This window comes from Tauraco erythrolophus, chromosome 1, assembly GCF_009769465.1.
Source record: "Tauraco erythrolophus isolate bTauEry1 chromosome 1, bTauEry1.pri, whole genome shotgun sequence".
Classification (NCBI taxonomy): Eukaryota; Metazoa; Chordata; class Aves; order Musophagiformes; family Musophagidae; genus Tauraco; species Tauraco erythrolophus.
In genome coordinates this window covers 136,545,512-136,687,729 of record NC_141465.1, presented here as the reverse complement: position 1 = coordinate 136,687,729, position 142,218 = coordinate 136,545,512, and the positions used below count along the sequence as shown (strand labels likewise).

The 142,218-nt window shown below is 51.0% G+C and overlaps 4 protein-coding genes across 5 annotated transcripts; 1 reads left to right on the top strand and 3 right to left on the bottom strand.

Moving 5' to 3' along the window:
• The first annotated feature begins 51,109 nt into the window (after window positions 1-51,109).
• Window positions 51,110-52,183, top strand: TPBGL (trophoblast glycoprotein like). Its single transcript, XM_086615347.1, has one exon. The coding sequence runs from the start codon at window positions 51,110-51,112 to the stop codon at window positions 52,181-52,183; it is 1,074 nt and encodes a 357-aa protein (XP_086471473.1).
• A 12,102-nt stretch (window positions 52,184-64,285) lies between these two features.
• On the bottom strand, window positions 64,286-114,298 carry PGM2L1 (phosphoglucomutase 2 like 1). 2 transcript variants are annotated; one of them, XM_086622450.1, is made up of 14 exons: window positions 114,188-114,298; window positions 94,207-94,374; window positions 85,470-85,576; window positions 82,058-82,142; window positions 81,020-81,103; window positions 79,164-79,357; window positions 78,031-78,220; window positions 77,697-77,794; window positions 76,689-76,899; window positions 74,595-74,688; window positions 72,783-72,912; window positions 70,306-70,495; window positions 69,203-69,336; window positions 64,286-65,381 (listed from the first exon to the last, which is right to left on the bottom strand). In XM_086622450.1, the coding sequence occupies exons 1-14, from the start codon at window positions 114,296-114,298 to the stop codon at window positions 65,279-65,281; spliced, it is 1,899 nt and encodes a 632-aa protein (XP_086478576.1). In that variant the 3' UTR covers window positions 64,286-65,278. The 2 variants fall into 2 exon arrangements, with proteins under 2 accessions (XP_086478576.1, XP_086478582.1); XM_086622456.1 differs by having other exon boundaries at window positions 76,689-76,869.
• Window positions 114,299-130,842: 16,544 nt separating this feature from the next.
• KCNE3 (potassium voltage-gated channel subfamily E regulatory subunit 3) lies at window positions 130,843-132,425 on the bottom strand. The gene is made up of 2 exons (XM_086615335.1): window positions 132,372-132,425; window positions 130,843-131,163 (listed from the first exon to the last, which is right to left on the bottom strand). The coding sequence occupies exons 1-2, from the start codon at window positions 132,423-132,425 to the stop codon at window positions 130,843-130,845; spliced, it is 375 nt and encodes a 124-aa protein (XP_086471461.1).
• Window positions 132,426-134,099: 1,674 nt separating this feature from the next.
• LIPT2 (lipoyl(octanoyl) transferase 2) lies at window positions 134,100-135,493 on the bottom strand. The gene is given in 3 exon segments (XM_086615321.1): window positions 134,100-134,221; window positions 134,223-134,377; window positions 134,989-135,493. Coding segments are annotated over 3 exon segments (738 nt in total). The 3' UTR covers window positions 134,100-134,143.
• Between the last annotated feature and the right edge of the window lie 6,725 nt (window positions 135,494-142,218).

Here is a 142,218-nt window from a genome sequence, read left to right as displayed (position 1 = left end):
CACGCTTCCGATTTTTGATTTCGGGGGGTGAGATTCGGTAGCGTGACGCGAGGACGGACCCGCAGCCCGGGGCTGTTGTCTCAGGGTGGTGAGCAAAGAGCAAGAATGTCCAAAGATGGCTACAAAACCCTGTGATGCCCTGGTTATTTGTAAACGGGAGCGCTTTTCGTTACACTTTTAAAGACCGGTTGGATTAAGGGAGCATTAGAGGAATTCAGCACGGGTCGGCTCTGCGTCCTCCCTCCTCCCGAGAGCCTGCTGGTGGTGGAACCCATTAGCCCTAATGCAAGCGCATTAGCACGTTGAAAGGATTCCTGTGTTGCAGCATCCCTGATGACTTCACTTCTTCTTCCTTCTTTAAACACCAGCAAAAGTAGGGGGGTGAAAGCCTGCGGAGTGAAAGCAAATAGCTGATGGTTTGCAGCGGGTGCTGCAGGGTGAGCGTCGGCCACCGGTCCTGGTCTCCTGCCAGGAGCACTGTGGGTGACGCTGTAACACCCTCCTGCTTTGGAGTTTAGGGATTGATGGTTCAAATAAACTCTGTGTCATCTGTGCCCGAGGAAGGTGGCCTCAGATCCTGCCATAGAATTATAGAATCATGGAATGGTTTGGGTTGGAAGGGACCTTCAAGATCATCCAGTTCCAACCCCCCTGCCATGGGCAGGGACATCTTCCACTACACCAGGTTGCCCAAAGCCTCATCCAACCTGGCCTGGAACACTTCCAGGGATGGGGCAGCCACAGCTTCTCTGGGCAACCTGTGCCAGTGCCTCAGCACCCTCGGAGGGAAGAATTTCTTCCTTAGATCTCATCTAATCTCTCCTCTTTCAGTTTAAATCCCATCTCTAAGGCTCCTCGTGGCACTGTGGATGAGCAACCAGGACTGGAAATAAACCGCTGGAGGTACTGGCTCCAAAGATAGTTCTTGCAGACAAGAAGTGTTACATTCTATTAGGTTTTGAAGTTCCTACTTAGATCACGGATTTGCTCATCTTGGGTACAGCTGCACTGAAGCCGGAGATCCACTTTCTCCATATATGTCTTGCTTTTAAGCAGAAGTTTTGCCAGGTGCTGCTCTCAGCTTCTCTGCGGCAGGAGCAAAGGCGTCTGTCATCGACATTGCTATGGAGGTGCACATGCAGGGACAAAGTAGCTTCGAGTATTTCTGGTGAGCCAGACTCCCAGCTCATTTTGTTTCCAGAGCCTTGAGCTGCACCCTAGAAACAGCTACCAAAATATCAGAGTGCTGCTGAAAAATGTTCAAGCAGTACCATAAATTCATCCCAATTTCATCCCTGTCCTCAAAAAGGGAAAGCTGTCAGCCCTATTTACTGGAGAGCACCCAGTATGGTCCCTGGGGCAGGTCATTGTCCTGCCAGGGGATGGCAGTGGGCTTTGCTCCCTCCTATCCCAGAAGATCCATCCTGGAAGAGCTCTGGAAATCTCCCATGCCAACAAAAATAAGCCTTCTTCCTGTAGAAGAGGTAAAAGTAGATTTAGGTCAAAAATTGCTATGTATAGAGCAGAGAAACATCTCCTGAACCATCTGCCGTGCACCAAAGCCAAACTCTGCTTAGAGCCTGCTGAGGCTTTAAAAAAAATGAAATTGATTGGCTTTCATTCAGAGCTTTCAAACCACTTCTGCTCTTCATAAGGCTGTTTAAACACGGCTCCACCAAGCTGCTGTCCCTCATAAATAAGCTCTTGGTTCTCGCTGTCAAGGAGAAAATTAACCCTCCTTCTGCCTCTCTACTCCAGGAGGGCTGTGTCCAGCGTGAGGAGAGCTCCTTGGTTCAGGTCCCCATGTCCAACCTTGGCTTTGCCAGGCTGAGTGAGCACATCTTCCATTTTCTGCTGTGCTCCTCAAACGTCCTGGGGGGACCTTCGCAAATGGTGCAAAACCATGTCGTTAAGTGTGCAAGTGTTGGTAATCTCCAAACAGATCCTGCTTCTCCACGCTTTGTCCATTGTGTTCGATTATTACATATTGGTACAAAACCCCTCGTTTCCCATGCTCTCCACTTTATGTCTCCATGCCTCATCCATATCCCATGATTCTAGATCTCAGCTGAGATCTTTCTTCTTGCTCATCTCGAGCACAGGAGGCTGCTATGGAGACAGGCTGAGAGAGTTGAGGCTGTTCAGCCTGGAGAAGAGAAGGCTCCGGGGAGACCTTCCAGCACCTCCCAGTACCTAAAGGGGCTACAGGAAAGCTGGAGAGGGGCTTTGGACAAGGGTGTGGAGTGACAGGACACGGGGCAATGGCTTTAAACTGAAAGAGGGGAGATTTCAATGGGATCTAAGGAAGAAATTCTTCCCTCCGAGGGTGCTGAGGCGCTGGCACAGGTTGCCCAGAGAAGCTGTGGCTGCCCCATCCCTGGCAGTGTTCAAGGCCAGGTTGGATGGGGCTTTGGGCAACCTGGTGTAGTGGAGGGTGTCCCTGCCCATGGCAGTGGGATTGGGACTAGATGATCTTTCAGGTCACTTCCAACCCAAACCATTCTGTGATTCTACAACTCTATGATCCTTTTTCTCCTTCCCATGGCCAGCATTGGGCAAAATCATCTGGATGTCTTTACGGGGACATGGATGCACCACGCAGCTGCACCCTGATGCACGGCTGCGTTATTGCTGTATAAATCCCTCCCCACCCGGTGGAAGGTCTGCAAATCACCAACACGGCAAGCTTCAGAATAAAATCTCTTTCATTATGGAGAGGTGGATAATCATTTCCCTTCCTGAATGAGATGCAGCAGATTTATTGTCCTGACTCAGCCAGCAAGTTTATGTGAAGGAGGTAAGGTCAGGACAGAGTTTATAAACTCTGTCGATATTCCAGCTCCAGGAGGTTTTCTTCTCTCTGACAAAGTAGTTCAGCAATGCTGGTTCCTTGTTTGATGCCTTTAATAAAGCCAGAAGGACACAGATGTCTTGAGATAATTCACTCTTCTGCACTGAATCAAGTAGTGATCCACACCGTGGAAATGTCTGCACAGTCTCGCAGCTGATGCTGGAAAATCACTCGGTTGTCCCCAGCCCATGGGTCATACCTGACTTCAGATCTGCACAAGAAATATTTTCCTTTCTCTTCTGAAATTCTATATATCTGTCATTTTTCCTGTTCAGAATTTCTAAAAGTTTCTCAGGAAGCTTGTTCTGCTTTTGATTTAGAGAGGACAATACTCCGTCTGGTTTAGGACTTTTTTTTTTTTTAATTATTGATACAACATGCATATCTCAAAACCCCCAAAAACACTTCCAAAAGGAACAACGAGGCTGTTCCATTTCAACTTTACAAGAACACTCCGCTCTGGGGATTTTTCAATGATTTGTTGAAATCAAACTTATCTGTAAAACTCACTGAATGAGCCCAAATTCCCCTACAGGCACAAAATCCTTGTGAACATTTCTGAGTAGTTCTTTCATGTAGCTGTATTTAGATGTAGCCGGCATTATCATGGAAATAGGTCCTGGAACATCTCCTACCAGTGATGGCAAAGCTCCAGTGGGTCACCTTGTCTCCATCTCCATCTTTCCGTACCTTGTACTCCCCCACAGAGGAAATCCATGGTCGTTTTGATTCTGTGGTCACCACGTGGGAAGAGTTCTGGTACATCTTTTTCCCAGCTACAGGGTGGCTTGTACAGGATATCTTCACTCTGGCCTGGAAATTTGCAGGCCTAAGACCACTAAAGCCAACTGGGCTTGGTTAAGGCCAGGGGCTTTGACCTAGGTGGAAAGTCAAGCAGAAGGTTCCTCTGTGTCCATGATACTCCAAGGTAGACTCTGTGGATGGGCTCTGCAGGTTGCTATTTCCAAGACAACCTGATGCCCCAAAAGAGGAGTCCCATTTGTCCTCTCCTCTCCATGTGTCTGCCCAGGGACATGCACCACAGAACTGTGGATGAAAAATACAGCCTCTGGGAAAAATACAGGTTCTGGCCAAATTGGGTCATGCAACCAAAAACCCTGCACCAAGCCAGGGACTGAGTGGGAGGCATGGCCGGGGCATGCCAGGATAGGAGATTTTTCCAAAGGTAGAGTCCATTGCTCGCCATGCACCGCTACCATTAGCTCAATCCAACTGGGAAAACTCACCTGCAGAAATTAATGGCTTGTTGCAAAGCTCACCACAACCAGCGAAAGGACTTCCCTCTAACAAATGGCTTCAGATGAGGCTCCCAGCTTAGCCCTAGTCTGGGAGCCACCACCATGGACATCTAGCATGCTTTTTGCTCTCAGATCACCAAATTGTAGATATTTAGCACTCTTTTGCTCTCAGGTCACCAAGTATGGACATCTAACATACTTCTGCCCTCGGGTCACCTAGCCATGGACATCCAGCATGCTTTTGCTCTCAGGTCACCCAACCATGGATATCTAGCATGCTTTTGCTCTCAGGTCACTTGGAAGCAAACTTTCTATTTATAGACCTCCCGGAACAGCTTGTGAAGAAATAAACACCTGACATCTCCCAGTTTCTGATGTTTGCTAATGATACTCCAGCAGCTCCATGCCGAACAGCTCAGCCAAGGAGAAGCACACCTCTCTCCAGATGGCGAGAGCTGCTGTCAGCTCAAATGGGGGAATCACAGCTGAAATGAAGATACAACCTGGCATGCGGCAAGGTAGACATCGAAATTATTTGTGATCGGTGTGGTCTGTCACTACCTATGAGCAACAGCCCAGTGATTACCTGTCATAAACCAGCCCCTGCTGAACGTAATTGCCAACCTGATCCAACACGTTTTGAACAAGGCTGTTGGCAGGAACAGGAAATGGATGGTTGCACAGAAGGGCCAGCAAGCTCTCTAGGATCAGGGCACACCGAGTTTCCAAGGACTGCAGGAGGTCCCATGGAGGATATCAGGTCCTGGGTAAACACAAGGCTGAGCCAGTGCTGGTGGCTTTGAGTTGGTAACACAAGGGGGGTGGTGCAAGCTCAGCAGAACTCAAGGTCTGGGGAGATGTCCTCTTCTTGTCTGTTTAGGGCGACTGAGAAGAAGTAACGAAGCCAAGTTCAGTTCTACTTTTGTCCTGGAAATATCTAACGCTTGTGCTCAGCATCTGCCTGGAATGTCGAGTGAAGCACAGGGCTATGATTTCCCACCATGATCCCAGGGATGGCCTATGATGTTCAAGAAAACACTACACCCTTCTGACCACCTGCTATGTTCTGCAACCATTTCTGCTTTCTTCTGCGGATGTTTGACTCCACATCAAGTCTGAGCCTTTGGCACTACTTCCAAAGCAAAGATGCAGGTTCATCATACCATAATCATGATACCATCATTAGGGCAAGTCTCATCCAAAAGAACTAGCCACAGATGCACAAGTCACCTTGTGACTAGACAAGCACTTGCAGAGAAGAGCACACGCATGGGGGAGAGCAGAGCTACAGTGAAAGAGGTCAGCACACATCTGAGATGTCCTACCATGTCAGCCTGTCTGCACAGCTCCATATTTAAATAACTATGATGAAAATGGTCAAGTCTTTTTCTTGCTACCGTCTTCACCTTCCTGTGGAAGGTAAAATTCCCTGAATTTCTTGCCCAGGCTTGCCTATGTCCCTGAAGGTAGGTCATAGAATGACAGAATGGTTTGGGTTGGAAGGGACCTTCAAGATCACCCAGTTCCAACCCCCCTGCCGTGGGCAGGGACACCCTCCACTACACCAGGTTGCCCAAAGCCCCATCCAACCTGGCCTGGAACACTGCCAGGGATGGGGCAGCCACAGCTTCTCTGGGCAACCTGTGCCAGTGCCTCACCATCCTCAGAGGGAGAATTTCTTCCTTAGATCCCATCAAAATCTCCCCTCTTTCAGTTTAAAGCCATTGCCCCGTGTCCTGTCACTACACGCCCTTGTCCAAAGCCCCTCTCCAGCTTTCCTGTAGCCCCTTTAGGCACTGGAAGGTGCTGGAAGGTCTCCCTGGAGCCTTCTCTTCTCCAGGCTGAACAGCCCCAACTCTCCCAGCCTGTCTCCAGAGCAGAGGTGCTCCAGCCCTCGCATCATCTCCGTGGCCTCCTCTGGACCCTCTCCAGCAGCTCCATGTCCTCTTGTGTTGGGCACCCCAGAGCTGAATGCAGTACTGCAGGGGGGTCTCACGAGGTCCTACCAGAACTAGCTGCTGCCCATGGCACAGCCAAGATGCATAGAGCTTTCCTTGGCCCCGTACTCGAAAACATGCTCATTTCACGTATGGCCCATCCATCTCTATCTGGTATGGCGGCTCATATCAGCAAACAGCCATCCAGAAGAAGACGAGGGATCCTGGGAAGGCTCTGTTTGTGGAGATGCACTCATCTCCTCTTGACAGATAGTCTCGGCAGTGTTTGGAGAACATTGCCACTGGCAAGCCTGCAGGTTTGGAGGACCAAACCACTCACCAGCCGTGCTCACAAGCCTGTTCCCCCATCTGGTGCAGGTACATGAAAGAGTCACTCGTTGAAGACACCTGCAGAGCTTGCAGAAGGAAAGGAGCTGGTACAAAAGGGCTCACAGTAAGTGTCATCCAGCTCCAACTCTTCTCTCTTAAGAGAGAATAGGTACTTTATTGGATGGAGATCATCTCCCCGATATGGTGACTCACCAACCCTTATTCTTTACACTCCCCAGTGCTAATGTTATGATACTCAATGGCTTACAAGGTACTATTTCATCTTCTCAACATACACCCCCATCGTACTGCCCGAGCTCCCTTCATTATATCATGAGCTGACTGCAGGCATCAATCATGGCTGTGATGAACAGAAACTGCCCTAATATCCTTTCACAGGCTGTGAAGAGGCTGATCTCAGCTGTGCTGGGGCCAGATGGAAGAGGGAGCGTGGAATAGACTTGCACTCTGTTAAATATATGTGACATTTAATCATGATCGCAATAGCTTCTCTCTTGTCCAGGGTAACAGGAGACTGAATTCTGCAAATAAAAGGAAAAACCTGGATAATACAAGCTCTGCTGCTTCCAGACCCAGCCTGGGCATTCAGTGGTGCATTCTGCAGCACAACGCTGTTCCCGGGGGATTTATTATCTCAAATGCTGCATCACGCAAACACAAGAAGCTGCTCAGGTTCGGAAATAACTTGTCTGAGTCCTTGATGAGTGCATCCAGCTTTGTAGTCCTCCCAGGACCTCCAGATGGTCTGGCCTCCAGAGCCATGCAGAATCACCCGGAGCTTCTGCATCATCTCTCCAGGCTGGGGCTGCACCGTAGCCAGACCTGAGCAGGTCCCAGACAAAATAGCTGCCTGTGGGCAGATAAATCAGTCCTCCTGGGCTCAAAATGGCATGAACCTGTCTTCACCCGTGACAGGGTTTAGCTTCGAACAAGATGAGCTGCCCGTGGACAATGGAGGGTCAACTGTGTTGCAGTGATTTCTGCTGTTGTGGTGCTGAGGAGCTGCCTCGGGGACTCAATCCCATCGTCGAGTGCTGTGCAAATGCTGGATGGAAAACTGGTGTTGTTTTCATGTTGATTTAATGTCCCAGATGGATGGAGGCGGCATCTGTAGGTGGAGCTATAAGGACACAGTTTTGGTCATTGGTAAGAGCGTTGGTCGTATATCCCTGAGAATTCGGATGCTGTGAGGACTTCAGGAGGCATCACAGCTCAGGAATTACCCAAGAAGGGACTTAGAAGACACCAAGGATGTGGCTGCACTGAAATTTTTGCAGAACAGTGAGGGAAAACATGGAAGAAAGCATGGAGGAAACTCTAGAAATGCAACCATGCCCACCATCTCCCAGGCCAAACTGAGCCAGGCTTTCCACACTGGAGAAGCAATGGTATGGAGAATAGGAATAGGCAACAAAGGGGCTTAAACCAAAGAGGAGCACCTCATGGAGCTTTGGGAAATGGTGCAGCAGCGTTATGGGTTGGCTCAGGCATGGTGCACTCTAATTGTGGTTATGAAGCAGTGCAAGATGATCAGACCTTCATACATCTCTGAATGGTGGGGAAAGATGTTGCAGAGAACGAGCAGGTGAGAGCAAGACACTCCTGGAGGGGAGAAGTCGACTTTTCTGTGGTCTGGGGCCACAAAAGTAAAGGTTGATACTTCCGCTGAATAATATGTTCAATTATTAATATAGTTCTTGACTTCTTTGTTTTAGGGCAGAAGAGGGACCAGTGACCTCGTGTGTCCCAGCTTCTCTCAGCCTACCCCACCTGGGCCACCTGCTTGCAGTAATGTATGTTTAATGAGTGGTTGGGTACCCAAAGGAGCATGCAGCTAAAAATCTTCTTGACAAGTTTCTACTTTGTCCTGGTAGCCTTTGTTAAATCCAGGTCTTTTTTTTTGGCCAGGTGAAAAGCATGAATATCAGTAAACAGAAGCCCATTTAACACCAGACTTTTAGCAACGGATAAGTCTCTATCCAGCTCTTAAATTCTGATAACGACCTCCTCCCTAAAGCTCTGCTTTCCAAAATAATAAAGCCCTTTTCTCCAACAGCACGGAGCTTATAGGCAGCAAATGATCGCTTTAGAGGTGGAGGGTACATAAGTAGGACCAATTTGTTTCATGCCTGGAGGTCTATTTCTTTTCTGGCAAACAAATGTCAGAATGGCAGCGTGTGAAAATACGATTTTCCCGCATGTGGGCTATTTTCCCTTCCCAGCCAAGCCCCCCACTGCCCTTGCTGTGCATAAAAGCACAGAATGACAGAACAGTTTGGGTTGGAAGGGACCTTCAAGATCACCCAGTTCCAACCCCACTGCCATGGGCAGGGACACCCTCCACTACACCAGGTTGCCCAAAGCCTCATCCAACCTGGCCTGGAACACTGCCAGGGATGGGGCAGCCACAGCTTCTCTGGGCAACCTGTGCCAGTGTTTTGCCACCCTCAGAGGGAAGAATTTCATCCTTAGATCCCATCGAAATCTCCCCTCTTCCAGTTTAAAGCCATTGCCCCGTGTTCTGTCACTACACACCCTTGTCCAAAGCCCCTCTCCAGCTTTCGTGGAGCCCCTTTAGGTACTGGAAGGTGCTGGAAGGTCTCCCCGGAGCCTTCTCTTCTCCAGGCTGAACAGCCCCAACTCTCCCAGCCTGTCTCCAGAGCAGAGGTGCTCCAGCCCTCGCATCATCTCCATGGCCTCCTCTGGCCCCGCTCCAGCAGCTCCATGTCCTTCTTGTGCTGGGGACCCCAGAGCTGAAGGCAGCACTGCAGGGGGGTCTCAGGAGAGCAGAGCAGAGGGGCAGAATCCCCTCCCTCGCCCTGCTGCCCACGCTGCTCTGGATGCAGCCCAGGACACGGTTGGCTTTCTGGGCTGCCAGCGCACGGTGCCGGCTCATGGTGAGCTTCTCATCACCCAACAACCCCAAATCTAAATACTAAAAGCCCGGTCCTTTTTTGGAAAAGGTACAATATCATAGTCATGGGAAAGTGGAGATAGAGAGGATTTCTCCATAGCACCAGGCCAAGATGTCCTGGAGGACCTTTTCCCATACAGAACATCATTTAAACCAGCCTGCTCCCACAAGTATCCATGCCTTGGGTAAATCCCTGAATACAGGATAAGCTTTCTCTGACCACAGGGTAGTGGGCTCACAGACAGCGAGGGTCCAGGATCAGTGCTTGCCACCCAAGGGCGCAGCATCTTGCATGGGAAGGACTTGAGCAGAGTAGAGACTTTGCAGTGGAGATTCAAAAAATCAGCGTGATGGGGAGAAACGGCCCCGTGCCCTCACATCGGGCACTGACTGTGCTGATTCCCACTTGATGAAGAAAAGCTTCCCCATTACCATCTGACCAGCGCATACTGGTAGATGAGAACAATACTCAACGTCAGAAATAAATGGGTTGAATAATTTAGTGGGCTCTGGAACATGGGAATGGTGGAGCGCATCGCCAGGAATAAGAAATCACGGCTAATAAAGGCAAGCGGCAGCGGAAAATTCATTAAACATTTTTCAGACAAGAACATTTTGACACTCGCAGGAAAGAAAAATTAAACTAGAAATGAAGGAAATTTTGTTCTACAGATGTTTTTTTTTGATAAGAACTATATAAAAAGCTGAAGAAACGTTTGATTAAAGATTGGGAGGGAAAAGCTGTAAAGAAATGAAAAGAACAGTCTACAACCGTAATTTCAATTTTCTAAGACCCAAATCCATTCCTTTGGGTCTTGCGTGTGTAAAAAAGCCTGGGACTGGTGGTTTTTGGGGTGCAATGAATTCCTGCCCCTGAAGGGAGCTCACACTTGGGGGGTCACCCAGCTTGCAGACGAGCTCTGCACAAGCCTCGCAGCCATCGTGTCATAGAATGATAGAATCATAGAATGGGTTAGGTTGGAAGAAACCTTCAAGATCATCCAGTTCCAACCCCCTGCCATGGGCAGGGACACCTTCCACTACACCAGGTTGCCCAAAGCCCCATCCAACCTGGCCTGGAACACTGCCAGGGATGGGGCAGCCACAGCTTCTCTGGGCAACCTGTGCCAGTGCCTCACCACCCTCAGAGGGAAAAATTTCTTCCTCAGATCCCATCGAAATCTCCCCTCTTTCAGTTTAAAGCCATCACCCCGTGTCCTGTCACTCCACACCCTTGTCCAAAGCCCCTCTCCAGCTTTCCTGTAGCCCCTTTAGGCACTGGGAGGTGCTGGAAGGTCTCCCCGGAGCCTTCTCTTCTCCAGGCTGAACAGCCCCAACTCTCCCAGCCTGTCTCCATAGCAGAGGTGCTCCAGCCCTCGGATCATCTTCGTGGCCTCCTCTGGACCCACTCCAGTGTCCTTCTAGTGTCTTCCAGTGTTGCTCTAGTGTCCTTCTGGGAGTCCTGATCTGCTCGCTGTGATTTATCAGTTGTCATCTCCCTCCATCCCTCTACCCTTCCCCAGGCTGTCTCTTTGCTGTCTCTGCAAGGTTTGTTTCACAGGAAAGTCCCTTTTTGCACGTTCATAGCACCTATTACCTGCACATCCCCAAAAGCTCTGCTGCATCAGTTGTTAACAACAAGACACTCGTGGTGATGCAGCATTTTGGGCTGATAAATCAAATGTCAGGAAGCTCTAGGAGACCCCGCAGTGCTCCCTCCGCCACGCAGCACTGCTGGGACTTGGGGCAGCCAGATTTCACAGCATGGTTTAACGGAGGCTGAATAAGAAGATTTATATTTTTAGAGGTAATGAGGCTTCTTGGTGGTAACTTAACCCAAAGGCTGCTGGTGCTTGTGGTTGTTGACTAAGGTCAACACTGGAGGTATATGCAAGGGACACACGTTCCTGCTTCTCCATGCTGACAAAATCCTTCATACAATCACGTAAGATCTCCCTCAACCAGCAGCCCACTGTAGCCAAATGTCATCACATAAGATGAACTGTGCTGGTAACATCCCCTTGTCCATAGCTGTCTGTCCTCCCAGACAGGTTCCCTCTCCTAGCAGGACCAGCTTCCCCATTTTCCACTCTTCAGCTGCCTTGGAGGTCTCCCGGTCTCGTTTTCCCACTCTGGGCTTGGCAAGTCCATGAAGTCTCAGTGAATTCGAGCCACTGCAACAATTCCCCTTGAGACCTTAGACAGTAGGAAAGCAGTTTCGAAGGGAAAAATTGGATTTAAAGGCAAGCAGGGCTCCCGCCTATCCCTCAAATCTCATGCTGCAGACTTTGATCCCCCTCCCACTGCAGATGGGTGGGCAGCGTCTCTGCCTGCTTCCCCAGCCCACCCAACTCCCCTCCAGCACCTCTCCTTCTGCACAGGAAAAGCTCCTTCCCTCATTTCTAAAACAATCCAAGTTCTTCTTCTTTCCCCTATTCCTGGGCTGATTCCTGTCCCTGTGGTTGTTTCCTAACAACTCCTTTGCCATGTTTCTTTCTTTTCTACATTGTAGCTGGAGATCCTTTCCTATCCTCACCCTAGAATCATAGAATGGTTTGGATTGGAAGTGACCTTCAAGGTCATCCAGTTCCAACCCCCCTGCCATGGGCAGGGACACCTTCCACTACACCAGGTTGCCCAAAGCCCCATCCAACCTGGCCTTGAACACTTCCAGGGATGGGGCAGCCACAGCTTCTCTGGGCAACCTGTGCCAGTGCCTCAGCACCCTCAGAGGGAAGAATTTCTTCCTCAGATCCCATCGAAATCTCCCCTCTTTCAGTTTAAAGCCATCACCTCATGTCCTGTCACTACACACCCTTGTCCAAAGCCCCTCTCCAGCTTTCTTGTAGCCCCTTTAGGCACTGGGAGGTGCTGGAAGGTCTCCCCGGAGCCTTCTCTTCTCCAGGCTGAACAGCCCCAACTCTCCCAGCCTGTCTCCAGAGCAGAGGTGCTCCAGCCCACTGCAAGCTGGATATCAGAAAGGTCTGAAGTCACCTGCAGTCATCTCACAAGGGGACATCTTGTACAGCTCATCTATGAATGCCCAGGAGGTTCTGGAGAGGTGGACGATTAGGCAGAGCGAGGGTACCCATATGGTGTTCATGTTTACTCGGAAATAAAGGACGGTTTCGAAATCCTTCAAACACGAGACTACATGACACCGTGACAGAGCTGACAGCCATCCGTTGCCTCAAACCTGCTCAGCTGTGTCTCTGGTGTTAATACAGCATATGGTCCCCATCCATCTTTCTAACAGCCCAGGCCCAAGCTGACTGTCTTGCCGAATCCTTTTAGTTCCCAAGCAGCCTCCGTGAGCTCCCACCTTCGATCAGGAGCAGCAGTGCATGAGTCAGGTTCATCTCCTTCCTCCCACGCTTCTGCAGGGCTGTCGCTGCCCTGGGACAGCCGCACGCTTGGGATGACACAGCCCCAGAAACGATGACGGTTCCCTACTGGGACACATCTCGGTTCCTGATTCTCTGCAAAAAGGAGGTGTGACTTTTCTCCTCCAGATAATGACTCCAAGACAAGAGATCAACCCAGGATGAGCCTCAGCTGCTGTTACAGTCCTGAGAGGGGTCCTTTAGGCTTAACTGCAGAGGCTATGCATATGCAGAGGTAGTTGCTAGCAGTACTCCAGGATTGCTACCTGGAGTAATGCATTCAGCTCTGGGGCTCCAACACAAGAAGGACATGGACCTGTTGGTGCAGGTCCAGAGGAGGCCATGAAGATGATCCAAGGGCTGGAGCACCTCTGCTCTGGAGACAGGCTGGGAGAGTTGGGACTGTTCAGCCTGGAGAAGAGAAGGCTCCGGGGAGACCTTCCAGCACCTTCCAGTGCCTAAAGGGGCTACAGGAAAGCTGGAGAGGGGCTTTGGACAAGGACATTTAGTGACAGGACACGGGGCAATGGCTTTAAACTGGAAGAGGGGAGATTTCGATGGGATCTAAGGAAGAAATTCTTCCCTCTGAGGGTGGTGAGGCACTGGCACAGGTTGCCCAGAGAAGCTGCGGCTGCCCCATCCCTGGCAGTGTTCCAGGCCAGGTTGGATGGGGCTTTGGGCAAGCTGGTGTAGTGGAAGGTGTCCCTGCCTGTGGCAGGGGGGTTGGAACAGGATGATCTTGAAGGTCCCTTCTCACCTAAACCCTTCTGTGATTCTGTGATTCTATGATTTGGATAAAGAGGTGATGTCATCAAGCAGTCAGTTTCCAATCCAGGACGTTGAGTGTCTCAGAGGCTCATCGGTAGCTCTTTACAGCCCCTTTTTCATGTGTTATTTCTCCATTTGTTTGTGCCTCTTTTTTTATTAGCAGTTCTCCCATAACCCCCATCCCAATCGCTGACACCTCAAGCACTGGAGAGCCAAGAGTGGCAGCAGGACCCTCCCCACCTATGCTCTGTGCACCTACATTTGCCATCAGCGTGCATGCATCTACGTTCCAGCTCTATCACTTGATGATTTGGGGGCATTTTGACACAAGTCTTACCTCGCCGTTGTCCAGGGGCAGAGCACTGGTGTCCCTTGAGGGCAAACTTGCTGAGAACTTGTTACCAGGAAAACCCCTCGTTAAGTGCAAAGATCATAAGGATCCTTCTCGAAGTGCCAGGGGATTTACTGACCTAGCAATTGTCTGCACTGTATTCTGTTGCAGGAAAGTTTCTCCAGGTCTCTATCAGCTACTACCATCATTTCTCCTCTCTCTTGCCCTCTTCTCACCCACAACCCTTTCTCTGAACCTGTAAATCTCTAAATTTACACCCAGTTCCTGGCTTTAACATCAGGATGGGTCATTTGCACCACCCTCTCCTTCTCTGTGTTTGCAAACTCCACTGATTCTGACATTTAGAAAATAAACAAACCCGGCTGAAAGCTTCTGGTCCTTGCAAGAATAATGACTACAAGGGCCCGCCTGTGACCAAAGTAACGGATGTCTGCAAGCCAAAATATGTGTGGATAATCCGGAGAGCTTGCTGGCAGCCTCATAAAGACAAATCAGAGCAGTCGTGGGCTAGAAACGAGAGGTGGTACAATTAGATCAGTTAAATGCCTGGAATAAAATCACCAAAAGACAGGAAAATGGGTCCCGTAGGAGCAACAGCTTCTGCCTTTGCAGCGAGGGGAATGGAGGAGCTTCATCTCAGCTGAGACCGTGGACTTCCAAGAGGTCATGGTTTGTGGAGTAGGTTTAATTGGGAGGTTTAATTGGTTGCAGATTTATTATTTGGGCTGGCCTGAGGGAAAATGAGAGTTTCTATCCCTCGGGAAATTCCAACACCCACTTTCAACCCTAATGGAAATGTCAAAATAGAGAGACTCCTCATGGAGCAGAAGGACAAGGACAAAATAGTAAGCAATATCAGAAAGTCTGGTTTTTGCTTATTTGGTCTGGAATGAAATTGGTCTGACTGCTCCAGCAAGTCATAGGAGTGGAAATTCAGGTGCTTCATAACTTTTTGGGGTTTTTCTCTGTTTTTCAGAGCACATCACATCGTCACATGGAGATCACCGCAGATCAGCCAGGTCCCCCTCCTTGTCTGCAAGAGAAGATAAAGAGGAGCACCAAGCTCCTCATCTCCTCTGACGTCCTCACGGCAAATGTTGCTGACAAACGTCAAACCAACCCAAAACCAAAGGACTGTGATTCAGCAGACAGAAGTGACTCAGTCTGGGTCACCTCAGCCTGCAGTGAAAAACCTCACTTCTCTTTCTGTGCTAAAAGTGAAAGCGTTTCAGCACAGCACAAAACTCCGCAGGGATGGATGGGATATTTCCCATCGGAAACATCTTTGGTGGCACCGTGGCTGAGGTGCCGAGTGTCTCCAAGGCTGTTGGTGGGCACAGGTCATGATGTCTACATGCACCTCTTTGGCTTCCTCCTGAATGGTGGCCCTGAGACCTTTCCAGCTGGAGGACAGTTGACCCAGGGTATCCTGGGTCAGTTGACCCTAGTTGATCCTGGGTGTTGGCAGATGGAGCAGCAGTGGCTTTCTCCCCACGGGGCAGTAAAGAGAAATGAGATTTGGTGCATCCATTCACCTCTCCAACGCGCTCCCAGTGTTTGTACAACCAAGCACAGTGAGTCCTTGCATTGTAATAAAATCAAAATAATCGTGGTAGTGGAATCAAAATACTTAAAAAATCTTCATAACCAGTGCTGCTAAATTGGCCTCTGCAAAGCCCCATCCTTTAGAACAAGTTAATGATTTACCTAGAACAGAAAAGTGAATATCAGACCACCTGGCAACGTGATTTGTACTAAACAATGTGATTTATTCGACACACAAAGTTTCCCTGAGTGATAAATACCAAGTGTGGTCAGCAAACCAGAAAGAACAACCTGGAACTGCCCAGGTGAAGGAAAGGTAATTCCAGCAGGGGGATATCCCGACCACCAACTCATTGGCCACCTGCCCAAATGATATCACCTACTCAAAGGAGAACAATAGAAGTAGGAAACTGAGCGTGCGTTCTGATTTGCATCCTAGGTAAAGAAATATTAACCAATCACTTAATAGATTAAGTACATAGAATCATGGAATGGTTTGGGTTGGAAAGGACCTCAAAGATCATCCAGTTCCAACCCCCCTGCCATGGGCAGGGACACCTTCCACTACACCAGGTTGCTCAAAGCCTCATCCAACCTGGTTTTGAACTCTTCCAGGGATGATTGTATTTCCACCGAAGAGAGAATAATTAGGTGACGTCCCCTGCCGAGTTCATTAAGATGCACGAGGAGCACAGCTCAAAAATCGTCTTCTCCCGACCCCCCGAAGAGGACCTGCCCCTCTCGGGCAGCGGTGGCTGGTGAGCGACAGAAGAGCTGTGGGGAGCATCGTTAGTTAATGAGGCTGAAAGTCAAACCCTCCTCCTTTGCCAAGCTTTTAAGTGAATATTAACTGCAGCAGTTTCAGGATGAAAACCATCTTTTTTTTTTTTTTTTTTTAATGTAAAGCTGAAGTTGAGGAGGATCTACAAGGTAGATCATACTCTTTGCTCAGCCTTCTGAAAGAGAGGGAATGAGAAGAGCCATCTCCTCAGAAAACTGACCCAAAATGGTAGAGATGGGCTAAAGCCAAAGCAGGTCCTCAACCCATCCCTCTGCTGTGTCCCCAAATTTGGAGACGCCCCTGACCCTCCCTGAGTGGCTGCAGGAGGGGGAGCAGGGCATCCCAGGGACCCACCTACTGATGGAGCGAATCGTGCATCTGATGTTTTTGAACTTTTTTCCAAGGAAAAGTGATCTCATGGTTAAAAAGACACGAGGAACGAGGAGATTAGGGTTTTGCTCTGAAAACAATGGTACTGGTAGAGCACTGAGCTCTCCTGCGTCCCTCAGCAGTAGGGCTGTCTGCTGATAGCTCCACTTCCAGCCAGCAGGTCTACAGGTCATAATAATTCAAATTTAACCAAAACTAACAAGGACTTTTTTTTTTTTTTTTTTTTTTTTAAACAAAACATGAGCTGTGCTCCCAGGAAAACACATTCTGGGGACAGGACAGGACAATACAGAGGATGCTGCTCTTGGGGAGCTGTAGAAACTGGAGTCCAAAGCAGTCCAAGCCTGTGGACTCTGCATCCCTGGAGATACTCAGACCTGGGCAGCACAAGGTCCTGAGCAACATGAAGCAGCTGGTCCTTCCTTGCCCTCAGTTATTCAGTGATGCTGTGATATTTCCACCAAGGTCCCAGGAGACGGTGGTGCCCTGCGACCTGGGCTGGAGATGGCACCTGAGTGTTTGCAGCACGTTGCAGCTCCAGCCACCAAATGGGATCACCATATGTTTCCCTTGGAGAAGGCATTCAGAGGGAAGAGCAAACCAAGTTCTTACGAGCTGGGTGGAAAGTGCTTTCTGGTTTCCATCATCTCCTGACGAGTTTGTGAGATCTTTTCTCTCCTCAGTGCTGGATGGGGCTGTAGATCACCTAAGGCTGTTCTGAGGAGTGATTTTTGCCCGCAACTGAGCAACTTTCTTTTAAGGAATACTGAGCTTTTCATTATGTGCAGCCACCAGGAATGGGGTGAACCAACACGTGCCCTATAGCATCCCCAGATGCTCCAGTCGACCTTCATCTCACGTGGCCCTGCAAACTGCTTCTGATAAAAAATGCATCACTGTCTTCCAGGGAACAGCAGTGGCGTTTTCTCTTCCACCTTCAAAAGACTTCACTTGAATCTGAGAGCAGAGACCTCCCTCCCTTCGGGTGAGCTCTGGTCAAGCATTCAGTGCTCCTTTCCTGCCCTGACATACCAAGTGACTTAAAGGTCCTGGCTCAAGGAGAAAAAGCTGGTCTCGTCTCGTCTTCCCTCCTCCCCATAGGACCTGAGCAAAGACAAAACCTGATACGGCAGCAAGTCTTGACCTGAAACCAGCAAGAAAATGCATTTTGCATGCAGGAGGATCGGTGACAGGCGTCGGAAGGAAAAGGAGGGGGAGGAAGAGAATGGTTAATGTCCCTCTCTGAGCCAGTTCCCTTTGCAAATAGCTATTTGCACACTGATGGAGGTGGAAATGAGAGCTCTTCATCAGCAGTCAGCCGAGCAGCTTCTTCCCTTGGTCGAAAAATGCTCCTAATTTCTAAGCAAGGCTCTGGTGCTGCGGGTGCAATTTCCCCGGTGATGCTGCGGTCACAGGGCTGGTCTGACCCATCTCAGACCCCTTTCCCCAGTAGAAGAGGATGGAGGGGATGGGGGAGAGCTGGGCACTGCTTGCACTGGAGGCTTTGGTGGTGGTTCGCATCGCTGGCACTAAACGGGACCAAGCGAGTGACGTTTGCCCCATCCCATCACCCAAGCTCAGGGTGGACTTGGGCAGTGCGAAGGCGTGTGCCAGCTTGAGCATCTGCAGGCCATGGGGATGGCACAGAATAGGGATTTATTGCTGCTACACCCTCTAAAGCACGCATCACTCTTTTCTCTGCCTCCTGAACCCTCTGGAGATGATGCACCTCCATGGCTGCCCTCCTCGGTGCTTCTCCCTCGCTCCTCCCTGCCTCACTCTGCATGCTGATCACATGTGTCAGCTCTCCACCTTGTTTGTCATTGCAGACACACCATCGACCCCCCGGACCTCCCCATCACCACTGCATGGGCTAGGTGGAGACCAGAAGAGTTTGAACTGCCCTGGGGAAGTGAGGGATCTCACAAGCGCTTGTGCAGCCTGTGCACGTAGAGCTCCTCCGCTCTGCGGAGGCTGCTGGCACTCCATCAGATAAGGAGGATTTCCTGCCTGGGTTATCAATAACTCCAAAGAGCTTCTGAAGCTGCCTCAGAAACACGCTGGGCTCGTTCAGCACCAGGAATGACACAGGGGTGCTTCCAAGGACCACGTGTGAGCTGGATGCTGCGCAGACCTCTTTCTTTGATGACAGCGTTCCCAGGTCTGGGAAAGGGTGGGAGACCCAGGACAAGATCAGGGAAAGAAAATCAGCCTCTTTCAGCACCTGCTGTCACTACCAGATGCAAAGCAAACTGGTGGGAGTGGTAAGCAGAAAAATTCAGCCTGGAGAAGGCAGACCAGGCTGTTGCATGATGCTTTGCTGAGGCCAACGTTGGAAATGACATTGCGTTCACCAGGGTGTGCAAAGCATCAGGTAGACAGAGAGGGGTGACACCATCCTCCTCTATCCTGTGTACCACCACGGCTGTCTCACATTTTTTTCTGGGAACGGGTATGAGCCTTGGCAGACTTAGCCAGCAGAGAGGTGGTGGGATGGAACAGAGTTTACGTGTTCCAGCCGAGCAGAGTTGTCCAGGCTTTCAGCCACTTTCAGCAAGGCTCATAAAAAAAAATCTAAAGTCTATGTTTGTAATTACCTGGGCTCAAAATGCCACTATTCACAGCGAGTTGTAGATTGTAAAATCATAGAACCACAGAATGGTTTAGGTTGGAAGGGACCTTCAAGACCATCCAGTTCCAATCCCCCTGCCATGGGCAGGAACACCCTCCACTACACCAGGTTGCCCAAAGCCCCATCCAACCTGGCCTGGAACACTTCCAAGGATGGGGCAGCCACAGCTTCTCTGGGCAACCTGTTCCAGTACCTCACCACCCTCACAGTGAAAAATTTCTTCCTCAGATCTCTTCTAAATTTCCCCTCTTTCAGTTTAAATCCATTATTGCACACAGGCAGAGGTACACGTTTATTTGCTCTGTTCCATGGGTTAATGTCATGGTCCACTCGTGTCACTGGGGAAAGGGAGAGAAAAGAAATGCTGCTCTCCAGCCAGATGAACACCTTCCTCCCATCAGCTCAATTCAAAACCTTCACCTGCTGTAGGCCATTCAGCTGCAGACTTCAGATTTCCTCCAGGACAAAAGGGACCTATTTTGGCAGAGGAGCCAGATTTTATCCCAGGTGAAACTCGCTCTGAAATACTCACCCTGGGTCCGGAGCTGTCTGCACCGTGATGGATCCAGGCACGTTTGCCACCAGGTCTGAAATACAGGTCTGAGGCAGAGGAGGATGGAAGGAGACCCTCATGCGACACTTGGATGCTGCACTCCGAGCTGCTCCGTGCAGTTTATCTGTGCTTTTGCCAACCCCAGTGAATGCAGTTTTCCCAAAGGGATGAGTACTGGATTTGTGCTGCTCCTCAGCCCCACAGGTGATGCCCCCCGCGACCGACGTTTACTCGTCGGTGTGTCTCTGGCTCTGAGTGGGCAAGGTCTTCCACCAGCATTTCAGAAGGAGAGTGAGATAGACCCTGCCCCTCACGATATCCAGTCTACCTCATCCTTCCTTGCCTTTCCCTCGTCTGATCAATGATGTGCAATTTTCTCCTCTCCCTTCTGCCTGATAATTGTAAACAAGTTTTTTTATGCAGACTAGTGGTCTGCAGCAGAGCAAGAGAAAGGCACCTGCTCTGGGTTTGCTGAAGCTGGGAATGGAAAGCTCAGGCAAGCATCAGCTGGGCAGCCAGGTCCAGGCAAATCCATTTCATGGACCGCTCCGTGTCACACAACATATCTAGGCTCAGGGACAAGATAGGGACAGAGCTGAAGAGAGGAGACGTGTGATCTGAGGGTGTCTGTGGCTCATGGTTTGGAAGATGTGGGGGACCAGACCGAAGGGACATCAGTCCACTGCTCTCCATGTGCCTCCTGGACCAACCTGAACCATCGCCATGCAGGAACATGAGACCACACACTTGGACTGTCACAAGCTGCATTACAAAAACTTGGCTTAAAGCACCAGCTCCGGGAGTCAGGGGATTATGTGAGAACACCAGTCCCCATGCCAAAACTGTAACTCTTTCTAGTCTTCCGGCTTTCAGAGGGAAGCCTGAGACCATGAGACACAAAAATCACAAATTGGAAGTCAGGAAGAATTATTCCTTCACTGTTTTCAGGACAGGCTGGTGGCGGCAGGATACGGTGCCAACTCCTGTCTGTGCCTTTGGGGAAACATTTACCTCCAAAATTTATTTTCCAATGTCCCCAGGAGCGCCCAAGGTCACATCAAGACTCCAGGCTGGCCCGAGAGCCCAGCAGCTTCATTGCCACCCCTCTCTGAAGGCAGGTAAGGGTCATAAATTAAACCTTGAAGTGAAATAAGAAACAAACCCAGGAGGAGATCTATGGTGAGTGTCGGGTCTGCATGTGCTTTATTTTCAGTGATTATAAGCAGCCACCCCAAATCCTGACCTTTCCCCACAGGACAGAAACCCCCAGCCTGGCCCAGGGCATCAAGAGCCACGTGCAACCACATCAGAAATGATCATCAGTAAAATCTCTTCACTTCTCACCCAAATCTTCCCTGGTTACCCTCCAGCTGGGGACCACAATGAACGTTTTGGGAACTGGCACCTTGCACCAGGAAAGGGGGACGATTCCCAGCTCCAGCTCATCTCTGCAGCTGGTCTCAAGGGAGCAAGGTCAGCACTCGATCCTGGCCCCAACACTCCAGAGCAGATGGATCAACACCACGGTCACCCTGTCTAGCTTTGTCCTTCTGGATTTATCATCTGAGTAGTATTTCTTCCTCCTCTTTTCTGTCTGGAAAGCACTTTCTGGTCATTTCTGCAACTGGCACTTGGACTTCATACCCCAGGTCCCATATTGAACCTTGCTGTTCCTCTCCCCCACCTCTTGAGCCAAAAGTCAGACAAAGCCCGAGGGTACGGAGCCTGCCAAAGTGCCTGAGTGAGGTGCAAAGAGAAATTATTCCCTTAAGCACTGCCATCTCCCTTCTTGAGAAGAAGGAGCTCTTCCAGCAGCCTCTTTTCATGATTCTTGGTTCCCAGCTAAATAAAGCAGCAAGAGGCACCACGTGCACCCACAACACATCGAGGTCAGGCTGGATGCTGAAGAGCATCCTTGGAGCACTGCAGCGACGAAGTGCAAAGTCCCAGGCTGTCCCCAGTGCTGCTGGTGGCACCAGCGCAGGGTCTGACTGAGACCAATAGACCTGGTCCACACTGAGAAAGGAAAACTGCAGGCAGCTCCATCACAGATGGGTCAACAGGCAGGTGAGAAAAGGCCTCGGATGCTTCCAGCGTCGACGATATTTCCCTCAACCGTGCGAATCCTCGTTCATCAGATCCCAAGAGTCAAGGGCACCAGACACACCGGCTTGGGAGCAGAGGACAAAAGTGGCCAGTCGCCACTTTAACCTCTTCTGGTCTGAGCATGTGTTGCTTCCAAAGAGATCTTTGCAGGGTCACACGGACATAACGGAGAGCAGAATTTAGCCCCTGCGTGTCCAGCTGAAACGCGTCTGACTCTTCGACTTTTCTATGAAATTTTTATTTCCTTGACTAACTACCTAGCTGGTAGGGAAGAAGCACAGCTAAAAGTGGAGGCAAGAATTTTCCACAGCAGGTACATTTAAATATAACCTTCCAGGCCATAAATCAAAGTTTAATCCGACACGGGAGTACAACTCAAGTCCTCATCAATTCGCCTTCCTCGGTTACACGTGAACGTGAATATAAAGGGCTTCTTGATTTATCCAGCCCGGAGAAGCTGTACGGTGTTTCTTTTAATAGCTGATGCTTTATCTATCAATTCCCCACTCCCCCATGTCTATTCCTGAGCAGTTGATTAGAATTTATCAAGATCTATACTCCACCGCGGAGCAGACCCACTTCCCGTTACGGTTCTAATGCACTGGCTTTTATCAAGGGAAATGTGAATATTTATCAGCCCCCGGATATATAGACATCAGAAAAATAAGACATTACCATTTTAAAGCTTCTTTTCATTGCTTTTTTTTTTTTTTTTTTTAATGCTGCCTTTCTGATAAATCCAGAGCAGCAGCCCCCTCGCACGACCGTGCTGCTTCTGCAGAGCTGAAGGAAGGACTGGTGGTACCCAGACCTGAGCATGATTCCCTGGGGTCCCATCGAGAGGGAGGGGGCTTGTGGGAAAGTCCTCACTGGAAGGGATTTTAACTTCAAGAGACCCCTTTACGACATGCAAAGCTAATTAACTAATTAGCAGGGCCAATCTGCCAGCACAGGGTTGCCGTTTGAGGCTGTCCTCATGACCAAGGTTTTGGGGGATGTAGCTCCGGTTCCCCCTTTAGCCACCTGAGCCACCAACAGCTCCTCCAAAGCCCAGCATCTTCCTTGCTACGCTTTGTTGACTTTAGATTAAATACAGGAGTGAAGCATCATCAAAGTATAGCGAGTATTAATTGCCCTCTGAGGGGACAGTGCCGTTTCTGCAGCCATCCATCACTTCCTTACATAATCTCCACGTGTCCTTTGGTTTCTCCAGCTTGCATTTCCAGTCCCTGGCCACCTGCCTTGTCTTTCCCTTTGCCCATCTTCCTCCCTCCCCATCTTTTTCATTAGCAGCACGTTGCAAACACGCTTAATTCCTCCACCCAGCCGCCTGTCGTACCCTGCTGTGCAGTAAATTGCCTTTGGAGGTGGGATCCCAGGGGCGTTTCTCTCCCAGAAGAGCCACCACGACGCAGATCTTTAGGGGCAGAGCACAGCACATCATCCCCATTTCTGGGACGGTTTCCATCAGGGCACCTGCCAGCCAGAGGTAAGACCGCCGGGCGCTCCATGACGAGTCCCCTGCGTCCCATCCCTGCATCGAGATCCGTGGTCTTCAGCTGTTATTTCTATTATCCAGCATTTAAGTTCCTCATTAAGACACGGTAACTCCCATTTAATTCCCTCTCCGGATGGCAAGCGCTCGCGTTTAATGAACTCTCTGCAGAGCCGTCTGGGGAGATTTAAAACAAACCCTCCAGCAGCTGGTCAGGGTGTGATTAATGACGGCTGTGGACTCGAGAAGAGCAGAACCAAGGGGACAAGAGCTGCAAGACTCCTGGGAAGAGGTGCAAGCTCTGCCTTGGTGAACTTAGCCTGTTCCTTCCCCAAAAACAGGAGAGCTCATGATGAGGGATGCAATCAGCAGCATAGCCACCATCTTTGGCTGCTTGCACCAAAGGGTGAGGAGCTCCAAGCAGAAGTGATGACCTCGGAAGAGAGGATGAAGACCTGCAACAACTTTGGGGAGGGGACTGGACACACAAGCATTTTCAAGCAGTGGAAATGGGCAGACTAGCTTCTGTGGTCCTCCTAAACCATGAAAGTCTTTTTCTGTGACAAGGGGCAATGGTTTTAAACTGAAAGAGGGGAGATTTTGATGAGATCCAAGGAAGAAATTCTTCCCTCTGAGGGTGGTGAGGCACTGGAAGAGGTTGCCTAGAGACGTTGTAGATGCTCGATCCCTGGCAGTGTTCCAGGCCAGGTTGGATGGGGCTTTGGGCAACCTGGTGTAGTGGAAGGTGTCCCTGCCCATGGCAGGGGGGTTGGAACTAGATGATCTTTCAGGTCCCTTCCAACCCAAACCATTCCATGATTCTATATTCAGCCTCAGAGAGGAGGATATTCCGGGGTATATACCTGAACTGCAGTGCCATGGGATGTCCCCAGGAGGGAATCCCCACCAAGATACTTTCATTCCCACCGCCTAATCTCTTGGTACAGATCAAAAACAAAGACGCCTTCCAATTTTTCTCTCGCTTTTTTCTGTTGTTAAGTAGCTAAATCTTTGCATCCTGCACAGTATTCCTAGACACTCCCTAATGCATCCGTCTAGGGAAAGAACCTGTACTGAAAAAACTGCTGTATTCTTCACTCAGGTCCATAATCAGTAATCCTCCTTCTGCTATGTGACTGTCCCTGCTGCGTCCACCTCCTGTCAGTCAGCCAGGGAGGAACCAGGGGTTCGCTGGAAACATCTTCCAGCTTCGCGCTTGCGAGCGTTCGCGAGGCAAGTTCTGACAGCTCAGGAGCCGTCAGCGGAGCAAGAAATATTTTGGCAGCACTCCTGTGTCATGAGCAAAGATGACGAAGCTGCAGTCAGCTCCTGATAGATAATGTAGGGAAATTCATTTAGCAACTCACGGCTGCTTACAAATAACTTTCCTAGCACTTAGGGCACGCTCCATCTCTCTCGATATGCACACCAGGCATTTATCAATTTTATTCCTTTTTTTTTTTTTTTTCTCATGTTAAAATGTTCTTCCCAGCTGTTTCCTGCTGCACTACGTTGTCTGGAGAGCAGCAGACCACGGCCACGCACCTCTCCTGCCGTTCCCCAGCCGCGGTTTCAGGGGATCGCAGCATTCAGCTGGCAGCACGGAGGTGTCCGGTGGGACAGGGGACACGGGACGTTTGCTTTTCAACATGTAGTGGTCTGAATTCAGCCCTTTGCTGCATGGATGAGGCTCTTAAAATCCTCCTCCGGGCACAGGCTGTGTAACTGCCCCTCAATTTCCAGAGAGGTCGTTAGCCTTTACCAGCAATGGCTTCACCCAGCACTTCACCAGGGGAATGCCAAAGGTCCAGAACATCAAGCCATTATGTTAAGGCTGTAAAAATATGGCTTTCCCCCAAATATATCATATTTCTATGTCAGAAGCCAGCAAGCGAGGGAAGCTGTTTAACTCTGCAGCGCCTGGTAGCTGGGTCACCTTCCCGCAACACCAGCTGCAAAGCCAAGTGCCAGCATCCCTGCCTTTTCCCTCGTGACCCCGAAGAGTTTTCCCCCAGTTCTTGTGCAGGAGCTGTAAATCCTTTCGATTCACTTATCTGCTTCTTCTTCCCCTTCGTTATCTCTCCCTCGCATAAGCCAGGCTCCGGGGGAGGAGGCATTTCCAGTCGTGCCCCTCGTATCGCAGCCATCCATCACCCGCTGGCACTTCTGGCTCTTCTCCCCTGACCCCCACCAGCATCACCTCTCCCTCAGCACACAAACCCTCTCTTTACCATCACCATCTGTTTTCAGAGTCCGATAGACTCCTCTTATAAAAAGAGCAGCAATCACTGGGAAAACGGCCAGCACAAAGCAGGGGTGGGATGGACAGGAATAATTCAGAAAAAGATGGGAAGAAGTGGACCACAACAGAGTTGAACTGGATGCCACGAAATTCCCAGTGCTGTACAGGAATCTTAGTATGAAGGTGATGCTTAGGTACCACTTGAACGCAGATGTGTCCTCCTTGTGCTCCTCCTCCACTGTTCGTGTTACAAGTGAAGATGATGAACGAGTCTTCATTACGATACCGACAGCAAAGAGTTTCCAGTCTACATGAGATGATCAAGAAATAATAGAGCAGAATTATCCCCATTTTACAGTTTGGGAACTGAGTCCGGAAGGATCACACCGTACCCCACTGACAGAGCTGGAAATTGAATCGTATCTCTGGAGTCTCCAGGCCGTGCTTTACCTGCAGTTACCCTCCCTTAAAGTGTCTGAATATTTGTCTCAAGTCCTACCTCTAGAGCTCAGGGACTGAACCCTTGGGTCACTGCGATTTGCCGATGGTTTTGCTCCGAGGCAATGGAGGAGTCAGGAATAAAGCTATGGTCTCTTTATGTCCACCAATGCGTGAATCCAAAGGCAATTCCGCATTAAAGGGGTGTTTCTGCCAAGGCAGGGCTCTAACCTGCAGGTTGGCATCCTCATTCATGGCATAAACCTCTTTGCTTTGAGGCTGTTCGCTGGTGCGAGGGGTCTCATGGACCCCTTGGATGAAACCAAGAAGGATTGGTGGTCTAGTCCTAGCTACAAGATGGTCTCATTGCTCCTGCTTTTGCCTTCCCAGCTGCTTTCCACTCCCCAAACTGGAGCCAAAAGGTGCTTATTTGGCTGCTCCGCTCCCATGAAACACATCTAATAGAGCTGGGTAGTACTTCATTCATGATGTGTGCTGGACAGGAGTGAAAACAGAGCCAGGGAAGCTGGAGAACATTGGGAACAAACCAAAGGAGCCTTATATTTCCCACAGACCCACAGGAGTGCCAGGCAGGGTGATGGAAACCAGCCCGTCTGGATCATTTTTATTATTTTGCAACTGTCTGCTGTTAAAATCTCCTTATCCGTAGATCTCAGAGGCCAGCCAGGATTGGAAAAACAGTGCACCATGTAAACAAAACCACGTAATCTCTGCCTTGGACGTTTTCTGCATCTCAGGCTGCATGTGACAGCATCCGATGAAATATGACGGGGAAACAGAAAGACATGGTCGTCAGCCACAGGGACATGGGGACAATCAGGTCAGCTGCATCTACGGGAGGAGACCAGATGGGCTGTCTTTTTTGTCTCTTAGAAAGCAGGATGTGATGTGATTGAATGTGTCCTGTTAGAAAAATACTGGACAGAGCTCAGTGTCTGAGAAGAAAATCCTGCACAGCCAAGCATCTCCTGGGAGCCCTCCACCCGCGATGTTCCAGCTAGGTTTGGCTGGGCTTTTAGCAGAAGTCCATGGGAACGAAGAAACGGAGCTCTAAGTCATCTAGGAAACCCAGGCAGTCATAAATGGGCCAACACACCACTCCTCCCCCGGTGCTGGGACATCCTTTCTGCAGAGGGATCCATTCACACCAGCATGCCCGGGGAGGTGTTTTGCACCTGGTACCTTTGCCATCCAAACACCCCCCCACAACTCAGGAGAGGGGGTGGTGACGGGGAGGAGGCTGGGAAGACATCCTTTGGGATGGTGGCATGTTTCCCAGTGTACATGCAGATCAGTGCCTCTGGCTGTTGATGGAGCCATCAGACTGATGCAGCACTTTCATTCCCTACAGTGAATTGCTCCCTTCTTCCTCATCCCTCTTTTTAATACGGAGGCTTTTTATTTTTTTTCCCCCTCGGTTGCTTATTCATACCTTAATGGCACTTGATTTTCAATGGGCTCTTAGAGCCCTTTTCCGTGCGCTCTGCAGTGCTATTAGGCTTTTTTTTCAGCGCTCCTTTGTTCTTTAAACAACCTTTGCCTGCTTCTCCTGCAGAGACGTCTAACCGCCGGGGTTACGCAACTTCTCCTCGCGGTATTCCCATCCCGCTGAACGCGGCTGTTCTCCAAATGAAACGAGAATAGCAGCAAAGTCTTCGGAATATACAAACACTCTTGGTGGCTGCTCAAAAGCATTTGCGTCCATGGTGCACGCGCTCAGCAGGGAACTCTTCAGTGTTTACAAAGCACAGCTGGATGAGCAGTAGAGCAGCCATCGCTTTGGCCAGCCTGAAATTCCTTTCCCTTTTCCAGGGACCTCGCAGCGAAGCTCGACGCTGTTGAATTTTACAACACAGCGTTTGATAGGAAGGTGTGAGTGCAAGTGGAGGCAATGAGGGTCAGTTAATAATAGACCTCGATGGGAAAGATCTCAACAGCCTCCTGAGTTGAGGGTTTGTGAGCTGGGTCTTATGAGACTGGGCTGGCAAAGTCCTCTGTGCCCAAACCCTTCCCATGCAGCCCATTGGGATGCAAATGAGGCATCCCTAGTCCTGCCCAGCCTTTTGCATGCCTGCCCTGCACCAAGTCCTGTTCATCTTCCCTCTCTCAGAGGTGTTTTCTGAAGGGATCTTGTTTGTTAAGCCTCTACACTTCCCTTCTTCTTCATATCAGATGTTCTGCCTGACTTCCTTCCCTGGATGACAACGAAGAAGTGATGGCGAGCTCTCTAGTGAATATCGATACTGGTATTTGTTATTCCGTCTAACAGGCAATCTTTCCTTGAGACACTTGCTTTCCAAGGCACTTAGCTGTTGCTATAAGGTCTGATGCACCACCAGCTTTCTCGTTCATCTGCTAAAAAAAGTGATAGCATTTGAGTCCCTTCCATCACTCTTTGTTGAGTTTTTCACTCATTGGATCTTTCCTACAACGGCAAACGCACCTGCAGCCCTGAATGTGAGCGTCAGTCTCTCCTTCCCCATGTCCCTGTTAGTTTGCACTGTGGCTCCTGTGGTCTTCTTCCACTTGTTGTCTGTGAGCCTGGTGACAACCAGCCCTGAAACATCTGCGCTGGGATCAGGAAGAGCCACGTCTGGGGTATCTGCAGGGCTACAGCCTGCTCTGCCCGCTCCATCCAGAGGGCAGGAGCAAAACCTGGCTGAGCCAGTGTTGCTGACCAACCTCATCTGCTCCTGGAGCTCCTCAACTCCAGCGTAGACAACCACTAAGCATGCATCTGTGAGATACAGGGGTATTAGTGGGTGAGTTCAGACCTCAGGTTGAGCTTGGACTTTTGCCTGCCTGCCAGTGTAGGATATTTTAACTTGCTCCTTAATTTGCTCCTTAAAGCAGTTAGCAAAATTCCTACTATCAATCAGCCCGTGGCAGCCTATCCAAAAGGCACAGCCAGGATCTGTGAGTTAATTGTGAATGCTTTGCTGAATTTACTGCATGGCAGGACCGAATTTTTCACTCTGAAATGAAGCATGAGTAGGCTGTTTGGCACAATCAATACTCTTCTAGATTGCTAAGAAATTGTCGGGGCTACAGAACGCACGCGTCGTGTTTTACCACCTCTCTTGGGCAACATGTAGAAATTATATAAACTCTTTCCCTGCTGCAGAGCATCCAAGCATGGGAAATCATAGAATCGTGGAATCACAGAATGTTTTGGGTTGGAAGGGACTTCAAAGATCATCCAGTTCCAACCCCTCTGCCATGGGCAGGGACACCTTCCACTACACCAGGTTGCCCAAAGCCCCATCCAACCTGACCCTGAACACTTCCAGGGATGGGGCAGCCACAGCTTCTCTGGGAAACCTGTGCCAGTGCCTCACTGCCCTCAGAGGATAGGATATGAAGGATAAAATGGGACACCTCTGTGCCTGCAGCAGCATCTCTGTACTTGCCACACGGCCCCGATGAGACCCTTGTCCTTCCCAGAGATGCTCCTACAAGATGTGCTGCAAGCAAATTAGTTTTCATTAGTTTAATGGGAAATGAAGAAACAGGGCAACGTTGCAAGTGACAGGTAGAAAGTCAGAGAACCAGCCTGATCACGTAGTAGGGATAATTTTTACTTGCTTACATGCAGATGGGATGTACAGTGATATCTAGTTGCCATAAAAGGATTAAGATGATTATAACAGAGATTAGGAGGAAGGAGGATTTAGCCTTCCTGCAGCTCTGAAACCCAGTTCAAACAGAGGCTCCCGCCTGCAGATGCCCAGATTTTACCTCCTAGTAGGATAACTCCTTGTCAGGCCTCTTTGAAATAATCGTTCCTATTAATTCAAAGCATCTGGAACAGGTTGCCCAGAGAAGCTGTGGCTGCCCCATCCCTGGCAGTGTTCAAGGCCAGGTTGGATGAGGCTTTGAGCAACCTGGTGTAGTGGAAGGTGTCCCTGCCCATGGCAGGGGGGTTGGAACTGGATGATCTTTGAGGTTCCTTCCAACCCAAACCATTCCATGATTGTATGATTCTTCTTACATTTACTCATCATATTTGTGGTATAAAACCTCTCTGTTTTAGGCAGAGTTCCTTCTAAGTGACCATCTTGGACTCCCTTGGTTTGGAGATAAGGCCTAGGGGTCAACACAAGGGAGAGAAGAAATAATAAACAGGAGAGACAGGAAAAAGGGAAACTTTGGGATATGGAAAGGGAATGGTTCAAGTGGAAAGATTCTGTTATAAAATAGTGTGGCTAATTAGGACGCGGATACAATAGGCCAAACTGACAACCAGCATCCTCCTCAACACCTGCAGCTACTGATGTCTCAGCTCTGTTGTTGCCATCACTGGAGCTTTCCTGGCTCCCCACTTCCTCAGCACAGCGATAAATCAAAACCTGCTTTTAACACACTTTCCTCTCCACATCCCCCAGCAAAAAGAAAACACCAAGGATTGTCAGTGCAGCAATGCATCGTTGTCTTAGTGAGGCTTCGGTGCCTGCAGTCATGCAATCACAGGATGACAGAGTCACAGAATGGTTAGGGCGGGAAGGGACCTTCAAGATAACCCAGTTCCAACCCCCCTGCCATGGGCAGGGACACCCTCCTCTACACCAGGTTGCCCAAAGCCCCATCCAACCTGGCCTCGAACACTGCCAGGGATGGGGCATCCACAGCTTCTCTGGGCAACCTGTGCCAGTGCCTCACCACCCTCAGAGGGAAGAATTTCTTCCTCAGATCCCATGGAAATCTCCCCTCTTTCAGTTTAAAGCCATTGCCCCGTGTCCTGTCACTACACACCCTTGTCCAAAGCCTCTCTCCAGCTTTCTTGTAGGTCCCCTTTAGGTACTGGGAGGTGCTGGAAGGTCTCCCCGGAGCCTTCTCTTCTCCAGGCTGAACAGCCCCAACTCTCCCAGCCTGTCTCCAGAGCAGAGGTGCTCCAGCCCTCGCATCATCTCCGTGGCCTCCTCTGGCCCCGCTCCAGCAGCTCCATGTCCTTCTTGTGTTGGGGACCCCCGAGCTGAAGGCAGCACTGCAGGGGGGTCTCAGGAGACCAGAGCAGAGGGGCAGAATCCCCTCCCTCGCCCTGCTGCCCACGCTGCTCTGGGTGGCTTTCTGGGCTGCCGGCACACATTGCTGGCTCCTGGTGAGCTTCTCATCACCCAACACCCCAAACCAATGTTGCACCTCAGTGCAGGGAGAGGTGAGGAGGAGGGCAGCTGCCTCCTAAGGACACTTCTTCTGTCACTTGAGCTTGGGGCAATGGCTCCGTCAGGATCCCAAGCCTAGTGATGCATGGGAGCATCACCTCCTCCACATCGAGCGCAGCAGGGCAAGCCCTGATCAGCCTGCCCCACTCCTCTTTAAGTCTGGGAGACCTTAGAAGTGAAGCAGGGTTGGGTTGGGGTAAGATACCCTCAGGAAATCCCAACTGTATGGGACGAATCACCCCCTCCTTGAAGCAAGGGCAGCAGCAGAGCACACGATGTCAGCTAGCAGAGCCTGGCCCACCAGGTGTAACACCATGGCCACCATCACATCACTCCCAGAACAGCCCAGCTCGGAGCAAGGCCACCCTTCTTTGTAACCTGCCTTCTGCAAGGGCAACTGTGTCTGTCACAGCCAGGGGACTCTGTCACCATATGTACCTGCTCCTGCTATAATATGTGCAAAGTCCTGGCTCTGGGTGAAGAACTCGCTCAGCTCAGAGGGACACCGGGTGCTTAAAATTCAGAGCAATTCAGTTCTTGGGACAGTGATTGTCCAGAGCTGAAGCATCCTTTGATGATTCCAGCATCACAGAGTCACGAACTCTGGTGTCACCCACTCTTCACCAGTCTGAGGGTGGTGAGGCACTGGAACAGGTTGCCCAGAGAAGTTGTGGCTGCCCCATCCCTGGAAGTGTTCCAGGTCAGGTTGGATGAGGCTTTGAGCAACCTGGTGTAGTGGAGGGTGTCCCTGCCCATGGCAGGGGAGTTGGAACTGGATGATCTTTGACGTCCCTTTCAACTCAAATCAGTCTATGATTCCATGACTCTGTGAAACTAGTTGAGGTTGACAGGGACTTTTGTTTGTCCAACCTCCCTGCTCAAGCAAGGCCATCTAGAAGTTGCCCAGGACTATGTCCAGTGTCCCCTTGCTGTCTCCTGTTGCTTTTGTCACCCTCTCGCTACACCCTGCCTGGTTTGATCCCGGGTTCCTTGGTGCATGGAAGCGCACATCCTTCCTTCTGCTCACCATGCCCAGCGTACCCCGGGGAGGCACACGGCTGGAGGAGATGTGGGATGGAGGTCTCAGGCACAACTTTTCCTTCACTGTTAAACTGATTTTTGGGAAGTCAGCACGGGCTGGTATTAGCAGGGAGGACCACAGCATTATAGCACTCAGTCAGTCGCTCTCCTCGGGGGTGCCACAATCGATGATGACAGGTCGCTGCATGGGGCTGGCAACATCTCTGCCTCCCACCTCCATCAAAGGATGCTCGGCTGGCTTGCTATGTCTCTGAGAGGCTCGGACACCATCTCAGAGGAGAGAGGACGTGTGGTGTGGCACTTGCCCTGTTGGGAGCCATTAGCTCTAAGAAAAGGTTTAATTAGCAATAGTCATTGTTCATGCTGAGAGGTTAATACGGTGTGGGTTATTCATGAGATCTGAGAGGCGCTTCCATTAATATGTTCTTTTTTTTTATTATTTTCAGCTCAGCCTGAGCTAAGACTAGTGATGGCTGGAGAGGCTGGAAATGGGGGCTCGAGGGGTGGCATGGGGCTGCGGAGTAATTCGTTACGGCCAAAGCAAGGCTGTGTTCTGTGCCAGGGTGTCAGCCCCTGAAGGAGACATGGCCTTTAGGACACGAGCCCATCTCCCATCCCTCTCCACAGGCAATGCCCATGTCCCAGATCCTCTCTCTCAGGTGAGCGATATTATTATTTCCATTTTCTCCACATCCAGCATCACTAATTTCTTTTTAATCCCAAGTGCCATCATAGGTGCTTTCTTTTCTCCTCCCAGCCTCTTCTTCCAGGGGGATGGCCATCGAGGGAATCATACTATTTCTCTCCTTTCAATCCACACGATATATGGAAAACTTGAAAGATTAAACTCGCATCAAGCTCAGAGTTGGGGTTGTACAGCCTGAGAAGAGAAGGCTTCAGAGAGACCTTATTGCAGCCTTCCAGTACCTAAAGGGGCTACAAGAAAGCTGGAGAGGGACGTTTTGCATCAGCATGTAGTGATAGGACAAGGGGCAATGGCTTTAAATTTAAAAAGGGGAGATTTCGATGGGATCTAAGGAAGAAATTCTTCCCTCTGAGGGTGGTGAGGCACTGGCACAGGTTGCCCAGAGAAGCTGTGGCTGCCCCATCCCTGGCAGTGTTCAAGGCCAGGTTGGATGAGGCTTTGGGCAACCTGGTGTAGTGGAGGGTGTCTCTGCCCATGGCAGTGGGAGTGGAACTAGATGATCTTGAAGGTCCCTTCCAACCCAAACCCATCTGTGATTCTATGATTCTATGATGCTATGATTCTATCAGTCCCTGGCAGATTAGAACAAGCCCAACCTCATTCCTACATCTCTCCATCCTCCCTGCAGCCTTGCATCACCCCTGCAGCAGTCACTGATGCTGCAAAGCCTCGTTGCAGAACTAGAACCACCGTGAGTCACTCGGCCAGACCCAGAGCACAACGCTGAGCACCGATGAGTCCCTACATCCCTGACTGGGGAATGCCAAACCCATGCTGAGAGCAAGACACCACGCTCTGACCTCAGCAAGGGGTGGCTGCGCAGAGGCAGGACTGCAGTCAGCAGCACCTGGTCCCCTGAGCCAGGGAAACGCAGCACCATGTCCTTTCACTGCTGGAGATGGAGCTGGGACATCTCTGGACATGGAGACCAAGTTTTCCCCTCCTTGCTAGAAGGGACCCCATGAGGTCCACGCCCTCAGGTGGTGGCGCAGAGGCTCCCACTGCTGCCATCCTGGATGGGCACCAGGGTGACATCATCACCTTTAGCATCACCTATTATATTATTCCTGTTTTCACTGCATGACCCAGTAAATAATAAAACAGCTCTTGGGGTCCGGGCCAGCACTCCTGGGATTCCCATTGGAGCTCTCCACCTCCTCCTGGGCCGATGGATGCTGCAGAGGAGGGAAGCCCAGGATGATCCTTTGCAAGAAAACCCAGGAAGCCTTACTTTTCCTGGGAAAGCATCTTTAAATTTTGTTGCGATCGCACATTTTTTCCCCTCCCTGCGTGGCACACGGCGCTGCTGATGAAGATGGAACAGAGCGGAGCTGCAGAGGGTGGTAAATCCGGCTGCTCGCGCTGTGCAACACGGACAACAAATCCAATTGCCATTTCGGAGCGGTGATTAGCGCTGCAGCAAGCTGTCAGACAGGGATGCCCAATAAACAGAGCTCGGCAAAGCTGCCCTGGGAGGAAGGTTCACGAGGGAGGAGGAGGAGAGGGGTGATGCAAGATGCCGCAGGGTCGGGTGGCCTTTGCCCACAGTGCCACCTCGCATGGAAAAACCTCTCCTGGGGACTGGGCAGCATCACAGCTGACTCCAACCTCTTCCCATCCCGTGCCATGCAGCGTTATGGATTCAGACGAGATTTAAGCTGTTCCCTAAACCCAATTAGGGGGAAAGGAAGAGCAGCCCTGGGGGTGCGTCACCCCGTGAGTCACGGCGCCGACCGAAGCCGCGCACGAGGCTCCTCCGGCTCCGCTTCTCTGCCCCTTGTGCCTCCCCTCCGCCTGGGAAGCATCTGGGATTAAAGGAAACTTTATTAACGGGCATTGCAGAGAGGAAAGCACGCGGCGGGAGAGGCGGCTAATCCTGCACGGCCAGAGGGAGGAGGGGGCTGTGGTGCCCCAGTCACAGCATCTGTAGCTTTTTTAACGCTCTTGGGTAACAGACGTAGCCCAGCATGCAACGACAGGACGAGAGGGAACGGCCTCAAGTTACGCCAGGGGAAATTTAGGTTGGATATCAGGAAGAATTTCTTTCCAGAGAGGGTTGTGAAGTATTGGAACAGGCTGCCCAGGGAGGTGGTGGAGTCCCCAGCCCTGGAGGTGTTTAAAAACCATGTGAATTTGGTGTTGAGGAACATGGTTTAGGGACCCTGACAGTGCAGGGTGAATGGTTGGACTCGATGATCTTGAGGGTCTCTTCCAACCAGATGATTCTATGATTCTATGACCGAGGTTAAAACTGCATGCCGTGCCCAAGCAAGCCACTTTTCCCCCCCAAAATAACGCTTTCCCGTTTGCAAAACCCTCCAATTAATCTTGGAGTTTGACCACAAGCTGCAAAACTGAAAGTAGGGAAGAGGTAGCGTTGATTTCCCATCACTCGCTGCGCTCCATGTCTCCTGCACCTTATCAGCGTGTAAGACCTTGATGTTGGATACGAGGTTGGGCCACGGACTCCCAGTGTGACCCTGGACAAGATTTTTGGGCTCAGTTCTTAAAAAAGCATCGCCTTGATTTGGGGTGACTTGTTTGCCTTAATACCTCGAGGGTGGGTCCTTACCCTTCGTGAGTCTCAACGTTCTCCAGGTATTCCCCCTCTTTCCAGGTTTATGTAGGGTCTTGGTAACAAGCCAAGAAAGTTCCTGCAGAAGTTAAATTTTTGATGCCCAAACACAATTTTAGGAAAAGATAGCAGCTCCCCAGTGGTTTTGGGGTGGAGGTGAGGGCTTTTTCCCTGCTTGGATGGGCCGAGAAAGGGAGACTTTTCAGACATCACTTGGTCAGAGTGGCAGGCATGCTGTTTTTACTAGGAAAAACAACAAAATCTCACCTCCTGGAGACTTTTTTGAGAACATTGGTGTTTTTCAGTGAAATGTTGCTACTTGTTGCCCGGAAGGGAAAAAGGAGCCACACTCCTGACTGGCACTGAGTAGCTCCAAATGCTGTGTACATCTACAAACGTGCACAGGTCAGGAACCAAAGGTCTGATCCAGCAAAGTCTGAAGTTTCAGGCAATCTCACGGTGCCTGAGAAAATTCTTTAGGCATCTGCTTATGTCCCCTGGGTTTTCTGATGTGTAAATGCACCTGAAGGTGCCAGGAAGGGTCCTTCATGCACCCTGGAAATGTGGAAACAGCCCAGTAGAAATGTCCCTTCCTTGGCACAGGGACACAGATGACATGGGTGACGTGGGTCTTTCCTGTGGTTTTATGGGTTTATGCACTTGCAAACCCTCGGATCAGCCACAAACACGTGCTGCCCCAATGCTCACGTGTGCTCCAGAGGCATCGCTCCCTTTCAAGCAGCCTCAGCTGATGGCCAGCTCATTTATTTTCGTTTATCTTAATCAGGTTTACCTTAAACAGGTCGCCCAGAGAAGTAACAGTTTTCCCAGGGAAGTTGTGGCTGCCCCATCCCTGGAAGTGTTCAGGGCCAGATTGGATGAGGCTTTGGGCAACCTGGTGTAGTGGAGGGTGTCCCTGCCCATGGCAGGGGGGTTGGAACTGGATGATCTTTGAGGTCCCTTCCAACCCAAACCATTCCATGATTCTGTGATAATTGAGCTGCATATGATCAAAGCCAACTTGGGTTAAAAATATCCCACGTCTCTGATCAGCCTTGAACCTCTCCCCGGCCACCACAGAGCTCTCGCTCCCCACAGGTCTCCAGCATCTCCTGCTTGTGTTGGCATGTCCCATTGTGAGCTGCGTGGTCCTTGGTAGCCCCATCACAAGTGGCCCCACGGGTCCACTACTACATAAAAGCGTGGCCAGAGTTCATGACTTCTTACTCTTCCCCCAAAACCTTGGTCATCAGAGGCTGAGGAGTTTTCTAGTCCCATCTCCAGCACTTCAACACCTCACTGCTCAACCTCGCTGGAAAGAGCACGTGATTTTCACCTTTTACAGTAAACAGAGCCTTAATCCAGGCCTTTAAGTCTGTCTAGATTTTGAAATAATTACAAGCAGCCTCCTAACTTGTAGGGAGTTTGATTTAAGCCTTAATTTAATGGTTTATCTGGAAAGCAGGAAGTAAGCTGGCACTGCCAATTAGGAGCCATCTGTTTTCTCCTAATCTTTTGCAGGCTTCAGACCAGCAAACAAGAATCACCACGGCTGGACCATCACTTCTGCCAGTCGTAAACAACCCATCGGCTCTCTGCGGTGGAGCTTCCTCTAGGGACCATGTCGTGGGGTCTGCAGGGATGAGTGGCTCCTTCCAGCCGTGGGGATAGTGGGGATCCTGGCAATGTATGGGTGGGTTGCTCTGGAGAGAGGTCAAAGACCATCATGGATTGGTGCTGGAGAGGACGGAAATGCTTTCTCAACAGAGACCATGAAGATGGTTGTGTTGAGCAGGACCCTACACCCTGATGGTATCTGGAGAAAGACCCTTAGAGGGTAGATGGAGGGGACAATCCTGGGCAAAGAGGGATGGACAGCTTGCTCTTGCAGAAATAGCTGTTTCACACAACCATCATTACAGCAGCCCAAGGAGAAGATTCCAAGGAGCATCTTTCAGCCTGGAGAGGTGACAGCAGCTGGGAAAGGAGAAGGACTGTCAAAGACTAAATAATTCCCCCTGCCCAGAACAAGGCACCAAGGACATTCATGTGTCCCAAAGGCCAGCACAGAGAAGTGGCCTTGCCTGCTCCCATTCCCCATGTGCAGCAGCCTCCAGGTGAGGTCGGATACTGGCAACCAGACTTGGCTCTGCTCCCAGGCCAGCTGGTCCCACGCCCTTGGTGCATCACCAGACTCGAGCAATTCTAGCAGATCTGAAGTTAATAATAACTCTGGATGTGATCACATCGGGCTTGCTCATCCCTAAAACCTCAGTGTAGCAGTGGGTTTTTTTTTGAAAACTCTCTATTCTAAGCTCAGCACAGAAGCTATTTAGGGGTTTCTGAGAGGTATCTGCCCTCCCTGGTGTAGGGACCCTGCAGAGATGACAACTCCCTCAGCTTCCACGTCATCAGCAGAGAGTTCCTCCAGGGAGGGGACTCAGAAAATGTCTTTGAGAAGTCAAAAGTTGGGGGTTCTCGTTCTCAATGCTTCCCCTCCCACGCAGCAGTTTCAGAGCAGCCCTTGCTTTGATTCTCAGAAGGTTTCATCGCAACCTTGATGAAGCTTGTTGGGGTTTTATATGCCAACCATTAAGCAACAATAAAACAGCAATAACAGAAGGATCATTTACCAGATGCTATCACCTCCCTCATCTGCATTTTCTCCTGAAAAACCTCCTGGCTGCAGCATTTTGCTCAAGCATCACCTCTGCTGCCCTGCTCACCACGGCACAGGTCACTCCGGTGGCAGAAGAAAGACCATCCTGCTTGGGCGCAAGGCATGAGGAGCAGCAGAGGGAGAAGAGCCAGGGCTCTGCCCCAGCCCTGCCTTGGGGAGCTTTGGAGGGCAGTTGCCTTGTGGGTTGCTCATGACTTTGATTCATGATGCTAGAGATGCTCCTGCGGGAAATATCTGGTTGCCAGCTCTGCTGAGTCATGTCGCGGCTCCAAACACCTTCCCCACCTGGGTGGGAGCCCTCTGTACACCACCACCTCCTACCCCACTGGTTTTGCTATACATGGACAAGAGTGACAGCTATCAAGGGCCCAGGAGAGTAGTCAGGGCTCTCCAGCCTGCTGGCTGCCACCACGTTCTTCTCAAGACCTCATAAACGGGATCTCTTGGTGCAATTTGGGCTGAAGGACAAAGATGTTGGCCAGGGATGACAAGAGAAGGTCAAGGAAAGACTGGGAGGAGACATCACCATGGATGAGGAGAGGCAGGAAAGTTCTCCAAGAGCAGAGGGTGCGCGGCCCCAGCCCTGCCACTCACATCTTGCAGACTGAAGGCTAAAAGGTCCAAGCTCACCACACCTTTGGCTGGTGCTGGCTACTCTAAGCACAACTCCATGGCACCTTCCTGTGCTGGATGTCAGGGCAGCTTGTCCATCCCACACCCACCCAGAGCTGTGCTACGACCACCTGGTGACTGACCCAGGCCTCCAGCCACGCTTTTGAGGCAGCATTTATCCCTCTGAAAGAGCTGGAATTGCTGGGCTGACTCCTGCCCACAACCATGCAAGTCCAACACCTCTCTCCGCTTGCGCATCACCCTTTTCTCCCAAGTTACCCCTTGGGAAGGAGCTTTCCAATAGCACCCACAAAACCACCCTGTTGACCTTACGAACCCTCCTCTTCCTCGCAACGCAGACAAGGACAGAGTGTCCAAGGCCACAGCATCACTGGCAGGTCCTTCCTTGTGCCACCTTGCAAGGTGAGACAACACCTGGGTTGGCTTCATGGGCTGCTCCGCTGGGACACGTTTTGCATCACCTTCATTCAAACCACTTATCCCTCAGGTGAAACTCAGGGGCAGGTCTGTCCTTGCTGGGCTTTGGTTTGTGCATCTTCTAAAATGCATTTCAAGCCGGCAGATGACTGTGGCTCTTAAAAGAAGATGGGATTAATTTTTCTCCACGGGTTTTTGCTGGGGTTTCGGTCAGCAGCGCCAAGCCAAAGCCCTTGATGTTTTACAGCTCTCACTAATGCACCGGTGCTTCCCAAAGCAAACTATTTATGACCGTGCCACAGGAGGGGAGGTGGAAGGTCCCCACGGCGAGTTATTTATAATCCTGCTGATCGCTGGCCACGGCTCTTCCCCCCGAGCATCCCTTCTCCAGGCAGGAGCTTTTAAACGTTGCAATTAGCTCCATTGTCACTCCTCGCTCAGAAAACATCTCCAAACCTCCCTTAGGAAGAATTCTCCACAAACCTCATCTGCTGAGCCCCAGGTTCACGGCAGGTGAGCTCCTGGATGATATTCCTCCTGAATCCAAGGCAGCCCCAAACACCATGAAAATCCCGTTGCCCATGAGAGGTGAGGAACAAAGTCTGAGCTATCATTTAGGGTCTCTGGGGACTACAGGACACTTGGATCTTCTGCTCTCCTTTGCAGAGGTCTTACATTAGGTTCTCCTTGTCTCTGAGGAGACCACATTTGCCCGGTCCCCATCCAGAGCCGGTCACCAATGAGGGTCACCCCGAGTCACCTTCTGCAAGAGCAAGGCCATGGCAGCTGAGCACATTTTACGCTGTCTTTTTTTCCCTTTAGACTCAGGAGACCAATTATGCTGCCTGAATAATGCAAAACCAGGTCCTACCACAGCGTTTCAGCAGCTGGAGCACAGAAATATGCTGAGGAGGCAGGGTGCAGAGACCTCCCCAGCTCATCGCATCCCAGTTTGGGACCAGACGCCAGCTTTCTGGTTTGGAGGAGCTCCTGGAGCCTTTTCCAACAGACCCCCCCCAGTAATCACTGGACCTGCTCTCCTCCTGGAGACGATCCAGGTGGGACCCAGAAACCGTGTCCATTCTGTGGGATGCAGCATGGGGAGAATGGGACAATGTTTTTGCAGTTCTGTAACACTCCAGGGACGCCAAATTTGAATGGTGACCAACAAGCACCCCAAGGGAAGTCCAGCTGGGGCTACACAACACCTACATCCTCAGCTTATGCTAAAACCCAGCTCCATGACCAGGCAGATGCAGCACAGGCAGAGACAGGGGAAATGAAGCCATGGAATCCCCCCATGTCCCCTCCAACATTTTATCCTCCATGATTATATTTTAATTTCCCATAGCAGGAAGGAAAAGGATTTGCAGCAGCCTCCAGCCCATCGGCGCTTACGGATCCGAGTGCTAATTTCCATGACCCCAGGTGGGCAGGTCCATCACCATCATCACCATCACAGCCTCATGGAGGTGCACACCAGCCTCCTCCGTGCCATCCCCCATCCTGCAAGGATGGAGAGGGAAACCCCCAGCGGCAGGTTGTTCCAAGCAGATGTCCCCGTAGCAACATCCCCCAGTGACAACCCTGTCCCCGAGGATGTCCATCCCTCTGTCCTGCCCTCACCGTGGCCACGGCAGGAGCTTTGAGTTCAGCTCTGCCATCAGACACCAAAACCAGGACTTCACAGCTCCAAGCTGAGGGTGCCCAGGAGCTGCGGAGCCGAGCTTTAATTAAATATTCTCAAGGTGCCACACGCTTTCGCGGGTGAGTGTGTAATTTGTCGTGTCCCCGTTATTAATTGTCAGCTCTGATATGAGTAATCGTGGCTCCCCCCCACCCCCCCAGACCCAAGCTCGGGAAAATTTACAGCTTTTTATTTGCTTGGTGTAGTAGCAAGAGCTCAGCTGGCTGGAGATGAAAAATATCCAGGGGAAGCATGTGCCAGAGACGCGGAGGGAGCACTCGGCGGCTCTCTAACTGCATCGCTCCCTCAGCTTCCACTCAACTCGATGATTTGGGATGCTACAAGCATCTTCACGTTGACCATCGCCTGGGTGTAAAGCTCAGCCCGGAGCGGTGTGGGGCGGCGGGAAGTCAGCTTTCCCCCAGCCGAGAACTCCACCACCGTCCTGCTCGCCCTCTCCAGGAGCTTAGTGTGGTTTCCAATCCACTCGGTAAAACTCTGGAAATAGATTTGACACCCTGAAAAAGCATGGGCTTCCTCCATTTTCATAGGTCAAGTACACAAATGGGGTCCATTTGTCAGGGTTAAGAAATCCTTCTCGACACAGAGGTGGATTAAGACTAGCTGGACCCCGACCACACCTCCAACAACCTTTCCCTTCACTCCTGCTCTCCTCCAGGCTTGCACACAACATCCCAAATGGAGCCTCCTCAACCTGTGTCCAGGTCCTGCTACAGACCCATCTCACCAGGGATGGAGGTGGGAGCCTGATCATAGAATCATGGAATAGTTTAGGTTGGAAGAGACCTTCAAGATCATCCAGTTCCAACCCCCTTGCTATGGGCAGGGACACCCTCCACTACATCAGGTTGCTCAAAGCCTCATCCAACCTGGCCTTGAACCAACCAGAGTCGAACGGGATCATTCCCAAAGATGGTCGCAAGGGGTGGCACGGACACCCACCCAAGGTGCGGAGAGAAAAGGAGATTAAATGGATTTATGGATGTGACATGGGATCATTTGGGGAGGGGACTCTTGTGCTACTGAGGTTACAGGATAATCACGGGCTGGGGCTGACCAGAGGTGTTCAGACTGTGTTTGCACATCAGGAGGTCCTGTGCTGTTTCAAAAGGGTCCTCACAACCCCAAACGAAACAAACCCTCCTGCTACCAGCTGCAAATGATTCATTTCAGGATCCACCATCTTCCTAGTGAAGACATCTTGGTTGGGGCTTGGAAAACAGGGCAGCTGGCTCTGAGACCTTCCCCTCCCACAGTCTTGCTCTGCCAAAACTGGACAATAATACATGAACCAGCTGCAAACAGCTCGGAAATGGCTCTGCTTCAGGAGAGAGGAAAGGGACGAGGTCTTCTTCATCTACCTGGTTTTGATGGGAATCTTGTGGTGAGCCACGGAGATGCGATCTGGGAGCTGTGCCAGCCCGGCTCTGTGCTTCCAGAGTCAGGTACCAGCAAACCCAGTGAGTTGTGGTCTGGTTGGGCTCTTTTCTCTGGTTTTGCTCTTGTCCATGGCTCTGGCAGTGGGCAGGCTGGCCAGCTAGTGGGTCCCACAGCCCCATGGCAGCCCTGCAGCAAGTCTGGGCTTTGGAGGTAATTTGTGGGGTGGCACGGCAGCATCAGCTGGGAATGGGGCAACCGTAAGGTTTTCCCCCTTGCAAAGGGGTGATGCTCAGGGTGCTGGGGACTGCTGATCTGAACATGCAGATGTGATGCACCTCAAGGATCTGGGAGATTCTCCACCTGCTAAAAAGAGCTGCAGAGAGCCAGAGGGTTTGGGGACCAAGGAGTTACGTGTCCTGGAGTAAATTGTTTCTGCTGCCACATGTTTGGGGTAGGCTTTACATCTCCCCAGCAACCTGGTCAGGACCCATGGCAGGGGGGTTGGAACTAGATGATCTTGAAGGTCTCTTCCAACCCAAACCATTCTGTGATTCTATGACCCCATCACGATGGGGACAAGTTGTCCCCACAACGACGGGGATAGGGCCACCCTGAGTCACAGGGCAGTGACTTTTGTGAACCACATCCAGCTGGCGCAGCTCCCCACTTCTCCTACATCTGAGGGGGATAAAACCTCCCAAATCAGGGGGCTCCCAAGCTTTTTGGGGATGGGGAGTGCCATGGAGAGGACTCTCACACCTTGGGAGGGCCAGCCCACACAGGCAGAGGAGCACCGCAGGCAAAAACGCTGACACGAGCAAATCCAGCACCACCATCGAGAGGAAGACTGTGCCCTCCGGACTATTTTTGGCTTATTTTTCTTAACGATGGAGCCACTGATCTATGATATTGTCGCTGCTGTGACTCTGCAGTTGGCATCACATCAAGCCAGAGTTGGAGAGAGGGTTGCGCGTGGGTCTCTGGAGACCGGTAATGGGAGAGAGCCCTTCACCTCCTGTTTACACTTTAATGCCCGTCCAAGTTATTCATTATTTATTGCTGATGTATTTATAGAGCATTACTAGCACGCACGGTGCTTTGCAGATGTTTGGGGGAAAAGGTCCTCTCTCCTTCAGGTATGGTGGTACAAATAGAGGGGTTGAACACAACCAGGGCTCTGCTGACCCCGTTGCCTTTGTACCCGAGACCAGACGAGCCAGAGGAGCCATCTCTCCCTCCTTGGGTCTTGCAGCTTTTCCATGGGTGATTTTTTTTCCTGCTGGGCTGGTTCCTAGCAGTCTCTCCGTGCATCTGTTAGGTGCTGGATACACAGCGAAGCCAAGCCCAGCTGCGGGCACCCAAAGCTCCCGCTCCCTGACACCCATCAATCTGCACCCTTGTTCTCAACCTGGAGGCTGCAACACAGTGAAGTGAGTTGGCCATCACAATCCAGGGTTTCATTTATTTGGGGTGAAAAAACATCCCAGTGACTCCAGGTCCCATGCCCAGGGGGTCTCGATTCACCACCTTCGCTTGCCCCCTGCCTCTCCCCTCCGTGGCATCTCTGCAACCCGACTCGCACCACGATTTCATAGATTTCATAGATTTCTAGGTTGGAAAAGACCTTAGAGATCATCGAGTCCAACCGTCCCTAATCCCCATTAAACCATATCCCTAAGTAGATCATCCACCCTATTCTTAAACACATCCAGGGATGGGGACTCAACCACCTCCCTGGGCAGCCTATTCCAGTGGCTGACAACCCTTTCAGAGAAGAAATACTTCCTAACATCCAACCTGAATCTCCCCTGACTAAGCTTATGCCCATTTCCTCTTGTTCTATCACCCATCACTAATGTAAAGAGCCCTTCCCCCACCTCCCCACCATCCCTTCTCAAGTATTTGTAGGCTGTAATCAGGTCTCCCCTCAGCCTCCTCTTCTCCAGGCTAAACAGCCCCAACTCCCTCAGCCGCTCCCCATAAGTTTTATTTTCCAGCCCCTTGACCAGTTTAGTCGCCCTTCTCTGGACCCGCTCCAGGAGCTCAATATCTCTCTCAAAGCGAGGGGCCCAAAACTGGGCACAATATTCCAGGTGCGGCCTCACCAGTGCCGAGTACAGGGGCAGGATCACTTCCCTGCTCCTGCTGGTCACACTATTCTTGACACACGCCAGTATCCCATTGGCCTTTTTGGCCACCTGGGCACACTGCTGGCTCATATCAAGCCGGTAGTCAACCAAGACCCCCAGGTCCTTCTCCGCCAGGCAGCTCTCCAGCCACTCCTCCCCGAGCCTATAGCGATGCTTGGGGTTTTTATACCCCAAGTGAAGGACTCTGCCCTTGGCCTTATTAAAGCTCATGCCATTGGCCTCAGCCCAACGATCCAGTCTGTTCAAATCCCTCTGAAGGGCCTCCCTACCCTCGAGCAGATCGACACAGCCTCCCAGCTTGGTGTCGTCCGCAAACTTACTGAGGGTACATTCAATCCCCTCATCCAGGTCATTGTTAAAGATGTTAAACAGAACTGGACCCAGCACTGAGCCCTGGGGAACCCCACTGGTGACCGGCCTCCAGCCGGATTTAGCCCCATTTACCACCACTCTTTGGGCCCGGCCATCCAGCCAGTTTTTAACCCAAAGGAGGGTGTGCCTATCCAGGCCAGCAGTTACCAGTTTCTCCACCAGAACACTATGAGAAACTGTATCAAAGGCTTTACTGATGACCACAACCAGCCCCAGCAGATGTGCTTGCCCGCAGCTGCATTTGCAAGCCCATCATGTTTAAACTCAAACCCTTTGATACCATCTTAAAATATGCACCGATTCGCTCAGCGGGTCCAATTCCACCCAGCTCCCTGGCTGTCAATGAATCCATTAGCGGAAGCGCGGTGGGCTCGGACCCTGCGGCACGGATGGGGGCTGCGCTCCTAAAATGACCCTCACCATCCTTTAACCGAGTGGTACAGGGGACCTGGGTGCTACTGACTAGGATCTATGGACACGGGAGCTGTGGAGTAAGAAAAAGGGGATGGTGTGAATCACCCGGCCAGTGATGGGTCTCCGCTGGTGACTGCGGATCCCCGGAACGAGCTCGTGGCTGCAGCAATAACCACACCAGCCGTAGCCCGCAGGGACGTGCTGTCCTCACCTTGTTTTGTCTGCCCGTCCCAGCCTGCCTTGTTTTTCCCATTTCTTATCTGCTCGTGCTGAGCAAATGGGACAGGGGAAAGTGGTTCCTGCCAAGTCATGGACAAACAGCTCGGCCACAGGACCAGGGAGTCCCAGCCTGACCTCCATCCCCAGTGCCCATCACGCTTTTGCACCATCCCTGGAGCAAAACACAAAAATCTTCCTCCCACTGAATCGTTTTCCTGTTCTCCTGTGTGCTGGGGTCTGCCCCACGTTGGGCTAAAAGCAGATTTTTACAAAAAACTATTTGTAATCTCAAGAGGGTGCAAGAAAGGGAGGGAGAGAAATCGCCTGGGACGAAGCAAAACCTGAACCAGGACCTCTCACTTCGGTGCCAAACCCCTTGCAAATACAGGTGGGAGGATTTTTCTAAGCAGAAGAAGTGTTGATTCCAATGGCTTCACGTGGAAAACGTCAAAAGAAAATATTCCTCCTTTTCCAGCATTTTTCCAAGGATCCTCTCACAGCGGAATGAGTAATTTCGGTGTCACAGGCATGAATTTCAAAGAGATGCTGCGCTCGGCTGCCGCCAGTGTTTGCTGAGCAAAGGTTAACAGCCGCGTTCAAACGCTGCAATTTAGGGATTATCGGATTTCTTAGCAGTGGAAGGGCTGCTCTTACACTGGCTGGAGAGCATCAATCTGCCCCAAAACACATGGCCAGGGCAGAAAACCACCAGTTGAAAGGGACCACAAGGAACATCCAGGAAAAAAAAAAATACAATCCAAAAGAGAGGCAGAAGAGGTGGAAATGCCCCATCCAAGAGGGCAGAGGAGGCAGAAAGTCCCCACGTAAAGTGAATTCCACTCTGCTCCTTCCCTCTCCGTCCCGACACACCTCACGATCATATCATAGAATCATAGAATCATAGAATGGTTAGGGCTGGAAGGGACCTTCAAAGGTCATCTAGTCCAACCCCCCTGCAAGGAACAGGGATGTCTCCAACTAGATCAGGTTGCTCAGGGCCTCGTCCAACCTGGCCTTGAACGTCTCCAGGGATGGAGCATCCACCACCTCTCTGGGCAACCTGTTCCAGTGTTCTACAACTCTCATGGTAAAAAATTTTTTCCTAATATCCAACCTGAATCTACCTCCCTCTATTTTAAAATCATTACCCCTTGTCCTATCACAACTGGCCCTCCTGAACAGCCTCTTCCCATCTTTCTTGTAGGCCCCCTTGAGGTACTGGAAGACCGCTATAAGGTCACCCTGGAGCCTTCTCTTCTCCAGGCTGAACAGCCCCAACTCTTTCAGCCTGTCCTCATAGGAAAGGTGCTCCATCGCAACCGGCACATCAGCTCTTCCCCACCACCGATGCCCGGGGCTGTGCAGGAGCATCATCCCCCTCCAAAAGCAATTCAGCCTTTGCGCTGGCAGAGCAAGACTTGAAAATGTGCCCGGGAGAAGCGCAGAGGCCAGAAAATGATTTACAAAAAAAAAAAAAATAATAATTATCCATGATGTCTTCAGATCTTCCCTTCTATCCACACCTGTGCAATGGGGGGGATAAAGGGTCGCGGATTTAGCGCTGTTAACCGGCGATTTAAGGCTGGTGAGCACCAAAAGTGTTTCTGCTCTGCAACCACCAGCACTTTCCCAGCGTGGGGGCACAGGCAGGGAAACGCTGGGACCGTGCGATGCCTTACACCCAACATGGCAGCTTTCACGCTGCCCGCAAACCGCACGGAAAACATGAGCGAAATCACATGGACAACTACAGAGCCCAAAACTCCTGCTGATATAAGAAGGAGGAGGAGGAGGAGGAGGAGAGCCTTCAGTCTCGTTTCGCAGCAGCAGGAAACGAGGAGGGATGGAGGGAAAAGGGCTTTGAGCAACCTGGTGTAGTGGAAGGTGTCCCTGCCCATGGCAGGGGGGTTGGAACTGGATGGTCTTGAAGGTCCCTTCCAACCCAAACCGTTCTATGACTCTATGAATGATGTCAGCCATGGCATTTAAAGCCTTTTCCTTCTAGCCTTCGCTAAAAAGCCAACGAAAGAAACACCAGCCGCAAAGAAACCAAGGTGGGACATGGTGAGAGAGGAGCTGGGAAGCCCAAAGGGCTTCAGCTCTGAAGCAGAGCCACCCTTGCACATACTCAGGCTGCGAAATGAAAAATAACATGGGTGATCCTCAAAGGAGAGGAAAGAGAAGCAATATCACGGAGCAGGTGGCTTTACACCGGTTACCGAAGACATGGCACAAGTAATCAATTCTCTTTGGAAGCCTCCAGAGGATAACGAGGCGATGAGTAACGATCTGTATTGATTTGTAGGAACAAATCACATCAGCCCAACCTAATCTCGTCCCACGACATGGCAATGGACTCCTGCAGATCTCCTTGCCTTTAACAGCAAGAAGCCTTTGATGATGCTTCGAATGCAGAATTATGGTCTAGAGGAGATGGTGTAGGAGGACCCAAAACCGATCTGAGTCCAACAGGGGAATTCAAAGGGGAGGGCGTGTTTGAGGGGCTCCGGGATCCAGTGTGACCATTAACAACTGGGGATGAAGAGCATCAACCTGGTGGTCAACGCCAAGATGTCAGGACTGAGAGTACAGACTGGTAAAAGGGGTGGAAAACTGATCAGTGGCCATCCAGGAAGGAGACGGGGATGTTGCTAGAGAGGAGATGAACACGTAGCACCAACAGGATGGATGGCAAGAGGAGACCATAAATCCAGAAATGACCCGTCCTTTTGGGGATGGAGGAAGACGGGGGTGTTCTTCTGCTCCATGACGTGCCTGGAGGCTCAGTTTAGGGCTTTGCACTTTAGGAAAACGATAACCCAACTGGAGAGGGGCCAGAAAACAGTGGCTGGAAAGAGAAAGAGGGCAAAAATTGTCCTCCATACCTGCATCTGAAAGGACAGAGGTCCCAGGCTGGTTTGGGACTGAAGGCTGAAATAATGAGCAGAGATGCTTCAAGGTGAAAAGGAGGAGCAGAAGGACAACATGGTGCAGGGCAGGAGCAGTCAGAGACCCCAGCACAGCCCAAACCCCACCTCCCTGATGGTTCACAGCTTTGCTGGGATGACAGTGGCATTCAGCTCCCACGCTGGGACTTCATCACTCCCCCCAAGGCCCCACCCCAACCACCCCTGGGCAAGTCCAGGAGATTTGGAGCAGGCAAGGAGGGCACCACGGTCCCACAGGGCAAGAGTCTCCACGTCCCCAAAGCCACCTTGCTGCAGTACAGCACCAGAGCACATGTCCCCTCCAAACCCTGGAGCACCTCCACCCTTCAAAGTCAAAGGCTTCAGCTGCAGACAGCCTCGTGCTCTCCTGTAACCTCTAACGTCACTCACCGACCGTGTTTTATGGCTTTTGGAGAGGGAGCGGAGGTGTCCTGCCTCGGGCTCGGGTTTTACGGCAGATGCTCCTTCTCCAAGGAGCCACGGAGAAGGACTAAAAAGTGCCGGGATTTTTGCAGCCCGGAGGGTGAGAGCTTGCCAGGACCTCCACGCAAAGTGGTGGACTTGGCCCATTGATGGCTTTATTTTCCAGAGCACTATTGATTTGTTAAATATAGCCCTTAAATGTGATAAATGGGCCCCAAAGTGCTGTTTTGGGGGAGAGGAGGGTGGCTCCGCATGACCCACTGTGCACACCTGGGTCTCCCCACTGTGCACATCTGGGTCTCGCCACTCCCCCTCCTTCGGTGCCAGAGTGGATGCTGCCCCGTGCTTAAACATTTGATGGAGCACAACTATTTGACAAATTCCCAAATCTCTTCTTCTCCTCCTGCCCATCCCACAAGCTCCTTTGATTTCTCCGGCTGCCGTTAGACACCGTCACTTTCAATATAGGGTTTGCCCAATTTCTTTCTGGGAGCAGCTCAAGCCACCCAGTCGCACCAGCAGCCAAAATTTACCTGGTCCCTGCAAAATTCAGGAGAGCTTCATGGGAAGGGAATTCTGCGGGGAGGGGCGTGGAAATCCTTGGGGAAAAAGGGCAGGATGAGAGATGAGGAGGAGAAAAATCAAAATCCAAGAGAAAACGTGCCCAGGATGGAGTTTATTTAATGAGACCCCCCCCAGCTCAGGTTGGCAGAGGTATTTAGGAACCCAAAGAGGGTCCTGCACCCAAATCCTGCTGCTGACCACGTTGCTACATCCAGCTCCGAACAGAGCGCACCCCACCCTCCAGCATCCGAAAATCTCGTGCCCACCCTGTCACCGTCCCCCACGGCCAGGGTCACGGCAGCCTGTGCCCCCCCCAGCTCTCGGCAGCCCCCCGGGATGTCGGGGAGACCGAGGCAGGTTTTGCAGCAGAGGTAATATTTTTTATTAGCGCGGCGGATGCAATAAAAAGAAAATAAAGCCGGGCCAGCGCCGCGCGCCCAGCGCCGGCCGGGTTTTTTCCAAGCCGATCTAATAAAAGCGATGACCTCTCCGTCCCTCAGCATCGCCTCTCCCAGGAGCGCGGGGCTTCACGGTGGCTGGACCCCACGGCTGCCCCCAAAGCTGGGGAGGGGATGGGGACCCACGAGGGATGATGTGACCGAGTCCCAGAAAGCAAAAGCGGCGATAACTCGGAGGCAGCGGCGACAGCCGTGCCTGGGTGACATCTCACCCAGGGATGCTGTGGGGTGTCCGGCTTGTGGGGCAGGTCAGGGAATGGGGACCAGGGCTGGAAGGGGACCAGAAAAGCCCCCAAATCCTTCCTGGACTGGAAAGGGTCACAGCCCCCAACTCCTCCCCAGGGCTGGAGGTGGGGGAACTGCAGCAGCCCCCAGTTCCCCCCGTGCCGGGAAAGGACAGGGAGAGCCTCCAAATTTTCCTGGGCTTGAAGGGGACTGGAACAGCCACAAAACCCTCTCCGGGGTTGGAAAGGGATCCAGACACACACCCCCCTCCAAATCCTCCCCGGGCTTAAAAGAGACCGTGACAGCCCCCAAGCCCTCCCCGGGCTGAAAAGGGAGCTCGACATCCCCTAATTCCTCTCCGGGTTGAAAAGGGATCAGGACAGTCCCCAAGCCCTCCCTGGGCTGAAGAGGGACCGGGACACCCCCAAATCCTCCCCGGGCTAGAAAGGCACCGCGTCACCCCCCCTATATCCTCCTCGGGCTGGAAGAGGACAGGGACACCCCCTCCTCAAATCCCCCCCGGGCTTGATGGGGACGGTAACATCCCCTAACAGCCCCCCCCCGGCCCCCAGGCTGGAAGGGGATCGCGCCAGCCCCCCCCAGCCCCCCCGCAGCCGTGGGGACACAGTGGGCACCGGCAATTGCGATACCTCCCCGCCCCCGACGGCAGCCGCCCGCAGCGCTTCTCCGCCCAGCCCGCAGCGCCAGGCAGCCCCAACCCGTCCCCCTTCCTTCTCCTCCTCCTCCTCCTCCTCCTCCTCGTCCTCCCTCCCTCCTCCCTCACCGCCCCCCCCAGCCCCAGCCCGATTTGGGCAGCGGCGCGGCCGCCGCTCCCAGCAGAGCCGCCGTGTGCGGGCGCCGCGCCGGAGACAGCGCAGCCCCGGGGGGGGCCCGAAGGGAGGCAGGTCCGGTTCCCCTCCCCCTCCTCTTCCCTCCCCCCTCCATCACCCCCCCCATCCATCCATCCATCCGTCTTCAACCCACCCCCCTCACCCCTGCATGCCCGGGAAGCGAGCATGGCCCGCAGGCAGGCGCGGGCAGCGGGCAGCGGGCACTGGCTGCCCTGGTTGGGGTTCGCTTTGCTGCCTCTGGCCGTACCCCCCGCCGCCGCCCCCGGGGGCTGCCCGTCCGCCTGCTACTGCGTGGCCACCCCGGAGTTGGTGCAGTGCCGCTACGAGAGGTTGGAGGAAGCCCCGAAAGAGCTGCCCGTCACCGTGCACAACCTCAGCATCGTGGGCAGCAACCTGAGCGTGCTGCCCCGCGCCGCCTTCGCCGCCCGCCCGCTGCCCGACCTCCGCCTGCTCCGCCTGCGCCACGACAACATCCAAGTCGTCGAGGACATGGCCCTGCAAGGGTTGCCCGCCCTGCGTACCCTCGACCTGAGCCACAACCCGCTGCTCTCGGTGGCCGCCGGCGCTTTCGCCGGCGCGCCGCTGCTGCGCACGCTGCAGCTGAACCAGGCGATGCTGGCGGCCCCGCTGGAGGAGCAGCTCGCCTTGGCCCTGCGCAACCTCAGCTTGCGGCGCTTGGAGTTGGCCGGCAACGCGTTGCGGGCGCTGCCAGCCGCCCTGCTGCCCGCCGGCCTGGAGGAGCTGGACCTGCGGAACAACTCGCTGCAGCGGCTGGCGGCCGCCGAGCTGCGGAGCCTGGAAGCGCCGGGGTTGCGGGGGCTGCGGCTGACGTTGGGGGCCAACCCGCTGAGCTGCGACTGCGCCCTGCGCCCCTTCCTCGCCTGGCTGCGCGCCGCCACCGCCCGCGTGCCCGACGCCCGCAGCCTGCGCTGCGCCGGACCCCCGCCGCTACGCGGGGCCGCCCTGCTGCGCCTGCGGCCCGAGGGGTTGGCGTGCGCGGCCGCCGAGGGTGGCGAGCCCGGTCAGCTGGAGACGGCCTCTTACGTCTTCTTCGGCATCGTCTTGGCCCTCATCGGCATCGTCTTCCTCATGGTGCTCTACCTGAACCGCCGCGGCATCAAGCGTTGGCTGCACAACCTGCGCGAGGCTTGCCGCGACCAGATGGAGGGCTACCACTACCGCTACGAGCAGGACGCCGATCCCCGCCGGACCAGCGCCATCAGCACCCCCGGCCTCTGACGGCACCCCCAGCATCCCACCCTCGCCCTTCCGGCATCCCCGGCATCCACTTGCCATGCCACCCATCGACACCTCCGCTCCCGGCATCCGCCTCGCCCCATCCCCATCCTCTTGCCATGGCACCACCGAAAATTAGTTTCTGAGGATGAGCCGGCCTCGGGAATGGGTGCTGGGGTGGACCAGAGTGGGGAGCACCCTCCCCGGAGGGCTCCGGACCGGCTACTTGACCCCGTAGCGCTGATTCCCACAGGGGACCAGGCTGGATCCGTTCCCCCCAATCCCAGCGCCCGCGGGCAGGGGGAAGCGCATCCAGATCGGCCCCGCGGGACGCCGGCACACGCAGCCCCGGTGCTCCTGGCAGGATTCCGAGCTGCTTCCCACACCTCCTCTCCAGCGGCGGGTTTCTTCAGCGGACCGCGGGATGCCACGCCGCCGGCGGGGCTCGGCACCGCTCGCACGTGAGTGTTTGCTTGGCACATCCCCGGGAAGCAGCGTGCGATACCTGAAACTGTCCTCCTGGATGTTCCTGGAGCCTGGACTTGACTTTGACTATGTACAGCTCTTTCCTATTAGATTTCTATTTGACAGACGCAAAACTTCACTCGATTCCTTTCTTTCGTTTCGCCGCAAACACGGAGGAAAACCGCACCGTCCAGCCGCTCCCCCCGTCCCCGAGGAGACGCTGCGCTTTTCCGAGCCCGTTGATCCATTTGGATTTGTTTGCTGACATTTCCAGCTCTTTCCCGGCACAAAACGGTGCAGCTGTGTAGGAAACGCCTCCGCCGGCTGCGTGCATGTTCCCCAGGGCACGCGGGGGCAGCTCTTTTCCGACTCCAGAACATATCCTAGACTAGGCTGGCTCAGCACTTTGTAATTTAAAACGAGCGAGGCGGCAGCTCGTGACCTAGTTCCCCCACCCGGGTTTGCTTTAGAACTGTGCCTGTTCCTATATCCTACAGCAAATATATCGAAAGCTGCATCCGCTCTATCTGGTCTGTTTTCCACAAAGCTTCTTGCCATGATTTCCGAGTATCCCCCTCGGCTGAGGCGATGCTGTTGCGGTTGGTTTGCCGGAGGAAGGGAGCTCTGGGCTGCACTGGTTTTGCTGGTGCTTAGAAACTTCTTTTCCTGAGCGGGCTGGGTGGCCGGGGATGTGGAGAGGTTTTGCACGGCTCGTGCACAGAGCTCACGCTCTGCCGGTCCGGATCCTCCCCTGGGAGCAGGGCGGGAGCTCAGGAAAATTCTCCAAGTAATAGATTTTTAAAGCAGTTTTGATCTCCTGGGGTGTTTTGGTACCTAATTCAGGAGACAGCAGGTTGCTGAGCATCTACAGATGCTGCAACTCGCAGCGTTTCCCGGCACGAAGCCGTAGATTTTGCAAATGCGGCATCTTAAAATGCTGAATTTCGGTGCTGGGCTGAAAACTTAAGTGTTGCATTTCGATCTGTCTGCGTTTGCTTTTCTCCATACTGGGAGATGGATGTGGGCGAGCTGGGTGGGGGTGAGGAGGGGGGCTGCATCCTTGCCGCCCCGCAGCCGTGCTGGGACCAGCGCCGGAGTTTGCCCGGTGCTTTGGGATCCTCGGTGCAGACAACAGCAGGTACCTGGTGTATTGGGTTTGTAAATGAGAGTTTTCGGGGATTTATGGTCCCTGAGCCTGCTGTGTACTCAGCTGCCGGGCGGAAAGCTCAGCGGAGGGAAAGCACAATTATTTCCATCCCTGGCATGGCCAGAGGCTTCGGGAAGGATGTGACCTGGTACAAAGTCCTTTGCATTTTACCCCTTCGCTTTTCCCCCCGTTGCATTTTACCCCTTTGCATTTCTTCCCCTTCCAAGCCTGGTATTGATGTGGGGGAGCAGGGAAGGGGGAGCTGGTGCAGAGATGCATGCCTGGGCTTATCCCAGTAGGAATACGGCACTGGGAATCAAAAAATAAGTTTCCTGGGTGCTCTGTGCTGGTCCTGCAGTGCGAGGAGGTGGTTCTCCACCAGCCTCAGTTCCTGGGGAAACCCTCAGAGACCCCCACAGCTCAGCTCATTGGAGATGAGTTCATAGATTCATAGATTCATAGATTTCTAGGTTGGAAAAACCTTCTAGTTGCTCCAGCAAAAACTTGTTGCATTTTGGGGACCTTTTCCAGAGGTTTTCTCCCCATCCTAAGAGCTTGTGGGCTCCAGCCCCACTTCACCACCCCATGCAATGAGTTACCAGGCAGGTTTATGGGGGAGAAATCTCAGCCTGCCCCTCACCCTCATTTGCTTTCCCACCTCCTTCCTCAGTTTCCCCACCCCCGTGCAGCCAAAACGCAGCCCCAGAGCAAGAGAAAGTGCGACAGGGTGGATTTTGCACATCTGGCAGCCACATCTGGCAAAGCAATACCAGCCGGTGCTGCTTGGCGAGCGGCAAAGCCCTTCGGTTTTTGCACCCGTGCCGGGAGCAAACGCTGCTGAGCGTCGCGGGTCGTCCCAATCCATGGGAGCAGCATCAATTCCTGCAGCATCAATTCCTGGGGACCCTGCGGGGAAGTCTTGGCAAGATTTAACATCTTGCAGGGAGGAGGAGGAGCGCCTGGAGGGCAGTTGTCGGACCAGCGAACACAGCATCCTCTTGGCAGCGGCCGCCGGTACCCGGTGATGGATAATGGGAAGGAAATCATCTCCGAGCAGACGGAAAAGCAGCAGAACGCATCCTGGCTCCCAAGCCCTTTGGCAAAGGGGGTGGCTGGTGTGGGCAGCTGGGTGCTCCAGCTTTCCCCGATGCCAAAGGGAGGGATGCGGTGGCTTTTGGTCCTCCCCATCCTCGGTGGGTGCCCCGAGCCCCCCGGGGTGCATGTGCCGATCCCGGCCGGGGGGGCAAAGCCCCATCAGCCCAGCGCAGGCGACGTGCAAGCGGCCGGGTGCGGGTGGTCGGGTGGATAAGCAGCTGTAGCAGCGTAATTCCTGCTATGAAGGAAATTCAGATTCCTAAATGAAGGAAAAGCAGATTTTCCTTCGTTTCCCAAAGTACCCGGCCATTTCTTGGACCAATCTGGCCAAGAGGCAAGCAAGGAGATTCATCCGAGGAGGTGGATGTGGGTGCAGCCGGAGTTGGGCCGGGCAGCCCTGCCCGCATCCGTCCCCCCCCACCCCTGCCCACCTCCCGATGGGTTTTAGATCCTCGTGTCGCTGGACCGGGGGCATCCCGGGTGTGTTTCGAGAAGTGGTTTTGGTGGAAGTTGCTCTGTGGTGCCCAGAGCTGTAGGAGAGACGCGGAGCGTGGTCTCGTTTAGTGCAGAAGAGGCCAAAAATGCCGGTGTGGTGATGGCTGCTTGATTTAACAACTGGAAATAACTGGGCTGGAGCATCGTCCCTGTCCCTGCCGAGCGTGGGGCTGCGATCCCCCGACACACGGGCAGGGAAGAAAATCAGCCACCAGCTGCCTCTTCCTTCCAAAAATAGACAGAATTAATAACAATTAATTCTTCCCGAGCAGCTTGAGCCCTGAGAAGCTTCACACCAGGCTCCTTCATCCTCCTCCTCCTCCTCCTCCATTAGCAGGGATTAACCCAAACCTCCCAAAAGGGAGAAAAACAACCCTCTGCTTTTCATTTGTTCCTTTAGGAAGAGCAAGTAGGAGCTGTTACCCTCATGCCTTGGGGAAACTGAGGCACAAAAAAAGCAGGGCCGAGTTCCTGATAGCAGGGAAAGGTTTGGGCAGAAAAAACACAGAAATGGATTTCAAACCTCAGCAGGGTTCACTTCAAACTCCAGGCAGCTTTCAGACCTCCAAACCCAGGACAGTCCTTGCTCTGTTTGTCCTTCCCCCAGCTCAGAGGTGACCCGAAGAAATCAGGATTAAATCGAATCCCACCTATTTATCTGCGAGCGCTTCTAATTAGCTGGCTTGGGATGATGCTGGGGGACGGGGGGTCCTGGGGTGGCTGAGCACTGACCCGCTCAGCACAGCGATGAGCTCCCGGCAGCCAGGAGAGGCCAGAAGAAGCAAGAAGAGCCAGGCAGGGCAAGGATGCCAAGGCAGGGACGTGTAGGATGGACCTCTGAGGTCCCAACCCATGGAGATGCTGCTGTGCACGCGCAGGATCAGCCCCGCAGGGAGCTGGCACGGCACCGCCCGGGCAGATGGGGAAGGACGTGTTTCCACTAATCTGCCCCAATCTGGATTAATTTTCAAAATAAATGTGTTTTCCCAGCGGTTTTAAGCAAGTTTTTGGCGCGGTGGGGATAGGTGGGATGCTGGGGGTGGGGAGCAGCTGGCAGGGGTGGAGGCGATGGAGAGGAGAACGTGTCTGCTGGGTGTCCCCGTGCCACCAGGCTCCCATCGCTGGCTTGGAGAGCGGGGACCCGAATATCTTCGAGGTGGTTTTGGCAGCGCATCACCCACCTCGCGGGGCTGGGATCAACCCGTGGTGCTTACTGCAGGCTGAGGGGGTCTTCCATGAAGTTTTTCCTTACCTAAAGCCACCGAAAAAATAATTTACATTGAGGAACTGGTGTCAGCCCTGAAGCAGAGCTGGGATCTTCTGCAGATCCCGTTGGGATAACACGGCACGGAAGTTGTCTCCAGCCATGGATGCCTGGAATGATCCGTGACGGCCAGTTTCTGGAGGTTTGGGGGTCTCTCAGAGAGCCAGGGTGAGCAAGATCAACCCAAGGCAGGTCAGAATTGGTCCCTCATCCTGCACAAGGATGCACCAGCCAACCCCGCAGAGCGGCTCCGTCCTCCCAGCGCGTCTCCCAAGCACTCGCCACCCTGACATTTACAAATACCTATTTTTAGATGATCTTCATCACTTCTAATTGTTCAGGCTCCTCAGCCTCAGAGGACACATCCTCAGCTCAGATGGAGTCAAAACCAGTCCCTTCCCTGTGGGTCCTTCCCCTTCCTGCAGTTTTACACTGGTGGGACTGGCCCCAGCCCTTGGCCCAGGCCTCCGTAATGCTGCCATGTTACATCTGCTCACAGCTCCATTCCCTCCCCGTCATGGTACGATTTGCACAAACCTTCCAGCTTCAAATGAAGCCCCTGAGAAGGGCCTTTCTGTGATGCTCTTTTGTGGAGGTTTCCATGTTCTTCACAAAGAGGAGCCAAGATCATCTCTGTAATGCACCAGTGGAGAACCTGCACCCTAAAGCCACGGAGATGGTCCTCTGCATGGGCACAATAAGCCCCTGAGTCCCAAACCACTTGAGATGCTGCTCTACAATATGCTCCCAAACCCATGGAGATGCTCCTCTATGTGGGCACAATGAGCCTCTGAGATCTGAACCCCTCAAGATGCTGCTTTCCATGGGTAGGACGGACCTCTGAAGCCCCAACCCACGGAGATGCTGCTGTGCATGCACAGGATCAGCCCTTTTCATCTCTATGGGAAAGGTTTCCAGAGCAGAAGGGCAGCCCTTCCCTTGGGGATGGCCCAAACTGGCCACCTCAGAGGTGGTTTTCCATACACCACTTACAGCCACCTAGCAGATACATCAAGCCTGGGAGACGGGAGGAGCTGAGGACCATGAGCACCCCGGGAGCTCAGCTCTGCCCTGCTCAGCTCTCCATCCCTTGCAGAACGAGGGGACGTCCCTGCGGGGGATGTTGTGCCGTTAGGGTAAGCAGCCTGAAGGCTCAGGAGACCCAAGGTTGCAGCAACGGTCCTGGGGCATTCACCTCCTGCCCTGTCCCTCTTGGCTTGGCAGGAGCGAGAGCTGCCCAGGCTGCCCACACCTGGCACGGCGGTGGCACCAAGGGAGAATCATCGTGGCACCCCTTTCTCGAGGACCCCGTGTCCCACTGGTCCCACAAGCAAGGTCCATCACCTGTGGACCAGAGCTGGTGCTCAAGGGACACGGGCTGAATTTGGTTGTACTGCTGGGCTTTTGGGTGGTGTTCCTCTCTTGCTTTGTGCCTCAGTTTCCCTTTCGGGGAACAGCACAGTTGAGGGCCTCCCCTTCAACCCAGGGACTGGGTTTTGGGGGCTGCTGGACCTGCTCTGACCCCAAAGCCTTTGAAGGGACGTCAGGTGCTCCGTACGTTGCTGCTTGCACGCAGAAATGACTCGTTAGCTTTCCCCCATCGTGTGACGGCGGGAAGCAATCCTCATTACTTCCTGCCGCCTTGACCACGGGGGTTACATGGGCACCGGCCCACAGCCCCCACCAGTGCCCAGGGCACCAGCCACATTGTCCCACGGTGAGATGGATCCAACCAGCAGGACGAAACCGTGAGACGCACGCTCCGGAGATGACTCGTGAACCCCTGGAGAGCTGAGCCCGAGGCACAGGCGCCACGGGCCGGCCTCGCCACGTTGGTAATTAATTTAGTTACTAAATTAACACTTAATTTGACAAGACCTGGACGCCAAGCCAGGCTCCGCTGCCAGGACTCACCAGCCTCCAGCAACCGCGGCTGCTCCCAGCCCCACGTCCCCGGGTCCCGGCGCTCAGCCAGCAGCAGGGATGGACCCCGGGACCTCCACGGGATGCTCCGTTCCCCCAAACCACCCACGCGTGCCCTGGAGAAGGCTGTGTCGTGCCATCCTGGAGGAGGTGGCCCCATTTCACAGGGATAAGGGCAGCGGAGCCTGGTCCCGCGGTCCCCCCCCACCCCCGGGGGTGCCCAACCTGTCCCTTGGTTGTCCCCGCACCTTGAGAAGGGTTCGAACAGACCGGTGACAGCCCCCACCGGGGGCTCGGTCCCTCTGCACGTGCTCGTGGTGACATCCAGCGCCGGTTCCTGCAATTACAGACGGCTGGAGCCCGCGGGAGGTCCAGCCAGCGCCGTCCCGGCGTGTGTCCCCCCCCACCGGTGCCCGTTCCCTGATGTCCGTGGGTGACACCGCTGCTCCTCTCACCCCCAGCCCAAATAAACCCCTCCACCTCCACGTCTTTCTACTGTTTTCTCGTTCAACAGCCGGTCCGAAGGTGTCAGGGTCAAGTGTCTCCCCGGAAAGCACCATCAGAGCAGCTCGGGGGATAATTAGGAGCTAATTCTGGTGAGCTGGAGGGAGGAGAGGGGCTGGGATACGGAGCGGGATGGGGATCTTCAGCCTTGGCAAGAAAATCACAAAAAAAACCCCAACAATTCACATGCAGACCCCCCCCCCAGGGATGAATCCTGCAGCCATCACTGAAGGGATGCAGGAACTGTCCTGGACACGGTGCTGTGACCTCAGGAACCATCTTACATCAACTTTGATGATGCTTTAAAGTAGCTTTAAAATATTAAAGCTGAGCTGGGGTGAAATCAGCTCTTGTCTCAGAGCTCAACAGTGGGCGTGGGAACCCCCATAAAGTCCCAAGCAGAGGGTGATCTCCATCCTCTTGCTGGTCCCTCTCCCTCACCAGCTTTCCTGGTGGGACTCTCTCTGTGGAGCTGAAACTTTTCCTTTGGGCAAATGCCAGCCCGGGTTGGACTCCCTGCTCCAGACCTGCTTCCTCACCTGCACAGTGCCCACCCCAGCCCACCTGCAACTGCAGCTGCTCCTCTCCCTCCGTCCCCTTTTCCCCACCACGGGCTCACCAACAGACCCTGTCCCTCTCCTCCCCTGCTCCCTTCTAGGCTGTTGCTTTTCCCGAAGCAATTTCACCCCCAAAACTCCAGCCTCTCCTCATTCTGGCTTGTGCCCCCCCATCCTATGGCCCCAACCATCCAACTGTCTCATCCCACCTGCTCCACGGTGGCATCAGTGACGACTTCAGGTCCCAACTAGCCTGTCGGACCTTGGTGCTCTGCCCTGGGACACCTTCAGTGATGAGCCCCTTGGAAATGACATCACGGTTTGACATGATAGACCTCATTTAGTGCCATCAGAAGCACGAGGCTCTGGACAGCTTCTTCAGGGAACAACGATGTTCCTGGGGCTTCAGGTATCTGTGTGGCACACAGTCAATATCGGTCCTACACCAGGTCAGGAACAGTTATCCACCTCCTCTGGTGTGACAGGCTGGAGAGGTGGGCCTGTGAGAACCTCATGAAGTTTAACAAGGTCAAGTGCAAGATCCTGCACGTGGGTCGGGGCAATCCCAAGCACAAATACAGGCTGGGCAGAGAATGGATGGAGAGCAGCCCTGAGGAGAAGGACTTGGGGGTGCTGGTGGATGAGAAGCTCAACATGAGCCGGCACCATGCGCTGGCAGCCCAGAAAGCCAACCGTGTCCTGGGCTGCACCCAGAGCAGCGTGGGCAGCAGGGCGAGGGAGGGGATTCTGCCCCTCTGCTCTGCTCTCCTGAGACCCCCCTGCAGTGCTGCCTTCAGCTCTGGGGTCCCCAACACAAGAAGGACATGGAGCTGCTGGAGCGGGGCCAGAGGAGGCCACGGAGATGATGCGAGGGCTGGAGCACCTCTGCTCTGGAGACAGGCTGGGAGAGTTGGGGCTGTTCAGCCTGGAGAAGAGAAGGCTCCGGGGTGATCTTATTGCAGCCTTACAGTACTTAAAGGGGGCCTACAGGAAAGCTGGAGAGGGGCTTTGGACAAGGGTGTGTAGTGACAGGACACGGGGCAATGGCTTTAAACTGGAAGAGGGGAGATTTCGATGGGATCTAAGGAAGAAATTCTTCCCTCTGAGGGTGGTGAGGCACTGGCACAGGTTGCCCAGAGAAGCTGTGGCTGCCCCATCCCTGGCAGTGTTCCAGGCCAGGTTGGATGAGGCTTTGGGCAACCTGGTGTAGTGGAGGGTGTCCCTGCCCATGGCAGGGGGGTTGGAACTGGATGATCTTTGAGGTCCCTTCCAACCCAAACCATTCCATGATTCTACGATTCAATATTTGACTAAAGAAGACCGAAGAAACACAAAGGATTGCTACTACGAAGAGAATATTTTATTACTTCTAACACTTCATTCAGCTAAATCCACATAGCAATACACACAGAAATACTTCAGAAAAGTGCAAATTCTCACTCTGTTTGTAATACGCCCCAGTTTTACAGAACAGACATCGGGTAAACACGAGCAGAGATCCAGAACTCCCCAGGATTCCAGACAAGGAGAACGATGCAGCTTCAGGTACTTCAATCACCTCGTACAAAGCCACTCTTGAGCATGGAAAGGGTGGGGGAGGATGGAAAACGTGCTGTGCACCAGGAATCTGGTACCAGGATGGACTCTGACCATCCAGGCTTCACCATCAGGGAGAGAAGAGGGCAAAAAGGGGAGGAAGGGGGAGACAAAATGACGACAATAATAGTTTTTAAATTAAAGAGAACATCCAAGTGCTTTCCAAAGCAGACCACAAGTTCCACCCTGCTCCCAGTGCCAGAAACCATCATTCCACCTGATGGCTTCTCCCTCAATACTCCAACAGTTTCACGCAAACCTACGGCAGGAGCTGGGACCTCTAACACTTCAGGAGCCAAAGAGGGGACACAAAGTGCTACCTGAGTACATCAGGGAATAAGGCCAGGAATTTCATCATGCAGGGATCCTCCAAAGAAAGACACAGCAACAGCAGGAGATCAGTCAAGAACTGCCCAAGGCAGCTGAAGGAGCCCCAGGCAGCGCATGCTGCGTGTTGTAAGTCACCTCGACGTCTGAAACAGAAACATGCAGAATTTTAATTCTTAAATTTACCCTGTGGATGACACGAATGAGTATTTCCTCTCCTTAAAGGAAGAGCTGGGTATTTCAAATTAAGGAAAGTGGATCTACTCAGGCAAGATCCCGAAGCCCAAGGGAAAAGTGGCACCTTCAAGGTGCATCCTGCTGCGGTCCGGGCTACAGGAAGGGCAAGTGAAGCCGAACTGGTTCGCCCTCCGAACAGGGCACCGCGCCAACGGCAAACACAGAGCAGGGGGTTCGGGTGAGAGCTGGAGCTGTGCTCGAAGCTGCCCGTGTCCAACACTCCCTCCTTCCCTTCCACGCAGGAGTTCATGCCCCTCACCCTTGGAAGGTGCAGCAGGAGAGACACGCAGAGCGTTGGAAGCTGTTTCCACCACAGGCTGGACGCTGTGTCACAACTAGAATAAAAAATTGAGCTACAAGCCCTGTGTCGTAGGCATTCAGCCTCGCCTGGCAAGTCTCCTGTACTTACACGGGTCCTGTCTCAGGCCTATGGAAACGCAGCTTTCCCACTGTTTGAGTGAGACAGGGATTAAGCCTGTGGCATCAGAACGGGAAAAGACCAAAACCAAGCCCTCCTTATTTTATCAAATGCTAAAACCAAATCATTGGCTGTATGCTTACAGTTTAAGCCAACAACTTGCTGCAGAACAGCCTTTGAAAGGGTGCATTTTAATTGAAAGGGCGTATTTTAACTGGAAGGGTGTATTTTAACTGGAAGCTCCCAGTAAACAACATCCACAGCCGTACTTTGATCTATTATCTGCTTCCCACTCCAGTTTGAAAAGCCTTTGTTCTTATCTGCAAAGTAGTGAAGAACAGCTGACAACTGGAAGAAGGTTGTGTACAAGCCCAACAAACTCTACACACGATGTACAACAAGGTTACAAGGCAACGAAATCAGAGAATCACAGTCCTTCACAGTACCAAAAGTAAGGGAAGCAAGAGCAGGGGGAGGAAATAAAGGAAGAGTTCCACAAATGGAACAGTATAAATATATCAAACGGTTCAAATACAGTAGGAAAACAACGATAGCAGCAGTTTAAAACCAGCAATAGTTATTATTATACCCTTAAAATACATTCAACACGTTGTGCCTGTTGCTGTCATTCCCAAAGCACTACCACGTCTGCAACTTACTGCTCAAATCCACCGACGAGAAGAATCCCAGGTGCTTAGCTCCCCATATTTGTTCTTTTATTTCAGGTATTTAAACTATGAACAGTTAACCAACTTCTACGAATGCTGATTTGAAAACATAATCACCATTTTCTTCCATACTGCATTTATAACACTTGGCTACTGACGCAAAGACGTAACTCCTAACTCTAACTGCTACAATACACACACAGCTGGCCTCACCACGCTTTTTACAGTGCTTACTTTTGTTCAAAAATCACGTTGCAAGTCACTTGTTCTCTTCTGAACTACTAACAGGCTATTTAAACCAAAATCTGAAACGCCAAAGACTTCAACCTGCTGCCAACGGAACAAACGGCCAGACCTCCTTCAAATTCGGCGCGGTCCGGACCCAGATCTGCACCTTTTTGTGAAAAGTGAAGGTGAAGCAGCAGTCAGAAATGCCTTTACACCTTTTGAGACCTACCCAACGCTGTACAATAACATCAGGATACTCCAAGCACCAACGCTTTCACCCATTTTCCCCGCTACATCGGTCAAATGTACAATCGAGGAGAAAAAAAAAAAAAAGAAAAAAAAAAGTTTTTTGGCATTAGATACATTTCACTCCATTGCAGAACGATTTGGAAATATTTTCTCTTACGCTAAAAAATAAATAAACCCTGGTGGCAAACAAGAATTTGTGCAACACCGACCTGCTGCAGGACACGTACATTCACAGACCGTGGTTACAGTGCAAAGCTGCTGCCAGCGTGGGACACCCAGCGCCCGCGTGGGCATGGGAACCTCGGTGCTCCTCAAAGCCACCTGGGTGCAACCCACACCAAACCACTGGTGGCATCGAGCTGTAAGGGTATAGTAAAACGGAGGATAAATTCAGAGATTTAACAATAGTGGCAAAACAATGGCTTTAACTTAAGGGCATCTTCCGTTCTTCGCGTGTAACCTTCAATACAAGGGGTTAAGTGTTCAATTTTATTTATTTCTTTTATCTAATTAATATAAAGTCATGGTGGGGAAGATGTCTAGAACATCACTGACTTTATTCTAAAAGCTTACATTAGGAATTTAGTAGCACATACTAACAAGTATTCTTCTCAGTTAATCAATACGTAGTTTTCCTTGAAGGGATGTTTCCCTTAAAGTATCTTCCACAGCTTTTCCGTGCCACAGCATGGCTTTAATTTTCTGGAATCCTACATGTCTACATGAGAATATCTGTACTGGTCTGTTTTTTGGAAAAAAAAGTGATTAGCCATATCACTTTCTGCTCAAGGAAAAATAGGAAACATAATGGGAAGTTGTTGAAAATTTGCCCTAAAAAGATGAAGAATAACAGTATTTACAAACCACTGTTCTAACATGATAGTTTATAAGATGCGACAAAAAATAAAAGTCATGATTTAGTAACCAAAAAAAAATTAATCAAGGATGTCAGCATCTCATTTCCACTTTCTTCTTTTTTTTTTTTATACACAGACAGTACGAATTCAAACCATCAAAACCAAAAAAGTCACTAATTGGAATTTTCATAGAAAGTTACTGAATTTCTGAAACCTTCTTTTAAAAAAAAAGCTCAAATCCCTTCAGAGATGCGGGACGAAAAACGGTTCCAAAGCCTACAGCAGTTAGAACGGGCAACTCGACCAAGGAATGAACGAGTTCCAACTCCTCTGGAAGCCCTGGAGTGGCACTACGTCACCGAAAATTCGGGCTGCGCGTGGAATTGCGTGTGTTGCCGCTATTGTTTCACTCTCAAGTAAAGATTTTAAATATTTTAAGACACACAGAGGAAAGTCACAACGCCCCGAGAGCACCTTTAGCAACGGAAGGATGCTGAAATAGCTGAAAAACGTCACCTTGAACAAGTTGCCTAAAGGAGAAATGCTAAAGCACTGACCTCCAACATTTTTGGAAACGAAGCCGGGGAACAGCGGTACCTACGCTCACGCACGACAGCGAGGAAGAAGCAGGATTTTTTTGTCGGTTTGGAGCCATCACGTCCTTCAAAGACTACGACGACCCGATTTTCAAAACCTTTTTCGCACAAAAAGGTATTGGGTACCTGAAATGAGTTGAAGACAAGGTCTACTGGCTAAGATCAGCTGTCTTCAAACCCACTAAGGCCGTTCGTTTGTACTGGTGTGGGTTAATTAGTCTTTTGGTCAAAAGGACAGGAAACTGTTTTGATAAATTCTGTCCTTTTCTCTCACTGCCTCTCCTTATCCCAACTTTCTAGCCCAAGACTTTGGTGAAAAACCTGACAAAAGAACGCTTCTTCTCTACAGAACAAAAATGTAGCTGCTTGTTTAACACACGCACACACGTTAAACTGAGTTCTGTTCTTGGTTCCTCTGTTCCACGCGCCGCCGTGCAGGCGGCCCCTTCTTCCAGCGCTGGTCACCGGAGGTCTACGCAGAGCGCCAGATCAGTCCGTTCTTATCAGGTTCCAGAAAGTTCTCAATCAAAGCTTCAATAAGCTTCTGAAGTTCTTCTTCCAGCACGGTTCTGTCACTAGAAAGAGAACAACATCACGTCAGATGTTTGATAAACACCAAGTGTCTACCCGAAAAAACCAACCCAACCAACAGACCAAGATCTGATGGTGATGGACCAGCTCTGATATGTCTCCTACAAGCATCAATGTGTGGAGACTGCCCAACCTGCTTGCTTCAACAAGCTACGTTTTGGTAGAGACTATTGCCACGTTGATTTAAATTAATTTAATTAAATTAAAAATAAAAATAACCACCACTAGAGGGCTCTGGGCTAGCAGAGAGAAGACGAGAACTAATGACTGCGAAACCAGTGCAAGACTGGTCAGACACAGACTATAAATGGATTAAAAAAGTAAGAATGAGCTACTAATAGAAGAGGTAGATGTCCTATATTCTTCTCTCCGTGGTGTCCGATGCCCATTTAGGGTATCTGACTGTATTTTGACAAAAGTGCAATTTAGGGGGATTGAGTAATGGGGCAAAGTGTCACAGCTCACAAGAGGACCCGGTATTTAAATCCTTTCCCTATTTAAATGCCCAGACGTTCCTTTGAGTAAAAAGACAACATCCACATGCACAAACACTAATGCATTGCAACGCTCCTTTAAAAACGCATAATCCCTCTCCTAGCCCCAAAATCTCTCTGGAGGGGGAGGAACTCAGTCTGGTTTTAACAGAGAATAGGTAAAACAGACTCACTCACGTTTGTTTTGTTCATTTCTGGAACTGGCAACGTATCGTTGCCCTTCAGGCCACCACTTCCTTTTGAAGAAAACACCCCAAAATCATAGAATCATAGAATGGTTAGGGCTGGAAGGGACCTTCAAAGGTCATCTAGTCCAACCCCCCTGCAAGGAACAGGGATATCTCCAACTAGATCAGGTTGCTCAGGGCCTCGTCCAACCTGGCCTTGAACGTCTCCAGGGATGGAGCATCCACCACCTCTCTGGGCAACCTGTTCCAGTGTTCTACAACTCTCATGGTAAAACATTTTTTCCTAATATCCAATCTGAATCTACCTCCCTCTATTTTAAAACCATTACCCCTTGTCCTATCACAACAGGCCCTCCTGAACAGCCTCTCCCCATCTTTCCTGTAGGCCCCCTTGAGGTACTGGAAGACCGCTATAAGGTCACCCCGGAGCCTCCTCTTCTCCAGGCTGAACAGCCCCAACTCTTTCAGCCTGTCCTCATAGGAAAGGTGCTCCAGCCCTCTTATCATCTTCGTGGCCCTCCTCTGGACCCTCTCCAACTGGTCCATGTTCTTCTTATGTTGGGGGCTCCAGAACTGGACGCAATACTCCAGGTGAGGTCTCACGAGGGCAGAGTAGAGGGGAAGAATCACCTCTCTCGACCTGCTGGCCACACTCCTCTTGATGCAGCAATAAAACTGACTTTCCTGATGTTCTTTAAGAATAATCAATAAAACAGCAACTCAGAGAAGTATTTCCAAAGCTATTACGGAGAGGAATGCCTTTTGAGCTTCCGACAGACCCTTTCATGCCTCGAAGCAGGGAAGTTTGAAAGCTTTTTAGTTTCATGTTCCAGATAACAATTGCCATGAACCACAGGTATTGCTAAAACTAAAGGTCGAGGTATTTTTCTGACTTAGCAAAATGAACAGCAGCAAATGATGCATCAAAGCATCCTCAGGTACTTTCTTTCTCTCCCCACTACTCTCACTTATTTGTTAAAATTAGGCTAAGGGCACTATTTTTAGCATTTATTTCTTCCTTGTTGGTGCAGCTGTTTGCCTCAACTCTCTCTCACCTTTTCTTCAGCACTTACACCCAACAGCACCTTGCCAACTCCAGGTTTATGTTCCAACTGAAGTGAGAATTTCCACACTCACGTACCAAAGAAGTACATTCCTACCCCAGACAACCAGAAAGCTCTCTGAGCAAATAAATCCCACTTTCTGGCAGGAGCTGCCTTTCAGAAAATCGGGATGTAGAACTCCTACCACTTCCCTGACCTGCTGTTATTTAAAAAAAAACATGATTCAAAAGATGGGTGGTACCTGTGTCAATACACTTCGAGTAGCAATAAACCACCTTTTTAAGGAATACTTCAGCAACCTGTGGAAAGCTCTGGGCATGGATCTGTGCATCCCCTCACATGCACGTTTTACAAGCAAAGGCAATCCACCCCTCCCTATCCACCGACTAAGTCCGACCAAAACACTCAATGATAAAAATACACTCACTCTGAATTCCTGCCAGTGAGTAGAGAAAAAAAAAAAAAAAAAAAAAAGAAAAAACAACAAAACAAATCAGAGGCCCCTTTATGTTATTTTCAAGGCTCTGCTCCACAGGGATGTTGGGACATAGATTCATAGATTCATAGATTTCTAGGTTGGAAAAGACCTTAGAGATCATCGAGTCCAACCATCCCTAATCCCCATTAAACCATATCCTCAAGTAGATCATCCACCCTATTCTTAAACACATCCAGGGATGGGGACTCAACCACCTCCCTGGGCAGCCTATTCCAGTGGCTGACAACCCTTTCAGAGAAGAAATACTTCCTAACATCCAACCTGAATCTCCCCTGACTAAGCTTATACCCATTTCCTCTTGTTCTATCACCCATCACTAATGTAAAGAGCCCTTCCCCCACCTCCCCACCATCTTTTCTCAAGTATTTATAGGCCGTAATCAGGTCTCCCCTCAGCCTCCTCTTCTCCAGGCTAAACAGCCCCAACTCCCTCAGCCGCTCCCCATAAGTTTTATTTTCCAGCCCCTTGACCAGTTCAGTCGCCCTTCTTTGGACCCGCTCCAGGAGCTCAATATCTCTCTTAAAGCGAGGGGCCCAAAACTGGGCACAATATTCCAGGTGCGGCCTCACCAGTGCCGAGTACAGGGGCAGGATCACTTCCCTGCTCCTGCTGGTCACACTATTCTTGATACACGCCAGTATCCCATTGGCCTTTTTGGCCACCTGGGCACACTGCTGGCTCATATCAAGCCGGTAGCCAACCAACACCCCCAGGTCCTTCTCCGCCAGGCAGCTCTCCAGCCACTCCTCCCCGAGCCTATAGCGATGCTTGGGGTTTTTATACCCCAAGTGAAGGACTCTGCCCTTGGCCTTATTAAAGCTCATGCCATTGGCCTCAGCCCAACGATCCAGTCTGTTCAAATCCCTCTGAAGGGCCTCCCTACCCTCGAGCAGATCGACACAGCCTCCCAGCTTGGTGTCGTCCGCAAACTTACTGAGGGTACATTCAATCCCCTCATCCAGGTCATTGATAAAGATGTTAAACATGAGTCTAAAAGGAGGAGTTCTCATGCAATTCGGGTTAGGAATCCAGTTTGGGAGCCTGCTGCTCTCCGTTAGACTGAGAACTCAGGCTCCTCATTCACACTCCTGATTTCAATGGGGTGAACATACTCTATATATTTTTCCCCTCTTTTGAACTGGAAGAAGCTCAATCCAGGTGGCTGTCCTGGACAGACCTCTAGTTACTATCCAGTAGCTCAGAGCAGCAGAGCAGATTCCCAAATGAAAACAGGAATCCACCCGGGTTTAAGCATCCCTGCCAGCAGCAGCACAACTTCATCCCTTTTTAACTCGAAGTGAATGAGGAATTGGATGAAGAGGAGAAATCTCCTACTGCAGCAGACGCTGAAAATTCAATTCTTTGTCTTATTGACTACAGAGGGGATCCCTTAGGAGCAGGAATGTGCATGGCTCTGGCCAGCTGAACAGGCTGGAACAGGCAGCTGAGGCTCAGGTCTCCGAGGAGGGCGCAGAGGGATGCCCTGCCAGGCTGGGAGCCCAGCCTGGTGCCAACCTGCCAGCCCAAAGGTGTCCTGCAGCACGTGGGTTGGCTACTGACCTGTGCCCGGGCAGCGCGCACATCTCTGCGTAGTACTTGATCTTTGGTTCTGTTCCACTCGTCCGAAGGGTGGCAACACAGCCGTTTTGAAAAGTAAAAGTGATCATCTGGCTGCTTTTGCTCACTGGCAGCACCTGCATAAAACAACAGTGTTTTATCACAGAACGCCCCAACTAACACAAATGTGGGGTTTTTTGATTTTTGTGTTCTGTTTTGGGGTTTTAGGGTTTTTTTTGAAATACAACATTCAGTACATACGAAGCAAAATAAACACGCTGAAATCCTCTGCACTATATATATACACCAGCCAGTGCAACGGACTGCAGCAAGTGATTGTTATTACAATAATCAATTAGAATAGAATCAAATAATTGATTAGATGTAAGGAAGAAATTTTTTATAATGAAGGTGGCAAAACACTGGCACAGGTTGCCCAGAGAAGCTGTGGCTGCCCCATCCCTGGCAGTGTTCAAGGCCAGGTTGGATGAGGCTTTGAGCAACCTGGTGTAGTGGAGGGTGTCCCTGCCCATGGCAGGGGGGTTGGAACTGGATGGTCTTGGAGGTCCCTTCCAGCCCAAACCATTTCATGATTCTGAGCTGAAATCAGCCTGACAGACAGGCCTGTCACCTAGGTCAGACTCAGTATTTCAGGATAACTGGACTGTGTCTTACTTCCATTGGAATTCCAACATCTGGAAGCCCACTAGGCAGCTTAACAGTTGCAAGAGCACCAAGCTCACTTCAACTAATAAAGTTTATCATAGAATCATAGAATGGTTAGGGCTGGAAGGGACCTTCAAAGGTCATCTAGTCCAACCCCCCTGCAAGGAACAGGGATATCTCCAACTAGATCAGGTTGCTCAGGGCCTCAAAAAAAAAAGTTTAGTCATTGTTATATCAAAATAGTCAACACAGTAGCCAAGACAATTCACATTGAAGCAGTTTTCTCCCCAGTAAATGTTGCTGAGCAGTCTCAAGAGATGTTGGTAATTATACTGCCATCTCAATTGACATAGTACATCTCCCTGCATAGCTCTTGGTGCATTTAACATTCAGTCTCTTTAAAAAGAAAACCTCTCCTGCAAAAATACTTTGCAACTCACCGATTTCTTATTGGGCTGGCTGCTGTCATAGCCAGTGGTAACATCTCGTACGTGCAATATACTGTAAACACCACAAAAGCTTGGGTAAGACTGAGGGCCATCAAAGTTCCGAAGCTTCTCAAAGATCCTCTTGATAGTAGGAGGATCATAGCACAAGAAATAGGAAGTCTTCGATATGTGATATCCGTACCTACAAGCAGATGAACATTTTCAGTGACAAGATTCAGAAGTTTTCTGCACATTTGGTATGGAAAGAAAGCCCCTGTTTGGAAAAGCCATAACAGAAAAAGAATGCAGTTGTGGAAACAGATATTTATAGGCAAATGTTTGGACTCTGAAGCAGATTTCACTGCATTACTCAGATCATCTTAAGCTATTTTTAAATGAAAGCAAAGGTTTCAGATCCAAAGAAATAAAAGCCAATCCTCTGGCTAAGAGCAGCCTTGGTAGCCCTCAGGAAATTAATACATGGTATCATTCCCACACCATCAAACATCTCCTGCGTGGCCACACGAGCAGCCACAACAACTGGTTATTCCAACAGCCTTTGAGGAAGGTGACTGGTTATTTAGTTTTATATTTAATTATTCTAAAACTACTACCCCAAATCAGACCTAAAGCAAGCACTCACGAGGTGCAGCAACCACGTTTGCGTGTTGAAATTCAAATTGTTCTTCACTATATTCCACCCACTCCTCGTTCTACAGAGACTCTGCAGCTTAAAAAAAAAATTAAGTGTGACTGGAAGCTGAATCCTTCTGTTATCATTATCACTGACAGCTTTTCAATCCAGCTGTGCAGAATTGTTTCTGCTACAGGTTGCATATGACGGAGCAAACTCCTGTGTGCCACAAAGGGACAAATGCTGACCACCGTTTGGGCTTCCTCGTTCCAAGATTAAGGGCCACAGCCTGTCTTTCTGCTGGGCTGGCAGGAAAAGGCATGGCATACATGATTTGCTCTAACTGTGCTGCTAATCCTGTTAGAGCACGGGAACATCTGCTGATGAGCTGGGCTTATCACAGTATGACTTTTTAATTCTGACATGAACACGTTGCTCATTTTATTGCTGTAATTGTGTCCATGGCTATTGAACCCAGGCCATTCCTTTAACCTTTGCTCTGTTACAAAGCTCTGCAAGAACAGCACGTGATGGTCTAACAACCCCCAGACCGTGTTTCAGTGAAAATATGAAGCGTTTAACGAGAGGCACACAGACCACAACTAAGATATACCCATCAGAAGATAAGAGAAGTAACACAGCATGAATCAAATAAGAGAGAAACATTTGCCCTGGTGGACTCATATGCAAAATTCTACTCTTTCACAATTAAAGAGTGAATTTCTTCTCTTTAGGGCCTCTGTAGTCCTTTGGGAGATGTGGTATTCAAGTGGTATCCATAATACTCCGGGGTGATCTTATAGCTCCGGGGTGATCTTATAGCAGCTTTCCAGTACCTAAAGGGGGCCTACAGGAAAGCTGGAGAGGGACTTTTTACAAGGGTGTGTAGTGATAGGACAAGGGGCAATGGATTTAAACTGAAAGAGGGCAGATTTAGGTTAGATATAAGAAAGAAATTTTTCACTCTGAGAGTGGTGAGGCACTGGAACAGGTCGCCCAGAGAAGCTGTGGCTGCCCCATCCCTGGAAGTGATGGAATATTCACACACCTCCATTAGGTATTTAATGCTATTCCTGCACATGGTTCGATTCCTCACATATTGTTCTGAAGCATGAAATAAACTCTAAATTTCTCAGTGGGATGGGGTACAGCTCCTGGAGGAACTGTGGTACTGGTGTGATGGATGGCGTGACTGGCATAAGCCACCTCCCAGTTCCACAGGGTCAGTTACAGTGAGTACTCAAGACAGGACTTGTAAGATGTTAAACTGCTTAGAAACAGATCCTGGGCTTAATCTCAGCTAAAAGAAGAAGACAGGCTGGGAGAGTTGGGGCTGTTCAGCCTGGAGAAGAGAAGGCTCCGGGGAGACCTTCCAGCACCTTCCAGTGCCTAAAGGGGCTACAGGAAAGCTGGAGAGGGGCTTTGAACAAGGGTGTGTAGTGACAGGACACGGGGCAATGGCTTTAAACTGAAAGAGGGGAGATTTTGATGGGATCTAAGGAAGAAATTCTTCCCTCTGAGGGTGGTAAAACACTGGCACAGGTTGCCCAGAGAAGCTGTGGCTGCCCCATCCCTGGCAGTGTTCCAGGCCAGGTTGGATGGGGCTTTGAGCAACCTGGTGTAGTGGAGGGTGTCCCTGCCCATGGCAGGGGGTTGGAACTGGATGATCTTTGAGGTCCCTTCCAACCCAAACCATTCCATGATTCTGTGATTCTATGAATACTGAAGACTGCAGTCTATCACAGCATCAGAAAAAACAACTTACAGTGAGAAAACACACGAAGGACATGTTAAAAATATTATTCTCAGCTCCAAAACGGTTAAGCAGAACATACTAATGAAAAACACAACTTACATTTCATATACCTCCGTGAGTTTCTGTGCTAGTGTGAGGTTCTTGCTCTCCAGGAAGGTTGCCATTTCGGCGATGACCACGGCTGCGCTCACACCATCTTTATCCAACACTGATGTGCCACACATGAAGCCTAAAAATAAAAAATTGATCGTTGAAAAACAAGCTGGCATCCTATTACACCGATTTACTTGATTGGAGTTTTAACCTTTTTCCTGTAAAAGAAAATTGGTCAATGGGTGTAAGCTGTTTTTATTACTGCATATGCACTTCCCTTTTCTAGGAAATCTAATTAACTTAGGGGTTATAAAGCTGGAAAGACATGTGCTACATATAATCAATTAATTCCAGACTGATAACATCTGCTCTCTGAGGGCACCTCTCCTAAAGGAGAGGTATTATTTTGTGCAGGCACACCGATACTGCAGAGTCTCACCAGTAATTTGAATCAAGGGAACCCACAGAGATACAGCCTTGGTAACCCCCCAAACCAGTGCTCCACAGGACTGCCAGGCTACCTTCTTTCAAAGGGATACATGAGCAAGATCTTAATTCCCTGTGGTTAAAAGCTTCTTGAATTTTGGGAATGAAACTGGCACAGGCAACACATCCTCTTCAGTGTGTGCTTCATTTTCAAATGTCATATTATATGTGAATTTGCTGTCCCAGAAAGCTGCCATTTATCCTTAGAAGGAGAGAATTCCTATAGCCAAAATATTCACTACACAGTTCTCTACAGATAAGTGGTGTCAGCAAGATTATCAAGACAAATAGAGCACTCCAGGCAAGGTCAGGAGGAATATTCACACACCTCCATTAGGTATTTAATGCTATTCCTGCACATGATTCGATTCCTCACATATCGTTCTGAAGCATGAAATAAACTCTAAATTTCTCAGTGGGATGGGGTACAGCTCCTGGAGGAACTGTGGTACTGGTGTGATGGATGGCGTGACTGGCATAAGCCACCTCCCAGTTCCACAGGGTCAGTAACAGTGAGTACTCAAGGCAGGACTTGTAAGATGTTAAACTGCTTAGAAACAGATCCTGGGCTTAATCTCAGCTAAAAGAAGAAGACAGGCTGGGAGAGTTGGGGCTGTTCAGCCTGGAGAAGAGAAGGCTCCGGGGAGACCTTCCAGCACCTTCCAGTACCTAAAGGGGCTACAGGAAAGCTGGAGAGGGGCTTTGGACAAGGGTGTGGAGTGACAGGACACGGGGTGATGGCTTTAAACTGAAAGAGGGGAGATTTCGATCGGATCTAAGGAAGAAATTCTTCCCTCTGAGGGTGGTGAGGCACTGGCACAGGTTGCCCAGAGAAGCTGTGGCTGCCCCATCCCTGGCAGTGTTCAAGGCCAGGTTGGATGGGGCTTTGAGCAACATGGTGTAGTGGAGGGTGTCCCTGCCCATGGCAGGGGGTTGGAACTGGATGATCTTTGAGGTCCCTTCCAACCCAAACCATTCTGTGATTCTATGATTCTATGAAAGGCCACAAAGCAACAGTAGTTTGGCTCTGGCATCTCAGGACTTTCAACCTGTACCAGAAGAGGTTTGTATCAGGAAACTGCACACGAACAGCATCGGAATGAGATATCTGACTGGATCTAAAATAGTCATGTATCATTTATTATGACACTTGGCAAGTTGATTTGATGACAGCATAATACTAGTAACTACAAGAACAAAGAACAGAAGCTGCTTCTTTCCCCAACTAAGACTGCTCCTTTTCAGGCTCACAGAGCTCCCAATGGTTTCAAGTGATATTAATTTACGTATCAATAGATACTCACAGTTTTCAAGTGATATTAATATACATACCAATAGATTCCTCAAATGCAAAGAGAACTTCTTTTCCATTATCTAGGAGGTCTTTTACTCTACTTCCAATCCATTTAAAACCAGGGAGTGTTTCCTGAAACAGAAAAAAAAAAGAAAATTAAACACACATTTTCTACTTAGTTTCAAGTCAAAGAAGAAAGCGTAGCCACTATTCCTTTCACTTCCAGGATTAACTGACCAGCAGCATAGGTAAAGTAAAAGACAAACAATTTGTATCTTTAGTACAGATGGTGAATCTGAGGCAAAGAGTCACTGGATAACATTCTACTAGTGAACACTCAACTGGGACATGAACAAATCAAGGAGTAAGCGTGCATGAGAGACTGGGGTCCTCTCTGAGATCAGATGAGCATCACAGAAGACCTTATCAGATGAGATTACAGTACAAAGTTACTCAAAAGGAAAAGTTACAGAAATATAAACAGCAGGTTTGGGTGATGGGAGGGAATAACACTGCCTGTGTTCTTCAAATCATGCAAAAGCAGTCAAAAGCTTAGAAATGGTCCTTCTTGGAGAGAAGGTACAAAGAGGGGAAGCTTTCAGAGAAGACCAAGGGGTTCTGTGAATTCCTAGCTGTTTTCCAGTCAAACGTGTCCCTTTCCAGAAAGAAAGGGAAAAAAAAAAGAACAGTATTTAGTGAGACAAAGAAATTTAGTACAAGGCAGTGATATGAAAGAGCCCCCAACATAAGAAGGACATTCTGGAGCCCCCAACATAAGAAGGACATGGACCAGTTGGAGAGGGTCCAGAGGAGGGCCACGAAGATGATGCGAGGGCTGGAGCACCTTTCCTATGAGGACAGGCTGAAAGAGTTGGGGCTGTTCAGCCTGGAGAAGAGGAGGCTCCGGGGTGACCTTATAGCGGTCTTCCAGTACCTCAAGGGGGCCTACAGGAAAGATGGGGAGAGGCTGTTCAGGAGGGCCTGTTGTGATAGGACAAGGGGTAATGGTTTTAAAATAGAGGGAGGTAGATTCAGGTTGGATATTAGGAAAAAATTTTTTATCATGAGAGTGGTTCAACACTGGAACAGGTTGCCCAGAGAGGTGGTGGATGCTCCATCCCTGGAGACGTTCAAGGCCAGGTTGGATGAGGCCCTGAGCAACCTGATCTAGTTGGAGATATCCCTGTTCCTTGCAGGGGGGTTGGACTAGATGACCTTTGAAGGTCCCTTCCAGCCTTAACCATTCTATGATTCTATGATTCTATGATATTCAACCTGGTTAAGCATATCTGGACAGTCACTCAAAATGATTTTCAGAACTGCTTTCTATTGTAGTTTTTAATTCCACATTGTTTGGCAAAATATTCTTTCCTACTGCACATGGATTTAACTAAGACGTGTACTAAGCCAAGCCTGGATTCTTGCATGTTTGTGCTCAGCTCTAAAGCACTTGCATTTCTTACAGCCAACATCCACCAGCCTCAGAAATCAGCACAAGCCCTTAATTTGAAGGCAGGAACGGAAATAACAACTGCCAGTCTGCGGGGACACTCCCATTTTCTTTTTTTTTTTTTCTCCAGCAAGTCCTTAATGAAACTATCTTAAAGATGTGAACATGAGAGTTCCTCTGTCTGTCCCAGCTTGCAGTAAAATCAAATTTCAAACCTACTAGTGATGTGAAGGAACACCGGGCAACGTTTGTTACACGCTCATCCCAAAGCACTCTGTTTTTGCAGCAAACACACCCAGCTGCACACACTTTCCTTCTCTCACACCGAAGGATCTATCTCTAGGAAAATGACCAAGACAAAGGTGTTTGTGTTACACATAATTCAGGCTTTAATTTTTGCCTCTGGTTACCACCTCCTTGCAGCTTTGCTAAGTTGATCTCACAGTCTGCATTCACTGTAACATGCACCGAGAAACACTGCAGATGCTGACATCAGGCTTGAAAAGGTGAAAGAGCATCCTCTGCAAGTTGGAATGCATAAAAATTCCCAGCCAGAAGACTGGAAGTTATCCATCTATTTCTCATTTTGTAAAGTCGTAAGCGCGTGTGTGCGGGTGCGAGACGGAGAACACGGCAATCGGATCTTCCTCTGCCAAGAAGACATCACAAAACCCACACTTACTTCAAAGTGAAATCCCTCCTTCAGTGCAATAGCCCTCAAAATTTTCGAGGAGACCGTGGTCGCTAACATGTAAACATTCTTCACATCAGCATCTTCAGAACAGTTTTCCTTCCAGCACGAAAACATCCACCACCCAAACAAAGCTGCCAGCTCGTTGCCAGTGAAGACCTTCCAGCAGCCACTGCAGACAGGACAGAAAACATCAGAGCTCCTTCAGGTTTCCCAGAGGGAGACACTTCCTGCAGTCACTGGAACAAGAGGACTCTGAGCACACTACTGACAAGCTGCTCCACACAAAGCCACTTTACCAACAGGACTCCACGTTTATCACGTCTCAAGGATTTACGAGCCCAGTGCATTCTGTTAGCAAGCAAAGATGCCATTTAAGTATCCTTGCTGTCAGCTTTGGAACAGCTTAGGTCTTCTTGATTTCTCACCCAGGAGTGTAGCAGCCTACACAGTCTATACATTGCAGCCAGGCAATGCCTGTGCTACGGCGCATCAGAGACAGTTACTTACACAATGATGGGAATTTTGGCCTGTTAGTGGAAGAAAAAGAATTTCTATTCAATATGAAGACGACAGGGGCAAAAAAAAAAAACAACCAACCAAACAACGACAACAAAAAAAACCTCAAAAAAGCCCACAACAGCTAACTGTCCCAAGGTAGAATTTGTTTGCCTAATATAAGTGAAAAAATAAACAGTAACAAGATTTTACTGTCTTTAGTAACCACTCAACTTCTCATTTAAGTCTTCTTTGGCCATTTATTGTGACAGTGGAAAGTATTTAATCTTTTCTGAGTTATCAACTGACTTTATTTAAAATCCATTATTTCAGGTGGAGCTACACCAAAAGATGATGCCAGCAAGAAAAATACCCAACTAGCTAAGTCACAACAGGAAAGAGTGGGCTGAAGGTGTGTGCCAGTCTACCATTTGGGGATGTTCTGCAATTTCCTCTACCCATTCTGCAGAGAGAGAGAAAAGAAAAGGTCTCATCACTCACTGCTCCTGCTGTTCTGCCACTGCTAATCTATCTGCATCCGGATCAGTGGCCACTACGACTCTGGCATTTTCTTTCTCTGCAAGCCTCAGTGACAACTCCTGGTGGGAGAAGAGGGAGGAGAAAAATATAAATAAAAGCACAAGAGCAAATAAACCTGCAGTCTTCCTACTTATAACATACAGTGAAAGAAAAATCTCATACAGATTGCCCACTGTATTAACACAGCTGAAAGCCAGGCACCCCCTGTTCTCCTCCCCAATTTGTTTTTCAACACAGTATCATATCCAAACAGAGGAAAACTCAAAAAATCTGATGAAGTAGAAAACAAAAATACCAGCACAGATTCTCCTTCTTCAGGATTTGGGCATTTGACAGTAGAGAAGTCTGGATCTGGATCTTTTTGTTCAGGTACTGGAATGGGGGGCTGAAAGCCAAAGGCTTTGAAAGCCAACTGCACGTAGTCGTGTCCAACTCCATGAAATGAGGTATGAACAAACTTCAAATTTGTTTGCATGTTTAGCTCCCTGAGAAGGAAAACAGAATCTCAGTGAGATTTTAGTTATTTAATAAGACTACTTTCAGGTGGGAACGCAAAAGCAAAAGAAAATGCAATTACACTTTGTACTGTTCTGCTGATTTCTGCATTAATTTCAAAGAAGGAACGAGTGAAAAGTGCTCGTTGGACTTTCATTAGAAATTGCTGGTTTAAAGTTTCTTCTCCCGGAAAAGGAGATATTTACCTTCTGCTGAAACAGCTGAAAGCCTCCCAAGAACACACTGTTAATTTCTGCATCAAACTCAAGCTCTTCCACCACCCCTGAAGATCTTACTCTGGCTCTACCTGACCTACATTATTCATCCTCCTCCTTTTATTCTTGTCTTCTGCCTCACCTAACCTTTAAACTTAATCTTCTCACCTCTATTCCATGCATGTACACCTCAGCTTTACTCTGAACTTCTGCATTTTATTCAGAACAATTTTTGAGCCTATTCATTTGCACAAAATGGTTGGCATCAGGTGCTTCACTGTAGCCTAGTGTCCAAAGGCTGCTTTTTTGTCAAGAAGTATGGTTTAGTCCTACCGATGGTGACCACCTAATTTAACGACCCACCAGAGAAGGGATGGGGTAAGAGAGAACGAGGAGATGACTGAAAATTATTCCCACCATGAAGAGCACAGAGCAATTGCCTCGAGCAGGGAGTGACGTCTGTGAGAGAGCGGAGCACCCAGCTTCTCTGAACCGTACAGACAGAAATCAAGTCCCTGCATTGTGACCATAAAAACCACTACAGGCAGGTCCAAAACTATTTTGGAAGACAGCCCATGCCTGATACCCAAATCAAAATGTTTAGGTATGGCAGCATCCCATGCTTTATTATTGAAGTCTTATCTGTCAGCACCCAATTCTCCACATGTAACCCAGAGCTTAAAAACAGAATTTAAGTACGTTTTCTTTTATACAATACCTATGGTAACAGATCTTTTTCAGATCCTCCATGTAACAGTCACAAATTTTCTTCAGAGGATCCTGTCTCAGGGGACTGGTATCTACTAGATTCTCATTCCAAGAGCCATTCCATGGTTCAACGCACTCTTCTATACATTTTATTATTTCTTTATCGTGAGGCGAGGTGATCTGTGCTCCATTTTCCCAATAAACCTGGTATAAGTTAAACGAAAACAAGACACAGTTTATTTACAAAGATTATCAGCTTCACCAATTCTCTTAGCCTACAGGATTCCTGCTTCTTGAAGTCACACAGAAAAGGCTCGATTCTCTAAAATCATTTGGAACCATACAGTTTACAATTTTAGTTATGTAATGATAGCTACTCAGCAACACAACCTATTTTCCAAAAAAAGCTGGTATTCAACTATCATGATTGAAATCATCAGGACGTGAGAAACTGAAACTGGGCACTTACATTTGAGGGTGTTGTGCAAACTGCAACAGAAAAAAAAAAAAAAATACCTTCTACGTAGTCTTGATGGCATTCTTTTTGAAAAAGAAGCACAACTTGTTTTTGAAATCAAAGCAAGCCAGATATGCAGTGTGCCAAAGTACATGTTTTTCCCTAACTGAACAACTACAATCTTTCAGCTGGAAACACTATCAAACCCTGAACTAGAAAAAGTCTTTGTTAAAGAATTATTTAGATGCCAGTTTTCCCACAGTTTGTTTCCAGTTGAGCTCACAGCACAGACTTTCTACTCAGATTGATCTCTCTCTTGTCTGCTGGCTTTCATGAAACCCATCAGTACTCGGCATCTTCAAAACTATGGGTTTGTCAAGTTTGGTTAGGATTGTCCAAAACCTTCAGAAGCTGCTGAATTCACAAGGGTAACAGTGAAAGGTAAAACCATTCTTTTGAAAGACTAGAAAAAGACAGTATCCTGGCAAAAGTAAAATGCTTTCTATCAGAAGACACAAACATAATAGCTTATTGATAAATGAAGCACCCGGAAAACTAACGTGGCTTATTTTCTTATTCATTGCTACAGCTAAGCAGAAGCAAAGACTGATGAAGCACTTTACAACTTGTTCCACGGAGGACAAGTGCACCACAATCACCTTCAAGAGTTATTTCTGTGCAGAGTAAGACAGGTTTTCCTATTGTTGCCAGTACTCACTGACCTGTTACTAAGCTTCTCAAATGTTAGAGTTCAGATTGTTATGAAGTTTAGAAAGGAAATACTGTGTTATCACACCCCATAAGCCATGTTGTTATAGATGGTGATACTGTCCCAAGCTTTCAAAACAAAGCCACCCGCCTCTCTCCCAATGTCCACAAAAACAACCTTACAAGGAGCAACACAATACTACAAAGTTTTATTAATCAACTATTAAACTCCAGCACAGTTACCTACTGCCTTGACTAATTCACATAAGTTTTAAACTCATTTTTATGTCCAAGAAGTGAATGCATAATAAATTGCTTAAGCATTTCTTCAGCTCCTGGTGAGACTCCATGGAATGTCACAATAGACTTGTGCTCAAGATACACAGGCGGTGTGGTCTTAAGTCCTGGGTGCAGAAGAAAGCGTGCCTAACTTAGGTTATAGAAGGATGAATTACTTGAAATCATTTTTCCTTCTAATGTACACACATACACACACACGCTCCAGAAGAAGCCAAATGCCAAAGGCACGGGGTAGTACTGGCAAGGAGCTGGCTGTGACATAGAATCACAGAATGGTTTGGGTTGGAAGGGACCTCAAAGATCATCTAGTTCCAACCCCCCTGCCATGGGCAGGGAAATCCTCCACTACACCAGGTTGCCCAAAGCCTCTACATGCTACAAACTTCAAGTTCAAGCCTTACCTTGTATCCGTTGTCCTCCTTCCGGTTGTGGGATGCTGTGATCATCACACCAGCCACAGCCTTGAGCTGCTGAACGGCGTAGGGCTGAAAAGGAAACCCAGAAACGTCCATTTACGTAAGAGCTCTGCAGCTGGCACAAAAACATCATCTTATGAGGACAGTTACACAATGGGATGGTACAGGAGAAGTGGCTCTCAATGTTTCACCCGTTTATTTGAAAATTGTATACATGAATGCTCATCGTTCTGTTTCCTGTGGCTAGTAATAGAGGGAAAGCTTGTTCCTTTCTGTTGCATAGGAACACTGTGCTATTTCCCAAATTCCTAAACACAACTGTTAACTGGCCACCTAAAGAAAGTCTACTCACAGATGACGCTAGTATTGGAGAAAGAAAACAAGCTGAAACAGAATGAAGGAATTCACCCCAAGGCTTGTTGAAAAACAAGTTACAGGTATCTCCAGCTAAAGAGCATCCAGTCCTTTCAGTCTTCCCCTCAAAACAAGATCCACAGCGTACACAGCAGACTAGAAAACCAGGATTTAAAACCTTGCAAGAAAAAGCTTTTGTGACCAGAAGAGAAAGCTCTAACTTTTTGAGATATTAGAAGCAGAGGCAACCCCTTCATTTCTTCCACTCCAAACGGTTTAAGTCTAATGTCCAAAACCATACGACAAGTTCCTATTTATGTGTGTGTGAATATATATACATATCTCTGACCCTTATGACAGCCAGGTGTTTAAACACAGAATAAAAGACCAGCAGAATCCTTCACCTGTAACTAACAGAGCAAAGCCCAGATTGCAATAACTACTGCCCCTGCAGAGCAGCTGGAGTGAACTGGGGTTCTATGGACTATCTGCACGCAGAAAATCCAGCAGCGTTCTTGTTACAGCCTCCTTGAAGAGCCAAGTGTGCCAAGCAGCCTCTATTTTTCTGTTTAAATAATAGAATCTGAGCAGAAAATTGCTAGTTCCCATTTTTAGCAAACTTTCCAACACTCCCTTAACCGCACGGTTCAACGAGAGATGGTGACTCACCACGAACGGCGTGGGGGCATAGGTGGAAAAGAAGTACACAGGTACATCTTTGGCCAGTAGGACTGCTGCAGTGAGTTTTGCAAGTCTATCGACATGAAAAAGAAAACATCCAGTCAACCCCAACCCCCCATGACAACCCAACCCCCATGACAACCCAACAGCCATACAGCATTACTGGAACCTTCATGTCACCTGTTTCTTAAATCCCTTTTTTCCCCCCCTTACAACAGAAGCAGTATCCTCCAGTTTACACAGTCAATGTAATACAGTTTCCAGGTTACAGAATCCAAGACAGTGCTTTTATTTGTGGCTTGAAAAGCACAAGGCACTTCAGTCAACCATGTAAATAAACCCGTGATATCAAAAACAAAGATAACGAAACGACTGGTGTGACACTTGTCCTTCATTCAAGGACAAAACCAATCTCCCAGAAAGTTTAAAGTGCCAGATGTCTGCAACAGCAGGTTTCAAAAAGGATTCAGTACCCCACACAGCAAAGCTTGTTTGCCAGCCTTGTTCAGCAGCTTCAAGACAATATCAATAAAGCAGATCTGTTCCTCAAAAGTAGTTCTGCAAACCAGCACACTCTTACTCCAAGAAGTTTAGCAACAGTAACAGCACCCATGTTTTTAAATCTTGCCTTTATAATAAACTTTTTTCTTTCAAGCAGCAGGGAAACTCATTCTCTTTCAGGTAACTGACATGAAATTGTTCTTTTCAAGTCAGGTACACACGGCTCAGCGGTTAATGGGAAGTCTCAGAGTCAAACCAGATGAGAGATTAAATAGTGTAAGTTTGTTTTGCACACTCGTTTTTACAGACAAGCATCAATGCTTGTTTCCTTATCTCCCATGAGGAGTACAGAATCATAGAATCATGGAATGGTTTGGGTGGGAAGGGACCTCAAAGATCATCCAGTTCCAACCCCCCTGCCATGGGCAGGGACACCTTCCACTACACCAGGTTGCCCAAAGCCCCATCCAACCTGGCCTTGAACACTGCCAGGGATGGGGCAGCCACAGCTTCTCTGGGCAACCTGTGCCAGTGCCTCACCACCCTCAATGTAAAGAATTTCTTTCTTATATCTAACCTAAATCTCCCCTCTTTCAGTTTAAAGCCATTGCCCCTTGTCCTATCACTACACACCCTTGTAAAAAGTCCCTCTCCAGCTTTCCTGTAGCCCCTTTAGGCATGCTGTAGTCTAAGTTTCAGTTACTCCGAATTTCACTATGGCACTATCCAAATGTAACCTGAAACCACGGAGGAGTTTGAGAGCTCAGCCTGTGGCTGAAACTCCGGAAATTTTATTTGTTTATCACAATGGTTTATGTCAACTTCGTTTCGGGATACAGCAGGAGGGTCTGCCATCTCCCTCAGCACTAGGACTGATGCAAAGAAAGGGGCACTCCTGCTCATGCAGAGCTGGACAAGCGTGCTGATCCAACTGAGAACACTCTTTTGGGGAGGTTCCATTGGATTTTAGTGCTATTATAGCTACGCGTCAGTCCAAGGGGAAAAAGGAAACATGTAGTTGAGAACTGATTTGCTCCTTTGGCATGTGAAACATGACGACTGCACTGCCATCCAGTGTGAATTCCAAGCTTTGTGTGGCTGAAAAGGAACGTTTTTCTTACATTTGCACATTTGTAAGATGTACATAACCCATTTGGTATTTGGGTACCAGCCTTGCAAACACAGTATGCCAGATGAGTTCAAAACCCTCATGCCAAAGCCTGGTGGACAATGTGCCACATGCATCTGAAGATCAGACAGGAAGGTGTGGAAAGGCAGACTTCAGGGGGATGGAAAAACTCTTAGAAGACATCACAAGATTCAGTTCAAGAAGGACAAGGAACTGCTTGAGAAAGTCCAGCGCAGGGCCACAAAGATGATGAAGGGAGTGGAGCATCTCCCTTCTGAGGAAAGGCTGAGGGAGCTGGGTCTCTTTAGCTTGGAGAAGAGGAGACTGAGGGGGGACCTCATTCATGTTCATAAATACGTAAAGGGTGACTGGCATGAGGATGGAGCCAGGCTCTTCTCAGTGGCATCCAATGATAGGACAAGGGGAAATGGATATAAGCTGGAACATAGGAGGTTCCACTTAAACATGAGGAAGAACTTCTTCCCAGTAAGGGCACCAGAACACTGGAACAGGCTGTCCAGAGAGGCTGTGGAGTCTCCTTCTCTGGAGATGTTCCAAACCCGCCTGGACACATTCTTGTGTGATCTGATCTAGGTGGTCCTGCTCTGGCAGGGGGATTGGACTAGATGATCCTTTGAGGTCTCTTCCAATCCCTGACATTCTGGGATTCTGTGCTCTATTACACCAAGAACTATTACATACCCAGAATATTAAATGTTGACAAAAATTACAACAATTAACAACTACATTAATTAAAAGAATTAACTACTCATTAACTACATAATCAGCAACTGGGTTGGCTTTTTTGCAAAGCACGCCACTACAACACGTGCTTTGCTCCCCAAATGACAAGGGATTAGGATTCCTAAATTAGTACCTAAAGGGGGCCTGCAGGAAAGCTGGAGAGGGGCTTTGGACAAGGGTGTGGAGTGACAGGACACGGGGCGATGGCTTTAAACTGGAAGAGGGGAGATTTCGATGGGATCTAAGGAAGAAATTCTTCCCTCTGAGGGTGCTGAGGCACTGGCACAGGTTGCCCAGAGAAGCTGTGGCTCCCCCATCCCTGGAAGTGTTCCAGGCCAGGTTGGATGGGGCTTTGGGCAACCTGGTGTAGTGGAAGGTGTCCCTGTCCATGGCAGGGGGGTTGGACCTTGAAGGTCCTTTCCAGCCCAAACCCTTCTGTGATTCCTTACAGAATTGGGAGAGCAGTTCTTTTACAGATCCTCTCTCCCCTTTCCTCACATAGAGCACAGTTTGGCATCACTGGAAGTTTACATTTTAAGCATTCCAGCTAAAATATTCCCAACGTGGAAACACACTGAGATCAGAGACTAGCATAAGGGTACCAAAATACTGGGTTACAGCAGGCTGCAGGTAGAATTCTTCTCCCCCAAGCAAGCTTAAATAGAAGAGAATGAGTGTTAAGGGTAGTGCATTAACATTTTGTGGTTCCAAGCTAGATGTCAGTATTCCAAATTTACCTTCACATTCAAATTTCTCTCCAGGCATATCAACTTCTTAATGTCTGCCTAACGTGCTCGTGGATTTAGACTGTAAATTCTTTGGTGAAGTGACTAGCCTTACATTCCACATTTTCTGGCAACTGGTATAATAAAGGCTTTAGTCCATGCCTCCCTTCACTACTATCTAAATGGATTAAGGGAAGGGAAAGAGTGTGCGTAGTTCCTGACAAAAATATTCTGATGGAACGGAATGCATTTCAAGCCACAATTTAATTTCTAGTCTTGCAGATGTAATCAATACTCATACTTCTTACTGCTGCAGTTGCTGGTCACCTGACCTCGTGTGTCATATCCAACAACAAAGCCTCTCTGCTTAAAGTCTGAAAAACACCTCTCGAGATACTTGTAGATCCCCTGGAAAAAGAAAAGAAGAAAAAAAAACAGGGAAGAATTAGCTCTAATGGAGCACACACAAATATTAAAAATGATCTTGAACATAGGATCCATAATGTCAGTAGGCAAAATACAGCTCAGCAAAAATGTCAATGATGATATCTGCAAAAGCAGCATATTTATTTTGCCCCAAAGTGTTCACAGAAAGAAAACAGAGAAAAAGTTGCAGGAAATAAAAGCAGTACAACAACTAGTGACCAAACAAAATAAACAGGAAGCTTGAACCAGCAAAATCCTCAAGCAGCAAACTCTTGTTTTGAATCCATGTGCTTTTATGTGTTCCAAGAATCTTCTTGAAGACCCAATTGAGAAAAATCCATTTTTTTGCAAGTCCATCCCCTCAGATAATACAAGGATAGTGCTAGTGAGAGCTACACTTTATCCTTCTGTTCCCAGTAGTCAGACACCTTCCAAAGCATTCATTCCACATTTGCATTACAAGGATGCTTCATCCTTATCCACTTTTTCAAACAAAAGTTGATTCCCAGCGATCTGACGCAGGTGGGCAGATTAAAGACCTCGACTCACACACTGTGCAGATACAACAACACAAATACAAGCTGTCTTCTATACATAAAGGCAGAACATTTCCAATGGCAAGATATTGGAGAAGATCCCCATGCAGGGAAAAGAAAGTAGAGTAGATGAAGGGAGTAAATTTTAAAAATGCATTGAGGGTGAGGAGACATATGTGCTGAAACATATGTAGGAGGAAAACAAAACAAAACAAAAAAACCTCTCAGCCAGCTGCCTCTTAATTTCAAAATGGGAGGAGATGGGTGCTCTTTGAAATAATGCATCACGTGGTGTTCCAGCTTCTCTAGCTTCACCATCCCCATCGCATCCATTCACTTCCCAGACTGGATCTCTCTGGAGATCCATCACAGAAACAACCCAGGATGGATCAGCAGTTTTAGACAAAAAAACATCCCCGAACTTACCTTGGCCAAGCTTATCTTTAAAAAGCTGCCTCTTACAGGGTACAGACTTGCCCTTGATGGAGGAGGCAGGGGGGTTGTACTAGGATTAAAAATATTTCCCCCCCAGTATTAAGTACAATTCTTCGTAGTGCCCCTATCTAGAACTGACTCTGCATCACCAACAAGCAATCTCTCAACTGGAAAGCTGGTCTGACTCCTATCCACAAAATTCAGTTGAGCTCATTTTTATTTATTTTTAATGGTTTTTACCCTTTCCACCAAAGAATGCATACTTCAAAGCACTGACAAGTGGATACTGGTGTCTCTTTGGAGAACCATTTCAGCTGCAGATGGGGAGGGATTCACTATGAAGGGATTCACAGAGAGAAAAATACTTTAAAAATAAATAAAAATCTTTGAATATTGACAGAACTAGAAGCTGTGCCATGGCACGATCGCCAGCTGAAGTCACCTTCACGCTGAACTGAAACGTGTTGATACACAAACACGTTCACATCGCCTGACAATTTCAACAACTTTCGTTTGCAGTTGGTAAAGAGATAAGAGAAATGGGGAAAACCTGTTCAAGTTTGACTAGAAAAGATTGAATAATATTTAAGGAGCCAAACAGCAGATTTTTTATCCACAGATCCCTTATTCAGGCTAGTGGCATCTTGAGGTCGCAGAGTTTTATCTGAACTAGTTCCTCAAATACCAAGAAACTGCATAAAAAAGACAAGATTTACAGAACAACCGGGACCATTCTCAGACAAACTGGTACTAGTGAAGAGCAGAAAATGAAATGTTAGAAGCAGCACGAATTAAGGCAAGTTCAGAAAGAACAACTAGTTCTCCCATCCACGCAAAGTCAATACATAGAATCATGGAATGGTTTGGGTGGGAAGGGACCTTCAAGATCATCCAGTTCCAACCCCCCTGCCATGGGCAGGGACACCTTCCACTACACCAGGTTGCCCAAAGCCTCATCCAACCTGGCCTGGAACACTGCCAGGGATGGGGCAGCCACAGCTTCTCTGGGCAACCTGTGCCAGTGCCTCACCACCCTCAATGTAAAGAATTTCTTTCTTATATCTAAGCTAAATCTCCCCTCTTTCAGTTTAAATCCATTGCCCCGTGTCCTGTCACTGCACGCCGTTGTCCAAAGCCCCTCTCCAGCTTTCCTGTAGCCCCTTTAGGCACTGGAAGGTGCTGGAAGGTCTCCCCGGAGCCTTCTCTTCTCCAGGCTGAACAGCCCCAACTCTCCCAGCCTGTCTCCAGAGCATCTTACATCCCACTTGTAAGAGTGTTTTGTGGTTTGTAAAAGTGTTACACACCATTTCTATTTCACACCCACCCCCCAGGAGCTCTCCCTCGACAGCAGAGGCATCTCTTGAACTTTCTGGCAAGCCTGGCACCTCTAGCATTCTGCAGATCTTATTTCTTCCTCACCCCTTACTTCCCAACCACAACCATCAGGGCTGGATTGGGTTTTTGGCTCTAAAGCCCACACCCTTACACATCTCCCAGCTTTCCATTCCCTCATTCCTCAAAGACAGAACAACTGGTTTATTTTCGTTGCAAAGTAAGGGTCTATACTGATTTTTTTTAACAGGTCTGATCTTTGGTACTTCCTCCCCTGAACCTTATCTCAGCTATTTTTGCTGAGATAATTTCTGAATAAAAACAGGAATGTCTTTACTTTCTGCCATGGAGAAGTTTTGCTTAAAATTAAGGCAATATGATACGCAGTACGAGAACAAAATAACTCAAACTTAGCCAAAGATCCCACAGCTGAAATTAGCCCAGTCCTACTGGACTTGTTTACTATCCAAATATCTTTATTAAAGCTGCAGGGAACAAAAATAAATGAAAAACATGACAGTGAGAGGAAGTGAACACAGTGTCTCTCCACCATCCGAAGCCTCTACTCGAGTTCACATCTATCTTCTTCGAGGTGTCATTCTCCCTTTCTCAGAGGGCAGTTAGTAACTCCAACACCTCTTGGGATAGGTCCTCTCTTTAATAAATTTCTCAATTTAAAGAATTTCTATTTCCTTTCTACAAGACTCAGGTTTTGATAGTGTCCCCATCTGATTTCTCCTGGGATAGCTACTGCTTCTAAGTTGGAGACATCCCAGTCAACATCTTGCCACTACATACTTGGTGAAAATACCTTATTAGCGAGTGTCAGCACACAAACCTGTGACCACCTCAGTGGATCTAAAACAAAATTCTGTTTAAGTGCACTGAAGTACTACAAATATTTATACCACCGCACAGTTCAGGTGATTTCCCTATATAAAATTCACAGGCTGATCTAGTCTGCCTCTACAGCCATGTTTTGAATAATCCTCTTCCATGTCCAGTCCCTTATGACCAACTTCCAAAGAGAAGAGAAGGGAAAATGATGCTATCAAGAATGACATGGAAAGATTTTTGGCTGATTAATCAAGAGAGATACTAACAGCTTTATAAAGCCCAGTATTTAAATCTTTCAACCATTATCTCCAGCTTTGCTTACACAGCAACAGGAAACTCGGAGCAATCCTGAGACCCCCCTGCAGTGCTGCCTTCAGCTCTGGGGTCCCCAACACTAGAAGGACATGGAGCTGCTGGAGCAGGGCCAGAGAAGGCCACAGAGATGATGCGAGGGCTGGAGCACCTCTGCTCTGGAGACAGGCTGGGAGAGTTGGGGCTGCTCAGCCTGGAGAAGAGAAGGCTCCGGGGAGATCTTCCAGCACCTTCTAGTACCTAAAGGGGCTACAGGAAAGCTGGAGAGGAGCTTTGGACACGGGTGTGTAGTGACAGGACACAGGGTGATGGATTTAAACTGGAAGAAGGGAGATTTTGATGGGATCTAAGGAAGAAATTGTTCCCTCTGAGGGTGGTGAGGCACTGGCACAGGTTGACTGGAGAAGTTTCCCCATCCCTGGAAGTGTTCCAGGCCAGGTTGGATGGGGCTTCAGGCAACTGGTGTAGTGGAAGGTGTCCCTGCCCATGGCAGGGAGGTTGGAACTGGATGGTCTGTGAGGTCCCTTCCAACCTAAACCATTCTGTGATTCCATAAAGATGACTAGGAGGTCCGTGACAGGTTACTTACCTGTTAATGAAAGCAATTGGCTCAGCAGGACAAAAGCAATACTTTAGCAGGAAAATCCAGGCTTTATGTGCAGGTTTATGCACCTACAATCTTCAGGAGAGCCAAAAGCAACTTCTGGATATTCTGTACCTTTCTGGATCTGACTTTTCATGATATCTATATAATTGTGCAAATGAAGAACACAGCATGCACCTTCAAATATTTCCTTCAATTAAACCTTAGGTAATTACACTGAAGTTATTTTTTTGAAAGGCCATTTGGCTGTACCTGCTACAGGAATAAACGGAGAGAAACGGGGTGGCCCATTTTCACCTTAAGTTCAGCAAAACTGTTAAACGTCATTAGTTTCTGAAACAAGAGTACTCAAAGAGATTAAATCTGATGCAGTTTACTTCAGAAGCGAGATCTAATCTGCTTCCCAGAGATTGCTTTTTCTGACTTGATACATGGCTTTAACAAACAACTAAAAATAGCAGCTCCACAAAGGGAGCAAAAGAATACAACCCAGTTTGTTACTTGCAGAAACCAGTAATGCCCATGAGACTGAACTTGCAAACACATTCCCTGCTGACCAAAATGAAATTTTTCACTTTTCTGCCAAGAATGTGGTATCAGGCAGCCGATCCAAGTCCAGTCAGGCTTTCACGAGACTGGAAACACAAAGGCAGCACGCAGCGCTCAGGCGCTGGGAGCGTGAGCAACTCCAGTTTGGACAGACTGCACAGGCCAAAAAGTGAAGTGACTGTTATTAACTTCCTCAGCAGCATCCAGATGTTTACTCTGCTTCAAAGAAAACTGGACTTGTTTAAAGGAACCTTGTTACTCTTAACAATTCCATCTCTGGCAACAAACTACCAGTTTTTAAACTATTTGTTTGTTAATCTCTTCAGCTCGTTCCCACTGCATCAGTGGAGACCACCTGTACTGCATCAGCAAGTTTTGTTCGTACCATTACGCTATTTCATAGAATCACAGAATGGTTTGGGCTGGAAGGCACCTCAAAGATCATCCAGTTCCAACCCCCCTGCCATGGGCAGGGACACCTTCCACTACACCACGTTGCCCAAAGCCTCATCCAACCTGGCCTTGAACACTGCCAGGGATGGGGCAGCCACAGCTTCTCTGGGCAACCTGTGCCAGTGCCTCACCACCCTCAGAGGGAAGAATTTCTTCCTTAGGTCTCATCAAAATCTCCCCTCTTTCAGTTTAAAGCCATCACCCCGTGTCCTGTCACTACACACCCTTGTCCAAAGCCCCTCTCCAGCTTTCCTGTAGCTCCTTTAGGCACTGGAAGGTGCTGGAAGGTCTCCCCGGAGCCTTCTCTTCTCCAGGCTGAACAGCCCCAACTCTCCCAGCCTGTCTCCAGAGCAGAGGTGCTCCAGCCCTCGCATCATCTCCGTGGCCTCCTCTGGACCCGCTCCAGCAGCTCCATGTCCTTCTTGTGCTGGGGACCCCAGAGCTGAAGGCAGCACTGCAGGGGGGTCTCAGGAGACCAGAGCAGAGGGGCAGAATCCCCTCCCTCGCCCTGCTGCCCACGCTGCTCTGGATGCAGCCCAGGACACGGTTGGCTTTCTGGGCTGCCAGCGCACGGTGACGGCTCATGTTGAGCTTCTCATCCACCAGCACTCCCAAGTCCTTCTCCTCAGGGCTGCTCTCCATCCATTCTCCGCCCAGCCTGTACTTGTGCTTGGGATTGCCCCGTCCCACATGCAGGACCTTGCACTTGGCCTTGTTGAACTCCATGAGGTTCTCACAGGCCCACCTCTCCAGCCAGTCCAGGTCCCTCTGGATGGCGTTTGTAGCGGGCTAGTTTGGCATACTCCCACCAGTAAGGCTAGATGTAAAAAGAAGCATCATTCTAAGAAGTGTCCAGTTTAGAAACCTAAAGTAAATTTTCTGTTAGACCCAAGATGAAACTGAAGAGAGAGGATGGTGAGACATAAGGCTGATTTTCAAACACTACTGATGAGCTCCAGCATTTGACTTCTCTTCTTTGCAGAGCCTGTACAAACAGCTATTGGAATTTGGTTTCATCCCAAGCGTTCGGCCTCCAGCTGTACCAGTCGGACATTAGCAGTATCTCAAACAGCTCAACACAGTCCCAGCTGTTCCAAGTTTTAAGCACATCACTTTATCCTGAGCCAAAGGAAAACTATTGCTTTCAGTCCTGTCTACTGAGAGACTTCTATCAGAGCGTTAACCTGCAGAGACAACTATCTTAAAATGTTTAAGTGCACGATGTTAAATAAGGCATTTTATTAACCCTATGTAAATCATGTAATAAAGCACCTCTTATGATATGGCCAAAGCTCCATTTATAAGAAAAGCACTTGACAAAGGAGATAAAACTCAACAGGTTTGTCACAATGAAAACTTTTTATTCATGTTCCAAACTTAATGGTTACGAATATATCAGTTCGTTATATTTTCAATAGTCAAGACTAAAGGTGGGAATAGATGAGGTGTTTAAGTACATTTAATGTACACAGTCCAAACTCATTTATCTTTTATAGGTTCATAAAGAAAAATACAGAACATCCATTTTCTGACTCATGCTATTCATTTCCAAAAGGATTCAACACTTCTCTTTCCTTGCCTCCCACTACCTTCACTGGGATGAGGGAAAGCTATATTTCGCAGATTAAGAATCCAACTGCTTTTTGCTTAATATTTACCATAATAAAGTATGTGCAAGAATGACTATCAAAGTCAGGAGTGGTAGTTTAACGTGACTACAACCCTGGATAAATCAATGTTCAAATTCCAACTCACCTTTCACGTGCTCCAAGTCTGAACAATATCAGATCAATTTCAAATTTACTCTGAATTCATTTCTTACCAAGTTTAGTTGTGGAGTTATTTAATCTACTTGACTTGGAGAAAAATTGGTAGAGGAACACATCAGCTGAAAAGCACCCTGGTACTGAACAAAAAGCAAATTTAAGAACAAATCCACTATGAGACAGCAATATAGAAAAGGTGCACGGAGCACTTTTGATCAAAAACTAAATCAACATAAACTGTTCCTTCCCAGGGTGTTCATCGAAAAGGTGGGGAAATAAATGAGACAAGGGATCAAGCTCTTTGAGAAAGAATCTATCACCTGCCCTTGAACAAAACAGTGCTTCGAAGGAAAGCAGAGATGATTAAGCCTTATATTAATGAGCAGGTTGATTTATTCGGACAATCAACACACATGCAACTCACTAACACTGCTTGAAAGAGAAGTAAGGAGGGAAATGGAGAAGAGTCTGATCATTTTCCAGCCCTCTTTGGGCATGCAAGACCAAAATCAACAGAAGAAAAAAGGAGGGTAAAGATATTGAAGAACCAAGTCCAGAAAATTTTATTAATCAACTTAAACAACGAAAAGATGTGTCAGAAGGGAGGAATCTCTGCCACCAGTCTTCCCCACCACAACACTGATATCACTCATGGCTTCACGGCAGCTTCTATGGAGCTGGAGCTCCTCAGCCCCATGGAGCTGGAGCTCCTCAGCTCCATCTACCAACTTTTGTGCCCTTCTAAACATACATCCAGCACCACCACCAAGCAGAGCCTAACCTCTGGCAGAGAAAATTAGGACTAAAGCCTCCCTGGCCAAAACTTTACCCCACATGCACACCCATCCCCGTCAGACCCTTTCCAACAACACTAATATACAACTACCAAAATGGCAGTCAAGAGCTACATCTAAGGTCCAAGATCTCCCTGTCTGTATTCAAATCAAGATGTCCATCCAAAAATACTCCAAACTTCAAAGAACTAGTCCTCAAAAACACCAGCATCTGTTTACAATGTTTTCTTCGCAAATAATTCTATAATGGTATCTCTAACTCAAATGCACAAATTTTAAATCCTAGATAAACCATGAAACATCAACCTCTCTGATACAAAACATAAGAGTTGCAGCTTGAGAATTTAAGTTCATATCTCAAATTACTTTCTTGTATCTACTTAAAAAAAGTGCCAAGAGCTACAGACAGAGCTTCAGCAATGCCAGTGCACTTAACCACACTATTTTCTACAACCATCCAATTCAGTTGTAGGCAACACAACCAGGTTACTGGAAGGATTCCCCAGAAGTTAAACAATTTACAATACAGATGTTCTTCACAGTCAGTCTACATTTGCTTTCTCATCTCACTTCCTGTTCATTTTCTTACTAAAACCTGCTATTTTTGTAGAGTTATTCACAACTTTGGCTAAAAATTAAAGAAAAGGCTTGTTTGGCTGGAGGTGGGTTTGCTTTTCGGGCTTTCTTCTTGGTTTTTTGTTTAGTTTTTGACAAATACTAAAAGTTCTTATGACAGTTAATGATTTCCACCTTCAGAGCAGTATAATAGACTTTTAACTACTGGCCAAATTCCAGTGGAAGCGATGATACTCCGCATCCTAAGATGTCCAATTAAACCTGTTCAAGCCACTTCATTTTCTTCCAGTACTAAACACTTCCTGCTATCACTCCACTGTTGAATGGCTGCTGTGTTTCACCCTCAGCTTGTACAATATGACCCAAATATTTCCTGTGAAACCATTCCATTGTCTCCCAGTGTAACTATTCCACATACCTGTGTTGACTGGATGACGGTGAGATCATTGATGTAGCAAAAGCCTGCTCCCATGGCCGAGCGAAGCCCGGCAGTCCCAAAGGTCAGCCTGCAGCACAGACGGTCCCGTAACTCTTTATGCTTTCCATTCTCCAACAAGCTTTCAATCTGTTCTTTCGTTTTTTGGTTCTGCAAAAGAAGATCAAGGTCTGCATTTAGTTCTTGAAATCAGGATCTGAACTACACGCTCCTTGTTTTAAATAATTCCTGGCTCTGCAGTGCAACAAGTTCTTTTCATCCTATAAAATGCCTGTTGGCATAAACCAGCCTTCATTCTAACTCTCATTTCTATCGTGTTCTCTTTTCCAGTGAAAACTAGAAACTTTTCTAGTGAAACTAGTGAAGGGTTTGGAGAACTTGTCCCATGAGGAGCAGCTGAGGGAGCTGGGACTGGTCAGTCTGGAGAAGAGGAGGCTCAGGGGGGACCTTCTCGCTCTCTACAATCACCTGAAAGGAAGTTGTAGGGAGATGGGGGTCGGTCTCTTCTCCCACGTTAGGAATGACAGGACGAGAGGGAATGGCCTCAAGTTACGCCAGGGGAAATTTAGGTCGGATATCAAGAAAAATTTCTTTACGGAGAGGGTTGTGAAGTATTGGAACAGGCTGCCCAGGGAGGTGGTGGAGTCCCCATCCCTGGAGGTGTTTAAAAACCGTGTGGATTTGGTGTTGAGGAACATGGTTTAGGGACCCTGACAGTGCAGGGTGAATCGTTGGACTCGATGATCTTGAGGGTGTCTTCCAACCAGATGATTCTATGATTCCATGATTCTGTGTCATCCTTGTTTATAAAAGATTCAAGAGCCCTTGCTGCCACCGACACGCTGATATGTTTGCTTAATTAAAACACCTTCCCGCTACATGCAGCCCGTAAGCGAGGAGCACAGACCTTAGAGCAGTTTTTTTTTTTTCAAGGCAAGTAACACAAGTTAATTCTCGATCTGTGCTGCTGCAAGACAGACAAAAATCCTAACTTCCAAGCAGTATTTCCTTCCTCCCCGTCCGCAGGAAAGGTCTGTAAACAGGCACAGTGAAATAAAGCTGATGTTGTAAAACCGAAAATAAAGCTTGTCTTTTCAGGTTACATTAATTCACTCTCTTGTACCCACCTCACTAACAGAGTCCCCTATTTTTCATAACCCATCAAATAAAGATGGGTGTTTCTCTCTGAGAAAACCCCAGCCAGTTTGGACACTTTCCCTGCTCAGTGTACACACTGGATATACAGGGGTTGGGAAAGAAAGAAAGAAAAAAAAAAAAAAGAGTGCTACTCCTGAAGGTAAGTATCACATGCATCCAGCCACTTTCACTGCTCTGCAAACTTAAGTTTTTTAACTTTATTTAGGAGGGGCTCAGGAATTTTGTCAGTAAAATCCAGAGAACTAAAAAATCAAACTTTTCTGATTACTTAAAAGTTCAGGAAGATGCATTTTGTACACAGCACGTGATACAGCCACTAAAGACAGAATTCTCCAAAGCAGTCACTGGATTTATCTTTCTGGAAAAAAAAAAAATATTCAAATATTGAAAGTCTTAAGGTTCACATGGAAGAGCCAGAGACATTCTCCCTCTCTGGAACCATTGCTTGTTGACTTGTTACACCAGGTCAGACCTAAGGGTCGGTTGGTCCAGTACCCTGACAGCAACTGGAAAGTCCTAAGGACAGCGAAATCCTGGCAGGAATCCTGGACAAGGGTGCGAGGGAGAGCTCTATTTCCTACGTAAGGAGTTTCTGATCTGCACAGAAGGGCTCCTTGTCCCAGCAAAATAGATACAAACACCAGATGAATCAGGACAGAACGTTTTTAAAGATGTTGTCATCCCGTGCCTTTATCATCTAAAAGCCATGACTAAAACGAATGGCCACCCCACAAGGAAAAAGTTTGGCTAAACAGAAGAGTAGGCAGCAATTTTTCTGATCTGAAACCCACTCCCTGTTAAACAGTCATTGCATTTACAAAAGAATACAACTGTTTGTAATTTCCATGTATAGAGAACACATTTACTACCACTCCTCATTCAGCTGAGGGAGTGATTATTCACATCTCCGAAAGGCCTAATTCCAGGATTTACCTTAAGGAAGGAAATGCTACGATCCTGTGAATGTTTTAAGGTCAATCCTGTGCCGTGCACAGTATTTTATGGAGCAGGGTGAGTAAGAGACACTGATTATTGAAGTCTCCCTCTGTTCATTGAGTGTTTTCCCAAACCTGTCGAAGCTATGAACTTCCAAGAGTACCAACACACGTAGGCACAATTTGCTCTTCAGCACTATTCTGCACCCTCAACTGGTACTGAGGTTAGACAACACTGGGACAAAATAGGGAAATTTTAATATTAATTACCTACAAGGATTAGAATTAGATAGTCGTGGTAGTACCAATCACACTATCCTAGACATGCCGGGGAAGACCCGGGGGAAAGTGAGTGAAGGTGAGTCATAGAATCATGGAATGGCACAGTCTGGAAGGGACCTCAGAGATCATCTAATCCAACCTCCCTGTCATGGGCAGGGACGCCTCTCAACTAGATCAGGCTACTCAAGGCTCCGTCCAACCTGGCCTTGAACACCTCCACGGAGGGGGCATCCACAACTTCTCTGGGCAATTTATTCCAAAGTCTTACCACCCTTGTACTGAAGAATTTCTTCCTAAAATCTAATCTAAATCTGTTCTCCTTCAACTTAAACCCATTTCCCCTTGTCCTATCAGTGGACACTCTTGTAAAAAGTCCCTCCCCAGCCTTCCTGTAGGTTCCCTTCAGGTATTGGAAGGCAGCTATTAGGTCCCCCCAAAGTCTCCTCTTTCCAAGGCTGAACAATCCCAGCTCCCGTGACCTGTCCTCGTAGCAGAGGTGCTCCAGTCCCTGGATCATCTTTGTGGCCCTCCTCTGAACATGCTCCAACAAATCTGTCTCTCTTATGGTGGGGACACCAGAACTGGACGCAGTATTTGAGGTGGGTATCACAAGAGCAGAGTAGAGGGGCAGAATCACCTCTCTTGACCTGCTGACCACGCTCCTCTTGATACATCCCAGGATGTGGTTGGCCTTCTGGGCCGCATGAGCGCACTGCCGGCTCATGTTGAGCTTGTCATCTATAAACACCCCCAAATCCTTCTCTTCAGGGCTACTCTCAACCCACTCTGTGCCCAGTCTGTATTCGTGCCTAGGATTGGCCCGACCCAGGTGAAGGACCTTGCATTTTGACTTGTTGAAGCTCATGCAGTTTGCACTGGCCCATTTCTCAAGCCTATCAAGGTCCCTCTGGATGGCATCTCTTCCCTCAAGTGAGTCCACGGCACCACACAGCTTGGTGTCATCGGCAAACTTAGAGTCCAGTTTGACAAAGAAAAACAATGACAGAAGCGTATCAATGTTCTGTTCTTTTACAACATGTACTAACAGGAAGCGATTCATAGGATCACAGAATGGGTTGGGTTGGAAGGGACCTCAAAGATCGTCCAGTTCCAACCCCCCTGCCATGGGCAGGGACACCTTCCACTACACCACGTTGCCCAAAGCCTCATCCAACCTGGCCTTGAACACTGCCAGGGATGGGGCAGCCACAGCTTCTCTGGCCAACCTGTGCCAGTGCCTCACCACCCTCAGAGGGAAGAATTTCTTCCTTAGATCTAAGGATTCACCCATAGGATGCTGTTTCAAAAGAAGTGGATGAGTAAGGACCCGTATTTTATAACACAGGGATTTTGAAGGCTTTATAAATTCACTTGTTCATCAAAACACTCAGCCTGTCTACTGACATCCAGTTTGGACGTGACACTTCACAGCTCCTCCAAACGCAGCGTGACCCAGCCGGAAGGCGATCGATACTCAGCTGCAAAAAAAAAAACAGCTCCAGCTGGATAACAGTACAGCTCAGGCTGCACGAGCACGTCCCTAAAAGTGTCGCTCCAAGCAGGGTCCTAAGGAAGGGTTAAAAAAAGGCAAGTGGAATCTGAAAGGCAAGGGTGAAGCACCCCTGACATTTAAAACAGAGGTCAGCCCTGCACCAAGGCCACTGCTGTAGCCCAGGGAAACTCGCTCAGCACAGAGGGAGTTTTTTCAGGAGGATTTGAAAAATGCTGCAAAAAGCACCACGACGTGAGCTGCACAAGCTTGCGTGAGGGGAAAAAAAATACTCGACAAAATTTGCTCAAAATCTGAATCTACTCCCACTGCTTGACAACAGATCTTGAGCACCAGCAGGACGAGATATGGGAATTTAAAATGTACTTTAATTTCTCTCTGCTTTAAAATAAAAAGGCAACGTTGCTATTGTTCAGGCTCTTGGATGGCTCTGCACGTTACTCACGACACAGCTAAAAAAAGGCCTAAAAATAAAGCAAAAACAACGGAGCACAACAAATATTAAATCCCAGAAGTGAAAGCTTCTCTCTGAGCTGTTCTCAGGCAGTCGACCAGAAAACAAATGACTAATCTGAAAAGTCTGAAGCAAGAGTACATGAAAACCTCATTTCACACTATCATAATTCGATAAATAGTTTTGCTTTAAAATAAGGTTATTAAATTATGCTTTTTGGGCTACGCTGTACGGCTCGCCTGCAAGAACAGAGTAACGCGTAGCACATCACACACCTCATGGTCTGGAGTTCTGCAGAACTGAGGCAAGGCTTTCCTGAAGCAAGAGTGCAAACATTTATTTTACAAATAGATTCACCAGCATTTTTGATTGAAGCCACCTCATTTATTTCCTAGGGAGCAAAAAAATGAGGCAGCCAAAATAACATCTAAATCACATTTTAATTTGCTGGGATTGCACTCAATTAGCTAAAATGTCCTGCAACCAGAAGAGAGGAGGAAAAAAAAAAGTTACCAGCTAAAGAAGAAAAACTCAAAGCTTTTCAAAGACAACCTGAAACTCCTGGGGCAACAAAAAGAAGGAATTTTACAAGACCAGGTATAAATTCAGATGTGATGATGGGTCTCACGCTCTGGGTTATGCATTCAGTGGCACTAGAAGTCGGATCCCAAGACAGCTGTTCCCACAACCATTTGTGGCACATCCCTTACTGCTTTTCAGTTTTTCTCCGAGTTGGAGCTTCAAATCCTCCGGATGAGTTTAGCTTCTTGCAACATACATCTGGCTACGAACACCATTTACCGTACTGAACTGGAAATTTCAAAAGGCACTGCAGTCAGGTGGGGCTAAAAGATAATCAAAGTTTAACCCTATTGCAAATTCTCAAAAAAACAGATTTTTTTGCTGTTTTGCTTTACAGTTACAAAATGCAGTAATACATCTCAAAGTTTCCCAGTAATTCTCACGAAGGTTTATTTCTCAAAGCGGAATGGTTGGAATGTTAAAACACACAACAGACTTTAATATTAGAGAGTGGGATTATGAAGAAGAACCGGGATTATGAAGAAGAAACCCTTACACAAAGCATATTTTCTGAATTCATTGGCATCACTGCAGTGTCACTCTCTCCATCAACACTAACCTCCCTGTCACATGAAGCAAGTGGCACCAGGAGGGTCTCTCAGCTTAGTCAAGCTATGCAGCACCCCGTTGTACTTCTAAATCCCATGGAAATATCCTCAATCCCACGGAAATATCATCAATCCCACCTATGGATGCAGTTACGTGCCGCAGAGGTGAGAGGTTTACTAGCAGCTTTGAGCAGTTCATTGATGTCTTCCAGTACCTCAAGGGGGCCTACAAGAAAGATGGGGAGAGGCTGTTCAGGAGGGCCTGTTGTGATAGGACAAGGGGTAATGGTTTTAAAATAGAGGGAGGTAGATTCAGATTGGATATTAGGAAAAAATTTTTTACCATGAGAGTGGTAGAACACTGGCACAGGTTGCCCAGAGAGGTGGTGGATGCTCCATCCCTGGAGACGTTCAAGGCCAGGTTGGACAAGGCCCTGAGCAACCTGATCTAGTTGGAGATATCCCTGTTCCTTGCAGGGGGGTTGGACTAGATGACCTTTGAAGGTCCCTTCCAGCCCTAACCATTCTATGATTCTATGATGTATTCACAGATCACTGCTTGGAAAAGCACTCCTCAAGCTTCCGAAGTGCCACCTCTTAACCACTGCCTGGATTAGTACGTCAGCAGCTCCGTCAATCCCAACGCAGAAGCACAGCGTAAGCAAAAGAGAAGTTCCTTAGAGATTATCAACTACAGTGTTTGGATATTATTTTAATATCCTTAAAAAATCACCAGAAGACTGTCTAAAGCTTCCTGTCTTAAGCAGATAAAAACCAGGCTGTTTAACAGCCATTCCCTAACAAGAGCAATGCTCTAAGATACCCTTGCGTCCCCGATGGCTCCAACAAAGCAACTCAAATTCTTCTCACGGATTTAGTGATTTGAAGAGCTCAGAATTTAGCACTTCTTCTAAAGCCAAGCAGTACATGGATATCACAGAATGGTTTGGGTTGGAAGGGACCTCAAAGATCATCCAGTTCCAACCCCCCTGCCATGGGCAGGGACACCCTCCACTACACCAGGTTGCCCAAAGCCCCATCCAACCTGGCCTTGAACATGTATCCACCAAAAACACCAAGTCTCTGCGCTGCTGGCCAACAAGACTTTCTGGAAAAGCACCTGAAGCCCTCACGGACAGTGGAGCAGCTCAGGGAAGGCAGGTTGGGGTAGTGACCACAGCCACTGTGCCAAGTGCAACATCGCTGTTGGAGGCACAGAGGGTGGGAGACGAGAGCAAAGGTGCTGTGGGGAGCTCAGCACCGGCAGCCTTACCCCACCAACGTGACTTGTAGTCTTTCCTAGGCTCCCCCAGTTGCTCCAGAAGTGCTGGTGACTCATCTGGTAGGGATACCTCAAGGGGTTCAGGGGCTGACTTCCAGGTACTGCTTGCTTCTTCATTGCCCTGTGAAGCAGAGCAGGGAGTATCCCAGTAACTGGGCTGTGGTTGCTATCCCACACTAAGAAATGGTTAGGGAAGGGGGAAAACTAAGAGGTTGAGTCCACTTCAGTATCATGAAACGATACTGAAGGCTCCAGAGTGATCTTCTAGCAGCCTTCCAGTACCTAAAGGGGTTTCAAGAAAGCTGGAGAGGGGCTTTACACAAGGGCGTGTAGCGACAGGACATGGGGCAATGGCTTTAAACTGGAAGAGGGGAGATTTTGATGGGATCTAAGGAAGAAATTCTTCCCTCTGAGGGTGGTGAGGCACTGGCACAGGTTGCCCAGAGAAGTTGTGGCTGCCCCATCCCTGGAAGTGTTCAAGGTCAGGTTGGATGAGGCTTTGGCCAACCTGGTGTAGTGGAGGGTGTCCCTGCCCGTGGCAGGGGGGTTGGGACTGGATGATCTTTGAGGTCCCTTCCAACCCAAACCATTCTGTGATTCTATGATCATGGCTTTGGCATGATCTGCCTGCGGCGATAGGAACGTGTGTGCAGAGGCCTGAGTCCACCTGGCATGACATCTGGCAGAAGCAGCACTGACACTCCCCAAAGAGGGAAGAGAAGGACTCTTCAAAGCCTCTGAGCCCCACACTGTTACTGGCTTTCACAGGATTACTTACTGGTGGAAAAAGCACGTGGCAGAGAGCAGAGTCCTTCAAGCCCACAGAGACCAACCTCCCAAAGGCAAAGAGGGCAGGGAAGGGGGCAACATCAGGAATGGAGGTGAGACCAACCCAGAGATCCACATCCTACAGCGATGGAGACACCTCTGCTGCCAGCCAAACAGCTCTCCATGCATCTGACAAGTGGCCACCACGCCACAAGGCCTCACCTCTTGCACCTGCACACACACTCACACACATATCTATAGGTCAGGAGGCAGGACAGGGCAGCAATCAAGAAGCAACAGATGCTGTTCCTCCTGCTCTGGGTGGGGAAGAGGTCCTGCCCTCCGCCAGCAGCGTGCAAGGAGGTGGCAGATAAGGTGACAGCAGGCAGGAAGGCCGTGAAAGGAAACGCTCATGCTACCCTGAACATACACTGTTGGGGCCAGAAAAGGGACAGGGAAGGAAAGAGGCACCTCTGGCTGGTGACTGGGCTGCAGCTGGGTTTCTTGACTGTGGGTCTCCCCTTGGTTCAGTAGGGAGAGGAGAAGCAGGAGAACCAGCACCAGTTCTGCCAACCGTGTCCTGGGCTGCATCCAGAGCAGCGTGGGCAGCAGGGCGAGGGAGGGGATTCTGCCCCTCTGCTCTGCTCTCCTGAGACCCCCCTGCAGTGCTGCCTTCAGCTCTGGGGTCCCCAGCACAAGAAGGACATGGAGCTGCTGGAGCGGGTCCAGAGGAGGCCACGGAGATGATCCGAGGGCTGGAGCACCTCTGCTCTGGAGACAGGCTGAAAGAGTTGGGGCTGTTCAGCCTGGAGAAGAGAAGGCTCCGGGGTGATCTTATTGCAGCCTTCCAGTACCTAAAGGGTACTTTCCTACAGGAAAGCTGGAGAGGGGCTTTGGACAAGGGTGTGCAGTGATAGGACAAGGGGAAATGGCTTTAAACTGAAAGAGGGGAGATTTCGATGGGATCTAAGGAAGAAATTCTTCCCTCTGAGGGTGGTGAGGCACTGGCACAGGTTGCCCAGAGAAGCTGTGGCTGCCCCATCCCTGGCAGTGTTCCAGGCCAGGTTGGATGGGGCTTTGGGCACCCTGGTGTAGTGGAGGGTGTCCCTGCCCATGGCAGGGGGATTGGAACTGAATGATCTTTGAGGTTCCTTCCAACCCAAACCATTCTGTGATTCTATGGTTCTCTCAGTCTCAGCTCACCAGGTGAGTGCTCCAACCTCCCACCATCTTGGAGCCTCACTGCTGAACTTGCACCAGTGTATCAACATCCATCTGGCACTGGGGAGCCTAAAGCCAGACATGGTATCTGGATGCAGGCGAACAAGTGCTGAGTAAAGGGAGATAATTCCTTCCCCACAATGGCCCAGGATGCTCTCATCCTCTACTGGCAGGGAAGCCCACTGGCTCCTGTTCAGCACTGTTCAGCCTACAGAGCCTCCCAGTATGCCTGCAGGGTGTTCCTCCTTCCCAAGCACAGCCTGTCCTCACGTCCTCATTGAATTTAACTTAACATCCCGCTGGTCCGTTCCTCGAGTCTGTCTGCTTCCCCCCAAATAGCAGCTCTGCCCTCAACTGTCTACTTCCCAACCTGGCAGCACCTACAAGCGTGCTGTGAGTGCCCTCGGAGACGTTAATCTACCATTTTAAGACGTAAACTTGTGAAGCAGTCTTAATTTTTAAATAGCTTTGAGGTTTGCCATTTGATACGTGGGAACTGAAGAGCAACCAGAGGTCAGGCAAGGTTTTCCTATCCCATTTCAAGCAGACTCGACCAAGTACCTTCAGGGAGCCCTCTCATTCGCACGGAGCAGGGTTTGCATTACTGACAAGGGAGAAGGAGAGAGGATGAGGCCATCAGAACCTCCCCTCAGTGTTTCAGATCCATTGTCACAAAGAAATGGAAATAAGAAACATTTGGGACAGGAATAGACTGGCTGCTGCACTGGTAAGAGTCTGAGCATAGTTCTGCACTCACACGAGCACCAGAAAAAATAAGTTCTGCATTATTTTTTCACTATAAAATTTTTACCCATCTCTAGAAAGCTCTACTACTTCCTCAAAGTGTTTTTTGCAAGTTACCCCTGTTGTTTCTGACTAGTTCTGCAGGGAACTTTACATAACCTGTATCAGTGGTTAAATTTTAAAGTGGTTACAATGGCTTTTGAGCAGAGGGAAGGAGACCAGCCTGGTGGGGATGTGAGGTATAGTTTAAACAACTACTTACAAAAAATAACTGCCAGAATGAGATGTAGGACTCGACTGTGGGGTCATGTCCTGCAGCCGTTCAGAATCTGCAACATCGATACCTTTAAGAAAAGCTTGAGGCTTATGAAAAAAAAAAAAAAAATTCTCTACTGAATTTGATGTTATGTTTCCTCATCTTCAGTTTTCCATGTACTGCACAATTGCCTACCGAGGCAGAATTACACTTTTTTTGTAGCTCATCAGGATATGTAACCTGAAGCAACTGGAAAATTAAAGTACAAGGGCATTAGCTGAGTATCTCTTACCAGTTCCTTCACTCCCAATCACGTTAATAATGTGTACTTATGCCAGAGTTGGGTTTCAAAGCTAATATCCTGTCAAAATAAGTGGCAGTTTACAACTCTCATAGCAATCTTTTTTTTTCTCAGACACTCGTTGCATATGTAGCCTGGAAGAAGCGGGAAAAAAAAAAAGTCTCAAATTTGCTTAGAATTCAGCAAATCTGACAGCCACAAAGTGTGTGCATCAAGCTCTGCCAGCCAGCCTTTGGTTTTTAAATCAGCAATTGTTTTAAGCTTTTTCCCAGATTAAATCACGGTCCGTCCCTAAGATCCAAACACACCAGAGCATCTATTGGTAGGAACTCCTAAAGAAGAGGAATGGAGCGTTGTCTGTGGCACAGCTGACCACCTCACATCCACAACTTCAGCCCAGCAGTGGTGCTCACATCAAGGTCTGGTTTACAAGTCACTTAGAAATTGTTAGGTGCTCATTTTTGGGGGAAAATCAGTTGGGTAACTGCTGGCAAGCAGCTACTCAAGCTACTTACTGGAGTGGGAGAGAAAGGTGATGGTAGAGCAAATCACAGCCTCTACGTATTGCTGGAGGTTGCACCTGAGAGGTAGAAGGTTCCCCACAACACATCCCTCGTCTCTGCCAACTCACTGGGGCTACATTTACACTGTGAGTTTGCCTTGTTCTGCTTTGTTCCCAAATCCTGGTGCCTCAGAGAGCCACACCACCTCCGTAACAGTCAACTACTTCTGGTTGGGAGCCCGTAAGAGTGGAAGACGCCAGGTTGAAAGAACACTTTAGTTAATATCTACATCCATGCTGCCTGCTTGGAGTGAACTGGGGAAGAGTTTTTGCACCAAAACCAGTCCTCCAATACCACCCCCAAAGGCTCTGTACCTCCCCCTTAACTCACACAACCCAGGCACATAGGACCTAAGTTTTGAAGCTACCAAAACCATCACCCCGCCGGCACTTTGACGGAACAAGAGCCGTGAATTCCTGAGGCAGGGAGGCTGCACGCCCCGTACGAAGTGCTCATCCACCCCGGAGGGGCCGAGGCCACACGACGTGACTACAGCCACACCGCAGTGCAAAAAGGATGCGCAGACTGCGCTGCTGAAGTGCTGCTTCCCTCCGAGAGGGACAGGCACATCGCGCTGCCTTTGCAGGAATGCCACAACTTGGAAACCTGTATCTACATGGAAGGAACATATAAAGCTCTGAACTCGCAATCCTCTGATTAGAGGTCCACAGTCCTAAAACAAGATGTTAAGACCAAATGCTACTGGTAAGACGAGCAAACGGAGGTTGAGCTCCAAGTCATAGAATGGTTTGGGCTGGAAGGGACCTCAAAGATCATCTAGTTCCAACCCCCCTGCCATGGGCAGGGACACCCTCCACTACACCAGGTTGCCCAAAGCCCCATCCAACCTGGCCTGGAACACTGCCAGGGATGGGGCAGCCACAGCTTCCCTGGGCAACCTGTGCCAGTGCCTCACCACCCTCAGAGGGAACAATTTCTTCCTCAGATCCCATCAAAATCTCCCCTCTTCCAGTTTAAAGCCATTGCCCCGTGTCCTGTCACTACATACCCTTGTCCAAAGCCCCTCTCCAGCTTTCCTGTAGCCCCTTTAGGTACTGGAAGGTGCTGGAAGGTCTCCCCGGAGCCTTCTCTTCTCCAGGCTGAACAGCCCCAACTCTCCCAGCTTGTCTCCAGAGCAGAGGTGCTCCAGCCCTCGCATCATCTCCGTGGCCTCCTCTGGCCCCACTCCAGCAGCTCCATGTCCTTCTTGTGCTGGGGACCCCAGAGCTGAAGGCAGCACTGCAGGGAGGTCTCAGGAGAGCAGAGCAGAGGGGCAGAATCCCCTCCCTCGCCCTGCTGCCCACGCTGCTCTGGGTGCAGTCCAGGACACGGTTGGCTTTCTGGGCTGCCAGCGCACGGTGCCAGCTCATGGCAAGCTTCTCGTTCACCAGGACCCCCAAGTCCTTCTCCTCAGGGCTGCTCGCCATCCATTCTCCACCCAGCCTGTACTTGTGCTTGGGATAAGTCCTTTAATTTAATTCTGTCACTCAGTGAACAGCACAGGAAGAAGTCACAGGCAAAGCAGGTCACATCACTGCGTTGTTCAACGGTCTGAGACAGTTCACGGCACACAGATTTCACCTGGCTCTCTGCTCTTCCCAAGGGTCACGGTAAGATCACATCCAGTAAATGAGACCCATCCTTCTGCTTGCATTCCTTTCACTACTTCTGTTTTTGTGGAAGATTTTGTACAGTTTATATAAACAAGTTAAATCAGATTTTTGTTTCGCAGAACAGGACCTCCTTCATCTTTCCAACCCCACTGCTCAAGCAGGGACAGAGCCAGCTGCCCAGGACCCTGTCCAGACAGCTGCTGAATATCTCCAAGGATGGAGACTCCACAACCTCCCTGGGCAACCTGTGCCAGTGCTCAGTCAGCCTCACTGCGACAAAGCGTTTCCTGATGCTCAGAGGGACCCTCCCGTGTTTCAGTTTGTGCCCATTTCTTCTGTGATGCTCCTGCAGTGCACCAAGGAGATGGAAACTAATTTATGTGTCTTGTTCCGGTGTCTAACCGAAGTGTGGAGCACAGGACAGTCCCTGGAGAAGTCATGTCAGGGAGAGAAAGGTGCGAGTCCTGTGGTTCACATTGAGATGTCTTCAGTGCTGTCAGCAACCCGTGGATTCAGGGTTTGGCACTGGACATGTCTTTAATCTTAAACGTGTGAAATACTACCTTTAGTCAACATGGCAAGCAGTTTTCTTCCAGAATTTAGCCTTCAAACCCACACATCTCAGCAGCACAAGTCCTTAGAGCTGGGCAGTGGATAGGACCTGCTGTTTTTAATTCTCTTTTAACCTTTGCTGAGCTGCTGTTCTTTAAATTGCTGCTACAGTTGCTTAGTTTCACTCCTCAGCATCATCAGCATCGTTGTTATTATTATTTTATTAATATTTGTTTCTTCTTGCTTGAATGGTCCATGTCACAGTGATGCACCAGCCCTGGTGATGAGGGTGCTGAGGCACTGGCACAGGTTGCCCAGAGAAGCTGTGGCTGCCCCATCCCTGGCAGTGTTCCAGGCCAGGTTGGATGGGGCTTTGGGCAACCTGGTGTAGTGGAGGGTGTCCCTGCCCATGGCAGGGGGGTTGGAACTGGATGATCTTTGAAGTCCCTTCCCACCCAAACCATTCTATGATTCTATGTCTCAGCCATATCACAGCAGGCAGAACATTGCTGGTCGCCCACATCACAGGGGAGTTGGTGACACAGCCAGCCCCAGATGGGCACACCAAGGGCTGTGCCAGGCAGGGGAGGGGAGGTTGGTTGTTCCTCCCACGTTGCTTCTCCATGGCATCATAGCTGGACACCCAGAGAGGAATGGGACCAGACCACAGGATGCTCCTGCCCTCCCGCTCCAGAGATAAGTATCCTGCCTGCATCCCATCACAGTCATGCAGGAAGCTGGAAGCTCCTCGCAGCCATGGGCAGAGGCAGCTCCCCAACCTTTTACCCTGGATGGCCACAGGCTAGGCCCCACCTGAGCTCCTGGCACCATCACTAGTGATACAGTAGCAGAACACTGGTGGTAGCCCATGTCACGGGGGGTGGGTGGCACAGTTGGCCCAGGACAAGTGTCTCCTGGCCACCAGGGAGACATGGGATGGACAGCCTCAGCAGGAGGCTGGGAGAGCCCCAGGCTGGGAGGCAGGGGAGATCCAAGGTGATGGAAGGTGACTGCTTTGGTCATTGATTCTCACACCTTTGACAGCTGCAGTCCCAGATACAGACATAACTAGACCACAGCCTCCACTCCTCAGTCAGAGAGTGCTGTGCCTTTCTATAAGGACATTGACCTAAGGATAAGGAATTACACACAGCCCCAGTCTGTACTCCATCACTGACCTACAGGCAGATGGAAGCTCCCCACAGCTGAGGACAGTGGGATCTCTGCACCACCCACCATCTCTGAACCCTGTGTACCATCTCCAAACCATACCATGGTCCTACAGACAGCTGGAAGCACCTCAGAGCTGAGGGCAAAAGCAGCACTGCACCACCAACCATCTATGCAGCCCACCATCATGGTCCTACAGACAGCTGAAAGCCCTCCAAGGCCAAGAATAAAGGGTTCTCCACACCACCCTCCATCTCCACACCCCATTATGGTCCTACAGGCAGCTGAAAGCCCTCCATGGCCAAGAATAAAGGGTTCTCCACACCACCCTCCATCTCCACACCTCATTATGGTCCTACAGGCAGCAGGATGCTCCCTGTAGCCATGAAGACAGTAACCTCCCCACCACCCACCATCTCTGTACCTCACCATCACCCTACCAGCAGCTAGAGAACCCCCAAACAGGGTAACCTCCCTGCCACCCACCTTAATTATGAAAACTTCCTCAAAATAAAATTTCTGATTCACAAAGCCATTGTCTGGTTCTTCCAGTTGGTGCTGTCTTTTGTTGGTAACCTTTTTTGACTCGTTCCTTGCTGTCCTTGTCTATTTATGTATTTTTTTTAATATGTGTGTGCACATATATATACATATATGTGATATGCAGACATATCTAGCCATACGTACATAAAGTGTACCTATGGATAAACGTGAGAGCTGTACAGAGAAACCTGGGTGGGTGGAAGGCACCAGGGCTGGGTGCTGCAGGGCTTCCCAGGATAAAAGAGCCAGACAAGCCACCTCTACAAATACAATACAAAACAGACCTTATGTAACTTTTTTTTTTTTTTTAAACAGTCATTTTCTCATGTCTTTTTAAAAAAAACTTGATTGAAATCTATCGCAGCAATGCTTCGTAGCTCACTGCTGCTGAGGGAGGCAGTTCTCACCTTCCCAGGCTGCTCCCACTAACGTGCTGGCCCCTTTCTGGTGTCAGGAAAAAACACATTTCTGCAGCTGCAGTAAGTCTGATCAATAACAAATCCACTCCCTTCCCCCTGCCCCCTGGAGCCATTCCCTGGACAACCGCATGAATATTGTGCCAGCCGAGGCAGGCAGGGAGGGGGAAGTATAGCAATGAGGAAGGGTGAGATTTCTGTGATTCTCTCATTATGATCTGATGCAGAATAAAAACCATTTCTCAGAACATTTCAAAATCATTAGACCACCCAAATATGTGTAAACCAGCAGTTAAAAAACCACAAAAGACCCTACATCATACAGAATACTTAGAGAGGGGCTTTGGACAAGGGTGTGTAGTGACAGGACACGGGGTGATGGCTTTAAACTGAAAGAGGGGAGATTTCGATGGGATCTAAGGAAGAAATTCTTCCCTCTGAGGGTGCTGAGGCACTGGCACAGGTTGCCCAGAGAAGCTGTGGCTGCCCCATCCCTGGAAGTGTTCCAGGCCAGGCTGGATGAGGCTTTGGGCAACCTGGTGTAGTGGAAGGTGTCCCTGCCCATGGCAGGGGGGTTGGAACTGGGTGATCTTTGAGGTCCCGTCCAACCCAAACCATTCTATGAGCATTCACGAACTCAGAGGGATCTAACACAGGGAAGTTCCAAATCATACAAAGCAAGTCTTAAAGTTCAAGTCTTCCTTCTGACATCTGGAAGTTAAAGTGTGTAAAGACAGAACAGCGATATCCTTTTCCACCTCCACGACACCCCCCACCCCATCGGTACAGCTTATTTATCAATACAGACAGTAATGCCGTGAAGTACAAACTTCAAGATCTCCTGATGGACTTGATAATAGTTTAATGTCTCAGAACAGGCACCTCGTGTTATTTCAGAGCTTGCCCCAATGCACACAGTTTGCTTGGGCACTCTCAGTAGTCTTGGTTGTACCGAGATGGGTTTTGTGTCCTGGTCTACCCAGAATCAGCTATTTCCATAATTCACAATTTTATTTTCCATGTTTTAATGTCAGAGCTTCCAATGCATACATGACGTTTTGAAAAAAAAAAAAAACATCTTCTCACTTGTGGCCAACTCCTAGACTTTATTTTCCCATTTTTATTCTTAAAAATTCACTTAAAAATCTTAATAAGAAAAAGTATTGCAAGCTGAATGACAGGAGCAGGCTATTGCTCTCTAACTACCAAATCCATTTCCTCTTGAAACGCACCATAAAAGTCACAAAAACTAAAAGAACACTCAGGGGCACTCAAAAACCAAAACCTCAAACCAAGCAAGCCACCTCATAAGCCAGCAGGAAGTTATCCATGCTACATCTGTGCCCTGGCAATGAGCTCATGAATTATTACACTAAAACGAGGGTACAGTGAAAGGGACCTCCACATGCAGCTTGTGGAGCATTAATTTGAGTTTTTGCCCCCATGATGTTCTAACAAGGCCTTTGTAATAACCACAAAACATCTCGCTCTCCCAGGTGCACTCCACCACAACGACCACAGCCCAGGAGCAGTTTGTGCACAAACACACCTCCCTGTTTTTATGGGAGATGGGCAGAGCTGCACTATACCAAGCGTGCTCTTGAGGAACACAATTCTTTCCAGCGATTCTACAGCACTAAGCAATAAATCTGCAGCCAACAGCCAGAGTTTGGGCTTAGTTTTTACAGAGTGAGGACTTACTGAGGGAAAGCAAGAGGGCACCTGTTATCTGCCCTGTGAATCTTTCTTTGGGACCATGTTTTTGATTAAGTAGGTCATAGAATGGTTTGGGTTGGAAGGGACCTCAAAGATCATCCAGTTCCAACCCCCTGCCATGGGCAGGGACACCTTCCACTACACCAGGTTGCCCAAAGCCCCATCCAGCCTGGCCTTGAACACTGCCAGGGATGGGGCAGCCACAGCTTCTCTGGGCAACCTGTGCCAGTGCCTCACCACCCTCAGAGGGAAGAATTTCTTCCTTAGATCCCATCGAAATCTCCCCTCTTTCAGTTTAAAGCCATTGCCCCGTGTCCTGTCACTACACACCCTTGTCCAAAGCCCCTCTCCAGTTTCCTGTAGCCCCTTTAGGTACTAGAAGGTGCTGGAAGGTCTCCCCGGAGCCTTCTCTTCTCCAGGCTGAACAGCCCCAACTCTCCCAGCCTGTCTCCAGAGCAGAGGTGCTCCAGCCCTCGGATCATCTCCATGGCCTCCTCTGGCCCCGCTCCAGCAGCTCCATGTCCTTCTTGTGCTGGGGACCCCAGAACTGAACACAGTATTCCAGGTGGGAAATGATGAGCATCTTAATCATAGTGTTCACTCTCACCAGCTGCTGAGACAGTATCTGACCCACAGACTTACACTGAAACCTTCTCTGCTGCCACGTACAACAAGCGTTCAGCTACTGCAGCAAGCACACCTCGTTTTCGTGGCACTCTGTGCGGAGCACGTTCTTGCCACTTTGTAAAGCCACCTAAGACAAGCACATAAAATCATGACTACAACCAAAGTCCAAAACTCTAACATTTGCTCTAAAGAGAAGCGGTTTTCTCGGAGACAACTGCTCTGCCACAGCTTTCTGTACAAGTCAGGCTCCTTTAGGAGGCTCAAGTCTGTACTTCCAGATGTGGAAGTACAAGAGGAACGTTAAGAGAGCGGATGAAGAAGAATGAAAGGGAGAAAATATAGAATAATGACTAATTGTTCACATAGTTTACAAAGGAGGACCGAACAAAAGCCTGGTGCCTTATGTCTCCAAGCCTTTCTCTCCAAGAAAAAAGTAAACACACAGCAATGAAGGAGAGAGAATGGGAAAGGAGGGAGATTCAGTTAGTGAGCTTCCTTTAAGCCAGTTGCTAGAAGCATTAATGAAGATGTACAGAACTGCTGAGAGAGGAGGAAAGCACAAAGATCATCACAGGGTCAGGTTTCCTCCACTCACCCACCTCTCCAGCCCATAATCAATTCCGGTTTTAGAAGAGGTTAGCACGTATACCCAAACCAAAAAAGGATGAAGAGCACAGCTCTAAAAAGTAATTACCACAAGTCATTTTCAATTAAGTTAGAGGACACAAGCTCCCCACGGCTAAATACAGCTGTGAATGTAGTGCATAGATTTTTTTTTTTTCCCCTTTATCAGAGCAAGCAAAAGTCCCTACGGCCAAGGAAATCGTGGGTGGGGAAGGGATGAGACAGACTGTGAAGTCGTTTGATAAGCAGCAAAGCTACAGAGACCTCATTTCCCAGGTTTCTGGTGAAACACGAGGGCATCGGACAAATAATCCCTCCTCATGCCCTACTTGCTGGTTTCTCCTCACCTTCCCGTCCCACGAGACCTTCACCTCTTTCATTTACATCCTCTACAGAGCGACTGCAAGTGCTTCTGAAGCACCCATGTCCCAAGCCGTGCAGCCCTCTCCTAAAGGAGCACCGAGTCCTCCTTCTCCAGGTGATTTTGAGTTCTCAAAATTCACAGGAACACTCTTTGAAACCTCTCCAAGCAGTAAGCTCAAGCAGCTTTCTAGGAAAAGTCATGATTATCACCCAGGGAAGCAAGGGTAAACAGGTACAATCTTAATTTTGGCCTTAGAAGGAGCTATAGAAACAGTAATATTTCACTGTTGCTGGTTTAAATAAAAATATTTTTTCCCAGTAGCCTTAACATTAAAAAGTGAAAGTTGTCATACTTACTACATTTTTAGAATAAACATATATTAATTTGTTTTGAAAAAAAAAATAAACCCACACCCTTTCAATACACTAACCATAAGTTATATATAATAAAAAACAACAATTACTAGTGTTCAATGTCTGTTATCAGGTGTATTATCAGGAATGCTATTTCCCTTTTCCACTCCTTCCCTCCCCCACGCCACTGTTCCCAGATATCTTCACAACGGCAGCTCTGAGCACAGAATGTGCAGATGGCAAGGCTTAATTCCTGCAAAAACGAAAGAAGAGAGCATGTTTCCAGGTAGCAGAAAGCTCATCTAAGGGCTGTCATGTAGAATTCACTTGTAGCCCTCCTGCTTTGATCCTGACAGGATGAAGCTAAAGAGGAAACTGTATAAATACATCAAAAATCGCTCATTAAAGTTCAAAAAAAAAAAAAAAGAAGGAAAAAGAAGCCATGGACTGGAACCTAAATCAAAATCACTGGTGCATTCTGGTTTACCCTCCCCTATCTGGTGTAATGGAAGGTGTCCCTGCCCATGGCAGGGGGGTTGGAACTGGATGATCTTTGAGGTCCCTTCCAACCCAAACCATTCCACAATTCTGCGATTCCATCTCCAAGGCATTTTTGAAAGCCCAGGCCACAATGTTTGGCCAAAGCAGCTGAAAAGTAACCCTTTCAGCAACGAGTTAAGCAAGATAACCTCCAAAACCACATCATTATCATGGCCCCAGGTTTGCTTCGGATGGCTCCATCAGAACTAAGCAAGCCTGCAGTCCTCCTGACAGCCGGCTGGAGCCGAAAGGGAAGGCAGCGTGCCAGAACTCCGACCTCTGGAGCCCGTTTCTTTCCCGGAGAGGGTGTTAAATTCAGGAAGCTAAGAACAACAAAACGATGCTGTTGCATCTAACTGCATCTTAAGCCACCAAACAGCCCTTCCTTCCACCCGATTCCACGAGCCGCGTGTTCCCGTCTTCGCGAAGACGCCGCAGCCACGCGAAGCAGGTGCCGTGTCCGTACTCCATCCGCCAGGAAAATGACATCACACCGCTCCTTCGCCAGGTACGGCCCCTGGATGCCGCACACCTCTCCCCTCTCCTGGGTTCAGCCTCAGCCACAGCCCGGGCAGAACCACCCAGGTGTTTTTCGACGGGCACCTGCCCCAGTAAGGCCACCCGCCCCAGTAAGGCCACCCCTGGTCTCGGGGGAATGGGCCGAGGGAACGCGGAGGGCCTCGGGGAGGGAGAAGGGACCGAACGCCACCCTGACACTACCGGGATGGGAAGGAGACGGCATCCGCGATGGGATCCATGCCAGAACAGCCACGGGAAGACGGAGAAGCCCCCGCCGGGGGATGGGGGGAGCTCCCGCCGCCCCCCGCCGCCGCACACCCACCTTGTCCCAGCTCAGCCACTGCCACACCGCCCGGTCGAGCTGCGCGTCGCCGGTGCTGCGGGCGACGAGCACGTTGGAGTTGACATCCCCGGGGGCTCCGCACTCGCCCATGGCGCCGGCTGCGGAGGGGGGAGGGGGGGGCGCGGGTGGAAGCGGCGATGATGATGATGAGGAAGGCGGCAGCGGCTTCGCTTCTTCTTCACTTCCCGACGCCCGCCGCGGCACCGCGCATCGCCTGAGGGAGGGGAAGGACGAGAGGAAGCGGACCGGTGCCTCGGCGGGCGAGGGACGCCCGGGGCTCCCCGCGGCAGCCGCTGTTTACCTCAGCTCCCCGCTCGTAACGGCGAGGTAACGGCGACCGGCAGCACCGCTCGGGGAGCGCGGCCACCCCCGCCCGCGCACCGCCCGCGCACCGCCCGCCGCCGCCGCCCGACAACAACCGAGGCCCCGCCCCCGCGCCGCGGCTCGGCCAATCCCGCCTCACCTCCCCCCCCAACGGGAGGGGCGGGGGAGCGTCCCTGTCCGCGCCGAGCGTGCGGCAATGCATGACGGGAAATGTAGTCCAAGTGCCTACGGGACTTGGACTCCCGCCTGCGGAAGGGCGGGAGGGGAGAAACTACAACTCCCGGCAGCCCTCGCGGCGCGCCTCATCGCTTCAGGTGAGGGGAGCGGAGAGGGCTGAGGGGTTTGCGGCGTCGCTTCCCTCGGCTGGCCCGGGTGTAGGGGCCCGGCCTCTCCCGCCGCGTACCCGCTCCTGCAGCCCGGCTCCCCCTCAGGAGGCCCGGCTCCGTCGTGCTCCCGCCCTGCGCTCCCCGGGGTGGCGGTACCGGCCCCGCGGGCCGGCGGCGGTCGCCACTCGGTGTCACTCGGTGACCCTGTCCGGAGGCCTGAGCAGGGTCAGGGTGGAGGCTTCCTCCTTGTGCTTGGTGCAAAAAAATATGTACGGTATTTTTCTTACAGCCCCGCTGCACAGACTCTGCCTCCTGGGTGATACATGAGGGAACGCTAAAGGCCCCCCCGGCCGTGCCCCTCCTTCAGCTCCCGAGGCCGACTCCAGCGCTGCCAAACGCATCCGCCGTTGCCTCTGAAAGGATAATGGTAAACGGCGCTACCCCAGGGAACAAGCCCGTTGTTCAGAAGCGCTTCCAGATGGGTTTCGACGTCAATTAAATTGCCATTAGCCGGAAAAATCGTAAGCCCCGCCTCCCCCTCCCGGACCACTGCAGTTCTAATTGAGTCGCCTGTCCCCGAGCAGGAGGCCGCGGCAGTGACCACATCCTGCAGAGCATCCTCATCCCGCGGAGCATCCTCATCCCGCGGAGCACCTTCATCCCGTCCTCATCCCACCGCACATCCTCGCAGAGGTTGCCATAGTGACAGCAAGCACTGCAGAGGGATGCGAGGCTTCGGGAAGGGTGGAGGGTGGTGGGACTGCTGCCCAGTGGGTGCTGGGCGTGAAAGGAGGTATGAAACTCCAGGCTTGTAAGCGGCACAGGCTCCTGGGGGAGGTGGAAAGAGGGACTGAAGGGAGAGGAAGATGCGATACGGAGCTGCCATGTCGTGAGCCTTGCAGGACCACAAGCCAGAGGTGACCCTGCCAGCCCAACCTGAGAGGAGGACCATGCAACTCCACACTTCCCACCAGCTCTGGCTTCACCATGGGCATCTGTACCCGATGCCACCCACTGCCCGTGTTTTTTCCTCTCCTGTTCTTGTTTTCTCTCTTTCTCACCCATCTCCGCATAAAGAGGTGGCATCTGCAGCAGTGCCGATGCCACCCTGAGCCTGACACTCATTAAAACCACATCCCAAACAGGCAGATGCTGGCACATTTCTCCAGATCTCAGAAGAGCTGACAAGGGTGGCTCCTCCAGTGAACCTGCACCTGGGAGTCGGCATGAGGCACAGCACCTGCTGTTCGTACCTTTGCTGCTCTTTTCTCCTCCTTTGTGTTTTGTCTTCAAGGAAAGAAGAGCAGAGCTCAGCATAACAGGAGCTCCAGCCGATAAAACCTTTGTTTTCGCCCCAAAAAAGGACAATGGCTGTGTTAAATACCTCTCCAAAGAGTGTGTCTAACAAAAACTCTGTAGCTGTTTGGAAAGGCAGTAAGAGATGTTGTTAAAATTAAACTTCTTACTTCAAATGCTTTAATTTTTGCCTCCCCCCCCTTTTTTTTTTTTGTTTATGTGCTTTATGAAAGCTTTAAATTATTCTAAATGGTGATTTTTTTCCATCAGAGCAGGGAGGCTCTTTCTGCACATAGAATCAGAGAATGGTTTGGGTTGGAAGGGACCTCAAAGACCATCCAGTTCCACCCCCCCTGCCATGGGCAGGGACACCCTCCACTACACCACGTTGCCCAAAGCCTCATCCAACCTGGCCTGGAACACTGCCAGGGATGGGGCAGCCACAGCTTCTCTGGGCAACCTGTGCCAGTGCCTCACCACCCTCTGAGGGAAGAATTTCTTCCTTAGATCCCATCAAAATCTCCCCTCTTCCAGTTTAAAGCCATCGCCCCGTGTCCTGTCACTACACATCCTTGTCCAAAGCCCCTCTCCAGCTTTCCTGTAGCCCCTTTAGGCACTGGGAGGTGCTGGAAGGTCTCCCCGGAGCCTTCTCTTCTCCAGGCTGAACAGCCCCAACTCTCCCAGCCTGTCTCCAGAGCAGAGGTGCTCCAGCCCTCGCATCATCTCCGTGGCCTCCTCTGGCCCTGCTCCAGCAGCTCCATGTCCTTCTTGTGCTGGGGACCCCAGAGCTGAACGCAGCACTGCAGGGGGGTCTCAGGAGAGCAGAGCAGAGGGGCAGAATCCCCTCCCTCGCCCTGCTGCCCATGCTGCTCTGGGTGCAGCCCAGGACACGGTTGGCTTTCTGGGCTGCCAGTGCACGGTGCCAGCTCATGGTGAGCTTCTCGTCCATCAGCACCCCCAAGTCCTTCTCCTCAGGGCTGCTCTCCATCCATTCTCTGCCCAGCCTGTGCTTGTGCTTGGGATTGCCCCGACCCACGTGCAGGACCTTACCCTTGGCCTTGTTGAACTTCATGAGGTTCTCATGAAACCTTGAACCTCACTGAGTGGTTTCACACAGGACAGTGGCAGCCGTGCCCACACCCTGCGTTATCAGTGCTCAGCTATGCAGCCATCATTAAAAGCGTGATTTTCCCTTCAGATATCTAGATAGGAGAGTTCTCATTCTCTCCGATGTCAATGCTCCTCCATGATTATTTCCCTGAAGAACAGATGAAACAGCCTCACAGAAGATAAGAGTCTCCACCTGTTATTTATCTACCCCAGCATGGAGGATTTGAAACTTCTGAGTCTCCCAAGTGCATCCAAAGCCAGAGAGCGATGATCTGGCTTCCAAATATTTCCCCATGAGAGGACTTTGGTTAGCTAGCTCCGAGGCACCGCAGTGCAAACAGCAGATGCCAGGCAGCCTGGGCAGCTCCAGGGCAGGGCAATCACATAAAAAGATTATAGAAGTCGTGGCGGTCTGGCGAGGTCCCCGATGACTGGAAGAGAGGGAACATAACCCCCATTTTTAAAAAGGGGAACAAGGAGGACCCGGGCAACTACAGACCGGTCAGCCTCACCTCTGTGCCTGGCAAGGTCATGGAGCAGATTCTCCTGGGAACCATGCTAAGGCACATGGAGAGCAAGGAGGTGGTGGGTGACAGCCAACATGGCTTCACCAAAGGCAGATCGTGCCTGACCAACTTGGTGGCCTTTTATGATGGGGTGACAACATCGGTGGACAAGGGTCGACCAACGGATGTCATCTACTTGGACTTGTGCAAAGCTTTTGACACTGTCCCGCACGACATTCTTCTCTCTAAACTAGAGAGTCATGGGTTTGATGGATGGACCACTCGGTGGATAAGGAATTGGCTCAATGGCCGCACTCAGAGAGTAGTGGTCAACGGCTCAATGTCCAAGTGGAGACCGGTCACGAGTGGCGTCCCTCAGGGGTCCGTGTTGGGCCCGGCCCTCTTCAACATCTTTGTCGGTGACGTGGACAGTGGCATGGAGTGCACCCTCAGCAAGTTCGCCGATGACACCAAGCTGTGTGGTGCCGTCGACACGCTGGAAGGGAGGGATGCCATCCAGAGGGACCTCGACAGGCTGGAGAGGTGGGCCCGTACCAACCTCATGAAGTTTAACCAGGCCAAATGCAAGGTCCTACATCTGGGTCGTGGCAATCCCAGGCATAAATACAGACTGGGTGGTGAATGGATCGACAGCAGCCCTGAGGAGAAGGACTTGGGAGTACTGGTGGACGAGAAGCTCAATATGAGCCGGCAATGTGCTCTTGCGGCCCAGAAGGCCAACCGCGTCCTGGGCTGCATCAAGAGGAGCGTGGCCAGCAGGTCGAGGGAGGTGATTCTCCCCCTCTACTCTGCCCTCGTGAGACCTCACTTGGAGTACTGCGTCCAGTTCTGGAGTCCCCAACATAAGAAGGACATGGACCAGTTGGAGAGGGTCCAGAGGAGGGCCACGAAGATGATAAGAGGGCTGGAGCACCTTTCCTATGAGGACAGGCTGAAAGAGTTGGGGCTGTTCAGCCTGGAGAAGAGGAGGCTCCGGGGTGACCTTATAGCGGTCTTCCAGTACCTCAAGGGGGCCTACAGGAAAGATGGGGAGAGGCTGTTCAGGAGGGCCAGTTATGATAGGACAAGGGGTAATGGTTTTAAAATAGAGGGAGGTAGGTTCAGGTTGGATATTAGGAAAAAATTTTTTACCATGAGAGTGGTAGAACACTGGAACAGGTTGCCCAGAGAGGTGGTGGATGCTCCATCCCTGGAGACGTTCAAGGCCAGGTTGGACAAGGCCCTGAGCAACCTGATCTAGTTGGAGATATCCCTGTTCCTTGCAGGGGGGTTGGACTAGATGACCTTTGAAGGTCCCTTCCAGCCCTAACCATTCTATGATTCTATGATTCTATGATTCTAGGTGATACGGCTTAGATCGTGCTCATGGAGATTTGCTGTGTCAGCCTCGAGGAAACACTGACCTCCTGGGAGATGACAACTAAGTCCAATGTATTCGAGGGTTAATCAGCCACCAGGAGACATTTTTTAAGCTGATTATGTCGCTGCAGAGAAGTTAAACTGACTGCCATCTGCTCGTGTGCTGTCACAGAGAGCGATAGTGAAGAAGCTGGCACGATTCTGGGCTGCGCTGTGCTGGGGCCTGGCACATCACGGCTCGCTCGGGCACTTCGGGGTGATTGCAGAGCCTCTCCGTGCTCACTGACCGTGCATGTTGCCAGCAGAAATCTCTGTTTTCATCTGCTACTCATGACAAAATTTTCGGACCTTATGGCTGTGGAGGAAAGCTAGAAAATGGGAAATTAATGTGCAAGTGAAGGAAAGTCAACATTTCTAAGTTTTCACCCTCACGTGTCCTTTCCCCTAATTGAGACCAAACTGAGCAACAGCAAAGAGTCTGGGGGCTAAAAGCCACGGGAGACTTGTTAGAGACTCGTTAATAACACAGAGCTCCTGTTTGGGATTTGCAGTTGTGCAATGCAGGGGTAAGGAGCGTATCCATTCTCCTTTACACGGTTAAATGCATCCGTCCTCCTGGCAGGGCTGGGTTTGCAGCCTCTCAGGGTTGTAACCCCTGAACACTGATGCACATATTTAGTTCTTACCAATGTGTTTCATGGGGTTTTTTTCCACAGAAGAATGGCTAAGCACACAGCGATGTCACTGGAGATCAGAAACGAAACACGTCTGTCCGATCGCATCAGCATCCTCAGCGATCTGGTACCGCAGACCAAATCTTCACTGGCAACAAACTGGATTAGAATCATAGAATCATGGAATGGTTTGGGTTGGAAGGGACCTCAAAGATCATCCAGTTCCAACCCCCTGCCATGGGCAGGGACACCCTCCACTACACCAGGTTGCCCAAAGCCTCATCCAACCTGGCCTTGAACACTTCCAGAGGTGGGGCATCTACAACTTCTCTGGGCAACCTGTGCCAGTGCCTCACCACTCTCTGAGTGAAAAATTTCTTCCTTATATCCAATCTAAATTTGCCCTCTTTCAGTTTAAATCCATTGCCCCTTGTCCTGTCACTGCACACCCTTGTCCAAAGCCCCTCTCCAGCTTTCCTGTAGCCCCTTTAGGTACTGGGAGGTGCTGGAAGGTCTCCCCGGAGCCTTCTCTTCTCCAGGCTGAACAGCCCCAACTCTCCCAGCCTGTCTCCAGAGCAGAGGTGCTCCAGCCCTCGCATCATCTCCGTGGCCTCCTCTGGCCCCACTCCAGCAGCTCCATGTCCTTCTTGTGCTGGGGACCCCAGAGCTGAAGGCAGCACTGCAGGGGGGTCTCAGGAGAGCAGAGCAGAGGGGCAGAATCCCCTCCCTGGGCCTGCTGCCCACACTTCTTCATTAGCTCTGCCGATGGCACAGCTCTGGAGAGTCTCAGGGCTGAACCCAGTTGATCCAGTGTTTCCATGGCAATTTTACCGCACACGGTTTATTCCAGATTGCCTCTAAACTGCCCAGGCCTCCCATGATATTCCAGGTTGGTTTTCCACCCCTGGTTTCTGCAGTGAGCCCAGGTCGTGCGGGATGAACCCAGTGCATCCTTCCAGCTCGCTGCTGAGCCTCTCAGCAGTCACTGTGCATCCCCTCGTGCCGCGGCGCATCTTTTGTTTTATTATTTCTGCATCCTGAACAGCCTGTTCTCCCGTGCCTCGGGTTACCTGGTCATAGCAGCAACTCCCACCCTTTCATTTCCCTCTCTCAGAGCAGCGTATTGCCAGAAAGGCAGCGCAGCTCTAAACCCTGATGACATCCCTGCCAGCTGGTAGCGTGCCGCACGGCAAGGGGCGGGTGCCTTTTTGGGGCCAAACACCATTTTTAATCCCATCTGGGGGCAAAGCACCCGAAGTGCTTTGTCCTGAAGAAGTGCAGGAGCTCTGCGGGCAGAGGGCGAAGAAAGGGAGTGGGCTGGCAGGTGGGCAGGATGCAGCAGGGACCGCTGACATTAGGAAATGGCTTTCAAATCCTGCAGCTGCCCCAGCTTGGCCTGATCCTGCGCCCTTCATCACTGGCAACACAGCCCTCAGCCTCCTCGGGAGCGTGACATCCTAAATACCCACACGTTACATGCAGGGTGTAACGTGCAGCTCAGAGCAGCTGGAAAAGCCTCTGCTCCCAGCCCAAAGGGAGGGCAAGGAGCAGCTCTCCTCGCCATTCCCGCGGTCTCGGCTCCCTGGTTCACAGGCCCCACCGCAGCTGGTGAGATTTCATAGATTTCATAGATTTAATAGATTTCATAGATTCCATAGATTTCATAGATTTCATAGATTTCTAGGTTGGAAAAGACCTTAGAGATCACCGAGTCCAACCGTCCCTAATCCCCCATTAAACCATATCCCTAAGTAGTTCATCCACACTTTTCTCAAACACATCCAGGGATGGGGACTCAACCACCTCCCTGGGCAGCCTGTTCCAGTGGCTGACAACCCTTTCAGAGAAGAAATACTTTCTAACATCAACCTGAACCTCCCCTGACTAAGCTTATACCCATAAATCTTTCCTAACAGGCAGCTCAGAGCCAAAACCACACCACAAGTCCAGTTCTGCCCACAGGCACGTGTCCGAGGCAGCAGCCCCGAGGTGGCAAGCAGAGAGGAGCTCAGGCTTATCACCTCTTCCCACCCTAATCTTGTGTCCTAGCTGATAAAAAACATTTTATAGGCTTGGGTGACTAAGCACTTAATCTAAGGCTTAATCACGTAGGGGTGACAGTACTTCCCAAGGCTGACCAGCACAGTGGGTTAGTGTGCCAGGTATAGGTGTGGGAAAGCTGTGGTGGGCGTCCCCATCCTCAGCGCCCCTCTGGAGTAGGTACTGATCCAGCTCTCCACATCCACCCTTCACTCAGGACATGGGCTCCTTCCAGGGCTGCTGTTTCGCTGGGGGAAATTTCAGCACCTTCTGCTCACTCAGGCCTCAGCACCCTGGAGAAGCTGGCTTTGGTCACCAGTCCCCTCGTGTACCAACGCCTGTCCTTTACAAACCGGGAACCAAACACAGACCTAGTTATTTTTAATTCTTCCCTCTAGGTATTAATAGCCCACGTGCATGCTCTGCCAAGAAGTTGTCCACCAGCCACATCCATCTGCAGAAAAGAGATGTGATGGGCCCATTGTCTCTGGGGAGAGAACTGGAAAGGAGTATGGATCAGGCTTTTCACCCCAGTTTATCCCCTCAATTGATCCTGAAGTACAGGGTAAGTTGTGTGGAACTAAGAAAATTTGTACCGAAAACTTTCTGCAAGGGGAGTACATGAGATAGAATCATAGAATCATGGAATGGTTTGGGTCGGAAGGGACCTCAAAGATCATCCAGTTCCAACCCCCCTGCCATGGACAGGGACACCCTCCACTACACCAGGTTGCTCAAAGCCCCATCCAACCTGGCCTGGAACACTGCCAGGGATGGGGCAGCCACAGCTTCTCTGGGAAACCTGTGCCAGTGCCTCACCACTCTGAGTGAAATTTGTTTTCCTGAGATCCCATCAAAATCTCCCCTCTTTCAGTTCAAAGCCATTGCCCCGCGTCCTGTCACTACACACCCTTGTCCAAAGCCCCTCTCCAGCTTTCCTGTAGCCCCTTTAGGCACTGGGAGGTGCTGGAAGGTCTCCCCGGAGCCTTCTCTTCTCCAGGCTGAACAGCCCCAACTCTCCCAGCCTGTCTCCAGAGCAGAGGTGCTCCAGCCCTCGCATCATCTCCGTGGCCTCCTCTGGCCCCGCTCCAGCAGCTCCATGTCCTTCTGATGTTGGAGACTCCAGAGCTGAATGCAGTATTCCAGGTGGAATCCTGGATGCCAGGTGTGTGGGATTTATAGAATCATAGAATCATAGAATGGTTAGGGCTGGAAGGGACCTTCAAAGGTCATCTAGTCCAACCCCCCTGCAAGGAACAGGGATATCTCCAACTAGATCAGGTTGCTCAGGGCCTTGTCCAACCTGGCCTTGAACGTCTCCAGGGATGGAGCATCCACCACCTCTCTGGGCAACCTGTTCCAGTGTTCTACCACTCTCATAGTAAAAAATTTTTTCCTAATATCCAACCTGAACCTACCTCCCTCTATTTTAAAACCATTACCCCTTGTCCTATCATAACTGGCCCTCCTGAACAGCCTCTCCCCATCTTTCCTGTAGGCCCCCTTGAGGTACTGGAAGACCGCTATAAGGTCACCCCGGAGCCTCCTCTTCTCCAGGCTGAACAGCCCCAACTCTTTCAGCCTGTCCTCATAGGAAAGGTGCTCCAGCCCTCTTATCATCTTCGTGGCCCTCCTCTGGACCCTCTCCAACTGGTCCATGTCCTTCTTATGTTGGGGGCTCCAGAACTGGACGCAGTACTCCAAGTGAGGTCTCACAAGGGCAGAGTAGAGGGGGAGAATCACCTCCCTCGACCTGCTGGCCACACTCCTCTTGATGCAGCCCAGAACGCGGTTGGCCTTCTGGGCCGCAAGAGCACATTGCCGGCTCATATTGAGCTTCTCGTCCACCAGTACTCCCAAGTCCTTCTCCTCAGGGCTGCTCTCGATCCAATCACCACCCAGTCTGTATTTATGCCTGGGATTGCCACGACCCAGATGTAGGACCTTGCATTTGGCCTGGTTAAACTTCATGAGGTTGGTACGGGCCCACCTCTCCAGCCTGTCAAGGTCCCTCTGGATGGCATCCCTCCCTTCCAGCGTGTCAACGGCACCACACAGCTTGGTGTCATCGGCGAACTTGCTGAGGGTGCACTCCATGCCACTGTCCACGTCACCTGAGAGTGGACATTTCCTGAGTGTCAGTAAAAATAAACGATGCCATGATCTTTATTAAGAAATGCTGCTTTTTCTTGCCATGTGGTGCAGGCAAGTAGGCAGTCACGCTGAACTGAACTGCCCCGTGATCAGTCCCCACAGTTTTATGACCAGACTTTTGACAATATTGCTATAGCTTATTGCCAGCATGTGCATATCATCCTTCAGCTGACTCACCCCAGGCCTCCCTTTGCCCTCAACTGGACGAGAACATGGGAGGAAAAGGGAAAAAAGGAGCAGAAAAAGGGGAGACAGACAGACCCGCGTTGCTGGAACAGCCACGGCGCAAAGGGAACCAGGGCCGTGTCTTACCCGTGAGTGCAAGATGTCGTGTAGGGAGGGTCCAGTGTAGCCCCTAAATCCTGCCTGCCTGCTGAGGGCTCCTCTGCTAATTAATTTGGCAGCTCTCAGTGCCAATTTGGGAGCACAAGCAGGCAGCCATGCCGTCACACATGCAGGCCTCCGTGGTACTGGACACCAAGGAAGGAGATGGTGCTCTGCACAGAGGCTCAGGAAGCCAAAGTCTCCTGAAGTTTTTCCATTGTGCACTTTAAAAAAAAAAAAAGCTTGTAAAGTGGCTTATCTGGGTTAGGCAAGGGCAGGAGCTGTGAGTGAAAAACGCTGCAGCAGCAAACATCAGAGCTGCTTTAGGGAGGAGGGATGTGTCAGAAGGGGGTTTTGTGCTGAGCTTTCCCTGGAGAAGAGCCGCCAGGAACCACACAGACACATCCCACACTGCCAGCAGCACGCTGACCTTGCAGAGGGGCTGGAGGGGACTAGCTGGGACAGGCAGAAAATGGAGAGGGGCAGAATAGATGTTTTCCATGCCTGCACATAATTAATTTCATTTCTCACATCTTCATAGATTCATAGATTTCTAGGTTGGAAAAGACCTTAGAGATCATCGAGTCCAACCATCCCTAATCCCCATTAAACCATATCCTCAAGTAGCTCATCCACCCTATTCTTAAACACATCCAGGGACGGGGACTCAACCACCTCCCTGGGCAGCTTATTCCAGTGGCTGACAACCCTTTCAGAGAAGAAATACTTCCTAACATCCAACCTGAATCTCCCCTGACTAAGCTTATGCCCATTTCCTCTTGTTCTATCACCCAACACTAACGTAAAGAGCCCTTCCCCCACCTCCCCACCATCTTTCTCAAGTATTTATAGGCCGTAATCAGGTCTCCCCTCAGCCTCCTCTTCTCCAGGCTAAACAGCCCCAACTCCCTCAGCCGCTCCTCATAAGTTTTATTTTCCAGCCCCTTGACCAGTTTAGTCGCCCTTCTCTGGACCCGCTCCAGGAGCTCAATATCTCTCTTAAAGCGAGGGGCCCAAAACTGGGCACAATATTCCAGGTGCGGCCTCACCAGTGCCGAGTACAGGGGCAGGATCACTTCCCTGCTCCTGCTGGTCACACTATTCTTGACACACGCCAGTATCCCATTGGCCTTTTTGGCCACCTGGGCACACTGCTGGCTCATATCAAGCCGGTAGACAACCAACACCCCCAGGTCCTTCTCCGCCAGGCAGCTCTCCAGCCACTCCTCCCCGAGCCTATAGCGATGCTTGGGGTTTTTACACCCCAAGTGAAGGACTCTTTACCTAAAACATCTGATACCAGCCCAGAGTGAGAGAGGTGACTCAGACGGACAGCCATCCAAAGCAGCAGGATGTTAGAACAAGCGACTGACCCTGTGTGGTGATTCCTGCAGAGATTCCAAACGGGTCAGATTGGTTGGTTTAAGCCACTTTTATTTCTCTCATCCCTCTGGACAAGGGTGCCGCTCCAGCTGTGATGCTGCAGGGCTATCAGCAAGGCAGGTTGTAGAAACAGACCGTGTCTTTGGTGAGAGGAACTGATATATTTAGAAGAAACAGGTACATTTTGGACACTGAGGGTTTCTGATGTGAAGGAAGGGCTTATGTGTCCAGGAGTGGCCCCGTTCCCATACTAATGACCTCATCACCTCCCAGAAAAACCTTTTAAAGTAGCGCTGGCAATGGCCAACCCCACCTCCAAGCCAGGCTGGTTGAGTTACCTCGCAGGAGGACATTACCTCTGCTCTCCCTCCAGAAGAAGATGGGCCATAATGAATTATTAATGTCACTGATTGAAGCCGCTCATGTTTCTGTAGGACACTGAGCTGTGCCACAGGGCTCTCGTCCCATACCTGCAGCACCGAGCCCCATGGCCATGCACCTGCCCAGCCAGGACACTGTCACAGCTTCATGGTGAAGCACTGGAACAGGTTTCCCAGAGAAGCTGTGGCTGCCCCATCCCTGGCAGTGTTCCAGGCCAGGTTGGATGGGGCTTTGGGCAACCTGGTGTAGTGGAGGGTGTCCCTGCCCATGGCAGGGGGGTTGGAACTGGATGATCTTTGAGGTCCCTTCCAACCCAAACCATTCTGTGATTCTGTGATTCTATGTCCTGATTCCTGTGGGCAGCGATTGCCACTGATGTATGAACTGGCCTTAGTCCTCTGCCCGGCTTTTCCACCCCTCCCTTCGGAGCATTTAGTTATAGCTCTACCCATGGGACAAATGGAGCTCGTTAGGACTCCTCAGTAGCTACCACTCACTGAATTAGCAAATAACATCACTCGTTTTGGTATCTATGCACCAAAACTGTCAGCCAAATCACGCTGCAGCGTTTGCCCCAGATCACAGCGTGCTCCTGCCAGCACGATGAGCACAACCAGCAAGAACGGCTGAAAGGGAGGGTGAGAGAGGCATGGGGACGCTACCCTGGGACAGCACCCAGGAACCCCCCACTGCAGCACGGAAGATGCTTGTCCAGTGTCCATCTGCAGTAGTGCAAGGGACGCCCATCCAGCGCTTCCCTGCCCTGCCGTGAGCTGGGAGCTCCTTCCCTTTCCCTTCTCTTTTTAACTTTTTTAATATTTCCCAAGATTAGCTTTCCCCCTCACAGCCCCTGTCTACCATGAGCTGCAAACCCTGCGAATAAGCATTCGTGCGTGCGAGCCTGGCTCAGCACCCTTGCTGAGAAGGCAGCAGCGTGCCCTTCCCAGGCCAGCAATCCACCCCTCTCCCACACGCCGGCCCCGTTGGCAGCACAGGATCCTCACCGAGCACTGACCACTGTCTTGGAGAAGCAGTTCCCTTCGAACACACCTTCCCACGCCTCAGTGCCACCGTGCTGCGTATTCACCAGCCAAAACCAGCACACCACGAGCTGCCAGAGGCACCTCATGCCCTGATACCAGCTGGCATCGCTCGGCGATACCATTGCTATCAGACCCTGCGCTGCTACTGTTTCACCTTGTGTGTTTCTTATCACAATGCCCAGCATCAAAGCAGTCCCTGGAAGAGGTCTCTGCCATTCCCATCGCTCCCACAATCCTACCGTTGCTTCGCTGAGCCAAGGTCAGCCTGAATTTCCTGTACACTCGATGTTTCGATATCCTCGTCCAAGTACCAGGCAAACTGCTACAGACATCGTCTCACCCGTGATTCATTGCTGCGTGCCAAGGGGAAAAAAAAAAAACCTTAAATAAATTGGCCTCCCATGAGCCCTATTTTTTTTTTTCTAGCTCTGAATGTAGTCAGGGAGGATTCGCACGGTTGGATTTAGTGATTCAGCCAAAGCCGGCGCTTCCCCAGCTCTGCTCTCTGTGCACCCCAGTGCGTCTCCTCGCTGCTAAAACAAACCCTGCGTGAGCGTTACCCAGAAATCGTCTGCTCCGGGGGCTGCAGCGCAGGGAGCGAGGCCAGAGCCCCATCGGCTTTGACGAGGAATTTCTTGAGCTCTGGAATGAGCATCTAATTAGTCCTGAAATCCTTCTCCCAGCACCTGAAGCAATCCCATTTTGCGAGGCTCCCAAATCCATCCTCCCTCTCCTGTATCCCTGTGTTTCCACACCCCTCTGAGCATCCTCAGCAGCACAGTGCAACCCTCTGTTGAGGATGAGCTCGTCAAACCAACTCGGAGCTGTGGGTCCCATGAGGACACCAGCCAACCCAGAGCCATGGGTCCCAAGGGGACACCAGCCAGCCCAGAGCTGTGGGTCCCATGGAGACATCCAACCAGCCTGGAGCTGTGGGTCCCAAGGGGACACCAGCCAACCCAGAGCCGTGGGTCCCAAAGGGACACCAGCCAGCCCAGAGCCGTGGGTCCCAAGGGGACACCAACCAGCCCACAGCTGTGGGTCCCAAGGGGACACCAGTCAGCCCAGAGCTGTGGGTCCCATGGGGACACCAGCCGGCCCAGAGCTGTGGGTCCTATGGGGACATCCAACCAGCCCGGAGCCATGGGTCCCACGGGGACAGGCCCAGCTGCTCTGGCCCCGGGGATCCCAGGGTGCCCCAGGGAAGAATCATAGAATCACAGAATGGTTTGGGTTGGAAGGGACCTTAAAGATCATCCAGTTCCAACCCCCCTGCCAGGCGGGCAGGGACACCCTCCACTACACCAGGTTGCCCAAAGCCTCATCCAACCTGTCCTGGAACACTGCCAGGGATGGGGCAGCCACAACTTCTCTGGGCAACCTGTGCCAGTGCCTCACCACTCTCAGAGTGAAAAATTTCTTTCTTATATCTAACCTAAATCTGCCCTCTTTCAGTTTAAATCCATTGCCCCTAAAGAAGCAGGTGCCCACGGCACGGAGATCCTGAGCGGGCTGCCACAAGGTGGCACTGGCACCTTGTCACCCAGCCTGGTGGTGTCCATCCAGCCCGACGCCCCAGGGTGGGGGCACCCAGGGCATCCCCCCAGCCCTGCTGCAGAGTCTGGTCCGAATTTAACTGCGGGGACAGGACGGGAGGAGCTGCTGATGGACTGGAAGTCGGGTGAATCATGATCACTGCAGGAGCCATCTTTTCCAGGAGGTTTTTTCCCACTTAGGGTCTTCTGGATTAGGGAAAAGCAGCATTTTAAAACTTTTTTTTTATGGCATGCCACCCTGTAACAGACTTGTCCCACCCCACTTGCAGCAGCAGAAGGGACTCTGAGGTCACTAGATCCACGCCAGCCTCCCCCTCTCTCCCTGGAGGGCTGGTGGCCATCAGAAGAGGCAAGCAGACCACATCACCAAGGGTTTCGAGGTGCCACGCACACCATTCAGCACCCGTGCCATCATGAGGACCCCCATCCTGGTGCGAGCGGCTGCTCATCCCGCCGGAGGAGCCGGTGTTAGAGGAGAACAAACTCCGTGGAGCTGGAGAAAAACCGGAGCGCAGAGTGTGTTTCTACCTCGGCTGTCCCCACCTGGCCCGATTCCCTCCATTTATTTGCAGGTAAAGGGTTTATTTTCCTTTCCCAGCGCTGCAACCGTAAGACAAACACAGCGGAGCCTCTTGAGCGACTTCCCGCTTGGGCCGGGTGCCAGGGGACGTTGGTGGTGTTTGCCCCCGCGCTCCCGGAAAGCCCCACCGGCACCGCGTGCCCAACTCGGAACTCAAAAAAGCTGCCCCACAGCAGGCAGCCCCCAAGGGCTCCCCAAAAAAAAACCCTGCCTTGGGTTTTGCACCCAAGCTGAGGGCATGGAAAATCAGGAATTGGTCGCTAAGCTGCTGCCATCTCGGTGCCTCCAGTGCCAAGGTTTCCAGCCCTGCCCCAAACGCGCTCACATCCAGCACTATTTTTTTGGGTTCGGGTTTGGCGTCACTGTTTGGGCTGAGGCATCGCAGCCGGGTTTGACCTTCTAACGCAAGCGGAAAGGCCCCTGTGGGCCAGCTAATCTGGCTGCAATTAAAGACATTAATTATGCCATTATTAACAGGCTAAGACGTGCGAGGGACAGGGTCACCAGAGCCTGTTTTGAAGGACGAGGACGTTTACTGTCCTGGACACCAGCCACTCCATGGGCCAGTCCTAAACCCGGCCAGTTTGATAGCAGAGCTGAAGCCAAGGAGCCTGGCAGGACCTGAGAACATCCCCTTCCCGTCCGCCACTGCACCCTCGCCCCATGGAAAACACCTTTGGGACCTGCGGTACAAAAGGCCAAAGCTACAGCCGACAGCAGGAAGGAAGCAGGAAAAACTTCGGCATCACCGTCCGGAGCCCGGAGAGACCATCGGGGACGCGTTGAGCCGGATGCCTCCGGCCAGGCTCGGGCACGCGGCGGCTCGAGCGATGCTCCTCGGCCGGCAGCGCGGAGAAAGTATCTTGTGCCCTGGGACAGGGGCTGCGATGCCACCAAGGAGTTGCCCTTGATGCCCCCTTGGCAGCACACAGGGAGCGGATTCAGCCCTTACGGCATCCCCCGGGCTCTGGCATGCCAGGGCAGGGCACCAGCACGGAGGGCTGCCCCATGGATCGTTCCCCGACGCCGACTTTGCTCGGAGAGAAGGAAACGGGACCCCACTGGAAACTGCCACCTCCTTTAATTCCCCGCCAGAAAAGCGAGGCCCAGCCCAGCTCAAAATTTACAGGTTTTAGCACCAGAAAAGCCCACTAGCCCATGTCATGAAGCTGCTGGTAGCCCACAGAGGTCAATGCTGGTCAACCTGAGCTGGGAAAGAGTGAATTTTCCTCCTTGAAGGCCTCTGCCAGCCTCAGTATGCCACGGTGGGAAAGGAGCTGCCTCTGCCCCCCCAGGGCTCAGCCAAGGTGGGTCTGCGGGACCGGGACCTGCCCGTGGGTCGCACCATGCCAGCTCCTGCCAGATAGGAGCTGTAGCTGGCCAGGACTCACACTGGGGCTGAGCACCTCCATGGGGGCACTGGTGGAGGGGTTTCCCAGCAGCTTTGGGGTCAGGCTGGCTGGCACTGCTGCCCTATCCCACAGGCAAGCGGGATGCACAGCAGCGATGCGACCCTAAATCCACCATCTCTCCAAGGACAAGGTGTCAGGGCTGGGCTCAGATCATGGAGACCCTGTTCTTGATGTAGACGTGGTACGGGTCGCTGCGCTTTTCCACTTTGCGGGAGCGGGTATAGCCCAGGATGAGGCTTCCCACTGTGGCGGCGAAGAGCGTCATGACGAAGAGGATGTACATGTAGGCGTTGTCGTTGCGGCCAGGGTGGCCGGCGCGGGCGCTGGCGTTGCGTGCCGGACCAGCGGTGGTGGCAGGGCGGTCAGCGGGGTAGAGGATGACCCCATGTAGCGTCTGGTTTAAGGCATTAAGCACCGCCTGGAGGCTTCGGTGCCAGGTCTCCGTCCGGTTGTCCTCCTCCATGTCCTCCTCCAGGCTGTGGGGAAGGACAGGGAGGCTCAGCCAGGGCTGCCCTCATGGCAGCGTGCCCCTGAGATGATGCTGGAGAAGTCCTGCTGGACCCAACAATGACCCCAAAACGGTCCTTGAAGCATCTTTTCTGCCACGGAGCAAGGGCAGGAGCAGGGGCGTCCAAACCTTTTGCATTCCTGGCAATCCCCTCCCTAAATTTCATTCCTCCCATGTAGGGGATAAAGCCCCCCAGAGCTTCAGGGCAACTGCCAGTCTCCCACTCCTCCCTGGGGCTGGGGACAATGGGGGGACACAGCTATCCCAGGGGTTGAGTCCAAAGGCTGCTTCCCCCAGGAAAGTCGGAGGACGATGGGCACCACCCACGTCCTGCACCCTTGGACAGCGTGGAGCCAGCACCCAAGGGACCTCGGAGTGGGGTGGCTGAGATCCTCCATCCTAAATACCAGCTCCAGGACTGATCCTGCTGTGCATCAACCCCACTCGCTTCAGGACAGGCTTCCCCGGGGTAGTAGGGACCCCCTTTTTGCCCTGGTGGTCCCAGCCTGGGGCCAGGAGCCACGACCACTCTGGCAGGGGGGCACAGCTCCCCATGTGCCCCCATGGGCCCATCTTAAGGGATCGCTGCCCTAAACGCCACTGAGGGACTTCCCTTCCCCTCTGACCTCCCCTGGGAACACGGTACCCCTCTGCCAGCCCACCCTGGACCCCCATGTGCCCTCTGTGCCCTCTTGCATCTTGCTGGGGCCTCAGCACAAACGTGGATGGATCCTTCGGGATACACCGGCCCCACAAACCGCTGGGATATCCACTCCGTCCCCGCTCCTTGCTCCCAAGCACCCCGTGCCTGCAGCACCAGCAGCTCTGCCCCATGCACAGGCAGCTGACCCCCCCACCCCCCAAAAAAAAAGGCCACCCAGGGTGCACCTCCCAGGATTAGACCCCGACAGCGAGGAGGAAGAAGGGGCTCAGCAGCCAGGAGCCCACGGGGATGGCCTCAGCCCCGGCTGTCTTCCCGACTTAGGAACAAGTTTGCAGCCGGAGGAGGCTGATTTGGGGAGATTTAAGGGCAAGATCTGGGTTTATCCCAGGAGGGGACCGCAGCCGGGGTGCAGCATGGGGGGACCCCCTGTTAGGGGAGGTGTAGGGCCAGGGAGGGGAAAGGTGGGGGGCGAGCAGGGTGGGAAGGGGGGGATCGCACTCACCCGGGGTGCCCTCCCTGCCTGCGCTGCTGCCAGGCTGAGCCGGGACTGGAGCATCGCGGGGTGGTGGCGAGGGATGCCGGGCGGGCTGGGAGCGCCGCGCCGCCTCCTCCCCTTCCCGGGGCAGAGCCACCTGCCAAAGCCACCCAGCCCGGACCCGGGCCACCAGCCTGTCCCCAGCCCCGCGGGTCCTGCCGCGGCCCCCTCGCTCCGGCCGGATACCGGAGGCCTTACGGGGCCGGGAGAGCCGGACCCTGCGTTTTCCTCGTCACGCTTTCCTGTCCCTCCTCCCTGGTCTCCGCTGTCCCCACGCTGTCCCCAAGCCCTCGCACCGGCCACCGAGCCTGCCCAGGGCACATTCATCCCTCCCCTCTCGCCATTCCCTCCTGGAGCTGAGACAGATCCATGAAATGGGGTTTTTCCTCCCCACTGCCCCCCCAGCAGCTCTTCCAGCCCCGTTGCTCCCAGCTGTGCTCTTTACCCACCCAAAACCCCCCGGGGGCTGTGGGGTGGGGGCCCGCGGGCACCCACGGGTGGCTCATGGGGAGCCACCAGCACTGCACGATGGAGAAACCCCAACGCTCGTGGGGCGGAAAGGCCTGGAGCAGCAGTGAGGGGCTGCAGGTGGGGGTCAGGTCCTGCTCCGGGCGGGGAGCAGGACTTTATTTGCCGTTTTCCATTTCTCCTGATCCCAAAGCATCCGTCTGGCAGCGGAGCTGCTCCCAGCTGCCCGTGATCAGTGCCTCCAGCACAGGTCTTGGATCTACCAGCAACAGGGGTGACTCAGAAATGGCCATGACTGTGCCCCACACCAACGGGGGAAGGTTTTGGGGTGCCCAGACCAGGTGCTGCCCCTCCTGCCCACGCACTGGGAGAGCTGGGAGCATCCCGGAGGGGCAGCAGGCAGCTCCAGGGAGCTCAGTCTCAGGTTGGCTTCTTACCCCTTGTTGATTAAAACCAGTTTCTATGCGTTTACCTATAGGTTTGCACTGATGGGCACCAGTGCCATCGGGACCCCAAGGTGGCCGCGTCCCTTTGCCTGGGATGGCTGTTCCGAGCCCATGCGGATGCTGTGGCTGCGGCAGCGATTTCAGAGGAGCCAACACCACCTGCATGGACCATGGTGGCTCCTCCAGCACCATGGACTCATCAGGAGAAAGTCCCCCACCCTCCTCCCGCTTTCCCACCACGACCGCATGGCTCCCGTGCCCTTTTAACCACCATTTACAGCCTCTTATCAGCAATTTTTCATCCTGCCCCGGCACCACAGTGAAATTCTTGGCCATGCCAGGATTTCTCCGGGCACAGGGTGAGTAAAATGTCCTTATTCAGCAGCCGACGTTCCCAGCAACTCTCTTTAGAGAAAATCTGTCTCTTTTACACGGCAGTGAGGGAAGGATCCTCGACCAACAGGTCCCTCCTCCTCTTGTCCATACAGGGTGTGAGCATTCACCCGAATTTTGGATTTTTTGTGGGCAGAGGCAGAAAAAACACACAAAAGTGCCTGTTTGGGGCGCTTCCCCAGCAAACGCCAGGGATGTCGTACCCTTGGAGGTCTCAGTGAGGGATGGAGACCCGCAGGGCTGGCGAGAGCAGCCCCGCTGGAGGTTTGGACGTTCAAGCAACAGCGCAAACCTCTGTGCCACCATTCCCGCGCCGTCTATAGGCGACGGCACGAGGACTCGTCTCACCATAAAGCCCCACGCGCCCGCCGCGCCGCGCATCGGCCACGCCGAGGGCTCGCCGAAACACCCAGCCGAGGCGCCGTGGCTCTCCTAGTCCCCGGGGTCATCCGAAAAGACCAAGGTGCAGTCGAAGACCTCCTGGAAGACGTCGAGGAAGGGCTCGAGGACAGTGGTCGACGGTGACGTGCCGCCCCAGCTCGCGGCTCAGCGAGGTGACGCCTTTTCCCTCCAGCCCGCAGGGGACGATGTGGTCGAACCAGGTGAGGTCGGTGCAGCAGTTCAGCGCCAGCCCGTGGGAGGTGATGTGGTTCCCGCAGTGCACCCCTGCGGGGACCAAAGCGCCCACCCGTCAGCACCCAGCCCCAGGGGCACCTCGGCACGAGGTATTTAGCGGCCGCACTGCTCAGGCCACTACACACCCCCGTGCATGCCGTGCTCCTGCTTCTGCCAGGGTGGCTGCTCCATCCCTGGCAGTGTTCCAGGCCAGGTTGGATGGGGCTTTGGGCAACCTGGTGTAGTGGAAGGTGTCCCTGCCCATGGCAGGGGGGTTGGAACTGGTGACCTTTGAGGTCCCTTCCAGCCCAAACCATTCCATGATTCTATGAAAACCCCTAGCCCACTGGCAGACTCCCAAATTGGGGGCAGATGGGGTGCAGCGTGTCCAGTTTCCTCCAGCCTGGCCTCCCGTCCCCCAGCACCTCCCACCGTTGGGGTTTCCGGTGGGTTCGGACACCGGGCTGCTGGTCCGGACTGCAGCACCCGACTGAGGGTGGTGGGCTCCGGGAAGGGGTGCAGGACGTGGGAATTCCCCGCAGGGGAGCTGGGGAGGGGGACAGGGCGAAGGGAGCCAGGCTGGTGACCACAGCCCTGGGTGCAGGGCCCTGACATCGTGCCCCCGCCCCCCCGCCCGGTGCGTGCCCCCCCGCCGCGCTCACCGATGGCGCAGATCTTGCTGTCGCCCATCCAGACGCCGGTGAAGGGCGGCGGGAGGGCGCGGGCGGCGGGCAGGCCGAGGCGGCGGCACAGCCCGACCACCAGCGCCTCCAGCGCCGCCACGTACCCGCGCAGCGGGAGGCGGCGGCGGCGCAGGTCGAGCACCGGGAAGGCGAGGAGCTGCCCGGGCCCGTGGAACGTGATCCGCCCGCCCCGCCGCGCCGCCGCCAGCCCCGCGCCCCGCGCCCGCAGCCGCGCCGCCTCCGCCGCCGCCGGCGCGCCCCGCAGGCCCCAGGCGTAGACGGGCTCCGCCGGCTCGCTCAGCACCACGCTCTCCCCGGGGGGAACGGGGACGGGGACGGGGACGGGGACGGGAACGGGGCCGGGGCCGGGAACGGGGCCGGCCCGCGCCGCCCGCGCCGCCGCCACGCAGCGCTCCTGCAGCCGCAGCGCCTCGGCGTAGGGCCGCGGCCCCAAGCGCAGCACCCGCACCGGGCCCCGCGACATGGCGGCGGGCAGCGCGGCGGCGAGGAGCGGCAAGGAGCGGGAAGGAAGGAGCGGGAAGGAAGGAAGGAGCGGGAAGGAAGGAGCGGGTGGGCCGCGGCCGCCGGGGCCGCCGGGAGGCGGCGGGCGGGGCGGGCGGCGGGTTTGGCGGGGGGGGGGGGGCGCTGGCGGGAGCGGCGGGGGGGCGGGGGGGGGGGAGGATGGGGATGGGGTCGGGGACGGGGTTGGAGATGGGATGGGGTCGGGGACGGGGACAGGGACGAGGACGGGGATGGGGATGGGAACGGGGATGGGGCTGGGATGGGGAAGGGGATAGAGATGGGGTCGGGGACGGGGATGGGGATGGGGAGGAGGGGATGGGGATGGGCACGGGGACAGGGACGGGAATGGGGATGGGGATGGGGAGGGGGATGGGGATGGGGATGGGGATGGGATGGGGATGGGGATGGGGAGGGGGATGGGGACGGGGATGAGGATGAGGATGGAGTCGGGGATGGGAATGGGGATGGGGATGAGTATGAGGATGGAGTCGGGGACGGGGACGGGGACGGGGATGGGGATGGGGATGGGGACAGGCAGGGGAAGAGAGGATGGAGGAGAGGGGACAGGGATGGGGGACAGAGGTGGTGGAGAAGGGATGGAGATTGAGGACAGGGCAGGGATGGGGGGTGTGGGAGAGGGGAGAGAGATGGATGGTAGGGAACGGGGATGAGGACAGGGATGGGGGGATAGGGCAGAGGGGGGTGAGATGGAGGAGAGGGGACAGGCACAGAGGATGGGGACAAGGGATGGGGCGGGAGAGGGGACAGGCACAGTGGATGGGGGACAGGGAGCAGAAATGGGGGGATGGGGGACAGGGAACAGGGATGGCGGGGAGAGGGGACAGAGATGGAAGGTGAGGAGCAGAGGACAGAGATGGGGGTATGTGGGACAGGCACAGGGGATGGGGATAGAGGACCGGGGCAAGGGACGGGGGTGGGGGGAGAGGGGACAGAGTCAGGGAATAGGGGACAGGCACAGGGGATGGGGACAGAGAACAGGGGAGAGGGGACAGACACAGGGGATGGGAACAGAGGATAGGGCCAGGGGCTGGGGATGGAGGCAGATAGGGGACAGACATGGGGAACAGAGACAGAGATGGAGGAGAGGGGACAGGGGGATAGGGGGTGGTGGTTTGGGGCTGGGACATGGAGGACAGGGCCCGGGGACATGGGACGTGGCTTGAGACGTGGTACTGGGGATGGGGCCTGCGGTGGGGGATAGAAGTCAGGGGATGGGGACAGGGATAGGAGACAGGACAGGGGGATTGTGCCCGGGGACAGGGGTTAGAGGACGAGGCCTGGAGATGGGGGATAAGGCAGGGGGACGAGGTCAGAGGCCTGGGGGTGGCTGATAGGATCCAGGGCTGCAGGAGGGGGCATGGAGAGCCGAGATAGGGCCCCTGTCACCGTACGGTGGGGGACACAGGGTGCCAGGGTGGAGGACAGGGCGAGGGGGGGGGACAGCACAGCCCAAAGGGGTTTGAGCAGGGAGTGAGGGCAGGGCATGGGGACAGGGCATCCTGGTGGGGCTGGGTCGGGGTGGGCTGGGCAGTCCCAGACCTGCTCAGTGTGGGGTAACATCAGGATTCTGGGGTGGCACCTCAAGGTCGTGGACTGTAAATAACGTTATTGTACTGCTGAAGTGCTGATGTGCTCTGCAATTAGTCACCCTGCGACTTTGGAAGCGCTAAAGCGTTCCCACCTCCACTTTTTTATGACAAATGTAGAAAATACGCCAAGTCTGGTCGCGCCACTAATGAGTCAACCATTAAAACCTGAGCGAGCCGTTCCCAGCCCGCAGTCCTTCCGACGTATCGAGCGGATTAAGCGTGTGAAAGTATGTTTTGGTTTTATAGAGCAATCGACTGCGTTAATAAACGCTGGGTTTTATCAAAAACCCGCCGCGCTGGTAACGCGCCCTTCGTCGCCGCGGGTTATCTGGCAGCAGCCTGAACTTCTGTGTGGGTATTTGCAAGGAAGGGAAGGCGCTTAGAATCATAGAATCATAGAATCATAGAATGGTTAGGGCTGGAAGGGACCTTCAAAGGTCATCTAGTCCAACCCCCCTGCAAGGAACAGGGATATCTCCAACTAGATCAGGTTGCTCAGGGCCTCGTCCAACCTGGCCTTGAACGTCTCCAGGGATGGAGCATCCACCACTTCTCTGGGCAACCTGTTCCAATGTTCTACAACTCTCATGGTAAAAAATTTTCTCCTAATATGCAATCTGAATCTACCTCCCTCTATTTTAAAACCATTACCCCTTGTCCTATCACAACAGGCCCTCCTGAACAGCTTCTCCCCATCTTCCCTTTGTTTACTCGTTTTCTCGACGAGAAGAAGCGAGCGCTATGATGGCTTATGAAATTAATACAGCCTGAGGGGGGGGAAAAAAAAACAAAAACGGGGAAAAAAAACCACCATAAACCCCACCAGGTCATTGTGGCAGCTGGTACTCGAGCACATGGAGCAGCACCCAGCTTGCCTTGGGGTGGGATCGTCGCCTCAACCACCGAATCCAGGGGAGCTGCTCCAGTTTTCTGCCCTTGGCAGGAGCGAGTGGTATTTTGCACCAACATTGTGTGCGTATCGAGTTATTTCCTTTTTTTTATGATTAAGCCTCAGCTTCTCGCCTGGAGATCAAAGCCAAACGCTCTTCCTTTTTGGCTGCCCGCGGCGCCGCGTGCGTAGGACGGGGAGGGTTGCCTGGACCAAGGCCGGGACCCTCGTAAAGGAGGCGGCAGAGATGAGCGCGGTTGCGTCGCTGGGGCATTTATTCATAGATTCATAGATTCATAGATTCATAGATTTCTAGGTTGGAAAAGACCTTAGAGATCATCGAGTCCAACCGTCCCTAATCCCCATTAAACCATATCCCCAAGTAGCTCATCCACCCTATTCTTAAACACATCCAGGGATGGGGACTCAACCACCTCCCTGGGCAGCCTATTCCAGTGGCTGACAACCCTTTCAGAGAAGAAATACTTCCTAACATCCAACCTGAATCTCCCCTGACTAAGCTTATGCCCATTTACTGTCAGTATCCTGCTTTTGACGCGGGGAGGAAATTCCTACGGACCGCAGCCACCGGTGGCTCACGTTTTATCCCTCGGTCGGGGTCTGAGTATTTTTTAAGGGTGTTTCTTTTTTTCCTTCGTGGGTAATTTGCTGCTCTGTCGTACCCTTTTCCTTTGGGTACCTTAAATGTTAGCCGAGTCTCTTGAATCCTCATCAATTCCTTTGATTGCGGAGCCCGTTTTTTCCGGCACGAGAGGCTCCCTCGGGGAGCGTAAGAGCTAATGCAAGTCAGGGCTTAATAGCAGGAAGGGGAGGGGAGGACAAAGGTGGTGGCTGTGAAACAGGTGCCTGGCAAGAGGGGCTGTCACAGCTCACAGAGAGCTACAGACGGATGCGAAGGGCAACATCTTGGCACCGGCGAAGTCCGGGACAAAATTCCTGTTGACTTTGGCAAGGCTGGGATGTCACGGAGAGGTGATGGGAGCTGTCCCGGCGTCACGGGCAGAGCCAGGAGCCGAGCGCTCAGCCTGGGCTGCCCCTCGCACCACCGGGTACGGCGACCCCCTCCCCACGCAGCCTTAAGCCTTGCAGCAAAAATCCCTTTTTTTTTGTTTTTCCAAGTAAATTGTACTCGAGGGCCACATGGGCAACGAGGTGAACGGCTGCTCTGTTCACATGTCCTAATGACATGGGTGATTTGAAGCGTTCAGGAGTTGGACATGTGGGCTAAAGCCCAGCTGTGCTAGGGGCTGCACAAGCTCCGCAGAAAAAGCCTATCCCAAGGACATGGGAGCATCCCTGGCTGTGTTTCTGGAATCATCGCTGCGTGCCTGCCTTCTCCCGTAGGGCTGGAAGGAGCTCGGAGGTCACCTCCTGCATCACCCTTGCACCAGTGGGAATGGGTCCTGACTGGCCATCCCCACTGATATCCAGCTGAATCTCTAAGACCTCTGGTGATGGAGAGGTCTCCTGGCTTGGGGCGTATGGAGGTGGTGCTGGGAAGCCTTAAGCTATGGGTTTATTTTTCCTTGATACCTATTACACCAGTTGCACACCCACAGGTTCCCATGCGATACCTTGGGAGGCTCAGCCAACCTCCCTACACAGGACACCAGCATCATAGAATCATGGAATGGTTTGGGTTGGAAGGGACCTCAAAGATCATCCAGTTCCAACCCCCCTGCCATGGGCAGGGACACCTTCCACTACACCAGGTTGCCCAAAGCCCCATCCAACCTGGCCTGGAACACTGCCAGGGATGGGGCAGCCACAGCTTCTGGGCAACCTGTGCCAGTGCCTCACCACCCTCAGAGGGAAGAATTTCTTCCTTAGATCCCTTCGAAATCTCCCCTCTTCCAGTTTAAAGCCATTGCCCCGTGTCCTGTCACTACACACCCGTGTCCAAAGCCCCTCTCCAGCTTTCCTGTAGCCCCTTTAGGCACTGGAAGGTGCTGGAAGGTCTCCCCGGAGCCTTCTCTTCTCCAGGCTGAACAGCCTCAACTCTCCCAGCCTGTCTCCAGAGCAGAGGTGCTCCAGCCCTCGCATCATCTCCCTGGCCTCTTCTGGACCCGCTCCACACAAGTCCTGCAAGCACCAACTACCTGTCCTGCAGTTATTCAGAAGGACAAACATTTTCACTACGTCTTATTCCATAATAAACCTTTCCCTGAGGGTGCCGGGAAGGAATCGCCCAGGCTGAGATCTCCAGTTCATTCAGGCAGGATCTCGGTGGATGCGACCCAGAGGCAGAACCGCTCCTGCCCCCCCGATGTGTTCATTGATTCAAAGAAGCACGTTCCCGAGGCTGTGACAAAGGGGAGGAAAAACAAGGAGACGCACGTGTAAGGCTGTGCCGTGGGCTGCGTGCACCGCGGGGTGCATTAAGGAAGTAGTTAAGGAAGCTCCTCGCTGCGCCTGGGGAGATGGGTCAGAGCCAGTATGAGTTTCTGTGTTGATTGTGCTTCTCTCAGCAGTTGTCACCTTTTGACCCATCTCAGAGTCAACACAGCAGGCAGCTCCACTCCTCCGAGCTTCCCATGACACCGGGACCTGGTGTTTCCACGTGCAAAGCTCACATGCATCGTTTGGCCTTCATCGACCCCGGTGAAGATGCTCTCATCTCTGGTTTGTCCCCCGCTGCTGGCCAGCCACCTTCCCAGAGGCCACCCTCCCCTCAGGTCAACCAGCACAACTTCACCAACCTGCCAAAACCATCACGGTTCAGTTAGACATTCGTCACGTCACTGTTTTTAAGGATCCTCTGGAAGAGCTCAGTTAGAGAGAGGGCTGGCATGAGGGCAGGTCTTTAGGGACAGCAGCCCCAGAAGGGACATTGGAGACATGTCCAGGTGAGACCCCACCTGCAGTACTGCATCCAGCTCTGGGGTCTTCAGCACAGAAAAGACATGGACCCGATAGAGCAGGTCCAGAGGAGGCCACGAAGATGATCCGAGGGCTGGAGCACCTCTCCTACGAAGACAGGCTGAGAGAGTTGGGGCTGTTCAGCTTGGAGAAGAGAAGGCTCCAGGGAGACCTTCCAGCACCTTCCAGTACCTAAAGGGGCTACAGGAAAGCTGGAGAGGGGCTTTGGGCAAGGGCGTGTAGTGACAGGACACGGGGCAATGGATTTAAACTGAAAGAGGGCAGATTTCGATGGGATCTAAGGAAGAAATTTTGTATAATGAGGGTGCTGAGGCACTGGCACAGATTTGTGGCTGCCCCATCCCTGGCAGTGTTCAAGGCCAGTTTGGATGAGGCTTTGGGCAACTTGGTGTAGTGGAGGGCGTCCCTGCCCATGGCAGGGGGGTTGGAACTGGATGATCTTTGAGGTCCCTTCCAACCCAAACCATTCTATGATTCTATGATCTATGACATCTCTCCAGAGCTGTGGTCCAGCCGTGTGGATATCAGAGCAAGGCCAGCTGCAAGGGAACACCATTTTAGTGTGCTGAGAGCATTTTACCTCCTAGTCGTGCTGATTTGAAATCACTCCCAAACTTCATCTGTCGCATCAAATAACTGGCGTCTTGGCTGCCTGACCCAAATAACCTTGGTACGAATCACACACAGAGCCAAGCCTCAAATTGTCCTGGAACTATAACTCTCCAGCGCCCTTTCACACGGCCTGTGACTCGAAAGGCGAGAGCAGAAGTCGCTCAGACAGACACTCATCTCCCACATCCGGGAGTCTGACCTTCTTGTCGGCGTGTCCTTCAGAAACTTGGCTCTTTTGAAGAGTTTCCTCTAGAAACTTGGCTCGTGTTGCATCTCACCTTTTCACACCTTGGAGGAGCTGATGCTTGAAGTTAGCACAACAGAGGAACAAAAAAGTGAAGCAAGTGCATATCGATAGATCTCAAAATATTTCACCAAGTAGATCAGGATCCATTTCACCAGTGGGAAAACAGGCAGAGAGAAATCATACCGCAATCGTGGTTGTGCCACAACCCAGGAGCAGGAGGAGAGCCCAGGGCTGAGCCTGCTGCCTGCAGCTCCGTGGACCACTGCAGATGTTGTGCTGGACCACACTGCTGCGGCGATCACAGTTCAGGCAGGGGCTGGGGTGGGCAGAGCCTGAATGAGCACAAACCATACAGGAGTTAACGGGAGAGGGACTTTTTTCCAAGGGCATGTAGTGACAGGACAAGGAGAAATGGCTTTACACTGAAA

What these genes read in the sequence shown, in the direction of transcription:
- TPBGL (XM_086615347.1), top strand. Translation starts at nt 51,110, where the DNA reads ATGGCCCGCAGGCAGGCGCGGGCAGCGGGCAGCGGGCACTGGCTGCCC.
- PGM2L1 (XM_086622450.1), bottom strand. Translation starts at nt 114,298, where the DNA reads ATGGGCGAGTGCGGAGCCCCCGGGGATGTCAACTCCAACGTGCTCGTC. An exon ending in ATGCCCCCACGCCGTTCGTG is followed by an intron (nt 81,104 to 82,057) that starts GTGAGTCACCAT and finishes TTTCCTTTTCAG; the next exon opens with CCCTACGCCGTTCAGCAGCT. An exon ending in CTCACGGAGGTATATGAAAT is followed by an intron (nt 70,496 to 72,782) that starts GTAAGTTGTGTT and finishes ATCTGCTTGTAG; the next exon opens with GTACGGATATCACATATCGA.
- KCNE3 (XM_086615335.1), bottom strand. Translation starts at nt 132,425, where the DNA reads ATGCTCCAGTCCCGGCTCAGCCTGGCAGCAGCGCAGGCAGGGAGGGCA. An exon ending in AGGCAGGGAGGGCACCCCGG is followed by an intron (nt 131,164 to 132,371) that starts GTGAGTGCGATC and finishes AGCCTGGAGGAG; the next exon opens with GACATGGAGGAGGACAACCG.